We start from the raw sequence: 142,346 nt of genomic DNA on the forward strand, positions 1-142,346 counted from the left end.
CCAATGCTCATTCCCATCTTTCGTATGTGCTATTGCTTCTGACTGAATGTCACCCCTGACCTTCCTACTCTGCTTCTGAATTCTTGCTCTCAACCATCATGCCCTCACCCTTCCTTAACCCACCATTTTAGGTGGGTCTCTCTTAGGTCACCATGCATCTATCACAAGTGTAACAAGATAATAATTTTATAGTGAGATGTTGAATATGTGTCTCCCTCATTAGAGCGTCCGCTCTGCCATGGCAGGGAGCGTGTCTTGTTCACTACTGTACCTTCAGGGCCAGACAGAGCCTGCATGGGTAGATGCTTAATAAGTTTCTCTTGGGCAAGAGATTTCATTTAGTTGTTTCAACAGCCCTGAATGGGACTATGATTGTTTTCATTATACAGAAAGTCTCAGAAAGGTGAGGTAAATTGCCTCTGTTGCTCTGCCAAAGCCAAGATTTAAGTCCTGGTCATCCCTACCCATTCTCTCCCTCCCTTAGTCACCAGGTCTGAAGCCCCAGCCCCCATGTTTACAGATGGCTGGGCCAGCTGTTGAGTCTGCTGTGGCCTGCCTCTCGTCCCAGGGATATTTTCCTAAGGTCTTCTGAGAAGATAAAACAGAGATGGGATGGGATATTCAGCTTGTCATATCCATTATTCCATTGACTTCTAACAACATCCCTGTATTTTTACCCCATTTTACAGTGGAAAAAGTGAGGCACAGGTAAAGAGAAAGATCTGTCGTGTGCCCCACAGCCGGTGCTGCCGTTCTCCCTCACCCATGAGGAGTGGTATGGAGGGATGGAGGGATGCCTCTGGCAGGGGTTCTCAGAGTTTGTTGAGCATCACATCACCAGAGGGCTGGTTACAATCCAGATTTATGGCTCCCACCCCCAGAGATTCGAATTCAGTGGGCTGGATGGGGTCTGAGAATTTGCATTTCTAGCAAGTTCCCTGGTGAACCTGTGGACCGCAATTTGAGAACTACTACCTTATGGTATGCTTACTTCTTCAGGTCAGTGGGGCCTCTCACTGCCCCAGAGTCCTACTCATAATGCCAGCCAACATCTTATTGAGCATTTACTATGTGCTTGATATTGTTCTAATGACATCACATGCAACGCCTCACTGAAACCCACAATATCCCCATTTTCCAGGTGGGGAAACTGAAGCACTGAGATGTTAAATAATTTGCCCAAGGTTGTAGCTCCCATAAGAGTTGGAGCTGGACTTTGAACCCAGGCAGTCTGGCTTTAACACCCACACCTACAAATACCACACAATATTGCCCACTGCTCACAATAGCGCCTGCCCTTCCATCAACACTGACAAGGCCAGTCCTGCCTGAATACTTTTCAGGGCAGGTCTAGAGGTCAGGTTCCCCGTGTTGTTTACAATTAGTCTCCCCTCTCCCCAGTTTAGGTCTTGGGCCACATTGAAATGGAATGCAAACCTTCCCCAGTGTCACCAGCAAGTGGCAGTTGACACCTCTGCTGGCATTTCGGGAGCCAACCTCTGGCGTCATGCTATTTTTGACAACTCCTCAGCTACACGCAATCAGTGATTAAACACTGTCAGGGGTTTATAAATAGCCTCCCCCTTGGAGCTGTGGCCCTGGAAGGCAAAGGTGTCTTGAAGAGGATTCTGCAGAGACAAGCTGATGGTGACACCCGAGGGCTGGGAGAACAAAAGCTTTGTATTGAACAGTGGCCAAAAATACCTCTTTTATATTGGGAGGAAGAGCCATCGAAAATTTATAGTAGTGAAAAAAAATGTAGATGTCAACTTTCCTGAGGCTAAGTGGCTAAAAGTGGTACATTTAGCTGCACAGTCCCAGAGAACATCAGAGGAAAGCTGTAATGTCAGAGCTGGAGAGGTTTTTAAGGAACTGTGAGCCCAGTCTCTTCTTATTTTGCCTAAGAAAGCCGAGGCTCAGCAAGGGTCAGGTCCTGCTTAAGAGCACACAGCAAAATCAAGCGTCTTGACCTCGCATTCAGTGAATGGGTTCCAGAGCCTGGGAGGTGGGATGCAGGCTATTGGGGCAAAGGCAGGCTTGCAGAGGCCAGTCGAAGGGGGGGCTTACAAAAGACACCAGACTTGTCTTCCTCTGTCCAACTTCCAGAGTCATCAGAGAGGATATTCCTAATAGCACACACTTTATCAGGTTATTCCTGATTCAAAGATATCGATGGCTTCCCACCGGACAGAATGAATCCAAACCCTTGTGGAAGGAATAAAGTTCAAGCTGACATAGGGAGGTACAGCTTGCTGGTTAAAAGCATAAAGCACGGAGTCAGAGTGGCCTGGGCTGAAGTCTTGGCTTTGCTACTTACTAGCTCTGTGACATTCGGCAAGGTACAGAATCTTGGAGGATCTGTGTCCTCAGCTGCAAAATGGGTTCATAGTAGCGACTATTCTCAGATTGTCGGGAGAATGAGATGAGATAATACAAGGGACTTGGCATCATTCTCTACTCACAGTATTCTTAGTAATTGTTCTATATGTGGCACTCAAGGGCCTCCATGATTTGCTCCTAGCCTACCTGTCCAGCCTTGTCTTTATTTCTGCCCCATTCTTACATGTCTTGGTGCCAGCCTGTCTATTCTTTCTGCCTTGAGAGCCCTTTCTTCTGTTGGCGCTTAAGACTTGGCTCAGGTGTCTCCTTCCCTGGGAAATATTTCCTGATTCCTGATTTGTGTTATGAACTTCTGCTGGGAAGAAGAAGGTCAATCACTGCTATTTGGCACAGACATTAAGAGCAGTTTAGAGTTTTGAGCAGTCTGAGTCTGAGCCCTCAATCTGCCAACTACTTGCGGAGCAAGTTGGAGACCTGCCTCCTTAAGCTCCAGTTCCCTTGTGGGTATAATAATGATGACCTTGGGATTTTTCTGAGGATTGTAGGAGATGATCTCTCTAAAGAGCTTGGAACAGGCTCTGGCACATAAGTACTGAATTATAGTATTTATTGTATAGTATTAAGTAGCTGTTATTTTAACAAGGGATAACTGGGCTCTTAAGTTCTTGACTATATGTGGCTGCTTTTTATTCCCACTCTACTTGGACTACTGTCCATCCAATTTTGTGACTTTGACCATCTACCCTCCATCCATACATCTCCCCACCACCATCCATTCATCTCTCAACTATCCATCTACCTGCAGTTCATCCACCCATCTACCCATTCATCTACTATCCACCTAATCACCCACTCACCTACTCATTCTTCCATCCTCTCCACCAATATGGAGTGGACACCTATTATACTTCAGAATTTGTAGAGATTTAGAGACACATCAATGAAGGCAGCGGGATGTCATTGAAAGATCAGGAGCAGACATCAAGCAGTTTCTAGATCAGGCCAACTCTGTGACCCTCTAACATTACTTGGCTGTGAGAATGTGGCAAGACATTTCTCAAACCACGTGTGTCTTTTAACACGTCTTCTCATTCTGAACACCTAGGCATTTATGTAGCCATTCACCTGAGCATCTCCTTGGGCTTGATTCTATGCTGATTCCCAGCCACAGAGATGAAACGGTCGCTGTCCTTGCCTTGCAGGTCTCACCCAATTGCCTCTACTATGTGTCTAACTATTGGAGTCACCTTGAACATCCCTTACAGGGGACTCTTTTCTAATTGCTTTCATTATTGTTTTGTTTACCCCTACATTCTGTCTCTTTCCTCAACCTAGTTGCGAGAGCCTTGAGAGCAGGGACAACTTTCTTGGCCCTTTGGATCTGCCTCAGTGTCTAGCGCTATGCCTCTACCTAGCAGTTCTTTGTAATTGTTTGTCTACCTTTGTTGCCCCTGGATTGTCTATAATAATGGTAAAGCTGATACTTATTGAGCACTTACTATGTGCCAGGTCTTGCATTGTATTCATTATTTTATCTTAGTCTTACCACTACGCTATGCGGTAGGTACACTTACCCCTATTTTACAGATGAGGGAACTGAGGCCTAAAGATGCAGAGTCACTGGTTATAAACTGCTAATTGACGGAGCCAAGAGGGAATGCAGGCAGTCTGATGCCAGAGACTGCTCTCCTCTGTGAACTGAACCACCTTCTGCTATTAGAGAGATGGATATGACTATATTCGTCCTATTTGCGTCAAAGGATGGCCTAAACACAATAAAATAAAATGAATGGAGAGTGCTTAAAAAAAGAAGAGAAGAAGTTAAGAGTTAAAAGGAACACCATTTTCATTAGACCTTGGGGATTTCTAGAAGTTATTTAATAGTGCTGGGCCCCTGACATTATCATCTGGTACTATCTCCCCTCTATTAATGGCCCCCAGGGAGGATGGTGTTGACGAGAAACCAGTGGTAATTGGAAGGAAATCACTCCTCCAGTGTTTCACAGTGAACCTTAAATCTCTGCTCTTGCAGATAAAGCAAGTTTCTTAGAAGTTCAATTTTGGTGCCTCATTTGAAGGTGACAGAGAGGTGAAAAAGCGCTGATATTCTTGGAGTACTTTTGGGATTTGGGGTCCTGGGAAGCTGGATCGGCATGCTGTCTGTCTCCCCTTCCTAGACCCAAGGGTTTCCTGGGACCAGGGCTGGCTTCACCCATGTGTGTATTTCTGGCTTATCGAGGTATTCCAGATTGTGCTGGCAAATATCTCCCGGAGATGACTCTGTCTGAGATGATGCTTGTCCTTAAAGTAACCACGATGCCAGGCAAAAAGAGAACTTTGTCCAGGTCTGGGTGAGTGGCTACCACTGTGGTGGTGGAGAACCACATTGAATGTGTTCCATACACAGAGAAGGGGGTTTTGTTTTCCTAGGGAGGTAGGGAAAGGGCTCCAAATCGCAGGTGTCGATAGTCCAGCATCCAAAGTCGACAGTCAGAGCAAGACCTTGTTCTGCTCCAATCAGTAGCAGACAGCACAAATCGTGACCACCTTGTCTTGCACTGACAAGAAAACCACAGAGCTCATTAGCTGGGTGATGACTTTGCTGCCAAATGAAGAGAAACTGAAGACAATGGAATTATGCATCCATTAAAGACAGTGAGCAGATGATAATGACAGTTAACAGTTATTGGGAACTATGATACACACTTTGCAGGCATTATCTCATTTAATTCAACAGCCTCATGAGGTAGGTTCTATTATTATCTCCCTTTGACAGAGGAGGAAATGACACTTGGAGAAGTTGAGTCACCTGCCCAAATGGTTCGGGTGGAGCACACTCCAGAGGCCGACTCTCTTCTTTCCTAGCTTTTTATTAAAAAAAAATTTTAAACCTACCGAAAAGTTCAAAACAAGTTCAGTGAATACCCAGATATCCTTCACCTAGATTCACCAGTCCTTCCACATCTGTCACATTTGCACCATAGTCAGGAAATTCGAGGTTAATACCACACATTAGGTACCTTCTATATTTGAATCCACATTCTGTATTCAAATTCTCCCAATTGTCTCCCAAATATTTCCTTTTCAGCTAGTTTCCTTCCTATCTAGGATTCAACCCAGGACCATGCCCTGTAATGAGATGTCCTATCTCTGTAGTTGCCTTCAACCTAGAACAGTTCCCTGGCCTTTTCCCAGTACCCGCTTCCCCCCATAACACTAACATATTTGAAGAATCTAGGAAAATGTCTCATGCTTTGGATTCATCTGATTGCTTCTTGCTGGTTAGATTCAGGATGTACATTTTTGGTGGCAATGCCTCCGAAGTGATGTCATGTCCTTGTTAGTGACTCACTCGAGAAGGCATGTGGCATTAGTTTGTCCCTCGTCCGTCATTGGTGATGCTAAATTCAATCCCTTGGCTAAGCAGTGGTCATCAGATCCGGACCCTCCCACCTCTGTAAATAAACAACCCTTAGGGTGATACTTGGAGACGGTGTGAAAATTCTATTCTTCATACATATAATTCCACTGCATCTAATGACTGATGTGGATAGATGTCTATGTGCCCATAGCACATAATTAAATTTAAAAAGCAAGTGGTAGAACCGTGTGTGCAATTACAACCTTCCTTCCTTTCGAGCTACTGTACATATTAACAAATATGTGGGAGAGACATGTTGGTTGGGAAAAACCTGATCTATTATAGCTGAGCTGTTTGCTCAGAGTAAGCCCCAGCTGTGAGTATCCCTGGGTCTTCTCTCCTGGGCTGCTGATTTTCCCCAGGGTGAAATCTTCCTGACAGGTGGAGTGGAAGCCTGAGTCTGTCACAGTGGAGAGGAGAATGAGGCCTCAGCCTTTAAGTGATACCTTTCACTTAACTCAGCCCTTTCCCTATTTTGGGATGGAACACCTCAAGGCCAGAGCTTCTTGCTTCAACTGTACATTTTTTTAAGAGGCACATCACACTGCCAATTCTGAGACTTGGGGGGAGCCATAGCATCAGTTAGATGGATTTTCTGGCTCTATACTGTCTGCATAGGCTTCAGCTTTCTTAGGTCTGCCAAGTCTGTTGCCATTGGTCCATTTGCTGCGTAGCATCACCAAGGTGTCATGGCTGTTGTCTTCCCTCCCGTTCTCCTTATCCTGTGGATCATCTCTTTGATCTCTTAAATTACTGTGAGAATGTGGAAGGGCACAGCAGTAACTGTGTGTTTCACTGGTTATGCTTAACTGTAAATCTATAGCATATACAGTTTTATATGGTTTCAGTTTTTAAAATTAGCCCATGTTTTGTAAAACAAATTGAAATGCAATAAAAACATTTTTGTTTTGTTTTCAAACATGCCACATCTAAGAGGCATAGTAGTCAGAAGCCTTGTGATTGTATATGAGAGAAATTCTCCTCAAACTGGTTTAAGGAAAGGAGGAAACTTATTGGTTCACGTAATTGAGGCATCCACAGTGACGCCTGGGGAATGGCACGGACACCAATAACGTCCTTAGGAATCTCTCTTTCCAACCTTGACTCTCTCTTCTGCATCTTTGGTTTTTTTGTACAGGCTTTCTCCATTGCTCTCCATCTGCACATTTTTCCACCTGCAAAATGGGGCTGTCAGGAAAAATGAGTGATGGAAAGAGCTGAGAATTAATGCACTTGGCAAACAGAGAAGGTTTCTGAAATCTTAACCAGTAATAAGCATAATTGCTTTTCAGAAACCTACCCAAAGCCCCCGCCTGCAAAAGCAGGCACACAATGAGGCAGAGGAGAATTTTCAGCTTTGCATTAGGAGCTGCCTGAGCTGAGAAAATGGAAATGTGTCTGGGTGAATGAGTCAGTCGTCAGCCTTGGTACGGGCTGATCTCTACCCATGGCCCAGGTAACTGTGTCCCACTCCAGAGCTGCCCCAGGTCTCCTTGTTCTCAGGGCTGAGTGCTGGGGGTGCTGGAGGGTAAGATCTTAAGGTCATAACTGCCTTACATTCCATGATGACAATGATTGTGTGTGTGTGTGTGTGTGTGTGTGAGAGAGGGAGAGAGAGAGAGAGAGAGAGAGAGAGAGAGAGAGAGAGAGAGAGACTGATCTCTCTGGCTCTTACGTGCTGAGCTCTGTTTCCAGATTGAAGGAGGAGGATATGGTCTTTTTGTGCAGCAGACATTGAGATCATGGGATACTGTGGTGCAGTCAGTGAGAAGCAGGGGAACAGCAGCAGAGAAGGCAGGCAGGCAAGAAGACAAACTGGAAGTTTAGGGCAAGTAGTTAGTTCTTGTTGCCAGGGCAGCATCCCTTAGAAGTTCTTAGGACCTTGGATAAATTGTCTTATTTCTGCCAGCCTCAGTTTTCTCATCTACAAAATGGGACAGCATTAGCACTCTACCTTATTTATAGATGTTAAAAGCCAGAGGGAACATTTTGTTTTCCTTTTTTTTTCTGTTATATGTTTGGAAAAAATACTTTGATATGCTTGTGGAGGGTGAGTGATATACACCCACCCCTTGCAGGAAATATAGCCACCAAAGATGATTCCCATGCTGCTGTGCGGATGGCGAGGGGAGTGTATTTGCTCCTGAGAGGGAAGGAGGCAACAAGGAAGAATGAAGTTGGTCAGACAGTGTATGTAAGCCTCTTGCCTACTTACTGCAGCTCCCAAGAGTTTAATCAAGTTGATAAAACACAAAATGCTCAGTGTGAGCGGAGTTCTTGGACAGATGAGGGAAGAGGCCGAGTAGACAGGGATGTTACAGAGACATTCCTGCCCAGGGCGTAGTAAAGAAAATCCCTTTGCAGAAATCATGGGGAAGACTTCACAGCCATAAAACTAAGGTCTGAGCAATGCTCTCCATCTGCAAGAGGTAACCTTAATGGATGGCATCTGAGGAAGTTAAACATGATGACAAGTGGATGGCACTGGACACAACGCTTGATATATAGTTGCTCTACAAGTGGCAGCTACTATTGTTTAAACAATCATTATCATGAGAACACTTGTTCTCCTTGCTGTCTTCCAGCGACTGGGCCTGTGAACCTTGAGCCCGTTCACTCTAACCGGTGTTTTGCTTCTCTATTAGGAAATATAATTTGTATGGAAGGAATTGAAATTCATTGAGCCTGACTAGCAATAAAAAAAAAAAAAAAAAAAGCAAATGGAAACCACACAATATTATTTAATCTGGCAAATATTTTGTTTTTCTGGTGTTAATACCTAGTATAGGTACGATCAAGGGGAGATCAGCAATCTTAAATCATGTAGGTGGGAGTATAAATTGTTACAATTTTTTTGAAGACAATTTGACAAACAGCAGTATGGGCATTAAAAATATGCATATCCTTTGACTTTACAATTCCATGTCTAGAAATAATATGTAGTGGATGTTTGCAAAGGTTTAGTTGAAAGTCGTACTATGCTGATTGCAGTGAAAAATTGCAAATAGCTAACTGTTCAACAACAGTTATTTAATTAAATGAATAATGGTACATCCACACACAGGACTAAAAAGCAATTATTCTAAATGATATTGTTGGAAGCATATCTACTGGCCTAAATATAAAGTTAATTGAAAAAGCAAGGGACAGACGTCTGTGTGTGGATATGAGCTTTTTCATCTCTCTTCAAGATATTCTTGGGCAAGCCGTGTTATTAGTGTACCCCCTGGGCTTATGACTCAAGCTGGGTCAATGAAGGATCCCAGGATGATGGTAAACCTCTCAGGAGGGAAACAGCTCTCTTTCTGCAGGCGTAAGGACTGAAAAGCATGCATGCTAAGAGCTGTCATATCCCTCTTCGCCACCATGTGGGAGAACCTGCTTCAGATAAAACAGACCAAGGGAAAGCATAGCCAAGAGGCAGAGTGGGACAGATCCATGATAATATTGTTGAGCTCCTGGATCCACCTGCTTCTGAAGACAGCCCCTTGAGATTTTCAATTCTATGAGCCAATGTATTTTCTTTTTTGCTTACATTAGTTTGAATTGGGTTTCTCACACTTTCAAGTAAGTCTTCACTAAAACTATTTCAGTTTTATAAAAATCAGCGACAAAGCAGTATCCAGAAAAGTATATATGAGGATGTCGATTGTGATGATCTCTGGGTGGGCAGGGTTGCATTGTTGCTTATTGTCCGCTTTTTGCTGGAATCTTGGGGTATTTAAAAATATGCCTGCAAGTTGATCTTTGATGCCCCTTCCAGCAAAAGATGGGATCTCCGTCCTCTCCCACTGCACCTAGAGTAATCTTGGTGACTAAATGTCCACTGGAGTGCAGTGAAAGTGATGGCATGTGACTTCAAATGCTAGGAGCTAGTTATTTTGATGTACTAGCCTTGGAGCCTTGAGTTTCCTTGTAAGGAGTCCGAGGTAGCCATGCTATGAGAAAGCTCAGGCCACATGGACTGGTCATATGTGGGTATTCCAGCCAACAGCCCAGGCTGAAGTCCTGCCTGACTGCCAGCCTTAATAGCCAGACATGAGAGTGAGGACATCTCCAGATGATCCTGCCCCTGGTGATGAAGTCAGCCCCAGCCTTTGGTTGTGTTAGTTGAGGTTCTCTGGTGGAGCAAATAAATACCGTTGCCCACCCCCCTCATTCCCTTTCCAAATTCTTGACTCACAGAACGTGGGAGCATAATAAAATTGTTATTTTAAGCTGCCAAATTTTGGAATGGTTTGTTACACAAAAATAGATAGTTGAAACATAATTTTTTAAAGTTTTTCTGTAATGAACAAGAGTTGTTTCGTATTTTTAAAACTGGCAAAAATTACTCTTAAAGTTTTCAGACATAAAAAAAAATTCACAGCACCATCTGGGAAGATTTACCTGGTCCTTTAGGTAGTGGGGGTGAGGGTGACAGACATCACTCGACTTCCCGTTCCATAGCTCACTGAAGGTCCAAACTGAATGAGTCAACATCCTGGAGTCTGTGACCCCTGGTATGCTGAATTACTGAATTCTCAGAAGCAACTGTCTCATCTAATAGGTTCAAAACAATTTCAGCCTAATTGCAAATGTTGACAACTCTTTTGAAAAGCAATTTGGCAGGATGTTGTACATGAGCTAGGATGCTTATATTTGAAAGTAAAAGCAAAAATCCCACTTAAAGTGGCTTATCCAAGAAAGGGAATGTATTGACTCACATAACTAAAAAGCTGAGAGATAGGTCCACCTTCATGTGAGGATGAATCCAGCAGCAATGTGACCATGATGTCTTCCTTTAAGTATTTCTCTCCTCTGCTCCCTTGGTGGGGAGGGAACTAAACCTCAGTGAGCAGCGGGATCTCCATCTGTGGCCACAAAATGGTGATCACTGGCAGCAGGGTTCTATGTCTTCTGGCTCCAGTCAGAAGAATATGTTTTCCAGGTAGTAAAAAACAAAGCAAAACAAAAATTAAAACCACTACTGGGTGTATATCCAAACAAGATGAAATTACTATGCCAAAGGGATACCTACCTGTACTCCCACATCCATTATTCACAATAGCCAAGATATGGAATCAACCTGTGTCCAGCAAAGAATGAATGGATAAGGAAAATATAGTATGTATACACAATAGAATACTATACAGCTTTGAAAAAGAAAGAAATCCTGTCATTTTTGACAACATGGATGAGCTTGGAAGATATTGTGCTGAGCAAAATAAGCCAGGCACAGAAAGTCTAATACTATGTTGACCTCACCTACATGTGGAATCTAAAAAAGTTGAATTCACAGAGAGAAGGATGGTGGTTAGCAGGGACTGACAGTAGGAGATGGAAGATGCTGGTCAAAGGATATAAAGTTTCAATTAGATAGGAGAAGTAGGTTCAAGAGATCTGTTGTACAACATGGTGTCCTTAGTTAATAATAACGTATTATATTCTTGTAAACTGCCAAGAGAGCAGATATTTTGTTCTCACAAACACAGCATAAAAAATGATGAGTACTGTATATGAGGCAATATGTATGTTGCATATCTGCAAGGTACAGTCATCCCTCACTATCCTCAGGGTATTTGTCCCAGGATCCTTGAGAACATCATCATTTAGGGATGCTCAGATCCTTTGTATTAAATGACAGTTATAAGCAGCCCTCCATGTCTGCAGGTTCTGTGGATCCACAGATTAAACCAACCACAGATCAAAAAATACTCAAAAAAAGAACAGTCAATAACAATACAACAATAAAAATGATGCAAATAAAAAATACAGTGTAACAACTATTTTTGTAGCATTTACATTTGTATCAGGTATTATAGGTCATCCAGAGATGATTTAAAGTATATGGAAGAGTGTTCATAAGTGATAGGCAAATACTACACCATTTTATATAAGGGACTTGAGCAACCTCGGATTTTGGTATCTGAGGTGGGTCCTGGAACAAATACCCAGAGAATACTGAGGGACAACTATATTTGCATGTTGCCTATGATGGCAGTGACAGCCCATCTGGGGTGGCCACTGCCATGACACCAGCTGTAGTCAGGGAGGTGTGTCTGGGGCTGCACACTCCACAGAGCCAGGAACGTGCGGGAACCCTGCTCCCATCCAAGTTAAAGGGATCAGAGCTCTGCCCTCCTAGGCACAGCTGCAGCTGCCCAGCCATGGCTGTGGCCCCAGGAATCTCTGCACTCTCTGGGGCCTGGGAACCCCTTCTACCCACACAGGCTCAGAAGCTTCCATTGCTCGGCCTCTTCCTGCTCCTGTTGCCGACTCCAATTTTGGAGCAAAGTTGTGGCCTACCCTGGGCACTATCACGACCTGGCCAGGTGTGTGTGTGTGCTTGGGGGCAGCACTGACATGCCAGCCCCCTGCTGCCTCAGCACCTTCTGGACTTTATGTGCTGACAAGTATGGGAGGGAGGTGGGGGAAGCAGTTAGGGCAGCTTGGCACAGGCCTGCAGGCACCCCTTGGCATGAACAGCCTGGTCACGGTGGGCACCATGGATGGCAGGTTAATGGTGGCAGGAGGTAGACAGGCTGCTGAGTGGAAAGAGGTAGGGCCCTGGTGAAACCCCACTTTCAGCCCAGGGATGGCCTGAGGCCTGGGGTCTGTGCTGCCAGTTTTGCAGACCAGAGTAATAACTTATGGTCCTTTTTCTGCGCCACTCATGGCTGGCAATGGACCAATCAGCATGCACTTCCTCTCCTCTGAAGCCCATAAAAACCCCTGACTCAGCCAGATTCGAACAGACGCTGGGGTGACCTGCCTGCAGACAGGAGCTATCCACTGCAGGTCTCCTGTCTGGTGAGAGCTGAGCAGATGTCGGCATGACCTGCCTGTGGAGAGGAGCTACCCACTGTGGGCTCCTCTGAGCTGTTCTGTCACTCAGTAAAGCACCTCCTCATCTTGCTCACTCTCCACTTGTCCACGGACCTCATTCTTCCTGGACACAGGACAAGAATTTGGAACTTATTGAATGGCAGGCTGATAGAGCTGTATCACAAACAGGGATGAAGCATGCCCCTTGCTCGCCACATTGCAGGCAATGAGAAGGGAGAAAACCTGCAGCCTTTCAGAGAGCTTAGCTCTAGTAGCTCCCTGAACCAGGGCTGTGACACCCTCTTTGGGGTGCTGCAGTTCCTGGTGTCTCCAAGCTTCTATGTGCCACCATGTTCTCTGGTGCCAGCTGTGGAGGCTGCTTACAGTACACCTGGTTCAGCTGCAGCCTTGCAGTGAGCCAGCACCCATGCCAGTACCTGGAGCTGCCTGCCCCACTGCAGCTGGTGTGCCTGGCTATGCACAGTAGCTGGACCCCATGCTCACTCATACACCCCTCACTACTCCATGACTGGCTCGCCCTTGGCAGGTGTGGGATCCAGGTTGGTATCATGGGCCGAGCGCAGCCTGCTAGGCTCAGTGGGTAGAATGAGTCCAGCAGGCCTGAGCGAAACTTGGACAAAGGTGCCACCAGCCACAGAGGTTTCTGGCTGGAAAAGTGACACCCCAAGGATCCTGTGACACCTACACATATCTCTAGTATATTTTAAATTATCGTTAGGCGACATAGTACCAAATACAATGTAAATGCTGTGTAAATATACTATTTTTTTATTGTTGTATTGTCATTTTTTATTGCTTTTTTTCTATTACTTTTGATTCATGGTTGGGTGCATCCACTGATGTGGAACCCATGGATACGGAGCATCAATTGTATACATATTTCAAAATATCACGTACACAGTAAATATATACAATTCTTATTTGTCAATTAAAAAGAAGTGTTGGACCTGAATCTGGTTGATTCTGATTGGCCTAGCTTTGTTCATGTGATCACCCCTAAGTCCATCACTCTGTGTGTATATGTGGAGTGTGGCTGGTGTGGATGGTGTGAGTGTGGGGAGTGAAAGGACATCCTAGTTGGATTTAAATCAGGGACTCACTCAAGGGTGTAAGTCTTGCCCAAACACTATGGGTGACATAGTCAGGAAGGAGACTGGAAAACGTGTGAGTGAGACGTCTACATTTTAGTGAGAGACACACAAGTCTTTGTCCTTGTCCCAGGAGCCCTACTTCTGGGGAAATATTCTAAAACACAGGAAAAGGCATATTTATGGAGAGACTCACTGTTAATTAGAAGAGTGAAAAGCTAGATGCATCCTCAAGCTTGAATTCACCCATGTATGCCAGTTATTAAGCTCTTTTACAATATGGTAGGCATCATTCTAGACTCTAGATAAACTCACAGGTAATAAGACTAGTCTGGAGTTTAAAAACTCGAGATTCAGTGTAGAAGAGAAAGTAAGTGCTATGGGAGCTTAGAGGAGTGACATCCAACTGGAGTGGAGGAATGACAGCAGAGAAGACGTTCTGGAAGAAGAGACTGAGAGGCCAGTGACGCTTAACCACAAAAGGGGAGTGAAAATGGTTAGGAGTGAGGAGTGAGGTGGGAGCAGGTAGATAAGAATTACCAATGCCTGGGTCCCACTGCACAGATTTGGTTTCTATTGGATTAGGGTGGGGGTGGGCATGATCTGTTTTCAGAGAGCGTAATTAAAATAATAAGTTGATGTAAGTTGATAAGCTTCTAGGGGGGATGTAGTAGGAGACTCTCAAGACCATTGCTTCACTGTTAAGAGGTGATTGCAATAATGTGGAAACTGAGACAAAGAGAGGAGTGTATTCTGGTTCCAAAATGACTTAGGATAGTGACGGGGTGGGTGCTGCCAGTGTGCTTGTGTATTCTCTATCCCCACTTTGCTCCTTCCCATGGAGAGCCTTCCATGGTCAGACCCTGTCTGTCCCAGATGCTGGGGCTACATTGGTCACTGGCTGCTATCCCATCCCTTAAGGACACCTCCCCATGAACTCACCCCTAGATCTTGTTTAAAACTTTCTGTGATTGGATTGCCCATGGAGCCCACCGAGGGGCTGCACATAGGGTCTGGGAGGATATGGAGATGTCAGAGACAATGATATGGTCAGCACATATGGTCAGCAGTGTGGACCAGGCAAAGCCCCATGGAAGTCATAGGAATTTGGGGGCAGCTATGTAGTGGGAGATCCCAGGCTCTTTGAGGGAAAGAGCAGATTCTGCTCTTTTGGTTCTGCTAGGAAAGAGAGTCTGGCACTTTTAGAAGCTGCCTGTTACTCAGTTTGGCTCAGGTAGTGTGTGAGGGGGAGTGGTGCGTGACAGGGTGGGAGAGGTTGCTGGCCAGATCTTTTAGGGCCTGGTAAACTGGATTAAAGCCCTTGGACTTAATCCTAAAGGCAAGGAGAAGCCAATGAATCTGACTGGGAAAGTGGACCGATCAGAAAAATCCTGCTGGCTGCTGTGTGAACACCTTGCCCATGGCAGACCTGGTCTTGGTCTTAGGGCACTGCCACTTACAAGTCAGAGCATTTGGGTGAGTGGCTTTCCTCCCTGAGCATCAGCGTCCTTGTGTGTACCATGGGGATGATACTATTTACGCACTGTGTGTTGATGGGAGGATGCAATGTTATAGGGTCCGTGGGATAGGACAGGGTCATGACTAGGACAGGGGCTAGACTGCCTGGTTTGAATCCTGGCTCTGCCCTTGACCAGCTGTCTGACCTTAGGCAAGTTGTCTGACCTCTTTGTGTATCAGTTTTGCCTTCCACAGAATGGTGATATAAGAAGTTCCCACCTGGTAGGATTACTATGAAACTTAATATTAGCAGCATGCTTGGAAGAATGGCCAGAAAAGTGTTTATGAAATAAACAAAGCGCTGAGAGTAACTGAAAGGGCATTGGAGGGTACTTGACTTCCCAAAGTCAGATAGCAGGTAGATGACGTCAGAAGCTGATCTGAGCTAAAGCCTTTCCCCTGTACGATGCCTTTTAAGTTAAATTGTTCGTCTTATTACTACTGTTTCTATTTTTTTCTTTAACGTGGGATAGAGCATAGATTCAAACCATAAACACTACACAACACTGCTTCTCCTGTATACAAAATGCCTGGCAGGTAACAATAATTAATGATCAAAGAAGCAATTTCCCCTCTGTACTCAAGGCGCTGGCCAGAGGATCATCACAGTTCTGAAAAGGATGCCAAAAGGGTGCTAAAGAAACCCAGGGGTGAGCTTGTAACCATCTAGACCTGGGTTGTATTCTGAGTTCAAAGGCTGGTTCGACCAGTTAGGAAGGGTGTGAGCTTGGACAAATCATTTAATGTCTTCGTGTCATACTTTTTCATCTGAAAAAATGGGGTGGGGTGGGGAATAGTATCACTGTCTGAGGGTTGTTGTGAGGATTAAGTGGGTTAATACCTATAAGTGCTTTGGGTACCTGGCACGTCCTAAACACTGAAAAAGGTCAGCTATGAAGCAATGATGATGATAATTCTTGAGTGTTTACTCTGCACCAGGCTTCACATTTGTTGTCTTACTCCAGGCTCACAAAATCTCGAGGAGGTAGATGCTATCTATATATCTGCACGATATCTGTATCTATTACCCATAGAGGTGAGAGCTTGGGCTCGGGGACCTTAAATAACTTGCCAAGGTCACACAGCAAGTACGTGGTGAAGCTGGGAGTTGAATCCCCATCTATTTGATTTCAAAGTCTAAATCCTTAACCACCCACTATCCTTCCGTGTGTCACTCAGCAGCCCCACCAGACTTTGAATAACATGGGGGTGAAAAGCATGTTATTAATTTTCGCACCCTTCACCACCCCACTAACACTTCTAAGTGCTTGTCCCAGAGTAGGCATCAGGAAATGTTTGCTGAATGAATTGTTGATCTTTCCTCCCACTCCTGGCACCCCCTGGTCCTTCAAGGGCTTCCCTCTCCATAGCCTTGAACCAGCTTTTACAGAGCACAAAAGGAGGAGTTATAAAAAGAAGTCTTTCTCTCCAAGGATACAATTAATCAGAAAGCTTGAGTTGCGCACATACCTCTGTCTGTATAAATACATGTATTTGTATCTATATAAATAGTAGCACTCACAGAGGTTGCTAGCTCGGTGATGTGGTTGAATGGGAAACTGACAGCATGATTCATGCTCAGGTCAAATTTAACTCTAACCTGTTTGTGCAAGACAGATTTACTTCAAGAGCCCTTTCTGTTGCATAATTGCTATGGGCCCACCTTCTCCCCAGGAGAGGATATTTCCACATCAGCCCACAATCTCCTGCTGCTGCATACCCAAGTCGGATCTGGAGTCTCTTGGCCACTTTCCCAGCAGTGTGGGCCCAGGTAAGATCCAACCAGCTGTCTTTGTTAGTGCAGGAAGGAATAATAAAAACTGCAGCAGGGGGCCCCGCCAGCGAGGAAACCTAGGAATATGAGATGGAGAACCCTCTGGGATAGGTGATCTAGAGAAAGCCATTAACCCATCCATTTATCTATCTACCTTCTACCCATACATAGCATCTATCTATTCATTCATCCATCCATGTGTTTAGCTGCCTGGCCATCCATCCATTATGCCCACCCATCCATCACATTCATTTCTCTATTCATCAGGCATGCATAAAATATGTGCTGAGCAGCCACTATCTGCCCGCACTGTGCTGAACACTGGGGTTATAGTGAACAAGTCAAACAGAGCCCTTTTCTTTATGGGGCTTACGTTCTAGCATGGGTTCAGTCAGTAAACACATAATCATGCCAATAACTTATTAATCAGAGGCTTCAAGAAGTGCTGTAGAAAACAGTTACATGGTATTAAGAGACCCTGTACCTAGGGAACTTGGCCTAGTCTTGGGGCCAGGGAAACCTTCTGAGAGTTATGGATAAGAAGGAACCATTCATTCAACCAGGAGCAGGGTGGCGTTTTCAGGGCAGAGAGGAGATCCTGAGGGCAACTTGGAGGCTGAGAAGACCTCAGTGTGAGCGAGAAGCAAAGTGGCTTTAGTGCGCTAAGGAGGAGAGTGAGAGGAGACGGGATTGGGGAGGCACTAGGAGGCAAGACCACCGAGGACTTTGGAAACTGTGGAAGGATTTGGTGTCTGGAAGGATTCTAACTTCCTTGTGGTTCCATTTTCTCTGATGGAGTGGGAGGTTCATGACTTCAACAGGAAGGTGGTACATCATGGTGGAGAAGTGCAGAGCTGAGCTGAACTCTAAGCTCCTCTATTCTACAGATGTCCAGGCTTAGTGAGGCACTTGCCTCACATTTAACTTCTCTGTCAGATTTTTTCACTTATGAAATAATGATAATCATTCCTTCCTTTTGTCCTTCATTTAACTAATATTCATAGAGCACCTACTATATGTCAGGTGCTGTTCTGGGTGCTGGTGAAATTCCAGTGACCAAAATAGATTAAATGAACTGCGTTGTTATAAAGATTAAGCGAGATAGTACATATAAAGCATTTGCTAACATGCCTAGTTCATCATAAGGGCTTATTAGATGGTAGCAGTTTTGATTATCATTTTAAAAATTAATTAAGGAAAACTTTTCTAATATTGCTCAATATATTGGGATTCCCCAGAGAAATAGCAGACGGCATTTTCTCCCTCCCATCCTAGCATCCCTATTCAAGTATTCTACTAACACAGAAACCTGATACAGGCTTCATTCATCGCTCTTCCTTACATCTGACAGCCAATCATTTACCAAGTTCTGCCTGTCCTCCCTCCTAGACATCTCAAATGTATGCACTCATCTGTAGCTCCCATTCACTGACATAGTTTGGAGATGTTAATCTGATGCCTGTCTAGCACAAATTGTTAATTGCTTAGTCAAAATATATGCATTCCCTTCTTCCTTTCTAAAAGAATCATGATTCTATTTGTATCTGCCATGTTCATTATTTCAGGTTAACCACTCACATTTCCAGCCTCTTTTGCACTTAGGAGTGATAGTTCTGGCCAAAGACTTAGAAGCAAAGTTTCCTGAAGGAGACTTTACCCAAGAGTTGCTATTTCCTAATAGCACTCTAAAAATTTTTCTACCTGTAATCCCAGCACTTTGGGAGGCCGAGGCGGGTGGATCACGAGGTCAAGAGATCGAGACCATCCTGGTCAACATGGTGAAACCCCGTCTCTACTAAAAAACTACAAAAAATTAGCTGGGCGTGGTGGTGCGTGCCTGTAATCCCAGCTACTCAGGAGGCTGAGGCAGGAGAATTGCCTGAACCCAGGAGACGGAGGTTGCGGTGAGCCGAGATCGCGCCATTGCACTCCAGCCTGGGTAACGAGAGCGAAACTCCGTCTCAAAAAAAAAAAAATTTTTTTTTTCTGAGGAGATAGGACAATGAAATGCCATGTAGGGTCCTGGATTGGATTCTAGGCCAGAAAAAAAGACATCAGTGGGAGATTTGACAATATTTTAATAAGATCTGTAGTTTAGTTAGTGATATTGTGCTAATGTTGATTTCCTGGTTCTGATAATTTTACTATGGTCATGTAAATTGTTAACATTAGGGAAGTGATGAAGGGCATATTGAATTCTTTGTACTACATTTTCAGCTTTTCTGTAATTCTTCATCTATTCTATTTCAAAATAAAACTTTTTCAAAAGATCCTTTTAAGCTTAAGAAAAAAATTATAAAATAAAAGAGATTTGTATAGTTTTTAATTATATTTTTATTCTAGAGAGTACGGAGATAATGAGATATGATGTTAGCACCCGTATAATTATTTTCTCTTCCCCCAACTTGTCAATTTCTGTTAATTATTATTATTGAGACAGTAGATAAAGATACTTTTGCTCTGTCACCCAGGCTGGAGTGTAGTGGTGTGATCATGGCTCACTGCAGCCTTGACCTCTTGGGCTCAAGTAATTCTCTTACCTCAGACTTCCAAGTAGGTGGCTGGGATCACAGGTGCATGTCACCACACCCAGCTTTTTCTCTTCATCTTTTTTTTTTTTTTTTGTAGAGACAAGGTCTCATTATGTTGTCCAAGCTGGTAATTATTTTTATATTGTCAAGATTTAGAACATTTATATACTTTTTTGGCAATCATAATTATTACTGGAGTTTTTAATCTTAATTACATATTTAAATACATTCAGTGCACACCACCAGACCTTTCATTTCCTGAATTCTTTATTTTGACGTATCTCTTTATTGGCTAGATATCCTAAATAGGAACTTTTCTCAAGAATGGCTCATTGCTGCTGTGTTCCCTGAGTTCATACATGCTTGAATATGTCTCTGATTTGCTATTCTATACAAATGAAAACTTGGCTAGGTATACAATTCTGGGATTTACATTCAGAACTCTGTAAACATTCCTCTTCCATTTTCTGTCATTGGGTTTTTAAAAAATTTACATATTGTAACATTGACTTGTTGGTATACTGTTTTATAAATTTTAATATATCCAATAGTCACATAACCATAACAAGAATCAGAATACAAAATAGTACCATGATTCTCTGAACATTTTATATGCTACCCCTTTACAGACAAACTTTCTCTAACCTGTAGTCCTTGGCAACCAGTAATCTCTTCTCTGTCCCTAAAATTTTGCCATATCAATGTCATATAAATGAATTTATACAGTATGTAACCTTCTAATACTGATCTATTTTGTTCAGCATAATGACTCTGAAACATATCCATACTGTTGTGTGTATCAACAGTGTGTTCTTTTTTATTGTGTTGTGTTGATAATCCATAATTTGCTTATCAATGATTAAAGGACAGTGTGATCATACCATTTTCCTTCCCACCAGCAATAAATGAGAGTTCCAGTTACTCTCCGTCTTTATCAATACATGATATTAGATTTTCCCTTCTTAATTTTGGCCATTCTAGTAGGCATGTGATGGTTTCATCTTGGCTTTAATTTGCGTTTCCATAAAGGCTAATGATGTTGAACATTTCTTCATGTGCTTATTTGTTAATTCATGTATCTTCTTTGGTAAAGTGGCTATTTACATTTTTTGCCTTCTTGTTGATTTTTGAGAGTTCTTTAAATATTCTGAAGATAAGTCTTTTGTAAAATATGTGGATTACAAATATTTTGTCCCCACAGGTAGCTTGTATTTTCACTCTCTTAGCAGAGCGAACATTTTAAATTTTGATAAAGCTTATAAAAAAATTTAATGGATTATGCTTTTGGTGCCATATTTATAAACTTGCCTAACCAAAGCACATGATAGTTTCTCCCGTTTTTAGAGATTTTTGTCTCAAATGTTCCATCTGTGACTATTTTGAGTTAATTTTATGGAAGGCATGATGTATAAGTTGAGATTCAGCTTTTTTTGCACATAGATGTTCAATTGCTCCAACACTATTCTTTGAAGAGTCTTTTTTCCATTGAATTGCTTTTGCAACTTTGTCAAAAACTGATGGACCATGTTTATGTGTCCCTTTCTGAACTTTATCTTCTGTCCTACTGTTATGTGTCTTTCTTTTTGTTAGTACCTCATTGACTTTATTACTGTAGCTTTACGACAAATATTAAAATTGAGTAGTGTGAGCCCTCTAACATTATTTTATTCATCAAAATTGTCTAGCCTCTTCTAATTCCCTTGCCGATACATATAAATTTTAGAATCAGCTTGTCTGTATCTATGAAAAATTCCTGCTGTGATTATGATTAGAATTGTATTAGTTTGGGAGAACTGACATCTTAACTATGTTGAGTCTTTGAATCACTGAGTATGGTATGTCTCTGTTTATTTAGGTCTTTTGTCAGTGTTTTGTAGTTTTCAACATACAGATTGCATACATGTTTTATTAGTTTTATACCAAAATATTTTATAATTTGGGGGTTTATTATAAATGGTACTTTTTAAAATGTTCTGTTTCTAATTGTTTATTGATGGTATGCAAATATACGATTAATCTTTATGCATTGACCTTGTATTCTGTGACCTTGCCAAACTTACCTATTAGTTCTTTTTTGTTTTTGAATTCCTTGGAATTTCCTATTGTCTGGAACAATCAGATTGTCTGGGAATAGGGAGAGTTTCATTTCTTACTTTCTAAAGTGTATGCCTGCTATTTCTTTTCTTGACTTATTGCAGTGGCTAAGACCTGCAGCACAATGTGGAATAGGAGTGGTGAGAGTGGACCTCCTTGCCTGGGTCCAAATCTCAGAGGAAAAACTTTCTCTTGCAGCATTCAATATTATGTTCATTGAGGCTTTTTGTAGATGCCCTTTATTAGGTTAAGGAAGCTGCCTTTTAATCCTAGTTTGCTGAGAGACATTTTAAAAAATCATAGATGAAAATTAAGTGTGGTTAAGCATATTTTCTGCATCAATTAATATGATTATTTGGTTTCCTTCCTTACTGTGTTAATATGTTAGATTTACGTTGACTTTCGACGTGATGTGTTGAACTGTCATTGCACACCCAAGATAGACCTCTCTTGGTCAACACATAAATTGCGTGTGTGTGTGTGTGTGTGTATGTATATGTGTGCATATGTATGTGTGCGTGCAATTTGCATATACATAAATACACAGTCATGTATCACTTAACAATGAAGATATGTTCTGAGAAATGCGTTAGGTGATTTCATCATTGTGTGAACATCATAGAGTGTACTTACATATATCTTGGTGGTTATAGCTATGCACTACTATGGTACAGTTTATTGCTCTGAGGTTACAAACCTGTATAGTACGTTATTGTACTGAATGCTGCAGGCAGTTTTAACACAATGGTGTTTGTGTATCTAAACATTTCTAAACATAAAAAGGTGCTGTAAAAATATAGTATAAGAGATTAAAAAAAAATTAGTGCCCTGGTCTAGGGCCCTTCCCATGAATGAAGCTTGAAGGACTATAAGTTGCTCTGGGTGAGCCAATGAGTGAGCGTTGAGTGAATGTGAATGTGAGTGACATTACTGCACATTACTGTGAACTTTATAAACACTATACACTTAGGCTACTAAATTTATAAAAATAATTTTTCTTTCATAATAAATTAACCTTTAGTTTACTATAACTTTATAGACTTTAATTTAAAAAACTTTTTGAGTCTTTTGTAATAACACTTAGCCTTAAGCACATTGCACATCTGTGCAATGTTTTTTCTTTATATTTTTATTCTATTCACTTTTTAAAAAAAAATTATTTCTTAAAACTTTTTTGTTAAAAATTAAAACATAGCACCCATGTTAGCCTAGGCCTACACATGGTCGTGATCACCAATATCACTGTCTTCCACTTGCACATCTTGTTGCAGGGGGAGGTGTTCCAGGGCAATAACACACGTGGAGCTGCCATGTCCTGCGATAACAGTGACTCTTCTGTAATACTTCCTGAAAGACTTGCCTAAGGCTGTTTTAAAGGTAACTGGTTTTTTTTTTTAATATAAGTAGTAGACATGCACTCTAAAATAAGGATTAAAAATATAGCATAATAAACACATAAACCAATAACATAGTCTTTTATTATCATTACCAAGTATTATATGCTATACATAATTGTATTGCTGTACTTTAATATGATTGACAGTGCTGTAGGCCTATTTATGTCAGCATCCACACAAACATGTCAGTAAGGTGTTTCACTATAGCGTTAGGATGGCTAGAACATCACTAGGTAATAGGAATTTTTTATCTCTATAATCTTATGAGACCACCCTTGGTCCATTATTGACCAAAAGTTGTTATGTGGTACATGACAGTACATGATTTACTGATACTTTGTTGAAACCATATGTATAAGTTTGGACTTATAAGGTTAAATGTTTTTAACTATTAATATTAATTTGATTTTTAATAGACATGGGAATATTTAGGTCATCTATTTCTCCTTGAGTGAGTCTTGATAGTTTGTGGCTTTCAGGAAATTGGTCGGTTTCAGCTAAGTTGTCAAATTTAAGTGGATAGAGTTGCTCATAGTATTTTTTATTATCCATTTATGTCTGTGCTGTCTGTAGTAATATTCCAATACTTTTACTCTAGAGACTGGTAATTTGTGCCTTCTCTTTATTTTTCTTAGTTAGTCTGGCTAGAGGTTTATCAATTTTATTGATCTTTTCACAGAAACTGCTTTTGGTGTGATTGATTTTCTCTATTATTTTTGTTTTCAATTTCATTGATTTCTGGCCTTATCTTTATTATTTCCTTTCTTCTGATTGCTTTGGGTTTATTTTGCTTCTTTTTCTAGTTCCTTAAAGTGGAGTCTTAGATTGTTGATTTGACACTTTCCTTCTTTTCAAATATAATCATTTAATGATATACATTTTTCTTCTGAACACTGCTTTAGCAGCATCCTACAAACTTTGAGATGTATTTTCATTTTCTTTCAGTTAAAAATTTTGTAATTTCCCTCGAGACTTCCACACTGATTTATGGATTATTTAGAACGGTCTTTTTAAAAATTTTTCTAAGTATTAGGGGAATTTTCCAGATAGCTTTCTTATGTTAATTTTTAATTTAAGTCCATTATGCTCAGAGGCATTCTTAGGATGATTTAAATTCTTTAAAAATTTTAAGGTTTGTTTTATGCCGCAGAATATGATCTATTTCAGTGACTGTTCCATCAACCTTTGAAAAGAATGGGAATTCTGCTGTTCTTGAATGGAGTCGTCTGCAAATGTCAATCAGATGAGTTCACTGCTGGTGGTGCTCAGTTCTTCTCTCTGCTCTTGCTGATTCTCTGTGTACTGTCCTATCAGCTCCTGAGTAAGTGGTGTTCACATCCCCAACTCTGATTTGGGGCTTGTTCATTTCTCTTTTCAATTCTAGCAGTTTTTGCTTCACATATTTTGAAACTCTGTTGTTAGATACATACATCTTTAAGAGTGTTATGGTTTCTTCGTGATTGATGGTTTTTCATTATTTAATATCGTCTTGTTCTCCAGTAATTCTCTTTTCTCTGAAGTCTACTTTGTCTAATATTAACAAAGCTACTCCAGTGGCTTTTCTTTTTATTAGTATTTCCATGGTATATTATTTTTCATCATTTTACTTTTAATTACCTATGTCTTTATATTAAAAATGGAATTCCTGTAGACATGTGTAGTTGAATCTTGTTTTTTTCTTTTCTTTTTTTTGGTCCAAATCCAGCAATCTCTGTTCTTTAACTGGTGTGTTTAGACTATTTTTCTTCACTGTAATTATTAATGTTTGAGTTTAGATCTACTATTTTATGTTTTTTTTTTGTTTGTTTTTTTTTTAGTTTTTGACTGTTTTTCTTTGCTGTATTTTCCCTTTCCTGAATTCTTTTGGAGTATTTGAGTATTTTTTAGTATTTCATTAAAATTTTTCTATTTTTATTTTATTACATCTTTTTGTATATAGTTTTTAATGGTTGCCTATACGGGCCCCTGGGCCCTCCCTATTGTATTTCTCATACATGCTACATCTGTGTGTAACCCAACCACACAATGTTATAACATTTTGCTTTCAACTGTCTTTTTTTTTTTTTGAGACAGATTGCACTATTGCCTAAGCTGGAGTGCAGTGGTGTGATCTTGGCTCACTGCAACCTCTGCCTCCTATGTTCATGCGATTCTCATACCTCAGCCTTCCGAGTAGCTGGGATTACAGGCATGTGCCACCATACTTGGCTAATTTTTGTATTTTATTTTTGGCTGAGATGGGGTTTCTCCCTGTTGGCCAGGCTGATGTCAAACTCCTGACCTTAAGCGATTTTGCCCAACTCGGCCTCCCAAAGTGCTGGGATTGCAGGTGTGAGCCACTGCGCCCAGCCTATTTTAAAGTTAAGAGAAGAAAGACGATCTATTTATCCAGATATTTACCATTCTTATTGCTCCTTCTTCAGTGCTCATGTTCTAAGTTTCCTTCTGGTATTATCTCCCTTCCTTCTGAAGAACTTCTAATAGTTCTTTTAGAGTGGTATTCTGGTGACAAAATCTTAGTCTACCTTCATCCAAAAATGCATTTATTTTGTTGTCATTCCTGAGGGATATTTTTGCTGGATATAGCATTCTGGGTCAACAATTCTTTTATCTCTTTAAAATGTTGTTATACTGCCTCTTGGCCTCCATGATTCCTAATGAGAAATCTGCAGTCATTTGGATAATTGTTTCTCTGTATGTCATGCATTATTTTTCTCTGGCTGCTTTTGAGATGATTTTTTTTTTAAGACTCAGAGACTTGCTCTATTGCCCTGGCTAGAGTGCAGTGGCATGATCATAGCTCACTGTAGTCTTGACCTCCTGGGCTCAAATGATCTTCCCATCTCAGCCTCCCAAGTAGCTAGGGCTACAGGCATGCATCACCACACTCAGCTAATTGTTAACTTTTTTGTAGAAGCAGAGTCTCACTAGTTACCCAGTCTGGGCTCAAACTCCTGGCCTCAAGTGATTCTCTTGTCTCAGCCTCCCAAAATGCTGGGATCATAGCCATAAGCCACTGTGTCCAACCAAGATTTTTTATTTGTCTTAGACATTCAGCAATTTTTATTGTAATATGCTTGAGCATGATTTCTTAATTTATTCTGTTTTAATTTGCATATTTTCTTGAATCAAGTTTGTGTGTTACACAAACTATGGGAATTTTATAGCCATTCTATTTTTAATACTTCTTTTTTCTGTACCACATGCTTTTCTCCCTCCTGGGACATCAATAACATGAAAGGAGAGCTTTCTGTATTGCCCCATAAGTTCCTGAGGCTCTGTTCATTTTTTTTTAGATTAGATAATTTCCATTGATCTGTTTTCAAGTTCACTGACTTCCCTCTGTTATTTCCATTGTGCTATCAAGTTTCTCAAGTAGCCACATTTTAAATTTTTGGTTATTGTGTTTCTTTCTTTCTTTTTTTTTTGAGGTGGAGTCTTGCTCTGTCACCAGGCTGGAGTGCAGTGGCACAATCTCGGCTCACTGCAACCTCCGCCTCCTGGGTTCAAGTGATTCTTCCGCCTCAGCCTCCCGAGTAGCTGGGACCACAGGTGCGTGCCACCACGCCCAGCTAATTTTTGTATTTTTAGTAGAGACAGGGTTTCACCATGTTGTCCAGGATGGTCTCAATCTCTTGACCTCGTGATCTGCACTCCTCGGCCTCCCAAAGTGTTGGGATTACAGGCGTCAGCCACTGCACCCAGCTGGTTATTGTGTTTCTACATTCTAAAATTTAATTTGGTTCTTTTTCATAGCTTCTATTTTTCTACTGAGACTTCTCAGCTTTTCATTCATTTCAATAGTGCTTGCCTTCTTGGATTATAATACTTACATTAAAGTCTTTGTCTAATCATTTCAATATCTAGACCCTCTTGCCATTGGCATCTGTTGTGTTTTTTTACCTGAAATTGTTAAACTTTTTATTGATTCTTTATATGTGGAGAACTTTTGTATTGTATCCTGGCCATTGGAATATCATGGTATGAGACTCTGGGTGTCATATTTATTTAAATCCTATATGGAATGCTGATTATTGTTATTATTACTTTAGCCAGGAAATTCACCCACTTAGTTTTGGGCTACAAGTTTTGATCCACTTTCTGTGGGCTGTAGTTCTATTATAGTTTAGTTTTTAAAGGATTTCTGGTGCTAGTCAGATGTATTCGGCATAGTTACTGTCCACTGGCCAGTATGGGATCTTGGTGGTGGTCTATCTGTCCTCTAGTTCGATTCTCAAAGTCTTTGGTATATGTTTAGGATTAGATGCATATATGGTTATTTCAGCAATAAGCCCAGGAATACATAGACTACTTTATTAGACCCCTTTCTTCGGCTGCCTCCTCTGAGAGTAAGTAGCAGAGAGAAAGAAAGAAAGTGAGAGAGAGAGAGAGAGAGACAGAGAGAGAGAGAGAGAGAGAAACATCAGCAGGTGAGCACCTAGAGCCTACAGCTGAGGATGCTGAGAATCCCTAGCTGGTCTAGGAGATATTGTTTGAGCGCATGGTCAATCTGTGCTTGGTCTCCAGACTTCTCAATCAGTTGAGCCAATAACTTTTTAATTTCCTAGACTAGGTGAGATCAGGTCTAGTGAAAAAGTTCTGAGTAATGTGTAAGCCTCCCGTGAGCATGGCAGCCATGGCGGTGAATGAGATTGTAGAATAAGGATGTGTCTAGAGAGGGAAGAAAAGAGAAGCCCATTTTAAAAGACAGGTAAGGAAGAGGAGCCTGTGGAAGAGAATGAGAGAAGTGCTTCAAGACACAGGTGAATTCTTCCTCGCGAAAGCCCTAGAAAGAGAGTGAGTCAAGAAATGGAGAGTAATTAACAGTGTAAAGTACTTGTGGGGGATCAGTCAAGATAAGAACTGAGAAGGGCCCTTGGGATCTGTCAACATGAGGCTGTTGACAAAACAGTTGTAGTTGCCACACTAGGAGAGTCTTTTGAAATCATACTCTACACCTTCTGCAGATGAGGAAAGTGAGGCAATGAGCTACTTAGTTTTTGGTTTTGTTTTTTTAAGTGGCAGATGCAGAATTACAGTAAGTAGAGGTCAAGGCTCTAAGGATATTTAAAGGTCACCTGCTTTGATTCCTTATCTAGTACTTGAGTCTCCAGTACAACAGCTCTCCGAAGCCCAAGCTTAAGTGCATCTACTGGGAGAGAACTCAGCTCCCAACTCAAATGAGAGTCTGATTCTTTACACCTAGCTCTCTTATACCACAGGGCAGACACGTGCCAGGAGATTGTCTGCGTCCTGAGCTGATCCCATAGGGAGCTGACTGGATTTGGAAACTCAGAAGATTAGGTCAGGCTTTGAGTTTTAAGAAGGCTCTTGGCCAAAATGAAACCCTTTCCTCATAAACTCTGGCCACTCCCTAAATAAAGCCAAATCCTTGGGGGAATTCCAGGAAATTCCAGGACCAGCTTAACAATTCCACATGGGTACTCACAGGCACCTCCAGCCCAGTACCTCAAAACATGAACTCATCACCTTCCCCTGCCAAAACCTGTTTTTATTCTTGAGACTCTGACTCCTCTTCCATCCAGGTGCTCAGACAGAACTCTGGAGGTCTCCTTGACTCTTCTCTCTCCTCCACTCCCCATTTTAAAACGAATCATTATTATTCTTCCCAGGCATCCCTGGAACTTGTCAGTTTCTTCTTACCCCACCATGCCTCTCAAGTACAGGCCACCATTACCTCCCGTGTGGACAATGATCAGCCTTCCAACTGGTTTCCTGCTTCCAGTGTCTTCCCATATAACCTTTCTCCACATCGAAGCCTATCATCCGCAAGCTCCAAACCCTTCAGTGCCTTCCCATTGTTCTCAGGATAAAATACAAGCTACCTAACGTGGCCAAGAGTTTGTCCTTGACTCTGGGGCTTCTGCCTGCTCTGTAGCCTCATTTCATGCCTCTCTCATTCCCTTTCTGCATTTTCTTGACAAAGCCATGCTATTCTTCTCCTTCAGTGCTTTTCACTATTCCCATTCTTGGAGCTCCTTTTTGTCACCTTCACTAATACTGCCTATACATTCTTAAGATCTTTGTTTGGGTATCACCTTCTCAATAAGGCTTTCCTTAACTACGCCCCATCACAGGTAGAATTGTTGCCATCTCTGTCCTCTCACAGGTCTTTGGGATGCTTCTATTATGTAACTTTTACTATTCTCTAGTTATCTGCTTGACTTTTTCTCTCCATTTGACTCTAAGGCCCAGGAGAACAGGGAATATGTCTGCCCTCATTCTCAAAGTATTTTTACTGCCTGGCACAGTCCCTAGCACACAGAGTGCGTTGAGTGTGTACAGTTCTATGGTTTAATTATTTATTCAATGCTTATGGTGTTGTTGGCACCACTTGCATGAAAAAGAAGTGGGGCTCAGATGAATTAGTACACCAAAATTCTTACTATACCTTACAGAATTCAGATAGACATTCTGTAAATTCCCTGCCGTCCCAGGAAGTATTGAGTCTAACAGCTAAGATGGGAGTTGTTGTGGCCTCTCCAGAAGACCAACCCTCAAAAGTGTGCCCCAGGAAGTCTCATTTCAATACCAGCAACTTCTCCCTGGAATAGCAGTAAGCCCTATGATGACATCAAAGCCAACCAGTTCTCTGATTAATGTGAGCTAATTACTATTAGTAGATGTAATTCTAGCCCAAATATAAAGCCTTGTGGCCTAATCGTCCATTCACTCTTTATTCAGCAAATATTTAATGAGCACCTACTCTGTGACATTCTCTGCACCAGGTGCTGAGAACACAAGACAGACAGGGGTCCCTGTCTGTAAGTTAACATGATGGTGGTCAGGTTGAGCATGGGGCAAGGGACGGCTGTTAATTAAATAATGACACAGCAATTGTGATTAGTGCTATGATGTAAAAGTATTGGGTTCTCTAACAGCATATAAAGGGGGCCTGACATAGGTCTGTAGAATTGGAAAGGATTTCCCTGAACAGTGGCCTAGGTATACATGATTTTGCCAGGCAATGAAATGAGCAAGGAGTGTTCCAGGCAGAGGGAGCAGCAGAGGAAAGGGACTTGGCAGATGGGAAGGAGCATGATGCCTTTTAGTTGCTGAAGGAAGGCAAATGGTGAAGCATTTGAGAGATGAGATGGGCAGAAAGAGGCTAGGGAAGCAAGCAGGCCCAGACCATGCCAGGCCTTTTAGGCCATGATAAGAATTTACAGATTTTATCTAAAAATGATGAAAAGCTCTCACCAAGAACTGTTTGATCCTCTAAGGAAACAGGAGCAGCTGTTGTCAAGTACTTGGCATGTATTTCATTATTATAATATGCATGCATGGGAGGTGGGGTAGTTTTCAAACTTGGCTGTAAATTGATACTCCTCCCACTTAGAGATAGGGTCTATGCCAGGTGCAGTAGCTCACATCTGTAATCCCAGCACTTTGGGAGGCCGAGGTGGGCGGATCACCTGAGGTCGGGAGTTCAAGACCAGCCTGACCAACATGGAGAAACCTCGTCTCTACTAAAAAAATAAAAATAAAAATTAGCTGGGCGTGGTGGCGCACACCTGTAATCCCAGCTTCTCAGAAGGCTGAGGCAGGAGAATCACTTGAACTTAGGAGGTGGAGAGTGCAGTGAGCCGAGGTGGCGCCATTGCGCTCCAGCCTGGGCAACAAGAGTGAAACTCTGTCTCAAAAAAAAAAAAGAAAGAAAGAAATGATAGGATCTATGTCCCTTCCTCTTAATCTGAGTGGGCTTGTGATGGTTTTGACCAACAGAGTGCAAAGGAAGTGACACTATGTGACTTGCAAAGCTAGGTCATGAAAGGTCATGCAACTTGGCGCCTGCTCACTGGAACACTAGCTTTTAGAATCCTGCTGGAGAGCCACAGGTAAGTCACTGTTCCAGCGGAAGCCAGGCTTTGAGGCAACCCTGCCTGGGACTATGTGAAAAAACCTCAGGTTATTCCTACCCTCAGCCATTTGAGTTTTCCTATCTGAGACTCCAGACATCATGTAGCAGAAACAAGCCATACCTGTTACGTCCTGTCTGAATTTCTGGTTGAAGACTCTGTGAGCATAATTGAATGATTGCTTTGTTATTCCGCAAAGGGTTAATGTGGTTTATTATGCAAGAATAGAGAGCTGAAAGAGTAGATATATTATTAGTATTCTCCCATCTTCCAAATGAGGAAGCTGATTTTCAGAAAGATTAAGCAACCTGATCCAGGTCTTGCAGGCAGTCAATGAAGAGCCATGATTGAATCAAGTTCTGGTTAATTGCAGAGCCTGCTCCCTTCTGATGATCCCAGGTGACTCCTACACTGAGTAAAGCTCCCTGACAAAATCTCCCAAGCTCCGCTCCCCCATTACCGCTCTTCAATCTGGAGACCCACTTTGGTTAATCTAGATTTCAATGACTAGGATTTGGTTACAGAAACAGCCTTCATGACACATTTGATTTGCATTCTTTTCAAATAATTGAAAGACATTCACCCTGCAGTCACTTCGTTTCTGACTTTATTTTCCCCTCCACACCCACAGGCAGGAGCCAGATATTTCTGCCAACCCTGACAAATCTGCTTCTCTCTCCACATTGCCCCCAGTGCACCAATGCCCACTGGTCTCCTATTAAATCCCAATCAGGGTTGTGAGAGGGCTGATTCAGCTCCCTCTCCCCACCCCCCGGGAAAAGTTAGGGCTGAGCAAATCACTTATTGGAGTAATTCTGGGAGCTGAGGCAGAGCCATGGCTGGAAGCCACCCACTAACTAGAAACCCAGGACATCAATCAGCCAAACTGATTTTTCCGCTGCTGCGCCATTTAAACAGTTATCTTTGCTCGAGGCTTTGTCCAAAGTTACTCAATCAGTGGGTTCCTGGGCGATAAGTCACCGCAGCCTCACTGCACTGTCTCTGTGTCCTGGGGCTGCCTCTTTACTCACTTCTCGAGAGGGGTTGAAGTTCATTTGTTGCACTCTAAAAAGAAGAGCGCTTACACTGCTTGCGCACATATTCTGGTTATAGCGGGAAGATGAAAAAGAATATTGAGGTCTGCTGGGATATCAATATACTTCTCATTTGACGCCCTGCGGAGGCAAGGAAGGATGGTTTAAATTCATTTATAGCGCCCCTGCTGGTCTCTTTGTCCCGCTGCAACAGACTCACGATCCAAGCTTTCCGGGGAGCCCCTTACAAGCTAATTGTGGGGGGCGAGGGGAGCCCTTAGCCACACAATCTCTTTTTCACATTTACATATGGAGAAGTTGAGGCCAGAAAGAAAAAAACATGATTTACTCAAGGTTGAATAGTGAGTCAGTGCTATTGTTACAATCAGCCTCTCCCGGGCTAGCACTTTTTCTAGGCTCCGAGACTGCCCTGCGCGTAGTAAGTGGCTCTGCTTGGCAGCACAGCATGAAATTGGGAGGTCCTGGATTCAAACCGAAGCTCTGCCACTTAACAGCTGTCATGAGAAGGGACTTCTCAGAGCCTCAGTTTTCTCATCTGTGAAACAGGGGTAAAACAAAAATGGATAAAATAGGATTTTGTGAGAATTCCTTCATCCACACATTTATTAAAAACCTATTGAGTGTTTGCTATGGGCCAGGCACCGTGCTGCGGACTTGTGGTATAATGGTGAATAGAACATTGCAGTACCTGTTTTTTGCTTTTTGTTTGTTTTTAGGGTGGCAGTCTAATGAGAGTATTAGTTAACATATGCAAATACACAACATAAATTCAACAACTGGTGAGAAGGGAAGCATTTTCCCTTTGATTTTCCGCACTTTCCAAATATCAGGCTTGGGGCCTTGCCCCAGCTGTATTAGTTTAGGAATATTGATGACTCGAAGAGATTAAGTTATTTAAAGGTCAAGACCACATAAATCTCTGTATTCTTCAGTATGCCTGGCCCCAGGATGTGCTCAGTAAATATTTGTTTGGTTGCATGAATGCCCCACGTTCTGGCTTCCTCGCCTCCCCGGCTGCCAGCCAATCGCTGTCCGTGGTGCTGAAAAGCAAATTCCTGCTGCTGGGCATCAGGCGGCGCAGGTGCTGAGGCAGAAAATGGAGCCCAGGGGAAGTGAATAGAGAGAGGAAGAATGAGCCAGCTTTTCCACTGACTATTAGTGACATCTTCATTTTGCCATCTCTTGGAATCCAAAGCTGATATTTCTTTTTCCAGATGTCCTCATTTTGCATTTCTTGCTAGCTGGAAGCACTGGGCAGATAGGTGTTAATAACCATGCAGGATGGTACTCTTGATAATGGGGGAGGTACTGGGAGTCCTTAGCCCCATAAAACTCTGTGTTAAAGTGTTCTGAAAAAGTGGTGGCCCCTTTCTTCAGACTCTTCCTGAGCAAGGAAAAGGCAGCAGTCATCAATGCCTTCAGCAGCTGATTTCATCCATGCCTGTCACCAAAGAACGTAGGCAGCTCTGAGTCAGAACTGGCTGCGGAAGTTCTGACTCAGATGTATATGGTAGAGTCATATATATAGTATATAGTAGCTCAAGAGAGGTCGGTCTGGGATTAACAAGTGGAAGCTGGGTGAGTGTTTCATTTTGACCCATATTTAATGTGATAATATTTTTACTTATTCATGCATTCTATAATTATTTATCGAGTGCCTTCCAAGGCCTGGAACTATTATAGGAGCTACAGATATACAGTCAAGTACAAGAAAGACAAGGTTTCTGGCTTCCTGAAACCTATATTCCAGTGGATAAGACAAAGAATAAACAAGTACTCAAAGGTGTAGCATAATTCCAAGCAAGAGGATAGATGATGATAGAGAGTGCTCTTTTAGATAAGGTGATCATGGGAGGCCTCTTTGAGGAGGGATCATCTGAGCATAGATGTGAATGAATTGAGAGAATGAGACATGCAAATATCAGGGGAGGGCAGCATTCCAGGTAGAAGCAACAACAAGAGCAAACACCCTGAAATGGGAACAAGATGGCATATTCAAGGACCAGCAAGGGCGCCTGTGTGAGTGGAGCAGATTAGACATTAGGGGACACGAAGATGAGATCCTATAGGTCTCGAGGAGGACAAAGCAGGATGCCTGGAATATGAGAAATACAAAATGACAGTTACTGCTGCACCCGCTATCATTTATTGATCATTGCATATGTAGTAGGCACTGTTCTAAACACTTACATATATTAATTTCATACTTGCAACAACCTTATGAGGAAAGTGAAGTTATTACTCCATTTCACTGATAGGAAAATTGAAGCCCAGAGAGATTAAGCAACTCGCCAAAGATCACAGAGCTAGTCCAGGATCGAGCCGAGTAGTCTGGCCCTGGAGCCCTTCATTGTTCCTAATTTGTCAATTCTACTGATGAAAACATCATTACTCAGAGAGGCAAGTGACTTGCCTACTTATACACAGCCCAGAAATAGTGGATCAGACTTGAATCCTAGGATTAAGCCCTAGGATATTTCCACTGCACCACACTGCCTCTTTCTATGGTAAAGCAGAATAGAGGAGAGAGGCTGTTCTGTGACACCCCCACAGAGGCACAGAGCAATTTTAATGCTGCCGGCGAGCCCCATGGGGATTTTATTTAAATGATGATCTGCACTGTGCAGATCTGATATTCTCTCCCACTTACCTTTCTCAAATGTGAAAACCATGCCACTCCATGCACCCTCTACCAGCACGTAAATGCTTTACCAAGGAAGCTGAACCTTTCTGTAGGGATTTGGGGTGTTGAGAAAGCTCCCTCCTTAAATGCCATTATTTCAGGGACTTGTAAAGATGACTCAGAGCAAGAGAGGGAAGCTATAATAGAAAATTAGCGATCTTATCCAAGATGGGACCCAGGCTGAAGGCCCAGCTTTAGACTGATAAAGGCCCTTCAGCAAGGGCTCCAAGGAGTCCTGAGTTGACACTGACCAGTTTAAAGAGAACTCAGGAGCAAGGCTCCCAGCTACTTCCATTCCCCGCAACTTTTAATATTCCTGAATGTGTCACAAAACTGGGAGAGCGTGGAGTGTGCGTGTTCAAGGGTGTGTTTGCATGTGCGCTGCTGTTGTTTCTGTGTGCATGTATGTGTCTGTGTGTATTTGGGTGAGGTTGTGCTTCTATAAATTTGTGTGTGAATCTGAGTACTAGTGAGGGTCTGTGTATTTGACCATGCTTGTGTGTATCTGTTCATAACCAGATGTGTATATGAATGTCTGTTTGGTGTGAATCTATGTATTTTGGTCTGTGGGTACTTGTGGGTCTCTGGGTGAGAATCTCTATGCGGGGAGGAATCCTAGATCTTTAGTTAGAAATTGTCAAATGCAGGTAGGCTATGGATAATGGAAGCAGCTACAGTGCAGGTCTTTTGATGGTGCTAACGAGGTAGGAGAAGAAAAAGCAGTGAGGCTAAACCACATATAAAACCTTTAAAAAGTTTTCCTAAGTATCAGCTGCTATTAATGGTAATAGCCATTTATGATTAATAATAGTATTGTGGAACCAGTCATAGCAGCTCCCATTTTGAGACTACCTACTGTATGCTTCATTATATTTAGTATCTGCCATTCTCATGACAACTCTGTGCTTCTCACTATGTGCATTTCACTGAGGAGGCAACTGGAGCTCAGAGAGGCTGAGTAACTTGCCCAGGGTCACACTGTTAGCAGGAGTGGAGCCTGGAGGAGAACTCAGGCATCAGTGATGCTATAGGCCGTTTTCTTCCCTCTCCAGACTGCAATTCTTCACCTACACCAGCCAGCACCCCCAGCTCCAGCCAGGCCCCAGCCCTGGAACGTGAAGAAGATGGCAGAGCAGACACAACACGAGGGTAGAACGAGGGTCTAGGCCCTGCTGGTCCATGGAGTTGTGTGGCCTTAGGACAATAGTCTTCCCTCTGAACCTCCACTTCCTCATCACTAAAGTAGGAATCTGGATTCACTGGTCTCCACTCTGACTGGGCCACAGGGAAGGGGTCTTTGTGGGTGGTCCCTATACCACCTTGGGAGTGTTGACCTGGAAAGGGGCCTCTGTGTGGAGACAGAAGAGGAAATTCAAGATATGTGTCCACCTGGCCTAAGGCACACACTCCTTTCCTTCCCAGTTGCGGGGGGATACAACAGCTTGGGCCTCAGCCCCCATTCCCATCCACTCCCTCTCTTCTCCTTAGTGCCTTTCCTGTACTGCAGAGATGGAAGTTGAAAACTATTTTCTGCAGCCTCCCTTGCAGCTAAAGCTCTCGATGTCAATTACGTTCTGCCAATTATCTAGACTGTGTGAGATTTTGACTCGAGTTAAAACAGAGGCCGTCTCTCTGCTGCTGTGGCTCTTTCTTCCAGCAGGAGCCATCGTGGCGGCATGGGGGTTTTTGCAGCAGCATCTCAGAGTCTGGTGGCCACCACCATGGGTGTTGAGAGGCAATTGTGATAACGTCATGGTGGCTCCCCAGTCCCAGCTTCCAGATCCCTGGACCCAAGTGGGACAGTAAGTTCTTGAACTCACTATTTGCAGGGGTGGCCTCCTGTTTGCCTGACTTTCTGATTGCATGGCTGGTTGGTCAGGTAGTGCTCTGTGAGTCATTTCCAGAGGCCCTGTCTACTCCTCCAGAACCTTCCCTCCCCTAGCACCTTGTAAAGTTCCTTATCCCCTATATTAAATCAAGTTTTGCCTTAAAAAGCCTTGATGATTTATTTCGGCTGCACAGAACCCTTTCTGATCACCATGGATCACTCCTACTCAGCCTTCAAAACCTAGCCGTGGTCTCCAGCTCCAAGATGACTTCCCATATTGACCAGACTGGCTTGGATACTTCTATATATCCACATCTCTAGCTCAGCCCTGTCCAGGTGGTGCTGAAATTACTGGAAGTACAGTTTACTTGCTGTCATCCCTGCCAGCCTGTGATCCCCAGAGGGCAGGAGCTGGGTCATCTCAGCCATGCAGCTGAGTGTTTAGCAGAGAACCTGGCGTATAGTACATACTCCAGGTGTTTTGTGGAATGAATACAGAAAAGGCCACAATTTGTCAGTTCAATAGGATTTAGGAGAATCTGTAAGATTTATGACTGAGAAGCCATTTAATCTCCCCCTCTGGCAAAAAGAAACTCACCTGGCATAAAGAGCTATTATTAGGAGTGATATATCTTATGGGGCTCATAGGATGATGAGGAGCAGCTCTTAGATGAAAGGTCTCATTTCAGATCAAATACCCAGGATCTCTGGGCAGGTCTATCCTCTTGCTGATGCCCAGGCTGCTGCTGAGGAATTAGGAACTGGTGGCTTTTGAGAGGTAGCTTGATGAGTGAAAAGAGCCCTGGCTTTTGAGGCAGACAGACCAGGGCTAATATCCCAGCTCTAGCACATCCTGACTGTGCAACCTCAGACAGGTGACTGAGCCCTCAGCTTAGCTTCCTCATCTGCAAAGTGAAGCTAATGATATTTACTGCCTGGACTTGTTGTGAGGGTTAAATGAGATAGTTTAGGAGATGTGCCTGGCACCTAGCAAGGACTTGATGCATGGAGGCTGTGATTAGATTTTAGTGATTTGAGATGTAAAGTTTTTCCCTTTTTTTGGCAGAGGGCTAAAAACATTTCACATCATTACCCAAAGAAGTTGAAACCAGGCATCCAATCCTGCCACTGACCTCTTGTTCGACTGGCAGCAGAGGTCAAGTACATGTTCCAGACACGTAGACATAAATGTGACCCAGAACATAGTAGGTGCTCAGTAAACAGGTGTCCCTCCTTGCCATGTGTTGTTTGGATTCTTGTTTAGGTCTTGGTCCCAGAAGGCTGGAAAAGACAGGGGAGCATCATGGGTGGATGTGACAAAGCAGAAAGGGGCTATACAGATCTTGATGTGAGTCCTGATTCTGTCCCTGTTCTGCTATGCTACTTGGGAAGTCATTTCACCTCTTAGTGTCTCAGTTTCTTCATCTGCAAAGTAGAACTACAGTGCCTGCCTAACTGGGCTACTGAGGGGTTACTAAAGATTATATACCCCGGTTCTCAGCATTTTGCCTGGCACAGGGTCACTCTCAGCGGATAATAGCATGTATGTATTTGCTGCTTTTGGGTTTCAGCTTGCCTCTGTGAGGCAGTCATGCAAAGCATGGGCTTTGCAGTCAGAGGAACTTGGGGTCTATTCCATTTATGAGCTGTGTGACCTCAGGCAAGTGACTGCGTCTGAGTTCAGTTTCTTCCTCTGGCAGATGAGGGCAAAAATAGCACCCACCTTGTTAGTTTGCTGTGAAGATTAAATGAGATAATACATAAAGATGAATTAACAGAGTGATGGGCACCAAGTAGACAGACAGTAACTATCAGCCCAGAGTGTAGAAGTTGTGCTGCCAGCTGAGGCAAAATAGGAGAGAAGGCAAAGTTCTGCCCATTGGGAACGGAAGTTCAGTGGATTCATAATGCTGTTGCAGCCATTACCACTGTCTACTACTGGAGCATTCTCATCACCCAAACAGAAACTCTGTGCCATTTAAGCAGTAACTCCCCACATCCCCCTCCACCCAACTCCCGGCAAACTTTACTCTGCTTTTTCTCTCTATGAATTTTCCTGTTCTAGGTGTCTCATAGAAGTGGAATCGTACAGTATTTGTCCTTCTGCGTCTGGTTTATTTCACTTAGCGTCATGTTGTCAAGGTTTGCCCAGGCTGCGGCGGACATCTGAACTTTCTTCCTTTTGATAACTAAATACGAATATGTTGTCTGTGCATCTGCCGCATGTTGTTTATCTATTTTTCTGTTGATGGACACTCAGATTGTTTTTAACTTTTGCTGATTGTGAATAATGCTGGTATGGGCTGGGCATGGTGATCACACTTGTAATCCTAGCCCAGGCAATAGAGCCAGAAGCAATGAAGACATGCTGAGGCGGTGTCAGCACAAGAGAAAGAGGGGTCAAGAGTGACCCCCACCATCCCACTCAACTCTTCTTGCTTCTGAGACATTGCCTAAGTTGTTCCCTCTGCCCGAAATGCCCTTTCCTGCCCTCTCTCACCTGTGTCTGAGTCCTCAGCTTCACTCTCACTTTCTCCAGGAAGCCCTCTCCCACCTCCTCAGCAGGCTGGTTTGGGAGCCCCTTTCTGTTCCCACAGTATTCCAGGTATCCTAGTCTGTACTTGACACACTGTGGCGAGTGGCTGTTCCTTATCTCTGCCCTTCAACCTGGATTGTGAGGACAAAGAGGGCAAAGTTGTGTATTGCATATTAAGCCTAAGGGCTTAGCACAGAGAATGGCACATTGGGATGTTTCAATATAAAAGAATAAGAGGCCAGGAGTGGTGGCTCACACCTGTATTCCCAGCACTTTGGGAGGCTGAGGCAGGCGGATCACAAGGTCAGGAGTTCGAGACCAATCTGGCCAGCATAATGAAACTCCATCTCTACTAAAAATACAAAGAATTAGCGGGTGTGGTGGAAGGTGCCTGTAATCCCAGCTACTTGGGAGGCTGAGGCAGGCAGGAGAATCCTGTGAACCCAGGAGGCAGAGGTTGCAGTGAGCTAAGATTGTGTCACTGCACTCCAGCCCGGGTGACAGAGTGAGACTCCATCTCAAAAAAAAAAAAAAGAATAAGAGACAGAGAGAGAGTGCAGCAGCGGGGCACAGACGCGATGGCTCGGGTGGTGGGGGTCTCTCACACATTCGCCTACCCAGCCCCAGTGTGGCCATTCACGGTGGACACATTGCAGCATGAAAAGTGATTCAGGAGACTTGAAACTGACCAGAGGACCAGAACGTAGTCCCACTGAAGTCCGCCTGAGTGATCCATGCCACCTGCCACCGCTTTTCAAGGCTGACAGGTGAATAGAGAACGCACACAGAGCTCCGTGCATGACGCACAGCCGGGAGGGAAGCCCAGGAGTGCACAGCTCATGGCTGGGATGCAAGCCTGGAGTCGGACAGCCCTGGGATCAGGCTGTGCTCTGCCACCTTCTAGCTGCACGGCTTTGTGCAAGTGACATAACTTCTCCCAGCCTCTGTTTCCTTCTCTGTAAGGTGGGGGCAGGAATTGCATCTAATGGCAGAATGGTGGAGAGAATCAGGTGTCGGTTGGTGTCCAGGGTTTACAGTGGGGCCTGGTAGCAGACAGCCCTTCAGAAATGCTGGCTTTGTTTCTTAACTTTTTCATCTTTGACCCTGTGCTTCCTGAATCCTACCTGACGGAATGATTTGAGGGCTGGTTGTTTTAAATATTTCCTTCTCTTTATTATTTGCCTTTTGCCCACCTCGAGATCTGCAGTAGAGACTCGTCATGTGGAGGACGTGCAGGGAAGGGAGCATGCTAAAGCTTTGGAATGAGCGTTGACATCTGTATAAAAGCTAGCAGCATCCTCCTCTCTTCAGAAGATGACTCAGGCACTCAGGCAAAGTATCCATAGTAGTCACGCAGTGAGGAAGTGGTGGCATCGGGATCTAAGCCCAAGTGAGCCTGGCTGAGCCATGGTACCCACCCTCTGGGCTGCTGCCCACAGGGTTGCACTATGACTGGTACATCACCGAGCCCAGAAGAGGGTGGCTTTAGGGCAAGGTTCTCCAGTACTGATGGGGAAGGCTGCTCCTGGCCTCCTCCTATGTGTGCGTGTGTAAAGGACACTGCAGAAGGAGAGGAAAAGCAAAGGCAGGAACTGTTTGCTCTTGAGGTGACAGTAGACTCAGGGGGTGAAGGATATTAAACATCAGTGGCTTAATGGGGATTATCCATGAGTGTCTCTACTCTTACCACCCTGACTTCTCTCTGGTGAGTAACAGGAGAGGCCCCTGCTCCTCTGCTCTTCTAGTGCCTGCTGACTTCCAGCTACAGGAGCCATTGTACTGTCTATTCAAAGGTTATTACCAAGAGCTTATAGAGGCGGATGTTGGGAGGAGGAGGAGGAAATGAAAAATGGGGATGGAGAGCGGCTGGAGTGAGGCTTTGGGCTTGGGGATGAAGACGACGCTCACTCTTGGGATCCCAGATTCCCAGAGTGGCAATGAGTAGACTCCACCCAAGTCGTCTGGCTGCCAGGTGGAAAGCTAGCCTGAAATGTGGCCAAGCACCCGCTGACCCTGCACTGTGGCTGTCACACGCTGTGTAGGGGTTTCCGCATAACCCAGAGTCGTTTGCACCTTCCGGTTAGACTCCCTGTGCTGCCTCGGGAAGAGAAGACAGAAAGGAGAAGGAAACGAGACTGTGGATCCAGAGGGGAGTGTGTTGGGGGGTCTGTGACTTCAGGGCCTGAGGGATGGGTCTCAGTTCCTTCTCCCTCCCTGGGTGGCTGGGGCCTCTCTGAACTTCCATGACCTTCTCCATCTGAGGACGCATTGTGAGATCCACGCCACGGGTTTTCTTGTGAGGATGCGATGGAATGTGGAAATGTCTGAGAGGTAGTAGGTGCTTGGCAAACAGCCCTTCTGCCTCTCCTCATGTGAGCATGTAGTGAGCCAGGCGCAGGGAGAGGAGGCTGCCCGGGAGAACCTGCTGCATCAGAGCTTGGAGCCATGTGGCTTATCAGGAATGATGGGAGCAGAGCACCTGCTCATGCCAGCTGCATTAAGTGCTATCGACACCTCCTCCTTTCGCCCTCACAAGAGCCCAAGAGCCCCATGATACTGTTGTCCCCATTGTACAGATGAGCAGTTGGAGGCTGAAGTTGGTGGCTTGTCCAAGGTCTCTCCGACAGTGAGTGGCAGACCTGAAACTCAAACTCACATCTTAAATGTTGTTAAGCACAGCCTGTGTATGAAGAGGCTGAGTCCCAGAGAAGGAAACTGGCCCCCACCCCTCAGTGTAGGCAGGTTCAAGCCTGGGGAGAGGTGAGGGAGGGGGCAGAAACTTGGAGGACAGATCAACCTGACTGTGGATTCTAGCTGGATGACTTACTTGCTATGTCTTTAGGCCAGTTTCTCAGCACTCAAACCTCTGTTTTCTCATCTGCAAGATGGGGAAAATATTAACATCCTGGCCAGGTCATGAGGATTAGATCTGACAGCTCCAGCTAAGTGCCTGGTGCAGCCAGGGGCCCACAAAACAGGCGGCCCTGCCAGACTTCCGAAATAGTTGTGCCTCCCACCACAAACTGTCTGCTGTTGACTGAGAAGAGAAGCACATTCTCTTCCGAACTCAGAGACCCCATGTTCTGGGAGGTATTTGAAGTAATGAAGAGCGCAAACTTCTAGCTGCCACTGGCCCAGGCCACGGGTACATCGAGGTGGGGGTGTCCCTCACCCAGAGCGTGTGCTGAGGCACACCGCAGCCCATATTTTGGGGGGTTTCTCATGCTATTCATTTTGTGTTGCCGCCAGAGAAAACTAAACTGCAGTTCCTGGCTGTCGGGGAAGAGCTGTGCTTCTGCCAGGGCTCGTGTGCCTGGCACCAGCTCAGGCATGTACCAGAGCCGAATGCTGTTTGCAGGCAAATGTACACACAAAAAAGATTCCAGCACACGTGTGCACCAGCCAACACAGAGTTGCCACGGCACACAACACTGGGCCGCGCACGTGCCTGCCGATTGCACTGCCATCTCCCTCTGCTCTCCCATGATCAGAAGACTCTCTCAGTCTCTGTCTGTCTCCGCGTCTGTCCCTCTGCGGATCAGGCATTTTGAGTCTGACCGTCTTCCTGGTTAGTTTCCTTCTCTCTTGCTCTGCGCCTCTCTCCCTGTGTTTCTACCTGTCTCCCTGTCTCTGCCACTCTCTCTGTCTCTTTGTTTTTCTTTCTCTTTCTCCCCTCCTTTGTATCGCTCCCTAGGTCTGACATTGCCTTTCTCCATTTCTGATTCTATCTGTTTTTCTCTCTGACTCTCTCTCATTCTTTCTCTGTCTTTCTTTCTCTAACTCTTCCGTCTCTCCTTCCCTGTCTCCTTTTTCCTGTGACACTCTTCTGGAAACGCATCAGAAAATGAAGTGGCCGGATTTCAAGTGACAAACAGCACTACACCCAGAATCCGCCCCCCTCCCCAACAAGGCTGCCTTCCTCCTCCACATCCCTGTCACAAAGAGAAGCCTATTGTGTCGGGCCCAGGGAGTTCGAGTTGAAGGGCCTGGGGGTCTGAGCTCTGACTGCACTCAGCCACTTCCCCATTGGCTCCCAGCAGCCTGTGCTCAGCAAGGGCTGAGCGACAGGGGAGGCTCTCGTCCATAAAAGGGGGGAAGAGGCACCAGAACTGCCATTCGAAGGGGCTTTCGTGGTGCTCACAGCCACCTCTTTAGCACCTCCTCCCGAGCCGGAGTCAGGGAGGCCCCTGAGCCTTGGACCCGCCACCTGCCACCTCCGACCTGCTCAGCCAGAAGCTGCCCAGGGACAAAGCAGAGCACAGGTAATATCCAGAAGGGGCCCTGGAATTCTCTGTCTTGGTTTTATTTGCTTGTTCCTGGTCCTCTGGACCTAGAGGTGGTGGGAGCTCGGGCTGGGGATTTTAGGTTTGGGTCTGATGATATAGCAAAGGTAGTTACAGTTAGGAGGCTAGTTCACAAAAGCCAGAGCAGTGAGAGACTGACCGCTCTTTGGAATCTCCCTTTCTGCACAGTCCTGGCTTAAACAGGTGGTAAGCTCTCTCCCAAGAGGACCACTCTTTGGCTTTGGCTCCAGGGTCTCCTCCCCTGTGCAGCCTCCCGCACAGCATTTCCCATGCCATTCCCAGGTCCGGGGAGAATGGGACACCCTGGGCGGGAGAAGTGAGAGGTTTCTAATCAGGGTGGTTTTAAAGGTCAATGAGTCTCACTGGACTTAGAGAACAAGGGCTTGGGGACACTAATGAGAGCCAAGGCTCTGGCATTTATCATATAACATGTACATCAATGTACAGCCAGGTTCAGCCTTTTCATTCTTTTCGGATTGTGTTTAATTGCTGACAGGGCGCTGATTTGAGTGGCTTCTTTCAGTGGAACTTGACACAGGATGAAGTTTGGTGTTGTTTTGTTGGGAGGGAATGGGAAAAGGGAGTGACAACAACCCTGGAGACCCAGGCTTAGCAGGCGTTATTGTGTCGATTTTTCTTGGAAAGGACTTGTTGCTCTCCTCTTAATTACAGCCAGAGGACTCTAAGGCCAGGAGGAAGCTCAAAGGGAAAGCCATTTGCTCACTGGTCCCGAGACCCACATTCAGAAAAGTACCAAATCTCAAAGTTTGATTCTAGCTAAAAGCTGATGAGTTTCAGGGGGGAAAAAAAAGCCTGCTGACTACTCCAAGGTTGAAGAGTAAATTCTGCAACGCTTACTTTTTCGTGGGTATCTTTTATCAAGAATCCCTCCAAGCTCTACAAACATTACTTAATTAAGTCTCCAGGCTTCCCGGGGGAAACAAACTCTTTCGATTATTGGATCTGATTTCAACTCCCCTCCCACAGACCGAAAGTCTTCATTATCATCTTTCTTCCAAGGGTTGCTGAGATATGCAAGGCTTGCCTTTTGAATTTGACAGGCATCCCGGTCGAGATCCGTTGCAAAGCACTGCAGAATGTGGATCCTCTTCCGTTCTTTCTCTCCCTGGGCCTCACTCCCACCCCACTGTGGCACCTTCCTTCTCTTTTTCCCTCATCTTCTCCCCCCAGTCCCACCACACCTTGCCTTTGTTCTATTTTTGCAGGTCATTTATCTCCAGGCGTTGAGATCTGCGTGGGGGTGCTGTTGCAGCAGCCCAACCCGGTGAGTTATGCTGCCTGGGGGTGGTTTGCGTTCACTGACGGGATCTCAAGCCCACTGCTTTGCCCCAGCTGCGTTAGAGGTGTGATGGGTGGCAGGCAAACCCTGTGTCTCCGTTGGCAGCTGGGAGTGGGATGCCGCACTGGTTCTTGAGGCTATGTGGCAGAAGGCAGCACACTTTAAGGGAGCAGGCAAAGGGATCGGCTCTGGGGCTGAGAAATTTGCGATCTTAAAACACGTGGAAGGAGTTAGAGTTTCTTGAAGTAACTCCGAGGGCCAGGAATTTTCCATCTGTCATCTACACATGTGTCTCACAACACCTGAGACAGTGCTGGACTGAAATCCCAGATCCCACCACTCACTTACTGTGTGACTTTGGAACAGTAGCTGTCCTTCTCTGAGTCTTACTTTTCTTACCTGTATGATGCAAATAGTGGTAATATTCACCTCCTAAGGTTATTGCAAGCCTCCAATGGTATACAGCAATATGCCTGGCATTCAGTAGGTGCTCAATAAATGCTGGTATGACTGCTCAGATTTTCACCATTCCAGAGTGGTGAGGGTAGACATTTCCCTCCATCTATTATAATAACGCTGATCATCCCACTCCATCGTGTTGTGTCCTGTGTCCAGGAAATATGATCTAATGTCTAATATTTTCATTTGTGGGGCTGGCGTTCCTTTCCCCTCCCCATCCCAACAGAAGACTCTTTATTTCTTCATCTGCTACGTCGGGATCATGAAGTCTGTCTTTGATCGATACTCCCTAATTCCCTTTCCCACTGCCCACCTCCTTGGGTCATTCTTGTATAGTTGTATTTATTAGATCTCTTCCATCATTGTAAGAGAGATCAATAGTTACTGGTTCAATTTCAACGCATGCCTGCGAAAGTGTGGTTACACAGCTGATTTCTCTCACCATATTCACTCATCTCAGCTCATCTTGGTGGCTCTGATGAAGTGATAAACCTGTTTCTCTGAGACAGAGCTAGCCACTCTGGCTAACATCGGCTGGAGACACCCACGTGAGCCCAGGATCAGACCCTCGATATGGAGAGAGGTCTGTTAGTGCTTTGAAGCGCAGCCTCATCAATCTCTCCAGCCTGGATCCAGACTGATGTTCCTGGCAGGAGCACAGTGGCTCAGGGGGCACCTCCCAGAGTCCATCCAGGTCATCCCGCTGGCCAGAGCGGCTGGCCACAAGCTGCAGACATATGCACTGAGGCAATTTGTTGATGCATTGGCTTGAACTGCCATTTGGTCCCTGTCCTATTCCTCCTGGACAATTTGATTTAACTTGACAACGGTTTACTGAGCAGTTATTATGTGTCAGGGTCTCTCACCCGCTGGTACCTAGGAACAAAGGGCAGACTCAGAGCAGCAGAGGAGAGAACTGGTGTCCGTGATTCACACAGCAGGTCAGTGTCCTGAATCAAAATCTACTTTCCCTCCCTGCTTCTCTCTCTTGTTATGTTCACTTCCCTTCTCTTCTTTCCCTCTTCTTCCCCTCCTCTTCCTCCTCCTCACCCCCTCCGCTTCTATTCCATTTGTCCTCTCCCCATCTCTATGTCTCACCTTGTTTTTCTTTTCCCACATGGGCCTCTACCTGTCTGGTCTCTTTTTCTGTGTGTGCAGGTTCACCTCTGCCATTCTTCTGGGCCTGTCTCTTTCTCTCTGTGTCCATGTCTCTAACGCTCTCTTTTTATGTCTCTCTCTGTTTCTCTTCATCTCCATATCTCTCTGGTTCACCCTCTTTTTGCCTTTCTCCCCATCCCTTAATTGCACCAGATAACAAAAAGGGTGGTGGTTCCAGCCAAACCTTGCTCTTGAAAAACGTTCTTTTAAATATGCAGTGAATGATCCCACCATGACCATCGCCTGCAAGGCCGTCTTTCCCTCTGGTCTCTGCACCGCAAATGCAGCCGACCACCAAACGGGACCCTCATCCAATCCGGTACTTTGATCTTCGCCAGGCTCAAGGGTGGGTTTACTTTCTGTTCAGAACCCGAGCCTCCTCCCCATCCATTGATCATTGGTCTTTTGTTATGACGCGAGCAGCTAACAAGGGGCACCGCTTTTCCGGGTTCGGGGGCTCCCTTTGCCAACCTCCCGGAGGCCTACAGGAATGAACTTTAGATTTTTGAGTGTGGGGTAAAAGTTCCCGAAATGGTTTCAATGTCAGGAATGTGAGAGTTTGGGAGGTTATCTGAAAGACACTTGACACATATTTAGGCCTCAGGATGGTTTGTGGAGTGGAGTCAGCAGACTGACTTTGCAGTCTTGTTCTGTTGTTTACTTGCTTCTTGGTCTTGATGCAGTCTTTTAGACTCTCTGAGCCTACGTTTTCCTTATCTGGAAAATGGGACTGATAGTTCCTGGCCCACTGGATTCTCCTCAAGGCAAAAATGAAATAATTGAGATAAAGTGGAGAGCAAAGAGCTTGTTCCTTCTCAGAGATACACCCTAAATGGGGAATGAGACGGACTCAGGGTTCCAACTCTGCCATGCGCCGTGACCACAGGGGGCGCTTCATCACTTGATCCTCACCTTCCCATCTGGATCCCAAGCCTGTCATAATTGCCCCTGTCCCGTGGGGTCCAGGGGAAGCATCTGGAGGGCACAGGGCTTGGTGCAGAGCAGCAGCTCAGTCCTTGCTGGCTGTTAGGATGGCTGTCATTGCAGGGTCATTGAAACAATGCCATCTCTTTAGTGGGAGTCGTGGTTCGGGTGTGGGCGGCTGGAGTTCTGTCTCCATTTCCCTCCTGACTCATGATGTGACCTTAAACAAGTGACTTCATTTCTACCTTTTCCCATTTCCTCTTCCATCAAATAGGGATAATCATATGCGCTAAAGTGCTCAGAGAGATAATTGCGATGTTAAATCAAGCCATTATTATTCCGTGCTGGCTTTTTAAATAAAAACGCTTGTGGCTCCTCTGAGTCCTCAGATGTCTATAATATAGAAATATCATCGAGGTGCTAAGAGAGTAAAAAGATCATTCCCTTTCAAGGAACTCTGGGCCCTGGGTGACAAGAGGGTCTACTTTGTGCTGACCCTTTAAGCGATGCTTTGTCAGTGCAGGGAGATGATACACCCCATTCACAGATGACAAGACTGAGGCTGGAGGAGGAGGTGGCACCATCTGACTGCACAACCGTGTCTCTCCCTCTCAAGGAAAAGGAAAATCCCAAGGCAAGGCTCCCCAGGGCCTCTCAGCATTTGCTGGGAGAGCAGCCCAGGCAACTAGAAAGGGCTCAGGGCTGAAGAATGAGGCCAGTTGCTTCCTGCCTCTTCCCCTGGGAAACCCACCTGACCTGGTAAGAGATCCATCCACTAGCAAGGCATAAAAAATGCTTTATTATCTGATAATATGTTCATGTGCCTGAGGACTCAAGAAAATTAGCTTAAAAACTATTAGAATCATAAAATGTTTATAAAACCAGTGAAAGTAGGGTCAGCAAACCTTGTCCGTAAAGGACCAGAGAGGAAATACTTTGAGCTTTTTGGGCCCTACAGACCCTGTTTCAACAATTAACTCGGCTTTTGCAGCATGAAAACAACCACAGATACAGGCGCAAACAAAGGGGCATGGATGTCGCATTAGCCAGGTTCTCCAGGGAAGCGGAACCGATGAGGTGTGCCTATCCACAGAAAGAGATTTACGTAAGGAACTGGCTCATGCAATTAGGGAGGCTGGTGAGTCTGAAACAACCCCCGCCGTTCGGGGAGAATCACCCCACTGCCCCATCAGCCCCTCTTTCCCCTACTTGGCTGTTACAAAGCACCTGAGGTAGAGGCCGAGAAAAAGCTTCCCAAACTGCCAAGTACAAAGGACTTTTCTTGGTGTGGTTTCTTGGTCCTCAGCCAAGTCTGTGAAAGAGGACCATGCCGTCTTCCATCAGGGTCAGATGCCCACATCACGCCTCCCGCTTACCAGTGGGGGCTTGCTTCCCACCCCTCACCCCGATGATCGGCAAAGTTCCTTTCCTCCTCAGCCCATCCCTAATCAGACATGATAGGCAGGCAGGGCTCTCTCTTATGTATGACTTCCCAGCTCCATGCCTTGGCAAATCCCCATCAGAAAGGTCGAAATGCTTCCCCCTGGGGCCCATCTGACATTGTTCAGTAATGTATTTATCCTATAAAAGGAAGGAAATAGGATCTCCCAGGAAAATGTGAGGGCCAGTGTGTTTCTATTAGGGTCCCCTTTTATCCCAGAGGGAACTGGACAGGTGCCCAACTCCCCTGTTCATGAGTCCAGGTGAACTTGGAGAAGCAAATTCCCCTTTCCCAGCCTTGGTCTGGCCCTCTGTCAAATGGGTATAAAAAAAACCATGCACCTCTGGGGTTGCTGTGAGGATTGGAACTAATATGTACAAAGCAGTAATGCACAGCCTGGCACCCAGTAGGCTCCTGAGAATTGGTGGCTGTTGGTGGGTTGACAAGACCAGGGGTGAAGGGCACTCAGCTCAGGCCAACACCCAGCAGGCCCTCCGTACATGCAGTGAATTCATGCAGCAAGATTTTTCATTTCTGCAGTGTGCCAAGCTCTTTATGATCTCACCTTTCTGTCCTCTTCTTGTCCTATCTACTACAGTTCAAGTAAAACCAGACTGGAGCCTTCATACTCCACCCTGTAAAGCACCTACTGTGTGCCAGGTGCTTCAAGCACATGCCAGGTGCTTCAAATATGATCATTTATTTAATCCTTTGCCCACCCTCTGAAGCATTATTATTGGCCCCATTTTATAGAGAAAACTGAGGCACAGCAAAGCTAAGTCACTTTCCTAAAGTGGTGGTAAGTGGTGGGCTGGGACCTGAGCCCACATTGCTGACCACTTGGTGATCCTGCTTCTGGGTCAGGAAGGAATTTGAGGTCCCACCTCTCCTTTCTCAGTAAGTGTGCCCCTCCCACCCCACGCTGCTTCTCCAAGTTAGGGTGGGGGATTCAGGGGCTGCAGACTCACGTGTCTGTCAGGCAGTCTGCAGTGAGGGAAGCCTGGGTGGTGACAGTGGTGATGGGCAGCCTGGTTCCTCCTCTGTGACTGCTGCCATATTGGAATGGAGGCTCCATGTCCCCAGGCCTTTTGTTTTTTCAAGACACATTGAAAATTGAGATGTTTTTAAAATGTAAAAATTTCCTAATTTTAAAATTTTGCCTGTTCATTTTCATAACCAATTGATGTGTAGCTCCTGTTCTCATTCTAGCCCTGTATGAGGTATTGGGACACCATTCATTCATTCATTCATTCATTCATCAATTACTCAAACTTCCTTAGTCTTCTGGTCACATTTAGATCAAATGCAAACTCTCCCGTGGCCTATGAGAACCGACATTACCCATCCTCTGTCCACCTCTTTGCTTTTCCACCCCCATCTCTTCCCTTATGTCCCTGCATCCACCCTGGCTTCTTTGTCATCCTCAAGCACAACACACAAGCCTTATGGAGTTGTCATGAGGACCACCTTACAATAAGGCACACACAGTTCTTTTTTTTTTTTTTTGCATTTTAGGTTTTGGGGTACATATGAAGAACATGCAAGATTGTTGCATAGGTACACACATGGCAGTGTAATTTGCTGTCTTCCTCCCCATCACCTATATCTGGCATTTCTCCCCATGCTATCTCTCCCCAACTCCTCACTCCCCGCTGTCCCTCCCCTATTTCCCCCCCGACAGACCCCAGTGTGTGATGCTCCCCTCCCTGTGTCCATGTGTTCTCATTGTTCAACACCCACCTATGAGTGAGAACATGCGGTGTTTGATCTTCTATTCTTGAGGCACACACAGTTCTGTGCACAGGGCCAGGCACACAGGGAGCACTCGTGTCAGCTGTTGACATTAGGAGAGCCCTGGGGTGCTAGGTGACGGGGACAAGCTTCCTCTGGAAGCCAGTGGACACAGGGCAGAGGTCCAGTCAGATCTGCATTTCAGAAGGGTCCTCCAGCTGCTGCATGGAGGATATCTAGGAGGGAAAGATTGGAGGCCACTCCAGAACCAGATGGAGGTTGACATGGACCCTGGAGATGAGGGGACTGAAGGGGCCTGGGCGGTCCACAGTGGTTACGAAGGTAGCTCTGGAGCCAGACAGCCTGGCACGAATCCCGGGGTTGCCACTTGCTCACTGTAGAATTTTGGCAGGCTCTGGAATCTTAACTCAGTTTTCTCATCTGTAATGTGGGCATGCTAATAACACTGATGCGGTAGAGTTTCTGTGATTATGTATGAGTTAATCCATAAGAATTGCTCAGAATGTCACGAGTACTTAATTACCATCAGATCAACCAGAATTATCATTAAATATAAAGTTAAGGGATAAAAGACAAGGATGTCAACACTATTTTTTGCCTGAGACAATGAGATCTTAAAGTGAGTCCCCTGCCTTAGCTGCTAAGCTGTGCCGGAAGCCTTCAGCCAGGAGTTGGACGGTGTGGTAGACGCCTCCTCCCCAGTGGGTTAATTCACTGCTAATCTTCTAACAGGCCAGCCCAGCCATTGCCGATATCAGAGAAAACCTGAGCTGCCTGCTTTGTAAGGCTTGCTGGCCGGGAACCGTAATCCACCCCACAGCTGATAAGACTGTGAAAGAAACTCAAGGGGAGGAGAAAGACAGGGTAGACACAAGTCCGCTTCCCTGACTTTCCCACTGAGCCTTCCCGGTTCAGGGGAGCAGACCTTTTGAGTCTCAAGAAAGGCACATGGGCCAGAGCTTGTGCCTTGAATTGCTGTGTGACCTCAAGAGATTTACCAAGCCTCTCTGAGCACCAGTTTTCTCGTCTATAAAGTGGGGCTAGTGATGCCTATCTCTTACAGTTTGTGGGTGGGCTGAGTATAATACACAAGCTAAGGGCTTTGTATCTAAAGCCCCTTGGATCTCACAGAGGGTGCAGCTGTTAATGAATTGAAGTTGCTTTAGAAATTGTGGTCTTTAAGGGTAGGGGGACACACAGAACAGGCCTTGCACCCCAGCTTCACTATTTGAGGTAGGACATGGGCAATTCACCAGACCGGAAGTGCCCACTTCCCTGCAGGAATAAATGAAGAACTTAGAGCAGTAGGGGCTTGATAACTGGTGACTGGGGTAGGATTGCCTACTTCGTGCTTTAACCAGAGACCTTGCTCTGGGCTACAGCATGGGGTTCTGGGGCCCGTGGAGCGGAAGCTTCAAAACACTCTGAACACCTGAGCAAACAAGGCAGTCTGCAAGAATGGGAATCTCGGAGGAAAAGAGGACAGCCGTTTCTGAGAGCAGATTGGTGGTGTCAGATTACAAAGACCCTGCTGGGCCAAGAGTGAAGCCCCTGGTCTGGTTGAGGTGGGTGGGGTGTCTCAGGGGAATTAGGAACTACCAGTTGGGAGAACTGCACTGCGCCCTCATAAATCAAATAGCAAGGCTCTGAGTCTTGCTATTTGATTTACAAAGGGCTGACTACGAAACAGACCACTTTCTTTTCTTTTTTTTTTTTTTTTTTTTGAGATGGTGTCTCTCTGTGTCGCCCAGCTGGAGGGCAGTGGGGCAGTCTTGGCTCACTGCAACCTCTATCTCCTGGGTTCAAGTGATTCTCCTGCCTCAGCCTCCTGAGTAGATGGGGCTACAGGTGCATGCCACTCTTCCCAGCTGATTTTTGTATTTGTAGTGGAGATGGGGTTTCACTATGTCAGTCAGGCTGGTCTCGAACTCCTGACATCAGGTGATCCGGCCGCCTCAGCCTCCCAAAGTGCTGGGATTACAGGTGTGAGCCACCATGCTCAGCAAAATAGACAACTTTTAACAGAATATTTGTGAAGCATTACTTCATCTGCCAGCAATTTATTGAGGACGTGTGATGTGCTGGCTAGGTTTTTAGGAGTCACTATACAGCAGAGAGTAAGACAGGGGCCGTGCCCTCAAGGAGCTAACATTCTATTGCGGGGGTGATAACCACAGCATACACATCACCACCAACAACCAATCGTCAAATAGATAGGAGACTATGAGGTGGGAGTGTTTAACCGGAGACCTTGCTCTGGGCTGATGCTCTTGCTTTTGGCTGTTGCCAAAAAAAAAAAAAAAAAAAGGTGATGTAAGAGACAGACCAAGGCAGCTTCATTAGACAGAGTGATCAGTAAATGCCTCTCTACCAATGTGGCAATTAATTTAATGACAAAGAAGGAGCTAGTGATGTAGACGTCTGAGGTCAAAATACTGCAGGCAGAAGAACAGAAAGTGCAAAGACCCTGAGGTAGGGGCAAGCTTGGCATGTTTGAGGAACAAAGTGACTACTTCAGAGAAAAAGACAAGATGTGGAACCGGAGCCTGAAGACTTGCATAGCTAATTACCAAATAGTAGACGATTTTTATGGAATGGGCACACATTGCGGGGAGAATAGGAAGGAGGAACAGCTCATCCAGCCTAGGCAATCAGGGAAAGCTGCCTGGAGAAAGTAATATTTAATCCAGGACCTAAGTGACAGGCAACAGAAGAGGCGATGAAGGTTTCTCTAGGCAGAGGGAATAGCATGTGCAAAGGCCCAGGGGTGGGGCAGAGCCTGATGCATTTATTAAGGGAATTGCAAGAAGCTGATGTGGTTGGATCCCAGAGCTGAAGTGTGGGATTAGAGGAAAGGGACTGAGGGTGCCCTGACATTTAGGCAGAAGGGCCAGGCCTGACCACACCCAGTGGGTCTGATCACAGAATTGAAATCGCCAAGAAGGCCATTTCAGAGTGGGAAGGAACTGGAGGCTGGGAGGCCAGCAGGGAGAGGGAGTGAAGGTGGAGCTGACAGTACCAGAGTGGGAGAGAAAAATTCCAGAGCCTTCACAAAGCAGAAAGGACTGACCTGGGTCAGCCTGGAACACAACGACAAAGACCTCGAAGAACTCAGAAAAGCATATAGCCATGTATCTTCTGACTTGGCGGTGGTCAAAGTGGGTTTTGAAGTCTGAAAGACCCAGAGCAAGCCTGGCTTGTCCACTTCCTAGCTGTGTGCAACCACTTCCCCAATCTAAGCCTCAACTTCTCCATCTGTGGAATGAAACTAGCACAGCCCACCTTGAAGAACTATTGTGCAGATTGGAAGTGAGTGTTCAGGAAAGCTCTGGGCATACAGTAGGTGCTCATTCCCTTCCTTGACCCTTGGCCTCAAGGCCCCCACTTTACCTCCCTGGGCCTCTGTTTTCTTGGCTGTAGACTGGGAATCAGAATGCTTTGCAGTGCTGCGGGCGGGAGTTAAAGAGACGACTTTGTGGGCTTGGAACACACCCTACAGAGTGGTGATCATGGATTTCTTCTCTTTCTTCCTCCCCAGCAGGAAGAGCTGAGACAGGATGGCCTGGCAGGGGCTGGTGCTGGCTGGCTGCCTCCTCCTGCTCCACTCCGCCACAGCGGACTGCCTGTCGCGGTGCTCCTTGTGTGCTCTAAAGACTCAGGATGGGCCCAAACCCATCAACCCCCTGGTAGGTTTCAGGCAAGGTTCTTCAATGCCCAGGTCCTGGGGCCTGTGCGAGGGAGCTCAGAGAGGGGAGGGGCAGGCCTGGGCAGCTGTGTGCTGTCCTGTAGATCCATCCCACCTGTGCAGGGTGGCAGGCATCCTGCCCTCTAGATGGCCTGGAAACAAGGCATTGCTGTTTTCCTTCTCCCATCCCCACCCCAGACCTCATCAGCATGGGTTCACTCAGGCCAGGGCAGAGACTCAGGTTTCCAGGGAGAGTGATGCCTGGCAACAGGGAGTGTCATCCCTGAGGTGGTGCTGACTTCGGCCATCAGCAGCTCTAGATTGACTTTTTAGGGCTTCTTATTCCTGGGCTGTTGGGCACCTCCAAATCTAGACAGTTCCATGAGAGGAGCTGTCTCCACCACCCCTAAATGCAAAGATTGACAGGATCTGGTTGGCAGGATCAAAGCCTTGACCCCTCTCCTGGGTCTTAGCATCTCCTTGGTTTCTTCTGCAAAATGGAGGTGATTCCATGGGATAGTGAAAGAAGTGGTTTATTTACTTACTTTTTCCGAGACAGGGTCTCACTCAGTAGCCCAGACTGGAGTGCAGTGGCGCGATGTAAGCTCACTGCAACCTCCGCCTCCAGGGTTCAAGCAATTATCCTGGCTCTGCCTCCTAAGTAGCTGGGAATGGATGCACACCACCATGCATGCTAATTTTTGTATTTTCACCATGTTGACCAGGATGGTCTTAGACTCTTGACCTCAAGTGATCTGACCACCTCAGCCTCCCAAAGTGCTGGGATTACAGGCATGAGCCATCATGCCTAGCCAGAAGTTATTGATTTGTTTATTTTTGTTTGTTTGAGACAGAGTCTTGCTCCATTGTCCGGGCTGGGGTGCAGTGGTGCTATCACAGCTCACTGCAACCTCTGCCTCCTGGGTTCAAGTGATTCTCATACATCAGTCTCCTGAGTAGCTGAGACTACAGGTGCACACCACCACACCCAAATAATTTTTGTATTTTTGTAGAGACAGGGTTTTGCCATGTCGGCCAGGCTGGTCTCAAACTCTTGGTCTCAAGTGATCTGCCCACCTTGGTCTCCTGAAGTGCTGGGATTACAGGCATGAGCCATTGCACCTGGCAAAATAAGTTATTTAATATATAATGATAGCCACTGAGAGATACACAATGGGTCAGCTCGTGCTCAATCTCAAAGAGCAGCGTGTTTAAGCACAAAGACTCATCACATTGGACGGCCTGGGTCCAAGTTCCAGTATTATCTGCTGTTGTCATCGTCATTATGATTGAATGCTCCCAATGGCCCTATGAAGTGATGCCATTGCCCCCCACCCCAGGCCTGATGAACGCTCCTGTGTCCTCTCGTGTGCGTTCTCTGTCCCGCTTTACCAAGAGTTAGCAGCGTGCTTCACACCTGCGGAAGCCTGGGAGAGAATTGGTATTTTTAATGGAGATGGGATTTCCTGTCTGGGAGTCAGACGTGGAAGGGGAAGGGTGAGCAGGCAGCACACTACGGGAAGATCTTACTTCCAATTCTGGCAATTGCCACCTGCAGCCACGTGTCCTAGGTCTAAAGCCATTTCACCTCTCCAAGTCTGTCTTCTCTTTCTCACAGGCACAAAGTCCCTCCCTTTATGTACCACCAGAAGTATGAACATGGGTAGCCCAGGGCTTAGCAGCAGTGCTCATTTTGGTTTTCTCAGACACTGGCCTCTGAGGCAGAGCAGTGCATGTGTTTTGATCATTTGATAGGTGTGACATTGCCACTGTGGTCTTTTTGGGTCTTTTGCAGATTTGCTCCCTGGAATGCCAGGCTGCCCTGCTGCCATCTGAGGAATGGGAGAGATGCCAGAGCTTTTTGTCTTTTCTCACCCCCTCCACCCTTGGGCTCAATGACAAGGAGGACTTGGGGAGCAAGGCGGTTGGAGAGGGGCCCTACAGTGAGCTGGCCAAGCTCTCTAGGTCCTTCCTGAAGGAGCTGGAGAAAAGCAAGCTCCTCCCCAGTATCTCAGCAAAGGAGAATGCTCTGAGCAAGAGCCTGGAGGAGAAGCTCAGGGGTCTCTCTGGTGGTTTCGGGGAGGGAGCGGAGTCTGAGCTGGTGAGGGATGCCCAGCTGAATGACGGCGCCATGGAGACTGGCATGCTTGATTTCACTGAGGAAGACCCCAAGGAGCAGGTCAAACGCTACGGGGGCTTTTTGCGCAAATACCCTAAGAGGAGCTCAGAGGTGGCTGGGGAGGGGGATGGAGATAGCATGGGCCACGAGGACCTGTACAAACGCTATGGGGGCTTCTTGCGGCGCATTCGTCCCAAGCTCAAGTGGGACAACCAGAAGCGCTATGGCGGTTTTCTCCGGCGCCAGTTCAAGGTGGTGACTCGGTCTCAGGAAGATCCCAATGCTTACTCTGGAGAGCTTTTTGATGTATAAGCACCTCTCATCATGGAGTAGAGTCAGGAGCATCCATCCCCTGACATGTTTTCAGGTTGGAGTTCATTCATTCATCCTCTTGTATATGCCCCTTCCCCATGCTCAGCTCAGCATTGTGTACAAAATATCCAAGCTCAGCCCACCTGTCTTCTGCCTGGGAGGATGGTATTTCTCTGAGGTCTGTGATGGGGAAGGGTGGATGTCCCCTCCCCACAATAGGCTTAGTGCTTGGCTCAGATGCCTAGACTTTAAAATTACCACCAGCAGCGGCAGCTTGTGATCTCTGTCCTTTCAACCTGTTCACATGGCTTTCCAATTCCCGGGAACCAGAGCGACGTGTTCTTTGTATCTGTAGGTCTATGATCTCTAAACTTAACGGATCACATGCCCCTCTCAGAAGAAACTGAGCATGCTCCCTCATGCAGATAGTATATGCTTCATAAACATGCAAACAGTAGAGCTTTAAAATAAGGTAAATAATCATACACAGAAATTCTAACATCGTATTCCCAAATCTCAAAAGATCTCCTGTACCCCCCACTTTGGAGACCATGCTTTAGGTACAAAGCTTAAACATTGCCGTATATTGGATCAGGAACCCTTACAGCAGAGGGTCCAGTCGTCTAGTGGGTTTAATGTTTAGTCAGTGTACTCTGAGTCCTCATTGTTCGGAAAAGCACCTCTTGAAGAACTGACTTCCTGAGCTCCCAGTCATGTTGGTAACCTGGACAGTGCCCAACTCCTTACAGAAAGGAGTGAAAACCCCTTTCAGAAATGATTGAGTGCAGTCTCTTGAATGCCTAAATGATCAAGGAGGGAGCAAGGCAAACCAATTTGTTCTGTGCAACAAACTCAAAATGTGGACCAGTTCCCTCAGCCCTCATTAAACTAATTAAACTGATCGGTATCATGCTTCTACTCCATGGTGAACTGAAGCAGAGTCAAGTTGATGAAGTTAAGCACAACCATGTTCTTGAGCAGCTGAACTGGCTGCCAAGAGTCCAAGCCATCTGGCCCAACATATGCACTGGGCATTGGGTAAGGGACTCCAGAAGCAGCAGCTAGAAAGAGAAAAAGGCCCTCTTCAACCCCCATGATGCTTCTTTCCTCTTAATGTCTCAAAATAAAATCAGAAAGAGGAATAAAATGATTAAGTGCTTAAGTCCAAATGAGTTCCCTTGATTCAAATAACCCTGAACCAGAGGCAGAGACCTCCTGATGTCTTGGTTTCAGTCAAAGCCCTCTCTCTCTCTCATTTGCGCTGTCATTCCCAGGCATTTTATTTTGGTTTGTGGCTCCAGGAGATGGGGCTGGATAGGAGAGGAAACAGGCTTGAATTTGGATAATTTGTATAAGATGCTGCTGAGCACATCTCTTCATGTGCAGTCCCCAGGTATCTGATGATGTTCTGAAATGGATAGATTGTTTCAGAGTTATCCTGTGTGCTTTTAAAAAAAAAATCCCATTTATGCAATTTACTTGGAATTTGCTTACTCTTTAATGGGCCTGTGTAATTTCCTGCTCCTCCAGTACAATAAATAAAAGATGCTGATGACTTGGTGGGTGTGTGTGTACATGCACGTGCACGTGTGTGAGCCTCATTCCTCAAAGAGAGAGAAAAAAACATTTCCAGAAAAGAGTGCTAGGGAATAAAGAGTTACTTACACACACACACACACACACACACACACACACACACACACACACACACATTCAGGTTGGAAAACCAAGTGTGGGATAACACAAAGAGCAAAAACGGTAGAGTGTCACAGCCTTAAATTTGAACATTGGATCTCTGCAACCTTGATTAAGCCATTTGGTTTCTCTCAGCCTTAGTTCCTTCGTCCGTCAAATAAAGACTAATAGTGCCAATTTTGTAGACTTGCTGTGAGGGTTAGATGAGATCATAGATGCAAAGGTCCTGGTGCACAGTAAGTGCTCAGTAAATGAGTTTTCTTTCCTACATTGTCTTAAGGGATGGTGACAAAGCTGGACCATTGAGTAACACAGTGAGGAGAGTGGGGAGAGGTGCCGCAGAGGGAGTCTGCGTCCCACATAATTCCCATGGGTCGTTTCCTATGCCAGGTGACCAGGACAGGAGATACAGCCATGTTCCTAGACAAGGATGAGTGAGTTAGGGATGAAGGATGCTCTGGCCATCGAATGGCATAATGTCCTTTACTAAAATGATATTTTGCATTAAATGGTGTCAATAAGATGTCTTTAAACAGGATGAGTGTGAGATTTAATGGCTACAGACCTCATGGGTTCCATTTGGACACTGGCTTTCTGAGTGACTTTATAGAAGACTCAGGGTGAGGAAAGTCCCATTCATTCTCTCTTTCATTCAACAAACTCTTAATTAAAGGTCTACTGTGTTTATCAGGCCTTTTGTAGGTGGTAGAAGTATAGAAAAATGAAATGGACAAGGTCTCTGCTGTTAATGAAACTAACAGTCCAGTAGGGGAGAAAGAAACACCTAAACAAAAATATAAATCAAAAATTAAAAATAATGGTAATTGTTGGGAAATAGTTGGGATATGGAGATAAAGGATTACAAGGGTAGAGGAGAAACCTCCCCAGGGTATTTAGGAAATCTTTATCTGAGGACTGTGTCATTCTTGATAGTCATAGGATCATCAGGATGAAAGGAACCTAAGGCTTGAGTTCATCTTATCCATCCACCTACCCTGTGTCTTGGAAAGTTCCATCTTTATGTCAGACTGAAGTTCAGGTTTCTGTTATTTTTAGCCATTTAGTCCTGATCCTGTTGTCACTAGCCTGGCAGATTCTCTAGGGAAGAACTGTCTGCCACTTGAAAACAAATGGACTCCTATCTCCAATGGGTTAAACAAATAACAACAACAAACAAGTAATTTGTTGGTTCACGTAAATGAAAAATCTAGGGATATTTAGCTTCAGGTAGAGTTTGATCAAGGGACTCAATAAGGATATCACAATCTCTGCATCACTAGGCTCTCTTCTCCCCTGTATTGGGTTCATTCTAAGGCTCTACGTGCTTTTAAGATGACTGGCAGAAGCTCTGGGTTATACCCGCATGCTATTCTCACTGCAATTTCAATCAAAGTTTCCTGACATCTCATTGGCTTTGATTGGGTCATGTGTCCCATCCCGAGCTCATGCCAATCTCTGTGGACAGATGGATGTGATGCTCTGTTTGGTCAGAACCGAATCACATGGACGCCACTGGAGCCAGGGATGGATTTCACCCCACTCGAAGTAGTGGAGAAGAAAGCAGGTAGTTCTCAAGAGGAAAATGGAGCATGGATCACAGGAGAGCAAATGAATGCTAGACTTCTGAGGGTATAGAGTAGGAATATGTTGTGAAATCCAAGTCAGTGAAAGTATTCAAGCAGATTAAAGTTTATTATCAGTGTGTCAATTTTGACACAGGGTAGGTATATGCCAGTGAGTAAAGAGAGCTGGTGGGGGGTGGGGCCAACTGGAGAGTATATTCTGTGGGAAACGTGGCCCTAGAGTGGCAAAACCTTCTCTGATTTCCAAGAGACTGCAGAGATCTTGATGTGCATGCGACATCTGTTTTTCAAACTCTAGGCAGATAAATTTTTTAAAGTATTGAGTAAGACAAACAATAACATGTTTAGGATAAGACACAGTACCCTCTCACCACTATTTTGTGAGTTCTTTCTAAATCTTTTCTTTTTTATGAAAAAGACTCCCTTTTTCACTTTAATGCTTTCCCCTTATGCAAGGAGGTGCAGAACACAGTTGTTCCGGACTTTCTTTTCTGGACTGATTTCCTTTGGTCAAGGAAGTACATCTGCATAGGATGGAAAAGGTTTGATAGAAGCCACAGAGGATGGGGCTCAGATTCTGCTTCCGTAGGTGACTCTGAACAAGCCACTGAATGCCACTGTGCCTCAGTTTCCAGTCTGTCAAATGGAAAGAAAAATAGTGACTTCACTGGATTCAACAATATGTTCAGTAATATGAAGTGCAAGTGATACATAAGAGGTTTATGACTCCTAACTGTCTCAAATGGGTCAAATAAATAAACAACAACAAAAGTAATTCATTGGTTCACATAAATGAAAAATCCAGGGATATTTAGCTTCAGGTAGAGTTTGATCAAGGGACTCAATAGGGATATCATGATCTCTGCATCACTAGGCTCTCTTCCCTGTATTGGGTTCATTCTAAGGCTCTATGTGCTTTTAAGATGACTGGCAGAAGTTTTGGTTATACCTGCATGCTATTTTCATGTTGTTGCTCCCTCTTAAAAGGGTGTGCCTCTGATTATGGTATTTCTGAAGTCACCTGAGGCACACACCTTTTGAAGGGACAAAATTATGCTGGTGGTAAGAAAAGGTTGAAATTAAGTTTTTTTTTTTTTTTTTTTTTTTTAATAGAGCTGAAATGTACATGCTATAAAAGCATGCTTCTCTTAAGTGTGGCGCTCAACAGAGCCTTGCATTTACATACATCTCTGTGGTCACCACTCAGCTCACACTAGAGAACATTTCCAGCATCCAGAGGGCTCAAGGAGATCATTTAATAGGCTGTTTGTGGGGGATGTGGAGCAAGCCAGAGTTAGAATTGGAATAAAAATATCGACGGCCTTGCGGAGTACCGGTTCTTTCTCCATGCCACAAAGGCCACTGTGCAGTGATCACAGAGCGGGCATTGGTTAAGGGATGCCAACATCCTGGTAACCTTAAAAGAGCACGTTACTAATAAGCACACGGTTTCCACGACAACGCCGTACACCGTCACTAGCGAGGAAAGTCTTGTCATAATGATCACGGCAATCATTACGATCCCTCGGATTTGGATCACCCCACCCCCACTCCCGGCTCCAAGCTCTTCACACAAATAAGCCCAGCCATGGGGCTTGTCTGTTAATTAAAGGCCCCAAAGTGAAAACAACAAAAATCCCTACGACAGTGTCAGGAACAATGGTTCCCTAATAGAAGTCATCTCGGCATTCTTGATTCATGCGCTGGCTCCATGTCGCCTCCCATTAGCTATGCAGATTTATAACAGAGATTTATAATCACCCCTCTAATATGTAAATCTGCATCTCTGTTGCGTTCCCCCATGATTTGTCTCATCTCTGTCTAACTTACACCAAGCCCCATTATTCTTTGTTTTCAGGGCTCTCCTCATTCTTCATCACCTTTGACATGAAGTGTACCTTCTGAAAATGTGCGCCTGTCTCACTCTTAACCCCAGTTACACCTGCTGAGCTCCTACAGGCCTGTCCTTAGGTTTGGGAAATCGGAAAGGGCTTTCCGGTTATTGGTAAGATCCATGCTCTGTCTGGACTTGAAGAAGGAGCACTGGGCTGAGAGTTTGACCTGGAGGCATGAGGATGGTCCCAGCTCTGCTAACCAGTCATTGGAGGTGGGCTTCAGCCTCTCCCAAACACTTTTCTCTTTGGTAGAGAAAATGATGGTGAAATATGGCAAAGTCTTTTGTCCTTTCAGAAGCTGACACATAACACCTACTCTGTACCTGTCAGTCAACTAAGCAACAAGGCCCCAGTTGCCTCATCCCAAAATGGGGGTGATGGTTTCTGCCCTGATGAATAGAGGGAGATCCTGCAAGAAGATACAGGGACAGTGTCCAGCCCAAAGTTGTTGCATAGTCAGTGTTAATGCCTTCCCCTCCCAGATTCCTCCAATCTTTGATGAACATTTACTAAGCCTCTGTTGTGTGCCCTGCACTGGACTAGCGGCGGGAGATTCAACAGCAATTAAGCAAAGTCCGTACTTCCTAGGGCTCACTTTCTAGCAGGGGAGACCAGTTGCCTACAAATGAACAAGAGTCTCCAGGCTGCAGGCACTTGCTAGTGCTGTGAAGGAAAATACAGGGTGAGGGATGCAAGTGACAGGGGACAGGGAGGCTGTCACTCAGAGAGGGCACAAAGGCTCTGTGGCAGGTGACGCTTGACCAGAGGTGTGCAGCAGGTAAGCCTGTAGGTATCTGGGCAAGGGAGTGAGGGAAATAGCCTCCCAGGAAGAGGGAATGGCAGATGCAAAGGTCTTGAGAAGGGTTTGTGGCTGTTTGTGTAGAGAATAGTAAGGAGCTAAGGGATAAGTAAGAGCAGAGGGTGGGGAACGGGGTGCAGAAGTGGAAGAGATCAGATGGTGGAGAGTGTCCCGCACCTTGCACTGCCCTGGTTTATACTGTCACCCGGTGAGACTGTGGAGCTGCTTTTACTCTCAAAGGATCCTGGTTTGGATAATTTATAGTACTGAAGCCCCACTTATGGGCTGTGGATGTTGACTTTTGACCCATGGCGAGATGGGAGCCACTGGAGGGTTTTCAGCACAGGAGGGACATGATCTGACCCAGATTTAAAGGGACTGTGCCGGCCGTTGTACAAAGAGCAGGCTGCAGGGAGCACGAGGGAACATTCTGCGTCCCTGTCAGCGAATGGCACTCTCCAAAGTGAACACAAGAGACGGAGGTACCAGGAGTGACATGGGAGCTTTTCTTTGTTGAGATCAAAGCCCCAGTCACAGTGTTCTGTCCTTAATACGCAGCCACAGGCATCAGGACTCTCAGATACTGCCAGTGGAAGTGGTAGATGGCATTTAAGAAACTAGTCTGCAGAAGCCAGCCTGGAGTCCTCCTCTCCCCACTCCCGTCTCAGCCTTGAAAAATGTCGCCTCATAGTTTGAGCTTTTCGGGAGAAAAATCTCTGAGTTGGGACTTGCTTTACACAAAAGATAGATCACTGGAAAGTGTATAAATCAAATTTTTGCAAATCCAATTGTATTTTAATCCACGGGGGAATGTTGCTATTCAGTGTCCTCATTGATTTTACAGATTGCAACAGTATCTCTTGTCCATTAAGGAGCATTGGTGAAACCCAGAAACGCTTCAAGAAGGTTCCCACGAAATTAACCAACAACAGTCTGAGGTTCAGATAAGATCATTTACGGAGCCCCTGCCCCAGGCCAAGGCACAGTGAGGATTAACGCACTAATGGGGATAAATTGGAGATTAGCACATGACTTCTGTGCTCAAGGAGTTTGCAGTTCAGCAGGAAAGACCTCACAGGGCAAATAAAAAGAGTTACTTAGGGAAGTGTGAACAGCAAAGGTTGCTGCAGGTGTTGAGAGCAGAGACCTGGCCTGGCGAAGGCTGAGGATCCCTGAGGATGTCACTGAGAATGGTGGAGGGCAGGACAGAGCTGTTGTGAGTCAGGGTGAGTGTAGGGAGGCCTTTGGTGGCTGGGCAGAGACACAGCCGGGAGCTTGACCACACAAGACCTGTAGGCTGTGGTTGTGATGTGTGGACTTTGACTCAGGAACAAAAGAAGCAAGTGGAGAAGTTCAAGAGAACAAATGGCATGGTCAGGTGTGTCGAATTAGAGTGTTCTAGAACAAGCTGAGGTATACATATTTATACATAAGTCTCCAACAAAGAAAACAAATATCACCCTTGATCTCACCTCTCAGAGTTAGCTATGATTAACATTTTAACATATATTCTCCCCAGGTATCTCTGAACACCAGATGATATGCCTTTCTTGTTTAACATTATAATATCTTAAGCATTTTTATGCATTCATTATAACTGTCAATTATACATCTGCATAATCATAATAGTTTGCAAACTGGATATACCATAGTTGACTTCAGCATTTCCTAATGAACACGATGGTTTGCCTAGAATGTTCCAAGGCTGTGCCTTTCCTCTGGTGTCAATATCAATAGCTCCTCTTTCGCTTTTGGAAGAGTCGTAGATGAAAAATTATGTGATCACCCTTCCTATGGAATAAACATTTGAGTTGCTTTCATTATTATCATTGCTGTCATAAATAACCCTGTGATAAATAAATATATTTCAGCTTAAAAATCAAATAATCACGTCATTGCTCCAAAGACTTAGAATTCAGGTCGTGTTTCTTAAACTTCAGACATTCACATGCAATCTGCCACAGTCGACACTATCTTTTAACATTTTTCTTTAATTCGACTTACTTTTTAAAAACCGTGAATGAGCTGATTTAAGAAGGAAGCTTAATGTTATCACCATGAATGGAAAACCAGTATCATAGTCCCTTAATAGAAGTGGCAGAACAAGGAATTCAAGCAACAATTCAAGCAACAATACCACGAGGAAGCAGCTCTAAGCCAAAGTCTGGTAGGGACAGGACAAAAGGAAGCTTTGCAAGCATTAGAAGGGTGTTACAAGACTTACTGGTCTCAGACAGAGCCTTTATCTTTAGTAGAAGTGGAAGGCTTTAAAGAGCACTGAAAACTTCCTCCCTCTGGGATCCCAGGTGGCAGATCTGGACCCAACATCACCTGAGGGAGTTGTATGCATGAACAGCTAAGGTAGCCTTGGGTCAGGACAGCCTTTACGTGCCACAGTAACGAGCTTGGAATTTACTCCTGCATTTTAAGCACGAGAGTGGCACAGTTATATCCCCTTACCACGTAACAAATGCTGCCCAGGCACCAAGCCCTGGGCTATCAACCGATGCATCGAGTCCCTCAGCCATTCATTACAGGGACGCACTGACCAGCTTCCTCCTCTTAGATTTAGTTCATTCTCAAGGCGGGGAGACAGGAATAAGCAAAGAAAACCCCACTGTAAGTGTATATACATCAAGGGCTGTACGAGCTTTAATTTTTAAAAAATTAATAGATTTTATATACATACATTTTTTTTTCTGAGAAGGAGTCTTGCTCCATCACCCAGGCTGGAGTGCAGTGGCGCAATCTCTGCTCACTGCACCCTCTGCCTCCTGGGTTCAAGCGATTCTTCTGCCTCAGTCACCCGAGTAGTTGGGATTATAGACGTGAGCCACCATGCCTGGCTAATCTTTGTATTTTTAATAGGGACGGGGTTTCACCATGTTGGCCAGGCTGGTCTCGAACTTCTGACCTCAGGTGATCTGCCCGCCACGACCTGGGATACAGGCATGAGCCACTGCACCCAACCCGTTTTTTAGTTTTGTGTTTACGGAAAACTCAAATGAAAGTTCAGTGAATCCCCATACATCTCTTCACCTCCCCCCAGCACCTGCAATTTGCCTTGTTATAGCACCTTGCGTTCGTGTGGAACATGTGTTACAAGTGATGAACCGTACTGATGCACTGTTGCTGAGGTTCACTCTTTGTATCTATAGGTTTTGACAAAAACCCATAAAGACATGTACCTACCATTACAGTAACATACAGAATAATATTAAAATACTCGTCCCACTAATATGTAATGTATAAATATATTATGTATAAATATGTTATACAAAATATACTTTTATGTACAATATGTAATATATAAATAAATGTCTCACTGCCCTAAAAATCCTCTGTGTTCTGCCTGTTCATCCCTCCTTCTCAAACCCTTGAAAGCCACTGATCATTGTACTGTCTTCATAGGTTTGCCTTTTCCACTATGTCTTATACTTGGAGTCACACAGCATGTAGCATTTTCAAATTGGCTTCTTTCACTTAGCAATATGCATCCTCGATGTTTTGTTGTGGCTCGATAGCTCATCCGTTTTTAGCGCTGAGTAATATTCTGCTGGATGGATGTGGCACAGTTCATCCATTCACCTAATGAAGGACATCTTGGTTGCTTCCAAGTTTTGGCAATTATGAAGAAAGCCGCTCTAAACATTTGTGTGAGAGACATAGTTTTCAGCTAAAAACTATGTATTAAAGTTATAATTTCATTATGTTGTTTTTATTACTTTTGATGGGATGGGCTGGCTCTTCTGGTGATGTAGTCAGGGAAAACTTCTCTGGGGAGATGAGGTTTAAAATAAGACCTGAAGGATGGGGAAGGAACAGCCAAGAAAGAGCTGGGGGGGGGCACCCCAGGCAGAGAGAAAAGCAAGAGCAAGGGCCCAGAGGTGGGAGCGCTGCTGGCCTGAGGACCCTGGGAAGGTCAGACGCTGGTGAGGACTGTGGGAGCTGAGAGCCAAGCAGTCCCTGAGGATATAGGGAGCATCTGTGATTTTGTTGCCAATGTTCCAGGAAGCCCATGTGGGGCCTTGGCAGGGAGTGAAGGGGCTGAGAACGGCAAGGTGTTTGTAGACACAGTCTCAGAGACCTCCCAGCCTACCTGTGAGGTTGGTAAACTGTCTCCACCTTGCAGATAAGAAAACAGAGGCTTGGAGCAGGAGAAGGCTCTCATTCTCTATCTAACTTGACTTGGGGGGATGTTACAGCTCAGAGTCCAGAAAGGGAGAGATGCAGAATCCAAAAGGAAGCCTCTAAATGTCTGAGTCGTGGCCTGAGCAGACAGCAAGGGCAAGAAACAGCTTCAGAATTCAATTAGGCAATAAGGAGATTAGCAAAGGAAGCCAGCTTTGACCTCCTGGGCAGGAGGAGGGCAAGGCGGGGAGTGTCGGGGGTAGTGGTGGGGGGAACTCTGGTCTCAGATCAGAAAGAAGAATTAGGTAATGGTATGGCCAGAATCTAATTGCACACAAGATTCCAATGTCTTTAAAGGAAATGGAGTCCCTTGTTGTCATAGCGACTGATTAAAAAAAAAGGGCTCAGCACATCCATCAGCAGCGGAAGAGAATCACCCTGGCCACTGAGGTATCACATCAAAGCAAAATCTCTGGTCCAGAGGTGCATGTGCGCATCAGGATTCAGTTCACCCAAGACCCAAAGCCATCATGCCTTAAACAAGATCAAAGTTTCTTTCTCATGAAAAAGTCAGAGGTGGGCAGCCCAGAGCTGCATTTATTTAGCCTTCACTTCATCAACAAACCACCCTAAAACTTAGTGGCTGAAAACAACAATTTACACTTCATATTTCGCACATTGGTGAACTTCCCCTGTGGGTTTCTCCTGGGCTCCCTCCTGAAACTGCAGGCAGCTGGAGGGTGGCCTGGGCAGGAGGGTCCTACATAGGCTCACTCCATTGCCGGCAGCTGGTACCCCAGCTGGAGACCCTCACCTTCTGGAAGGCTAGGCTGGCTTTCTCACATGGGATTGTCAGGTCTCAAAAGTCACCCGATGCCAATTTTGCTACATGGAGGTGGAAGCACAGTGCTGGGTTAATTCAGGGACACATCCAGATTCCAGGGAGGGAAACAGACTTCATCTCTTGATGGGAAGAGGGCAAAGTCACATTGCCAAGAAGCATTGGGATGGGAGGGATCTTCCCAAACACTCTCTCACAGGCTGAAGTGGACGCTCTATTCCATGAAGTTGTCAGAATCTCAGAATTCTTCTAGCCCATCCCGCCACCAGCCCTAGAGGGGGGCTATGGACCTCCAGATCCAAGCCAGTGACTGGCATCCAACCATCCCACCTGTGTTAGGCTGTTCTTGCATTACTACAAAGAAATACTTGATAAAGAAAGAGGTATAATTGGCTTATGGTTCTGTGGGCCATACAGGAAGCATAGTGCTGGCATCTGCTCGGCTTCTAGGGAGGCCTCAGGAAGCTTATAATCAGGGTGGAAGGTGGAGGAGGAGCAGGCACATCACATGGCAAAAGCAGGAGCAAGAGAGAGCGAGAGATGGAGGTTGGGGGAGGTGCCACACACACTTTTAAACGACCAGATCTTGTGTGAACTCAGAGCCGGAGCTCACTCACCACCAAGGGGATGGCCCAAGCCATTCACAAGGGATCCGCCCTTATGATCCAAACACCTCCCACCAGGCCCCATCTCCAACACTGGGGATTACAATTGAACATGAAATGTGGACAGGGACAAATACCCAAACTATATCAACCTCTATGGTCCAGGTGGCAAGATGGAGGAACGAATAAGAGAGAGAACGGACATATGTGCCAGCTGTGTTTTCGGAAAGGTTTCTGGAAGTTGCTACATAACATTTCTGTTTATCTTACTGGCCAGATCTGAGTCACATGGCCACACTTAGATGCAAGGAGGCTGGGAAATGTCATCTTTATTCTAGGTGGCCAATTGGCCCAGTGAGAGTCTGGGGTTCTACGTCTGACGCAGGGGAGCATGGATATTGGGGATCCAGCAGTTTCTGCCACAATATGGAGTCTTTGGCCCCGAGGTGGTACAATGTACTGAAAGACGTCACCCCAATTACCTTAAAATGGAGAACTTTTCCATCACTGGGCAGATGTCTTTTAACTCCGCAAAGGTTTAGAAGTCAAACTCTTATTATTGTGTAGTTGATATTTAAAGTATTCATAACATTGAAGATTTTTTTTTTGCATATCAGAGTATGAACAAATTAGCCTTGTGACTCCAATTTAAAATGTGCAATTGAGTTTAGACTTGTGATTCTTCCGTCGAGAAGCACACGAATCTTTTTATACTAAATTTATAAATGACTCCAGAATGTATAAGAGATCTTGAGATTCACTGTTGTATAAGTTTTTAAATTAGATTTTACTTTGGAAAGTTTTGCTTGTTAGGTCAGGCAACGAAAGGGTTTAAAAAAAGGAAATTGAATATGTTAAATTAGTAAGTCCTGTGTAGTGTTGAAGATAATTTAATTAACCAAGTTTGCAAATGGGACAGATCGTTTAACTGAGTGTGAGTTGCCTGACCATTCATCAAAAGCCCCTTGAAACTGATTGCATAGAAATCGAATAATAAGTTTTGAAAATTGAACTCAAAGGCTTAAGAATGACTAGGGCTTTTTTTTTTTTTTTTTATTAAAACTACTGTATTACATTGAATATTAAGGAACAAGTACTTGCAAGAAACCTTTTCTGCATCCAAAAAATCCCTTCCACATTGACATTCCTGAGTTCACTCAGGAGCTAAATTGGGGTTTGGGGGTAACCCCCAAAGTCCTTGCTTGTCTGCTAACTACGTGGTGACTGCCAGTCTGGGTAGGAAACATTAAGGGTATGGAATTGACAAAATAAGGCATATGACTGGATTGGGAGAGAGAAAGAGGAAAAGTGTCAGATGAACTTGGTGCAGTTTGGGCACAGGTGTGTATGCAGAGAGAACTAGCAGGGCTCGGGGCCCTACACAACCTTTACCATAGCCTCTCATCATCTTATCTCAGCTTCCCAAGGATACACATTGATCTCCACTGGAGATTTTCTTTTGGAGAAGGAGGTTCTAGCAGACTCTCATGAAAGAGTTGGGGCTGACGCTGAGAGCCCTGGGGAGCCCTGGAAGAGAGGGTGTCTCTGAGAACTATCTTCACGCTCTCTGCTTAAGGGACGGATCTTCAACATAACCACAACCCAAAAACAATCATTGCTGACATTTGGCGTAGATGCTACGGGAGCCACACCCAGGCCCTGATTTTGGCTGTCATACCCCCCACTCCAAATCTGGGGGTGCAAAAGATCAGTCACTCACCTCGTGGTACTACAGTTCCTACTCCAGAGCTCCCCTGGGGGCAGGCTGAAGCTAGTCCACAGCTGAGACCACTTGCTGGCTGGGCAACAGGTTGTGGAGCGCTCTGCTGGCTGCCAGGGAAACTGGTGTGAGGGCCAGGCTCCCTCCTTCACCCTCAGCTTCCTCCCCTTCCTGAACAGTCGCCTCTGCAGGCCCTCAGTGTTTGTGGAGTGAATAAAACCTGGCACACAGTAGGCCCTCAGTGCAGTCCCATTGACTTCCCAGAAGTCCAGAGTTTTCGCAGAGATCCTGGGAAGTCTCAAGGAACATCTTTTTCCTCGGTAGTGACCTTGCTCTAGCCTTCAGGGCTGCACCTGGACTTCATAGTCTTAATGGGGCAGGAGACCTCCCCCGCCCTCGGCCCTGCCCTATGGGCAGGTGCACAAAGTTGATGCCTGCACAGGAGGTGGCGGCCCGAGGCAGGTGGGCGGCAGCCGCCTGTCTCTGATCTGGGAGCGCCCCCTCGTGGCGAGATGAGCAATGCACGTTGAGGGAGGATGTCCCCACCGTCCAGGTGGTCTTAAAGGTTCAAACTCAAGGAGACAAAAAGAAAACGGGCATTTAAGGAGGGCGCTCAGGGGTCCATTTAATATAAATGGGCGGTCGTTAGCATTAAGGTGAGAAGTCTTGTAGCTTCCTATTAAAACATGTTGTTCTGCAGTGCGGTCTTTTCTCCTAGCCTGCAAATGATTAGGCAATTTCCTCACTGCAAAGAAAGGGAAATACGGTTTGCTTCAGCTCTCCTGGCAACCAGTGGGGAATGAGCTTGGATCGTGGCGTTCAGAAATGTAAACCTCACTCGAGTAGAAAGCACTTTTGCTTTCTCCACCCATCCCATGTTTTCTCCATTTAAAATTAAAAACGAAGATGAAAACAGGCCCGAAGTATTTTGTCTACGTAGTTCTGCCTGAAGCTCTGGGAGAAATTTTCAATAATGACGATGATGATAAAAGCAAAAATGGTAACCTATAAATGCTGAGGGCTCTCAGCTAAGGTTGGAACGTCGGAGAGGAAGGTCTTCTCATGAATCCAGACCTCTTTAAAAAAAAAAACGTTATGGCCGGACGCGGTGGCTCATGCCTGTAATCCCAGCACTTTGGGAGGCCGAGGCGGGTAGATCACAAGGTCAGAGTTCAAGACCAGCCTGGACAACATGGTGAAACACCGTCTCTACTAAAAATACAAAAATTAGCCTGAGTGGTGGCAGGTGCCTGTAATCCCAGATACTCGGGAGGCTGAGGCAAGAGAATTACTTGAACCTGGGAGATGGAGGTTGCAGTGAGCCGAGATCGCGCCATTGCGCTCCAGCCTCGGCCACAGAGCAAGGCTCTGTCTCGCAGGGGAAAAACAAACAAACAACGTTATTTGTGGCACTCGCTGAAGGTGGTGAGGTCAACTGTATTCAAGGGGCCCTGGCGGTAGGTATGGGGATCGCTGCAATCGGGTCTCACAATGGGGAGAGAGGTGGGACTCAGTTCTGACCCCAACAGGGACAAGTGAGAATTTATAACCAAGGAGCAGGGCGGGGGCTCATGGATGGAAAATTACTTAGAGGAAACCTCAGGGATTTTCTAGCTAAACTAATGTGATAGGATTATTGCTGAAGGCAGGCCAAGCTGATCAGATATCCACAGTAGTCGGATACCAAGAGTGGGGATTTTTGCTAAACTGATTTAGTCGGATTCTTGCTCCAGCTGGAGTTGACAAGGACAGAGATGCTGCCTAGTCAAGTGGAGGGCTCAGAGGAGACAGACTAGCTTGTGTCGGAGGGAATCTTTGTCTCATTTGACCAAACCCAGGAGGTGCCATGGGTGAAATTCTGCTGCTCAGATGTACAAATGAGAAAGTGTGCTTCCGTGAGAGAAGATACATAGTGTGGGCTTTATAATTAAAAAAAAATCCAGAAGGGATTTCGGGTAGTACAGAAGAGTGGGGAGGACTGGAGTGAATATTGTTGAGCCCTTATTGTTGCCATGTGGCTCTTATTATTGCATCAGAGGCATTGGAACAGAAGTGACTCCATCTTGAATAGGGGCTGGGTAAAATAAGGTTGTGACCTACTGGGCTGCACTCCCAGGAGGTCAGACAATCTTAGTCACAGGATGAGATAGGAGGTTGATGGGATTAGTGTCATAAGATACAGGTCACAAAGACCCTGCTGATAAAACAGGATGCAGTAAAAGAGCTGGCCAAAATCCACCAAAACCAAGGTGGTGATGAAAGTGACCTCTGGTCGTCCTCACTGCTCATTGTACGCTAATTATAATACATCAACACGGTAAAAGACACTGCCGCCAGTGCAGTGACAATTTACAAATGTCATGGCAACATCAGGAAGTTGCCCTATATGGTCTAAAGCAGGGAGGAACCCTGAGTTCTGGAAATTGCCCACCCCTTTCCTGGAACACTCATGAATAATCCACCGCTTGTTTAGCATGTCATCAAGAAATAACTACGCACAGCCCACGCCACTGCTCTTCTTATGCTTTACGTTCCTAATAAACCTGCCTCCGCTTTATGAACTTCCTCTGAATTCTTTCTTGCATAAGGTCCAAGAATCCCCTCTTGAGGTCTGAATCAGGACCGCTTTCTGGTCACAATTACATCTTTACCATAGCCTTGAAAGAAAAAAGGCAATTATTCCATTTTACAGATAGAGAAACAGAAGCTCAGAGAAGAAAGAGGCTGAGCTCCAATTGACATCATTGAAAAGCAAAGGGCTAGGATTAGAAACCAGTCTCCTAATATCAACCTCAGTGTTTGCCACAGCACTGGGTCAACTGGTCTACCAACATTCATTCATACATTTATTTATTCATCAAATGTTGATTGAATATCTACCATGCACCAGATAGAGTTATAAGCACTGGGGATACAGCCGTGTCCACAACAGGCTGAAGAAATTAGGGCTACAAATATTGCTGGGCAGGGAAGCTCAGGTTACCAATGATATTTCTTTACTAACTACTTTTGTTTATCAGCGCATTCACCAATCTATTTTTTCTTTTATTTTATGCAAAGAGTTTACTGACTTATTTATCCATCCATTCTCTCAGTTGCTTATTTTCTTATTTACTTATTCATCCATCCACTCAAACATCAATTCACTTGCTCATTCATTTTTTGATCATTTATTTATTCACCTGCTCATTATTTGCTCACTCTCCCACTCCACCAATCATTTACTCATTCCTTCACTAATGCATGCTGTCATGTGTCTGTAAATCTCTCCATCCATCCATTCATCCATCCATGCATCTTCCTTCCTTCCTCCTATCCATCCATCAATCCCTCATAAATCCATCCATTCCTTTGTCCACCCATATCTCCCTGTCTTCTTTCTTTCCTTCCTTCTATTTCTCCCTCCCTTCCTTCTTTCTCTCTTTCCATCTATTGGTTCCTCCAATCACTCCTCCCCTCTTCCCTCCATCCATCCCTCCATCTGCCTCTCCATTCTTTCGGGCCTCATGTTGACCCTGAAAATTAAGAAATAATACAACCCAATTCCAACCTCCAAGGCACTCACCATCTAGTAGTGGTGAGTGAGAGAAGAAAGGCCACCACATCACTGTGATTAGAAATGTGACCAAGGGCTAGGGGAGGGTAGCACAGAGGAATTCTAAGTCACATGAGGGCTGGGAAATACAGGATGAGTCTTAAAGGAAAAGTGAGCCAAATTGAGCAGGATGGAGGCAGTAGGAGTTTCAGGCAGAGGAAATCACATATATACATGCTTGAAGGCAGAGCGAGCACAGTGTGATTGGGACGGGCAAGTGCAGCTGGAGCTCAGGAAGGGCAGGGAGGCAGTGGAGAGATCACACCTATTGCTCTCCAAGGCGTTGCTTCCTGAGACTCTTGGCTTTGTGTATTGTGAGGATGGCCACATTTGCTGCTCTGTCTACCCCAGTCCCCGTCTGGCCTCCATCAGCTCTGAGAGGACAGCCCCATAGGATTGCAAGAAATCCAGGCTACTCATAGTGTGATTGGTAACAGGGCCCACCTCTCCACATCACTGTCAGAGCCAATAGTAAAGAGAAGAGAACACCGCCCCTTGCCCCACCCCTCGCCCTGCCCCGTTCTCCCCTTCATCTGTGGTGATACAAGAGAACACCACCACCCCCTCTTCTCCCCTTCGTCTGTGGTAATACCCGGGCCTGTGGTGCCCCCGCAGAAGTATCTTCTAGATCAGCTCCAGCACAGCCCTCCCCAAATTCCATGCCTCCTCCATGTCTGATAGGTCTCCAGGCCCTGCCCCTTTCACCTCTTCACCTCCTCCTTGTCACCCAGACAGACGTTTGCCTAACTCTGGCCCCCATTATGCCAGTCCTCCCTAGCAGCCCCGTCTCTCACCTCTCTGCCTCTAGCGGCTTCCTCCAGCTCCCACATGCCCATTCCTCTGCCTCCAGAGTAACCTTTCTGAAGCTCCAATAACCTCATGCCATCCACCTGCATAGAATCCCTCAAAGACACCTTGTTCCAGGCCAGGGGGTCAAGTCCAAACTCCCTCCCTGGCCAGGCATTCAGGTTTTTAATCAACTGGCACATGCTATTTCTCCAGGCTTGCCTGGCCCTTACCTCCTCATGTGCACCATCCATGCAGACCAGGGCCCAAGGCATTCTCAACACATCCCACTTCTACTCACCTTTGCCACCTTGTAACTGCTGGACCTTTGCCTGCGGTGGCCTTCCTTGGCTTGTCCCCCCAGAAGACTCCTGCTCAACCTTCAAAACCTGGCTGGGTGCATCCATCAGACCTTGAAAGGATTGCTATTTTACCAGTCATCATACTTTATTGCATGTTTGCCTGTCTTCCTTTGCTAGACCCTGAGCCCCTGGGAGGTACAAGCCTTTTCACAGTCTTCACTGCTTTCTCAGTGTCTAAAATAGTGCCTGACACACAGAAGATATTCACTCAATAAACACTCTCTGGACAAATGAATGAATGAACACAATATCTCTATGATATCTGGGTTTAGATTCGACCAATAACCCTTCCTGGGTCCTCTGAGATTGTGTGTCCAGCCTGGCCACTTATCCTGCCATGGGAGAAGCTCTGCAGACATTGGACAAAGGCTCACATGACATCAAGTGGGGAAAACAGTCTGGTTGCTTGGCATTTAGGGCTGGTTTCCAAGGGTTTGTCTTCACAGGGAGATCCTCTCTCTAATGCTGGCTGGCAGAACACTGTCCTGAGGGTGGGATGGGTTACCCAGCTGCTAGGATTATGGTAGTCGGTGAACTGTGGAATCAGAGCCAATGATCTGGGGTAGAAGGTGGTGGTGGACGAAGACTCATTCAGAGGTGCTAGCAGCTGCTTTCTGAGGTTAACTCAGTGCTGCTCTGCATTGACATTACCATAGCACACGCTGGGAAGTCTGTACTCTCTGCTCCTGGCACAAAGCGTCCTGCCTTCCATTTGGGCCCACAGAGAAGGGACTACATGTCCAAGAGGCAGCAAAATGAGATGCTGGAGCACAGCTGCAGGGGCTGCCCACCCCCACCTCTGTCTAGGCGGTGGCCTCGCAAGTTCCAATCTGATAATTTCTGCCTCTTTAATTGGAGTGTTTAGACCCTTTACATTTAATGTGATAACTGATATGGTTGGGTGTAAATCCATCCACCATGTTGCTATTTATTTTCTCTTTGTTCCATTTGTTATTTGTTCCTTTTCTGTTCTGCTTCTTTTTTAAATTAATATTTTTTATGATTCCATTTTATCTCTTTTGTTGGCTTATTAGCTATAAGTTCTTGTTTAATTATTTTAGCAGTCGTTTTGGAGTTTATAATACACATCTTTAACTTACCACAGTCTGCTTTCAGGTGATACTATACCACTTCGCTTATAGAACCAGAACCTTACGACATTATACTCCCATTGTGTAATTGTTGTTACACGTAGTATTGCTTTATATATTACACACTCTTCAGTACACTATTGTTATTTTTGCTTTAAATAGTCAAATTTATTTTTAAAGTGATTTTTAAAGTAATAGAAATGGGGGATTTTATTTACCCGTAGTTGTCATTTCCAGCGCTCTTCATTCCTTTGTGTAGATTCAGACTCCCATCTGGTAGCTTTCTTTTTTTTTCCTAAAGGAGTAATCAACACTTTTTTGTATACAAATATGCTGGTGATGAATTCTGTCTGCCTTTGGATATCTGAAAACATCTTTAGTTTGATTTTTTTTTTTAATGTTGAGACAGAGTCTTATTCTGCCAGTCAGGCTGGAGTGCAGTGGCACAATCTTGGCTCACTGGAGCCTTGACCTCCCCAGGCTCAGGTGATTCTCCCATCTCAGGCTCCCGAGTAGCTGGGACCACAGTCATGTGTCACCACACCTGGCCAATTTTTGTATTTTTTTTGTAGAAACGGGGTTTTGCCATGTTGCCCAGGCTTTCATTTTTAAAAAGACATGTTTTCTGGATGTAGAATTCTAGGTCAACTTTCTTTTTCTCTAAGCACTTTAAAGATGCTACTCTACTGTCTTCGTACTTGCATTGCTGCTTTTGAGAAATCTGATGCTGGCCTCATATGTGTTCATTTGTATATACAACCTATATATAACCTGGGCTGTTGCTTGTTTTCTGACTGTTTTTAAGATATTTTGTTTATGTCTAGTTTTGAGTAATTTTATTATAATGGCCCTTGGTGTCATTTGTCTAATGTTGTGAGATTCTCAAGTATAATCTTGTAAGGTAAAGTAGTGTAATATCACTAGGAAGTAGAAGGTAGACTGTGATAAATTAATGTGCTTGGGGTTCATTGGGTTTCTTGGGTCTGTGAGTTTTGTTTACATCAAATTTGGCAAATTTTCAACCATTATTTCAACAATTAAGGTCTCTCTCTCTCATACACACACACACACACACACACACTTATGCACACATATGTATATATTTATCTGCTTATAAATATGTCTATCTGGTTATATACATATCTATGTATGAATGTGTGTGTGTGTGTGTGTGTGTATTGTACTGGAGGTTGTCCCAAAGTTCACTGATGCTCTGTTCATTTTTTTTCAGTCTTTTTTTTTCCTGTATAGTTCATTTTGGATAGTTTCTCTTGCTGTATGTTTAAGTTCACGAATCTTTTTTATTTGAGTCTTTTTGCTGTCTTCCATGTCACAATTTAGTATACTCAGTTCTTTCTCTAGTTTCCTGAACATAAGAAATACAGCCATAATCACAATTTTAATGTCTTTATTTATCAGTTCTATCATTTGTGTCATTTCTGGGTCAGTTTTGAATGATTGAATTTTCTCTTCATTAATGGGTTGAATTTCCTTGTTTCTTTGCATGCCTGGCAATTTTTTAATGATACCAGACACTGAATTTACATCATCATGTGCTAGGGTTTTTTGTGTGTGTTTCTATAAATATGTTTGATTTTTTTTTTCTGGGACACAGTTAAGTTCCTTAGAATTAGTTTAATCTTTGCTTTTAAACATTTTTAGATGGGACCATATCAATATTTAGTTTAGAGCAAATTTTGTCTAACTACTAAGAGAAAAACCAAATGAATCCTCTGCCTAAAGCCCTGTGAGGTTTTTCACTCTGGCTCCTAAGAGCAGAGACTATTCCCAGCCCTGTGTGGGTACCTGGGATTGTTCCCTCTAATCCTTTCAGGTGGTTCTTTGCTGGCCTCAGGTAGGTTTCATACATGCACGTGTTCATTAGTACTCAGGAGATTGGAGGGGTTCTCTGTTGATCTCCAGAGCTCACCTGTGCTCTCGTACCTGGTCCTTCCCACAAGCTCTCTTCTCCGTGATACTCTGCCCTGTGAACTCCAGACACCTTAGCCTCTGGATTAATGCATTTATGTTGCTACAACAAAAATACCTGAGCCTGAGTAATTTATAAATAACAGAAATTGATTTCTGATGGTTCTAGAGGCTGGGAAGTTCAAGATCAAGATGTCAGCATTGGTGTCTAGTGAGAGCTGTTCTCTGCTTCCAAGATGACACCGTGAATGCTGTGTCCTCCAGAGGGGAGAAATGCTGTGTCCTCACAGGGCAGAAGGCAGAAGGGCAAAAGGATAGACTCCCTTCATGAAGCCCTTTTATAACAACATTAATCCATTAATGAGGGCAGAGTCCTCATGACCTAAACACCTACCAAAAGGCCCCATCTCCCAACAGTATTGCATTAAGGGTTAAGTTTTAACATAAATTGATTGATTGATTGATTGATTGATTGATTGGAGCTAGGGTCTTGCTCTGTTAACCAAGCTGGAGTGCAGTGGTGTGATCATGACTCATTGCAGCTTTAACCTCCTGGACTCAAGTGATTCTCCCACCTCAGCCTCCTGAGTAGCTGGGACTATAGGTGTGCATCACCATGCCTGGCTAATTTAAAAAAATTATCTTATAGAGGTGGGATCTCACTGTGTTGTGCAGGCTTATCTTGAACTCCTGACCTCAAGCAGTCCTCCTGTATTGGCCTCCCAAAATGTTGGGATTACAGGCATGAGCCATTGAATCCAGCGTCAACATGAATTTTTACAGTGGACAAAAGCATTCTAACCATAGCAGCTGCCCAGCTCCATCTCTTCAACTCAGGAAGGCCACTGGGCCCTACCTGGACTCCCTGTCCAGCGCCATGACCTGCAAACTCTCTCCAGATAGTAAGCGGAGGCAATTGCTAGGCTCTCTTCTCTCTCTCTCTCTCTCTCTCAGGTATCACTGTTCTGTGTCTCCTGATGTCCAATGTCTTGAAAACTGCTGACTCATATATTTTCCCTAGATGTTTTTGTTTCAGGTAAGAGGATAAACCCATTCTCTGTTATTCCATCTTGGCCAAAAGGAGAAGTCAGTGAATGAGGCCAGATCTCTTCTCAAGGAACCGATACATTTCCAGGTATTTCAGTTGGGCAACTAGGCTGGAGAACTATTGATCTAAGCCATCCTAATTCCTCTAGGAAATTTTTTCAAGTACACTGGATGCACCAAACAAGACCTTTTATATGCCATATTTGGCCCTTGGGCTGAATTGTGAGATTCCTGGAAACAGGAAGCCTTACCTGTTTCCAGAATTTTTTTTATCTGTTATTTTAGTTTAAGCCTGAAATAAATAGTCTTTGCATTTTACTGCCCAAAGCTAGGAGTTGAAAGAAACAAGATTTGAACCCAGGTCCTCTCTGACTTCAAAGATACCATCATTTCTTTCATGAGATTCTTACTCCATTGCTCTCATTTGCACTGTTATATTTCAGATGATTTTGTGTGTATTCCCTGTCCCACCACCCTGGACTTTGAGACTTCCTTGTCTTTGCATCCCTTAAGTTTAACAGAAGGCCTCATCTGTGGGAGATGGTGAGGGAGTTTTTGTGGAACAAATAACTTCTCTCCTTCTGTTTGCTCCCTTAATGTTTCATGCCTCCTCTAGTCCACACTCGTCTATTAAATGGGAGGTATGTTACCAGCAGCACAGGTGGGATTTAAATCAGGCAGCTGTTACCTGTGAGATGATGCCTCTGCTCCTACAAGAGAGATGTCAAGACAGAGAGCTGGTTCGTTAGAGGAGAAAAGGGCTGGTTAACATTCTGTAAACACAAGCTTTGAGGGATTTCTAAAGTCCTGAAATATTGGAGTGGGGACATCCAACTTCAGTAGTCATCAAAGGAATTCAAATTAACAAACAAAATACTGGCATAATTTTTTTAAAAAACCAATAACATGGGATATTAATAAGAATGTAAGGAAAGATGACCTCATATGCTGCTGGTAGCATTTTAAATCAGTATAATTTTTCTGGAACGCCATTTAGCAAAACTTATCAAAAGTCTTAAATATGCTCATGTAATTTTCCTCAGCAATTTCACATTTAGTGCATTATATCCTAAGGAAATAAGCAGACAGGTGCACTGTGATTTATCCGTGAGAATGCTCATTGTAGCACTGTTTAGTGGAAGACTGTGGACTAGATAAATGCATCACTATGAAGGATAAGGCCACAGCCTTTGAAAGCAAATACACAGAAGAATAGTGACATGAAAATGTTTTTGAACAATTGTTAAGAAATCTTGATTAAACAATTATATGCATATTCATCATCATTAATACTTCCTTTGTGTTTTACTAATTTAATTAGCTCATATAATCCTTATAATAATAAGAACCTTATGAGGCAGGTACTGTCCTTGTGGACTCAGAAGCTGCATCATAGAGAGGCAGCCTGACTTCCCTATGGGCAGGTAGTGTATGGTGGAGCTGGATTCCAACCACTGATGCTTAGGAAATCTTAGAACACTGAACCCAGTGCCTCCCAAGCTGTGGTCCCTGGACCAGCAGCTCCACCTCACCTGGAACTCATTAGAAGTGCCAGATCCCAGGCCTGGTCCCAGACCTTCTGATCAAAAGCTCTAGGGTGAAGGCCCAGCAGTCTATGTTTGAACAATCCTTCCAGGTGAATGCACCTCAGTTTTGAGAGCCAAAGGGCCAATTATAAGAGCCAAAGGAAATCTTCCCTTCTGTCCTCTGAAGGTTTGCTGAAAATGGCCTAGAATAGACAGATTAATAGAAGAAAATAGCATATGAAATTGTATTTAATGAGGCTGGGCATGGTGGCTCATGCTTGTAATTCCAGCACTTTGGGAGGCCAAGGTGGGAGGATCATTGAAGCCAAAAGTTTGAGACCACCCTGCATAGCAAAATAAGATCTTGTCTCTACATTTTTTTTTTTTTTTTAATTAGCCAGGTGTGGTGATGTGTGTCTGTGGTCTCAGCTACTTGGTAATCAGAGGTTGGAGGATTATTTGAACCCAGGAGTCGGAGGCTGCAGTGAGCTATGATTGTGCCGCTGCACTCCAGCCCAGGCAACAGAGGAAAACTTTGTCTCCAAAAAAATAATAATAAAATTATTTAATGTGAAAAACACAGGGAAATTGCAGGAGAATGATTACCCAGTAACCCAGTGAGCTCAGGCTACTTACTTGCCCTTCCTCATTGGGGAAGGAGAAATGGGAGGTTGAGGAGTAAGTAATTTTTAGGGGAAATGGATGAGCCTGAAGAACAACGGCCTGAGACAAAATACTTCTGAGCTCTCGGGGAGGCGGTGGGAAGGTGAGGGCAGAACTTCACTGTGAACAAAGGTTGTCTTACTAGGCAGAAAAGCTTCCTAGGTAATCTCTCGGAGCTGCTCTCAGAAAAATAGATGAAAGTCTGCCTGAGCGTGGTGACTACCTGTAGTATCTTTCCCAGTGGATAATTTCTCCAGGTTATTTTATGAGATTCCTAGGCAAGGGGGAGTTTTAAGAAATTGCGTTTCTCTTGGAAAGAAGCTTTCTTAGGCAGATAAGGAAATTCCAGAGAGTCCCTCCTGGTGCTTTGGGAAAGTAAGAGGATCAGAGAGACAGGGAAGTAGGAAAGGTCAGAGAAAGACCTTGAACCCGCTTCTTCAGTTCAGCATGCCAAAGCACCAGATTCTGGGGTATTGTTTTCTGAGCCTGAACACAACATTCTTGCATCTTTTCTTGAAATTTTGAAAAGAAAAATGTATAGATATATATTTAAAAAGTCTGATGGATTGGTTATTAAAATATTAACAGTGTCACTTCTGGATAATGGGGTTCTGGGTGATTTTTATATTTTTCTTTTTTGTTTTATAATTCCAAAAGGTACATAATGAACTTCTGTGACCAAGGTAAAAGAAAAAATACATGTTCTTTAAGAAAAATAAGAAGGGGCCAGGCGTGGAGGCCCATGCCTGTTATCCCAGCACTCTTTGAGAGGCTGAGGTGAGTGAATCACTTGAGGTCAGGAGTTCAAGACCAGCCTGGCCAACACAGTGAAACCCCATCTCTGCTAAAAATACAAAATTTAACCAGGTGTGGTGCACAGGCTTGTAATCCCAGCTACTGGGGAGACTGAGGCGGGAGGATTGCTTGAACCCAGGAGGCGGAGACTGCAGTGAGCTGAGATTGTGCCACTGCACTACAGCCTGGGGGACACAAAGAGACTCCATTTCAACAAAGGAGGAGGACGAGGAGGAGGAACTCTGCCTGAAAACTCCGTGAGAGGGCATATATTTTGGGTAGAAGGGAAGTAGAGAAGAAAATGACTCCCCTAAATCATATACAACTCCAGCAGTGCTTCTCCAGCGTGAATGAATCGCCAGGGGTCTTGTGAAAATGCAGACTCAGTGGGGCTTGCAGCTAAGATGCTGCATTCCTGGAGGATGCTGACGATGCTGGTCTGGGGTCCACACTTGAAGAAACAAGAGACCAGAGAGATGTAGGCTATTGACTTCCAGAATGCCAGCTTCACGAGGGACCTGGTCCAACGACAGATTTCCAGTACCGAGAACAGAGCAAAGAATAGTTATCGAATAAATAAATGGAGATGCTGCAAGCCTCCTCATTCCAGAGGACCTAGAAATGGGGGCTCTGGTCATGGTTCTGGATCTGAGGCCAGCAAAACCTTTGGCAAGCTGTGGCCTCCCTGCGATGGCAACTATCACTGGGCAGGGTGACAGCTCTGGGCCCTTCTTTCATATGACCCAATATGGAAGACCGGTTCAGCCCCAGCCACCCGGGCTACCCGACATTTCAGCCTTGCACCAAACAAAAAGTACCAGGAACTTGGTAACACAGGTGTTCTGAGAAGCCCAAAGAAAGGAGCTAGAGATGAAGAAATATCTAAGTTGAGGTTTCTGTAGAAACATTAACTCATCTGCATAGGCTGCGTGCTGCATTTGGATTACAGGTTAGGCTCATAAGCCTGAAATAAATTATATACTCTTCGTATTATTCAGCACTGTACTGTATAATAATAAATTATACAGTTATAGGCCTCAGCCCAAGTTATAACAAATTATACCACAGTGTATAATTACCCTGCACTGCACCATATAATAATAAATTAGACAGCTACAAACCTAAGTTGTGATTCCAGAAAGAGATAGGAGAATGAGTAGTGGCTATTGATCCATTCCTCTGATCAGTCAGACGAGCCTGGAGCCAGAGGATGAAGAGTTTAATTCCGTATCCCTCCCTCCTTCCCTCCCTCCCTCCCTCCTTCTTTCCTTCCTCCCTCCCTCTCTTCCTTCCTTCTTCCCTCCCTCTCTTCCTTTCTTCCTTTCTTCCCTCCCTTCCTTTCCTTTCTCTTTTTCCCTTCTCCCTCCCTTCTCTCCTTCCTTCCTTTCTCCCTCTCTTCCTTCCTCCTTCCTTTTTTCCTTTCCTTCTTCCTCTCTTCCTCCTTCCTCCCTTGTCTCTCCTTCTCTCTCTCACTCCCTTCCTCCTTCCTTTTTCTTTTCCTTCCTTCCTCCCTCCCTCCGCCCCCCCTCCCTATGTCTGAATACCTCCTGGTTTTCCGTGTAGACTTGACCATGGAAGCCTGAGCTGACTTGGAACTAATCCTCGTCCTTGAGGGTTCCCAGGCTGTGGGGTGAAGAGCATGTGAACTGAAAATGAAACACAGTGTAACAGCAGCTGTGGAAAGAGTAAATTAATCACAGAAGTCTTGGTATCGGGTGCCTACCAGGTAGCAGGCATCAGCAAAGGTGTTAACTCCTCATGCCCTGGGGGTGGGTATCATGCCTCCACTGACAGGTGAAGTGAGCACAGCTCATGCAAAGTGCGACTGACTCGAGGTCACACAACTATTATAGAAATGGTGGACGGGAATTTTCACCTCAGACTATCTATCTGATGGTTAGATTTCTCTGAGGGTGCTACTCAGTCAAGTTAGCTTGGAAAGCAAAAATAAAGTGTAATAGAAAGTACCCCCGGCAAACCCTCAGAGACACGAGGCTGGGGACTGATACTCAGTCTTCTAGCGAGTCCAGCACAGCTTGGCTTCCCTGTGGCCCAGAGCAGGTTCCTCTTCCTTCCACAGAGGACACTGGCTGGGGCAGCATTCGATCATAATATCACCTAATGCCAGTGTTTATCAGGAGTTGCTGCGAGCCCTTCACAGGTGTTAAGCTCATTTTATCTCTCAACAAACGTATGAGGATCTTACGCCCACTTTGGAGGTAAAGAGCCAGGCACAGAGGAGTCCGTAACTGGTCCAGGGTTACACAGCTAGGAAGCGTGCAGCGGAGTCTGAATTTAGGCTGGTCCGGTCTGCCAAATCCCTCATCCTTTCCCACTATACTGCAAGTTTTTTTTCCAGCTTCTCTTTAAAGATGTGTCCTTAGGTAGCTGTGAGATGAGGGGCCTACGGGGACTGAGCCTCAGAGAGCAGATTCTGCCTCCATCTCATAACACAGCGTGTGTGCCAATTGGGCCACGTGGCCCTTATTTATTTTCTTTCTCTCTTTTTGTCTTTCTTTCTGTATTTTTTTCTTTTGTCTGAAGAGCACGTTAAACTTGCATAAGCTGTAACTTTAGTGTGATCAAACTGTCAAAGAGGCCCAAAGAGACAGGGAAGTGAAAGCAAGTACCTCTCTTCCTGCAGTGGTCAGGGAAGGCTTCTGGGAGCAGGTGGCATTAAAGGCATAAAGGGCCAGGCAAGGTGGTGCACACCTGTAATCCCACCACTTTGGGAGGCTGAGGCAGGCGGATCACAAGGCCAGGAGTTCGAGACCAGCCTGGCCAATATGGTGAAACCCCATCTCTACTAAAAATACAAAAATTCGCTGGGCATGGTGGCGGGTGCCTGTAGTCCCAGCTGCTTGGGAGGCTGAGGCAGGAGAATTGCTTAAACCTAGGAGGCGGAGGCTGCAGTAAGCTGAGATCACACCACTGCACTCCAGCCTGGGCGACAGAGCAAGGCTCCATTTAAAAAAAAAAGCCATGAAGGGTGAATAAGAGTTTAAACAGCATGCAAGGGAGGGAGAGGTTCTCCAGGCAAGGAGAAGAGTGAAGGTATAGGTGAGAAGAGATTGTTTTGGGGGGACTCTAAGTCCTTCCAGGTGGCTGTGTGAGCTGGGCAGGAGGTGAGGTGGGGTGGCAGACAGGGCCTTTGAATACCTCACTAAGGAAGCTGGACTTCATATTAAAAGCAGTGCCATCAATGTGTGGACAGTGGGCTCCTTGGGGATTTCTGAGCGTCACATTGTAGCCCAAGACAGGGAAACTGAGGCCTTGCAAGGCTCAATGTCAGCCTGTCCCACTCAATGCCCCAAGGCTCTTCCATGCTGACCGAGCACTTACCTAAATGCTCTTATTCTCAGGTCTGGCTGATGGAAGGGCTCAGTCTGGCAGGTCCCTCTGGAAGGGAATCTACTGGGGGACGGAGACAGGGTTGACAGAAAATACGGGATACCTATGCCCAGTTACATTTGCACTTCAGACAAACAGCAAGTAATATTTATATCCCAAATATTGCACGATGTATACTAAACGTAGTGATTATTTTTATGAAATTGAAATGTAATTGGGGGTCCTGTATTTTTATTTGTGAAATCTGTCCCATCTAGGTGGAGGGGAACAGGTCACTTCCCAAATACAATTGAAACGCCTGAGCATTAGTCAACGCCCCATTAGGGAATCAGAGATACAGAGCCTTTATGAGTCATCTAGAACAAGGGATTCTGCTTCTAGTGTGGATCTGGAAGGCCCATGGGTCGGCTGGACCAGCAGGAGGAAGGAAGAGCTGCCACGGACAAGAGTAAGGACAAACGGAAACGTGTGTCTGTCTGCCACCCCCACCCATGTCACTGCCACAGGGACCTGCAGGAGAACCTGCAGCCTTCCCTCAGAGAGGCTTCGTAACCATGGTTACAAAGGAAGGGCCCTGGGGGGTATGGAACCTGTACCCCAGTTCTGCCCTGGTCTGGAACTTTGGGTAAGTTACTAGTAATAGCCAACTTCTCCATGCCTTGATTTCCTCTCACATAAAATGTATACAAAAACTCCTACCTCCCTGAGAGAGGTGCGGAGAAGATCCAGTGGGAATGAGCCCAGCTGACACTTTCCAAGCAGCCGATTAATGATAGTTACTAGCGACGTCAAAGAGTTGCTATCCATTCATTTTCTATTAAAAAAAAAAAAAAAAAAGGTCACTTGTTTTAGAAGAGAAGATAGGCCGGGCACAGTGGCTCACACTTGTAATCCCAGCACTTTGGGGGACCAAGGGGGTTGGGTGGATCACCTGAGGTCAGGAGTTCAAGACCAGCCTGGCCAACATGGTGAAACCCCATCTCTACTAAAAATACAAAAATTGGCCATATGTGCTGGTGTGCGCCTATAATCCCAGCAACTTGGGAGGCTGAGGTGGGAGAATTGCTTGAATCGGGGAGGCAGAGGTTGCTGTGAGTCAAGATCATGCCACTGCACTCTAGCCTGGGTGACAGAGCGAGACTCTGTCTAAACAAAACAAAACAGGCCAGGCTCGGTGGCTCATGCCTGTAATCCTAGCACTTTGGGAGACTGAGGCGGGTGGATCACCTGAGGTTGGGAGTTCAAGACCAGCCTGACCAACATGGAGAAAACACATCTCTGCTAAAAATACAAAATTAGCCAGGAGTCACATGCCTGTAATCCCAGCTACTCAGGAGCCTGAGGCAGGAGACTCACTTGAACCTGGGAGGCAGAGGTTGCCGTGAGCCAAGATTGCACCACTGCATTCCAGCCTGGGCAACAAGAGTGAAACTCTGTTTTTTAAAAAAATTCTTATTATTCTTTTCATCTTATAAGAAATTTGGCAAAGAGCACTGATTGGAAATTGACTTGGAGTTTAACTATAACATAGTTTCCCTTGTTTCAAAAAGTTTGTCCACAGGAGCAAAACTCTGTCTCAAAGAAAACAAAACAAAACAAAAAAGATAAGATATTAAGAAGCAGTATGTTTCCAAATCCTCTGGTGATTAAGTAACTCACCAGGTAAGTCTTAGAAAGATAACATAAACCTTCTTCAAAAGCATCTCCAAATGCCAAAGTGAAAATCAGATACCGTGCACAAGCCAGTTATGAATCTCTGAAATCTTAGCCACCCTTCCCCCAAATAAATGGAATAAATAAGCTCTAAGTGATGGGAAATAACAAAATTCTGCTTTAGCACTGTTGCAGACACAGTGACTGCTGATTAAAAGAAAATACTTCCTTTAAAAAGGCCACTTATGAAAAGGAAACCCCCATAGCAAAAGCTGGCATGAATAGGGGTCAGGCAGCAGGTGGTGGCCACAAGCAGGGGGCATTGATCAGATGTGAGATGGGGAGGGCCAGTGGGCTCCAGAGGGGCTGAAGGGCAGAGGTCCCAGAGGACAGCGGCTCCCATCCTTCCCGCTGCTCAGAGTGGTGGGGAGAAGGGTTTCCTGTAACATCATGGCCTGTTTTCACCGCTTGTTTTCATGGCCATCTCAATGCCCTGGCTTGTTTTCAGGCTGAACAGGAAAAAAAAAAAAAAAAAAAAAAGAAAAAAAAAAAAGCCCAATTCCTTGTATTTGGAAGAATAGGGGTAAATTGGCCCTCTTCAGGGTGTTGGAAGCCTCTCTCTGCCTCCTGCTGGAAAAAGAGGACCCCGGGCAGTCTTTTTAGCCACTTAGCCTGGTTCTGACGTTTTCTTCTTAACAACTTGTAATTCCAGATAGCAGCAAGAAACACAAGTGCACTGGAGACCAGGCCCATGCCAGAGGCGGAGGGGTTGGGCAGAGTGTTCCCAGGAGCACAGCAGGAGGAGAAAGTTCCAGGGTAGAAACTGGAACTCCTCATGTTGGACACGAGTGGAATGGAGGCAATGTGGCCATCTGGATATGATAAAAAAACGTTGACCCCTTTGGTCCAAGCATCTCACATCTGGGGATATCTATGCAATAATGTTTAAGACAAAACTGTTTGCAAGTTGGGAAAAAATAGAAACGGTCCAGCTCTCCATCAATTGGGAATTCGTTAATTAAATTATTATGGTGACATCTGTCCCTGGCAACTTGTTTCTTCTTTTCCTTCAACTCCGTCTTCCCCGTCAGCTGGTCCTGTGGGCTCTGCCAGCGAGGAATGTTCCAGGCTGGAGGCTGCATCCCTGGTCCCTGCCACCACTACCTCTTGCCTGTGCCTCTGGATTCTGTAGCTTGACAAACTTCCTTATTCCTCCACTCATGCCTCTCCGATCCATTCCTACAGAGCTGCAGAACCCCGGGTTCAGGGACTTCACATGTCTCTCAGGATAAAATCCACACGTGCTGCCTCATCGGGCCCTGGCCTGACTCTTCTACCTGATTTCAAAAATGCTCATTCTCGACTTCCAGTTGAATCGCCACGCTTGAGCTTAGTCAGCCTCTCAGCCTTTGCCCTGGTTGCTCCCTCTGCCTGGACTGCTCCATGCTCCTCCCTCCTCTTCCTGCCGGTGTCGGTATAAATGCCATATCCCCAGGGGCTTCACACACTGTCTGTAAATTGTCTTCCCTCTCCCAGCCCCTGTCTCTTCATCACTTTGTCCATCTTTTCTTTTTCCTTTTTTATTTTTTTGAGACAGAGCCTTACTCTGTCACCCAGGCTGGAGAGCTGTGGTGAGATCTCGGCTCACTGTAACCTCTGCCTCCCAGGTTTAAACAATCCTCGTGCCTCGGCCTCCCAAGTAGCTGGTATTACAGGTGTGCGTCATCACACCTGGCTAGCTTTTTTTTTTTTTTTTTTTGTATTTTTGGTAGAGATGTAGTTTCTCTACTAAAAACTCATGCTGGTCTTGAACGCCTGGCCTCAAATGATCTGCCCACCTCAGCCTCCCAAATTTCGAGGATTGCCGGCATGAGCCACGGTGCCTGGCCCCATCTTATTTTCTTCGTAGGACTCAGCATAAGGTGAAATGCTCTCGGCTATTTATTCACGAATTTGTCAATTATCCCTCCCACCAGAACTCAGAGCCAGGACTGAGTGTGTTGTGAGCCCTTGCCTGGTGTACGGGAGCTGCTTGCTCTACACATTTGGTGAATGAATGAATGAATATAAGAACATTATGGAGCTGCTTGTAACAATGAGGTAGACCTGTATGTCTCACTTGGAAAGGTGTCTTAAATGTATAAAGTAGATATAAATCCACTTATGAAAACCCAGAAATTAATCAAGTCTATGGAATTAGAGTAGTGACTAGTTTTTGAGGGCTCACTATCATCTGGGCACAGTTTTAACCACTTTTACATTTACTGTCTTGGCTCATTTAATCTTCACAGCAACTTTCTGGATAGGTACAGTTTTTGGCACCATCTACAGAGGAAGGTGCTGACACAGAGAGGTTAAGAAACTTGCTTAAGTTCACACAGCCAGGAAATGGAGGAGCCAGGAAATAAATTTATAGGGTCTGACTTCTGAAAGAATATTCACTAAATGGTGTATTTATTTCAGGGGTGCAGAGGGCCTGAGGTAAGATTCTGGAGGCCGTGGGATATTAGGGGAGATGTCCGGACGTCAATTCTATTTCTTCAGTACTGTGTGATCTTGGGTAAGTCATCTGCCTCTCTGCGCTCACCTGGGAACCAGAGGCGATGATGCAGGGCTACCGAGAGACATAAATTGGATAATGTACCCCCGGAGCCCAGCTTGGGAGGCCCCCCATCAACGATGGGAATGTTTGGTGGAGCAGGTCTGCCCTTCAAGGCCTAAAAGCCCGGTCCCGGTTCCTCGCGCCAGGGTAACGCGGCGGTGTGGTGGGGGAACAGGGTCTGGTGGCTTGGTTTGACGCAGTGTCCTCCCTCAAGACCCCGGTGCTCCCAGCTGTCGCCCACGCTGCTGCTCCGCCCTGCTCTGGACCGCGACTGCCTGGGATGGGCGTCAGGGCCAGGGGAATGCGCAGGGGTCATTATTGGAAGAGCTCAGCTCCAGGCGCCAGGTGCCAAGAGCAGGGCGGATGACTTCAAAGGTCCTTTGCGGCATGTCCTGAAAGATGAGCCCTTGCAGCTCGCCCTGCCCCCGCAGAACACACAGCTTGAAAGGGAAATGGAGCTGGGAGCAGGTGGCTCAGGAATTTGGTGCACGCTGGGGAGGCGGCTCATTTGGGCACAAATACGCGAGGAGGGCGTGGCCTCCGCACACTCTAGGTTAGTATTGCGCGTTTCGGTCCGGGGCAAGCTCTCCTTCTGAGCATTCATCTCTGACCGCATTTCGCATTTGTTTTTCTGATTATTTCATGATCCCTTTCCTTCCCGACAAGGGCCTGGGATTTGTCTGTTGCTCTTGGTGTCTACCGTTCGGCCTGCAGTAGAGGCGTGAATATTTCCCTAATGAATGCGTTTTCCTCTTCCACCAGTTTCACCACATTGGAAAGGCCCCGGGATTTATTTAATCCTGCCTCTAGCACTAGCCAGTTGAGTCATCTTGGACTTCGCTGTTCAGGCTATAGGCTCAGATCCTGTCTGGATTGGAACACAGGCTCTGCCTCTTACTAGTTGCGTCACTTTGGAAAGTTGTTTCACTTCTCTGTGCCTCAATTTCCTCCTCATCTGGGAAATGGGGCACTCGGTGCCAATGTCACAGATTGATTGTGAGGGGTAAAGGGCTTAACACGTAGGAAGCACAATTAGGATGGCACATAGTAAAGTCTAGATAAATATTAACTCGTATTTATTATTTATTTTAAAATCAACTTTATTAAAGTATTAACTTCCAAACAACAAAACGCACTCATTTTAAGTACAGAGTTTGATGAGTTTTGACCAATATATACACCCACGTAAGCACCACCTCAATCAAGATAAGCATTTCCAGGCCCCCGGAAGTTCCCTTTGTCCCTTTTAGTCAATTCCTTCTCTTTCCCCCAGCACCTGAGAGATGAGTTTTGCTGGTTCTCGAGCTTTCCATGAGGCTGGGAGTATTGGTTCATGCCTGTAATCCCAGCACCTTGGGAAACTGAGGCAGGAGGATCATTTGCGCCCAGGAATTCAAGACCAGCCTGGACAACACAGGAAGACCCAGTCTCTACACAATTTTTTTTTAAAAAATTAGCTGGCTTGTTGGCATGCACCTGTTGTCCCAGCTACTTGGAGGCTGATGCAGGAAGATCACTTGAGCTCAGTTTGAGACCAACCTGGGCAACATAGGGAGACCCTGTCTCTTCAAAAAAAAAAATTTTTTTTTTTAATTAGCCAGGCGTAATGCACTGCACTAACAAATCACACTCAAGAAATGCTCTCTCCTACCTCCTCTCCTTCTTCCCCTTAAAGAGGCCCTTCCACAGGTATTGGGAGGCAGTAGTCTAAAGGTCAAGGGCATGGTGGAGTCGATGGGGGAGAAACCACTGTGTTTATAAAGCAGGTTGTTATTTTTTCATTCTTTGCCTTGTGTCCTTTCCCCTACTTCCCTCTTTCGAGGGTAATTAAAATGCAAACTGGCACTCCCTTGGAGGAGACAGCTGAAGATTTAATTGCCCCAAGAAAAATATTCCAGCAAAAGGTCCTGTAGTAATGGCAACTCTCAGCCTGGCTGCCCAAGTGCCTTTGCATCTGGCACAAAACATTAGCGATAATGCGTTAATATGCATGTGCACAGGGTCCATTTACTGGCATAGGGGGAGCCATGGCAGAATCCAGCCGACAGCCTTCGTCAGGCTGCAGCCTTCTCATCATTAAACTCTCACCCGGCCTCGTTCTGGAGACAGGTCTGTGGCCCAGATCCATGCGACCGGCTGCCGCACCAGCTGATCTTGCCCAGAGAGGGCCCGCGCGGGCAGAAGGCCCGTGTTGCTGGGAACGGCACCTTTTACCACGAGGGCGTGGCCTGTTGTCCTTGAAGCAGAGCCAGGAGGACATGTCTGTTGAGAGGCTGAGTCCCGCCAGCTCCCAAAGTTGAGCCATTGACCAGCCGCCCTACGGTTGTGCAATTTCAGGGTAGAGACAGATTTTTGCAATCTTTTATCCTGTTTTCTAAGTATAGCCCCAGTTTCTCCAGAAGAGGAACCAAAGGCTTAGACAAGGGTCATTGGCTCCTTTCCTGTTGGGGATCATGCGTCATTTTTTTAAAAAGGTGATTGCCCTGAACCCAGGATCATGATGAAAGACAGAGAAACTTCAGTGGGAAAAGTCAGATGTACAGAGGTTTGCATCTAGCTCCAAACCTGCCAGCCGGAGACTCTCGGTTCTCCTGAAGTGTCGACCAGACTCCGACTTTTCAGCTCTTTTCCTTCCCCTCTGCTCTCTGCCCTCCCCCCTTCCCTCTCCCCCTTTCTTCTTTCCCACCCATCCACCCATCCATGCTCCCCTGCATCAATCCGCCATCCATTCGTCCTCCCTCCTTCCCTTCCATCCATCCTCTCATCCTCCTTCTCATCACTCCGTCTATCCTCCCATCCTTCTAATGTTTCTGGGGTGCCTCCTATGGGCTTAGCATAGGCGTTCCACTGATGAGTGAATCAACACCCTACTTGCCCTGAGGCGGCACCTAGGGCAGTAGAGGAGAGGGATGTTACCCAAGTAATCACAAGGCCAACGTATAATGACAAATTGTGAGGAGGGCTCCAAAGAAGTGCTGGACACGGTTACTCTGGAAGTGTTGACAAGGGAGCTTAGCCCAGTCTCTGGATTAGAGAATAAGCAGGAAAGATCCAGGGAGTCTTCCAGGCAGAAGGAGTAGCCCAGGCAAGGGTCCTGTGGTTCAGTTTAGAAGCTGTCAGGAGGCCGGTGTTGCCCCTGCAGGGAGTGATGGAGAGAGCTGTGTGAGTCTGCCTGCAGAGCTCAGCAGGGGCCAGGGCACACAGGGAAGGCTGGCCTCTGCCAGGCGCTGGCTCCTTTGAACTCCTTTGCACTGGCTCCTTTGGACTTATCTGGCTTCTTCTTATTTTTTAGATCTCAGTTCAGGGATTTCCTCTTCAAGAAGCATTTTCTGCCCTGTGCAGGCTGAATGAAGCCAGCATACTTTCCTTTAATGATACAAAATATCCAAAATTTGGAAATAAGGCAAAAGAAGGTGATGCCTTATTTCGTTGCCATACTGGGGCATGGTTTAAAAGCCCTGCTGAAGGATTAGTTAGTTCTGTAGAAGACTATGCCTGAGTTTTTCGTATTTGATTAAGGCCCAGATGAGGGCTAATTTGTAGATTTTTGTCTGGTAGAGGTACAAATGGCTTCTGTATGGCAGAAAAAATAACTCCAAATATGTGGCTTTATTGCCTTGTAGAATGTTAACCAGATTGATCTCCAACCTGAAGATATTATTCTCACCCTCCTTTTTCAAAGCCTTGAAATGCCCATTTACTCTTGGAGCCAGCTTCCCCCCTTCCCACCCCCGCTGGCTCACTCATTAGCGCGTTAATTCTGCACATGCCTGTCATGTTTGCCACGCCCTTCTCAGCAGCACTCATCCCGGCACTGGGATTGCCAGTGGCTCTGGCTCCCTCGTATATGAGCTCATCTGGGTGTGGTCCATTTTTTGTCAACATTGTGTCCTCAGAATTTTGCACAGGGCCATGTTCTGGTAGGAGATTGAGAAATAATTACTGGTTGAATGATGTTGAACTTAATTCTTCCCCCCTCTGAGCTTCAATTTTCTTCTCTGTGAAATTGACATTATGACACCCATCTGTAAAGAATGTGAAGGTTCCATGAAATAAAGAATTCAGGTGTCCAGGGTCCAGTCTGGTACATGGTGGGCTTTAGTCTCCATTATCCTATGGGTTGGATCCCAAAGGTAGAACGTGAAGTTCTCGTTTGGGAGCTCACGTCTGGTCGGGAGGACACCAAGTCATGGGGGTGGGGTGGGGGGGGAGTGGGGCCAGGGAATGACTCACTGTGGGGTAAGGGAAGTCAAAGGAGGTGCTCTCTAGTATTTCATGGGAGGGGAAGATCAGCCTGGCCAGAGAGTCCCGTAGGGGCTGGGGAGGAGCAGGAAATGTTCTTAAACAGGTCAGGTAGTGGCTTAAGGCAGAGGACTCTGAAAACCAAGCTGGGGGGTTGGACACTGTCCCCCAAAGATTGGTAAGAGGGACCTATCTCAGGCTAATGAGGAAGAGAGGGACTTGATAAAGTTATTTGTCAGAAGAGAAGACCTACCATTGCAGAGCTGCTCTGCTGACCTGGCCTGACGTGTGAGTGTGTGGGTATCAACGTGTGTGAGTGTGAATGTGTGTGTGTTTTTGTGCATATGTCGTCTGCTGTCTGCACCACACTGCTGCAAAGAGTCTTAAATCTACTTTCTCATCGAACCCTCACCAGAACCCCTGCCAATATCCCTGTTTCACAGGTGACAAAGCAGAGGTTCAGCAGTGAAACTGTTTGCCCAAGGTCAGAGGGCAAGGACGCCGGGGTGAAGTTGTATCTGATGGCTGTGGTGGAGGAGGAGGAAGAGTGACGGAGGGAATCTGAGGGGATGATAACCTTGTGCTGTTTGGCGTCTTTGCTTTCACTGTTCTGTGTGCTATTTTAGTCACAGGCCTGTTCGTCTTTCAAATGAACTCAGTGACGCTCCTTGGGCCCCTCACTGGGGCCAGCCCCTGGGTTGGGTTCAGGGACCAAAGATAAGGTGTTGACACTATCTTTAAAAAACAAATTGGGGCAGGCACCAAAGGTTGTGGGGGACAAGGCGGGGCATCCATCTTTTAAAAAAGTGGAGGTATAACTTATGTACAGGGAGATGCACACATCTTTATTATGCAGCTGGAAGAGTTTTTACAAATGCGACTCCCCACATAACTACAACTCGGGAAGACCATAGGAAATGTGCCACCCCGGGCTTCTCCTGTTCCTCCCTCCAATGGTGGCCGCTCTTCTGATCTCTGTTGCCAAGGTTTTGGCTGTTTTTGAACATTGGGAGCACGTCTTCTTAAAAAGCATCTTCAATGTCATAATCTTGTATTCAGAAAAGAAACCAGGAGCCTGGTCAGGCACAGTGAAGAGGGTGGTGAAGGGGGGTGGTGTCGAGGATCCCAGCAGTGGCAGGCTCAAGGGTGCCTTGGCTGGCTGGTGAGCAGGCGGGCAGCCATACCATGCTGACGTTCTGAAGCTTTGGTGGTGAGGCGATGTGGTGTTTCCTGGCTACTGACAGTGCCCAGTGTATCCTGAACATTATCTGTGCCCCCCACTTTCTCTCCAGTGGCCCCCAACCCCTATCATGCCCATTCAGTGCTGGACTGGACCACACCCACAGTGGTGGCACTTCCCGGATGGCGACCTTGGAGCAAAATGCTTAATCTCTCTGTGTTTCCATTTTTTTGTTAAATGGGGAATAATCATAGTACCTAACTCAGGTTTATTAAGAGAATAAAGTGAATTGATTGTAATAAATACTTGTCCGGAGTTTAGAAGAGTGTTTAATATGTAGTATGTGCTTATGCCAAAATTAAATAAACCTTCATCAAAACTTGGCTGTTGGAAATGTGCTAGAAGGCACATGGGCTTTTACAGTAGGGCATTCGACTCTTGGGGTTGGAGGCTGGTGGAGATTTTCCTGATTATCATGTAAAATGGGCAGAGGCTTCAGGTGGAAGGCAGGGGCCTCCGGCCTGGTTCTCATGGAGGAAGGGAGTCTTAGCATTCTCCTTTGCACCAGGAGGAACCCCAAGGAGGTGCCCAATAAATGCCAAATGCTTGACTGATTTCCTGGCGGGCTGGAAAAGGTCCACTTAGCTCCCATCAACTTTAATTTCGCCTGCCAACCTCCAGCCCTGGAGATTTGGGCCGTGGAGAAGCGAGGCCCAGGTGCTGCATAAAATACATCCCTCAAGTCTCCTTGCCTGGACATGCAGTCCATCACCCCCCACCTTCCCGGAGAATGGAAGGCATTTCCCCACCCACTCGGTCTGGATTCATGCCTTGAACACCCCATTCCTGCAAGCGATGCACATATTTCACGGGTTGCTCCCGGAGGGAGGCGAACAGCTGAACTGAGGCCACAGGCCAGGAACTTGCTGAGCTGTCTGTTACAGCCAAGGTCTTGGCCTGAGGGGAAGGTGACCTCTCTGAGTCCCGCAGGGGGCTCCCTGACAGAGATGGTCCCTGATCACATGGACCAGGCCTAGGGTGTAGGGATGATCCCCAGGGGGCTTGTGGATGTGAGTTCGAGTCTCAGCTTGACTAAAGACTCATTGTGTGAGACTGGCCATGCCACATGCACTTCCAGAAACTTATCTTTCCTTCTTTGCAAAATGGGCACAACCACAGCGATCTGATCCCCACGAGAATTAAATGAGGCAGTAAGCACAGTGAGGGGAGGAAGAGTAGGAATCCCTGGCTTCACACTGCTCTGCCATGGGACATTGGAGAAATGACTTCTCCATGTCTCAGTTTCCTCATCTGTAAAACACAAAGAACAAGAGTTCCTCCCTCACATGGTGGTTGAGAGAATGAAAGAGTTATAACTGTGAATCACCACACTTGTCATAGCTGTTATTAGCTGTCACGGTGGTTAGTTTTGCAGTCAGTGCTCAATACGTGATGTATTGATTATTAACCTAGTGGCTAAGCATCAGGCACTGCAGTCATACAGTTGGAGTCTGAGGCTCAGTAACATTGCTTATTCGCTGTGTGACCTTGTATAAGTGGCACCCACTCTGTGCCATCTATAAAATGGAGTCAATAACATGATTGCCCTTGAGTCACAAGGTTTAAAAGAGGTCATCAAAGGGTTGACACATAGTAACCACTATTAACATATTAATGCCTTAACTTTATTACATAATTACCACTAATATCATTAATGATCTAATGGAGGGAAAGGAAACTAACATTTATTGAGCACCCATTATAAACCAGCACTTGACATAAGTCACCTGGCAAGGATATTACAGGACAAGCATTCGATTTCTGCATTTGGTGGGGGAGGAAAATGAGGCCCCAGGAGGGAGAGCCAGGTGTCCGAGATCCCATCAGTGGGGAGAGGCCACAAGCCTCAGCTATGCAGGGTCAGGGCAGGAAGGAAAGACGCAAGCCTCAGTGAGGACCTGCCCGGTGCCAAGCATGCGCTCGGTGCTCCCAACCTCCTTGAATCCCACAGTCACCCTGGCAGGGGTTACTCCTGCCCCACTGTGCAGAAGCGGGGTCCAAGTCTCAAAGAGGTGCTGTTTGAATTCCCACAGCTACAAAGCAGCAAAGCCAGGATCCAAACTCAGTTGTCTGTCTGGAATTTTGTCTCAACCTTACGCCGACTCCTTCTGAGCCAGGGGAAACAGATCATATGTCCTTAAGACATAAGTGGAGGCTCAAATGCTGTAGGCTGTTTCCAAGCCCTGGGGTCCATTCAATCCTCTTCCAGGCTTTGGTGGGAAGGCGGGCAGCCCTGAGGAGGCCCAGGGACACACTCACAAAGACAAGAATACTGAACACCGGAAGGACTCATTATTACCCAGAAATTTTTATTACAAAAATATTTTGCAAGCCAAAAAGTTTAAGTTGCAACTATATACAAAATGGGGCCTGTTTCCTTCCCAGCAGTCTTAAAATAAACTCCTGAAACCATGCTCCTTCCGCAGGCTTGGTTCGACCTCTTCCTTTTCCTGGGGTTCGATATACAAGGTATATGGAGTCTCTCCAGGTTGCCAGGCTAAAGCTAAAGCTATACATCTTCCTTGACCTTGTTCCTTCATTTCCCCCTCCAAGAATTAAAATACAAGAAAATGAAAATGGCACCAAGAAAACATTCTTTTAATATACTGAATGTGTGTGTGTGCACACGTATATGTGCCGTCTCTGGGTAGAAGAGAGGGAGGCGAAGGTTTATAAGCCAATCTTTTGGAATTTGGAAATAGCCCGAGCCAGGTGGCTGGGCCACTGTGGCTCCCAGATGCCACATAGGAGCTCCGGCCAAAGCTGCCCACATGGTTTGTTGGCTCAGCTGATTTCTGGATGCCATCATTGAAATCACCATGTGACCATCCCCCAGAGAGCTGGGTGTGCTGAGGTCCTGCAGTTCCACCTGTAGGACCTCCAGGAATGGGCAGGAGGGCTCAGCTTCTCGCTTTTACAGCCTGAGCCAGAAATCCCTTGGGCATCCCAAGGCCAGGAGTCGTGAACATTAGAGTTACAGTGAAGGCTAAATAAATAGGGCTTGCGACCTCTGCTCGCCCTGGGCCTGGCCAGGCCCTCACACCCAATCGGAAGATTGGGGGTTAAAGGGTAACTGGGTCACACCCTCTGGCCAACCTTCTGGGACAGAAGGGGAATCGGCCCAAGCGTCATAGCTGTACCACCACCCTGGGTGTCTTCAATTTATTCCAGTTTGATTCCAGTAGGGTTTGAGAGCAGAAATGGAAGATTTCTCCTTCAAGGATCAGCTCAGAAAGCCAGGAAGGAGGCAGTCACCAAAGGGGTAGGATAGACGGCCAGGGCCACTATCCCTACCCTCTACGTGTCCCTAAAGTGCTTGTGAGAGGTGGTGGGGAGGGGTGTCATCTTCACTATCCCCACTTTACAAATGAGTAGACTGAGGCATTAGGTTTCAAAAAGACTGCACTGTCAAGAGGCAGCCCTCAGCAGCCCTGGGCAGGCTGGACTTACCGCAGTGGGGTTACAGAAGGCTGCAGTACCAGCTGTGTGGCTCGGCTAAGAACGTGGCCAAGTCAGTCCCAGCCAGAAGGCTGTGTCTCCAGGGAGCGGCCGACCTGATCCTTCTTGCCCTTTCTCGGGGCTCTGCGACTTGGAGGAACTCAGTCTTCGCTGTAAGAAAAATCCCTCCAGGACAACAAACTGTTAAACCTCAGACTTCACAAGACCCAACCATGGACTTCAACACATGACAGAGAGCCAAGATCACGTTGCTGTTGTTTTAAGAAAAAAAAAAACAAAACAAAACACCACAGATCAAGTTTTCTAACACCTCAGTTTCAAGATTGCACGTTTCACATTTCTCAGTAATTTACAGGCGTCCACAGCGAGATGTTGCTTAGTGCTAGCTTGGAGGGGCAAGCTCAGGTCTAGAAGGGAGAGGTGGGTCCGGGTGGAGCGACGCAGCTGGGCCCCAGGGAGTCTTGGAGGGACCCGAGGAAGCGAAGGGTTTTGTCTTTAGTCCTTTGGGTGGGGGGTCCCCTCCTCCTCCAGGACTCATGGCTCTTTAGCCTAGGGATGGGGGAGGCCAGGACTGTTGGCAGTAACCTCACCAAGTCTGGATATGGGTTCCAGAGTTTTTTCCAAGCCTCTCCATGGAAGGGGCAGTTTGATCTAAAGGGGAAATCTTCCCCCACAAGCCCCAGTTGGGTGGTGGTGGTGGTGGTGGAGGTCGGGGGAGGTGGGATTTTCTCCTCCCCATCCTGGAAGATCAGGCTTCGGAGCATTGGGGAGGCAGTCAAGGGTCTTCAAGACCCACGTGGTGATGGATGGAGGCACAAGAGTTCTTGGACCCCAGGCAGCTCTGGCCACTTCCCAGGTCGGTTCCCTGGCTGGTTTGGCAACGTCAGCCTGGAGGTGTGTGGCAATGTGTGTGGAGAGGGCCGTGGCTGCCCTGGAAGTGCTGGACAGCCAAGGGGGGTGGGGAGAGAAGAGACACCCTGGCCCCCGGGTCCCAGAGCCTGCACCATCCCAGCCCTCCGGGAACTGGGTTGGCTGTCCTCATCACGGCGGCTCCCTGTAGGACAAGAAAGCGCGTGGAGATGGGTGCTAGAGCCGACCATGGTCCCATTCACTTCCTTGGGACCTGGACGCTGGCGTACTCCGAGAAGGATGGCTCGGGCTTGGGGGCCGGCTGCTTGGGGGTCCGGTTGAGGTGGACCATGTCCAGGTCGGCGTAGGTGAGGGTGTCCTCCGACGCGGGCTGCGGGCTGGTCTGAATGCTGGCATACTCCGTGTGGTTGTTGGGCTCCGCGGCCAGGGGAGCAGGCTTCTTCCCCTTGGGCAGGTTCAGGTCCGCATATGTGATATCATTTGTGTCCTGGATCTAAAAGACCCAAAGAGAAAGTCATGAGAACGTCATTCTAGAGCCCCCAGCCTGCTCACCCAAACTGAATACCAAGTCTGAATGCTTCTGGGTCCGCTTGGCCCATACTGGCTCAGCGGGAAGTTATGTTCCCCTCGTCTCTTGCCATCGTTACTTGCCTCCAGCCTCGCGCCTTCCCATCCACCCTCCTCCTCAACCCATCTGAAGAGTCCTTCTGACCCACAGTGTGGTCCCCTCACAGCCCTGCCTCAGTGTCCCCTCCTCCCGCTCCCGCCTCCTCCCAGCCTGGATCACCTGCAGTCTTTGCCCATTTCCCATGTTCATCCCTCAGCCTAGGGTGTCTGTCCTGCTTCTCCTTGTAGCAAATCCCAGTCCACCCTGTAAATTTCAGATGAAGCATGGCTCATCCCAAGACACTTCCTGGCCCTCTCTTCTTCTGGCAGGGTCCAGGTTCCTTCTTTGTGCTTCCTCAGCCCGTGTTTGTTTTCCATCACAGCACCTACCGCCCAGGACCATGTCTGTTTGGGGACCTGAGTAGGTGCTGATGGTGGTGTGGGTGGTGAGATTCATTCATTTATTCCACAAATATTCACTGGGCATTTGTTATGATTCAGAAACCAAGGCTGGCACAGAAGTCTGATCCATACTGAATAAATGAATAAATGAGTGGATGGCAATAATTTTACCTTCACCCAAGGCAAAGCTGGGGACAGGGAGACAGAGAACAGGGACAGTGTAAGAAGGAGATCACCAGTTAGTGAAGCAGAAAGGTTCTGAGTCAGAAAGCCTGGGTTCGGTTCCTGGTTCTAGCTCAGGGACCTTGGGCAATTCACTTAACCTCTCGGAGCCTCAGTTTCCCCATGCATAAAGAAGGGATGACAACAGTGTCTACTGCCAGGGTTGCTGTGAGGATGGAATGAGAGTATCCAGGTAAAGCATTTAGAACAGAGCCTGGTACCTATTGAGCATCTGTCTTCAATACATGTTTGTAATCATTAACCACTTAGCAAACTTGGATACCTCCCATGTGCTAATCCTATCCACCTGCCACTGCCGCCTCAAAATCACCCATCATGAATGATAAACTTTGCTTCCTCTGTGATTGGCACCTATGTGACAGAACAGACTAGAGCTACCACCAACCAGCACAACTCCTAGTTGGTGCACGGTACTAACTAATGGCCGATTTCAGTTCTCAGGGCTTACCAGCACCACACGACCACACAGATCACCCCATCCACGCTCATTACAACCCTGCTTGGGAAGGATTATCTGTTCCACTTTAGTGAATAGTGTCTCGGCTGAAGACACTGAGACGGAGGGAGGTTAAATAAAGTAGACAAAGTTGTCCGGCTGGCAAAGAACCAAAGTGCATTGGACTCTACTGTGCTCTTAGCACACAGCTCCTCTGTCCCGAGCCCTGCCTGCTCTCACTTGCTTCTGTCTGGGAAACCCACGTTGACAGCGTGCAACTCCCGCCCTGGCCAGAGCTGGCACCTGGCACTGGAATCGCAGGCCCTCTGCCAACTGGGCCGTGGCTGTCTGGCTCACTGTCTAGGGCGTGGCACACAGTGGGTACCCAGTAAGTCTCTGCTGATGTGAATTTCCTGCATGTCTCCATGACCTCTTCTCACCATCATCTTTTCCCCCAGAAGATTCCAGGAGGAAGTCCAGAAATAAAATCACTGGGAGAAGGTCTCTCTTTCTCATGACTGGAAATTGTTTTGTTTTTCCTAATGACAACCCAAGTTCATGTCCAGGGCTGTGGGGGACCCCAGGGGTCACAAGGGCAGGGCCAAGGCATTTTGGTCTACAAATGCTACGCCTTTCACCAGCCCGACTCCTTCCACAGATTACATCTAAAACGATGACAACTGCCTTGAAAATGTCAAGGACAGCTGGTGCACTCTCGTTCCGGGTTCAGAGCAGGGCCTGTCTTGTTACAAGACGCTGAGGAGCCCTCTGCCTTCAAGGTCTGACAGCATCAGCCGGTGATAAGCGGGGCTAGGTTTCTCAGAAACCATGTTGCCTGCAAAATCGTCTCAGCAATGTTGACCAGAAGCTTGCAGCTTGAGCAAGTGTGCCCTTGCGTGAGGTAATTAATGACATGAGGTCTTTCCATCAGCAAAGGAGGAAGAGGCCCTGGCAGGCTGGGCTGTGCAGTTATAGCATAGAAAGCCCAGCTGCGAGGAGGAGCGGGCAGTGAGCTGGGGGTGGCGCTCCTGGTAGAGGGACTGGCCTGGGCAAAGGCACAGAGGTGGGGAGGGCACGATCCACACTAAGGGAGCTGCAGCCTGACTCCAGTGCACCATTTTCACAGGACGAATTGTGGATGGTACCCCCGGGGAGCTGTGCAATGGGCAGCACTGAGTCAGGAGGCTGCAACAGCCGCTCTTGGCTGCAGTAGAGAGAAGGAATATGCACAGGACATGGGGAAACTAGGAATGTAAGATGCTCCACCCTCCGCCCTACAAGGAATCTTAATTTAGAACCAGATCTGCAATGCTGGTAGATGTGAAGCAACCACACCATGGAGTTTCCCAGGAAGGGCATCTCACCAAGGATCGTACCTGGGTTATTTCTCTGGCATTCTTCTCGGGCTCATGCAACCTAAAAAGGAAAGAGACACACAGATAAAAATACCTTCACTATCTCAAGTGCTCACGCAAATTGAGAAGAATAACATTTAGGCTCCACTTCCTATATGGGTTGAGGACATGGATGAAGGACTCATAACAGAAATACAACTGCATATCAAATGTTTGGGCAAAGGGGTCAATCTCACTACAAAGGAATTCTAAACAAAGCACTATCTTTTTTTTTTTTTTAACATACTCTATTGGCAAGGATCTTTAAAAATTATAGTACTTGGTGCTGGGGAAGCTATGGTGAAATTAACTGGAGCTTTCATTCATTGCTGGTGGGAGAGGCGAACCAGTACAATCCTTTCGGGAAGCAGCTGGCAAAATCAAGAGCTTGGAAGATGTCCTCATCCTTTGACTCATAATTGCACTCTTTTTGGGGGAATTCAAAATATAGAAAAAGCTTTCAACACAAAGGCATTTGTCAAGGGCTGGAGGCGGGAGGAGGTTTGTATCTTAGGGCTTTGCCAGTTGGGACTGGTTAGGGAAATTAGGATAAATCCACAGATAAAGATTTAAAAGGTTTATGAGGAAGTTTTTTTTTTTCTCTTAAAATTACAAATGCTTACATTAAAATGATAAGTGAAAAAGGAAAATTCTCGGCGGGATTATCTCAATTATGAAAAATGTGTGGATAACACTGAAAGGAAACATAGCAAAATGCAAACTGCAGTGGTCTTTGCATGATATTTTTTTTTCTCCTTTTCAGTTTCCCATATTCTCCAAATGTTCTGAATTATAAACATCTATGTATCATCATTAAAGGAAGAAAAGAAAAAGACTGAGATGTCCAAGTTAATCAAAGAAGTTGTTCGTGCGCTTGCTTCTGTAATTGGAGGCCGAGGCTTGACTCACTGGAGGGTCACGGTCAAGGTGACGAGCCAACCACGGCCAGTGGCTCAGCAGAAGTTGTGTCAATTCTCAAGCCGGCAACTCCGGGGATGTTAGCGTGGATAATGTCAGAAATGAGCAGTGGGGCTTGGCAGCAGGTTTATTAATGGATTTGGCATGACTGCTTGGCTGCAAAAGCAGTTCTGGTCCCACGTGACCACAGAAACAACCCTCCAGGAGCAGGGGCACGTCTGCTGGGGAAGACCATGCAGGTCTCTCCCTACCCTACTGGCCTCCAGCCCTCCTGGAGCTCCCCACTGGCTGGCTGGTTCAAGTCCAACTCTTCGCCCTGCTCAGAGTCCCGTGTGGTCTGGCATGCTGCCTCCAGGCTAATTTCACTGCCCTGCACTCATGTGCCCACTCATGTACCCACTTATCTATCCATCACATATTTCGGCGGAGGGGGGCAGTATTTGATGTTATGTATTTCATGCTTCAATAGCAGCCTTAAAAGACTCCCTTGATCATTTTTCCTCTTGGTTGACCTTTGTGTCTCCGTCAAGACTCAACGATGGTGACACCTTGTGATGGCCTTGCTGACAGTGCTGGGCTGGCTGCTCGTCCCAGACCCCACCTCCTTGCTCTGCTCTATCCCATACCTGGCTTCATTTTATTTAGTCGGCAGCTGCACCACATCCCTGATTAACTTTCCAGCTTGTCTGGTAACCTGTCGCCTCCTGGACCATGAGCTTCACATTAGGAGGGACTAGGCCAGTCTCATTCACTGCTGAAGCTCCAGCACCAAGGACTGGGCTGGCACGTTGTCAACAGTCCACATGTACTTGTGGAATGAATGAATGAACTTTCTCACTGGCTTTTAAGTGCCATGAGACCAGGGTTGGGCCGTTTCTGCTCCCCTTTGCAACCCCCAGCTCAAGGCTTGGCACTGAGCTGGGCTCAGTCCAGATGAATAAATGAAAGACTCAGGGAAGCCCTAAATATTCCAAGAATAAACGCAGTGAATGTCTGATGAGTGAACAAATGGCTGATCGAATGAACCCCAGTGCCCAATTAAGGGAGCAGAGACACATTTTTCTCTCGTCTGAGCTGAGGAAGATTACAGACAGTGTTCCGTCTGTACATTCCTAACCCAGGGAGTTAGAGAGAGCCAATCCCTCCACCAGCCCTGCAACCTGAAGAACGCTTTGAGCTGAAAGTGGTGGCCTCCCGGCTTGCAGCCTCCCTGAGGTACTCAGCTGTTACTCACACCAACCTCCTCTGCAAAGTGTCTGATCCCAGCAAGCCAGAGCCGAAGCCGGCTGCTGCATGGGAAACCACCATTAGCACTCACTAGCTATTGCTTTGGTTTAGAGAGATGAAAGGGAGCAAGTGATCTCATGGCTCCCTTGATAGGCTCATGCTGGAAAAATAAAAAACAGGCAGAAAACGGTTGGTTTCTCTGGGGAAGAAGAAATAGACAGCAAGAAGCATGGGAACAGTGATGAAGGCACCAGCTTTAGTGCAAGAGATGTCGAGGCTGAAGTCATCATTCCGGCACTTCCTAGCTGCAGGACCTTGGGAATGTCACATGACTTCTCTCAGCCTCGGTTTCCTCGACCATAGGATAGGGAACAGTAAGAACCTTCTAGAACAGAGGTTCTCAAAGTGTGGCTTGGGAACAACAGCATCACCACCACCTGAGAACTTGTGGAAATAGAAATTCTCAATCAGGGACTTTGGGGGTGGGGCCCGGTAATGTGTGTTTTAACAAGTCGTTTGGGGATTCTGTAACATACTCAAGTTTGAAAATCATTGTTTTATAAAATAAGGATAGTGATAAATCATGGGGCTTCTGCAAGAGTTAAAGTCACAAGTGGGCTAATATACGTAAAGGCATAAACAGTGCCAGGAGCACAGTAAGCGCTCAATAAACGGTAGCTGCTACTGCTGTTGTTATGATTATTGACAATGCCCTTTTCTTTCAAATTGTCTAACTAGGGAGGCAAGACACATAAAAAATAATGACGACGACGACAACAACAACAAGAAAGAGAGATCCTTCTTGATGGGGCTGTGTAGCCACTGGGAAGCAGCATTTTAGGGATTCAGAGGAAGAGGAGTGGGAAGTGCTACAGTGGTTCAGGATGGCATTCATTCATTCATTCAATAAACCTTTACTAAGCACCTATCCCATTCCAGGCATGGTGCCAAGTTTAGCAGCTGTTTGCAGTGAATCTGAGGGACAAGCGCCCTGCTCTCAAGAGGGGTGAGTTATGAAATGCGACAGGTGCAGAGATACCTTGAACACACCGGGATGTTCATGCTGGGGCACCAGGAAAGCTCACAGGGAGCCCCCCAACCCTGGAGGATGTTATGCCCTTGCTAGGAGCTCAGAAGGAGCAAGAGGTGACCAGGTGACAGGAGGGGTCCCACTCTAGCTAACATACTGCACAACTCCAGGAGTGCCATTCAGAGCCCACTGTGCCTGCCGCCCCTGGAGCTGGGGGACCCTGGGTAGTGTGTGAGCAGGGCCAGGGAGCATACCCCAGCAGAGAGGCAAGTGGGCAAGGGTGAGGAGGAGAGCGAGGGCCCAGCCTGTGGGAGGAGGGGAGGGGAGCACAGCCTGGGTGAGCCATGAAATGTGAAGACAGCGGGTGGCTGGAAGTAAAACTGTTCAAGGTGACTGGACCACAGAGGCCCAGAAGCCTCGGGGAGACATGTGGACTTTATCTTGAGGGACAGGAAGAGCCACTGAAGGCTTTTTGGCAAAGGATAGAAATAAGTCTTGCCCTTGGAAAAGAGTGTCCTAGGTGTGGGAATGTGACAGGCACAAGCATGACAATAGGAAAACCCATGTCCCTGGAAGGCAGTGAAGAGCCTAGTTTTGCTGGAGAGGCGGCTCTGCTTGTTGGGGGAGGAGAAAGCCAGGAGGTTGGGCAGGGCTCAGACCAGGAGGCCCCTGTGGAGATCACAGCAAGAAGCAAGGCTTTTTCCCAAGAGTCCCTTGGACTCACATTGCTGGGCAGGAGCAGGGCACCCAATGCTTCCCAGAGCCTTCTCTGGCAGAGGGCTGCTCTTGCTATATGCAACTGCTTTGCCTGATATCTGCCCCATTGCTCCAGCCATCACCTGCACCCCCCAACTCAGCATACAGTCCTCCATTGCCCCCAACCTTGAGGTGCTTTTTAATCCTACAGCAAGTCCATCAGCAAGTCCTCTTGGTTCTGCCTTCAAAATATGCCCAGAATCTGAGCATTTCTCAGCCCATCCCACCACTTTGGTCCAGGTCAGCATCTTTTCTTGCTTGGACTGGGACCACTACAGTCACCTACACAGCCCACCTCCTGTAGCCTGGGCTCCAGATGCAGCCAGGTGACACTTTTAAAACAAAAGTCAGATCATGTCCATCTTGTGATTCCTCATCTCATTGGGAATAAAATCCCAAGTCCTTCTAACCACCACAGGCCCCACTCCAGATCATCATTTCCTATTCTGTAATTCCAAAACTCGCAAAGCTCTAAACAGTCGAAAGATTGGCGTAATGCAGTTGGTAGCAAAACCTGATCTGAACCAACACGAAGCTATTTATAGTTTCATTTATCACCCTTAGCATGGATGCCCACATGGTTCTATGCAGATACGTTCACATGGCAGATCACGGTGTGCTGCCTCTGCTCTGCTGGGGATGAAGATCAGAGGCCTTCCTAAAAGCCGAAAAAGGCTTTTCACAAAATGGTTCATAACACCTCTGGCTGCAGGGGCACTTGCGAAGGATACCGAGATGCCGAGGACCTGTGTCTGCCTGACCTTGTCCGTCTCCTCTCCTTGCCTCTGGCTCAGGCCCCCGCTCTGGCCCGGTGCGCTCCTCTCCATCATACTCACTAGTTTCAGGCACCTGCTCACATCCGCTTTTCAGAGGCAGTCCCTTCCTCTGCCTAAGACAGGCTCCCACCATTCACCTCTCTCCTCTTGCAGGGTAGGTAGGAGTTGTGGCCACCTGGTATGACACTATGTATCACTTTATTTCTGCATTTATGCTGTTTCTCTCACTGGTGTATGAGCCCCAAGAAAACCTGGGCTGATTCTTGTTGACTGCTGTATCAGCAGCTGACCCTTAGCAGGGCTGGGACATAGTAGGGACTCAAGTCACTGAAAATGTGAATCAACAAGCTGAAGTGCCATCGGTGATGCAACGTCACCGCCTGAGCCTCCGACCAGGCTGTGAGCTTGCAGAGGGCACAGATTCCATCCTATTAGTTCTGGCGTTCCAGGGCCACAGCACGCCAAGGTACTCAGTAAATATTTACTAACGAAGGAAGGAGCAAAGTATACAAACTTGGATCTGGGGAGGATGCATCCGGTGGCATATGCAGGATGTACGTGAGGACAGAAAGCCCTGGAAGTCTCTGCCCCGGTCCACGTGGGATTAGATAAGGGTCTCACTGTCTGGGGACAGCAGGCAAGAAATCAGCCCCTCTGTGCATCAAAAAACCCTCATTTGGGACAATAGTTAAAAACAGCATGACCCAGTGTGAGGAGGTGACAGAGGAAAGAGAGAGACACGCTGACCGGCACTTCGGTGAGGTCAGTGGCCATGGATTATACCTTGTCGTCTGGGGGATGTCAAACCACCAAATAATAACTGCAAGAGGGTCTGGACCAATGACACACTTACCTTGTAGAAGAAGTGGAGCCCTGGGCTGCAAGACAAAAGAAACCAAAGCCAGTTATTTAACTAGATGCACACTTCTCTTATGTAACTATTTTTGGGGCAAAGGTTTGCCTCCAAGGACACGGAAAGGAAATACTGTAATCACATCCTCAGAACCACAGGAGAGCCCCATACGCACCCAGTGGGCATCCTCTTCCATCAAGGAAGCCTGTGAGGGAGTAAGCTAGATGCTTTTCTACTTCTGGAAATTTCCAGGGGTCCAAAAGCAGCCTTCAGCCTGGGAGGGGCCAACCGTACTATCTGTCTGGGCCTCACCTCTGTTCAACCACAAACCTCAGCAGAGATCCTCTAACAAGTCTGAGTCAAATCAGTGCCCTGTGCAGCTGGAAAACAGATTCTAGCAGGGGTGCAAACTGGGGATCAGGTGTGAACCCCGGGTCTGCTATCCATTCACTGTGACCCTGGGTGGGTCACTTCCTCTCTCTGAGCTTCTGTAACTTGCAGGGTTGGGCTGGGCACCCATTTATTTACATGCCACCACTTTCCAAAAAAAGGATCTTGGAAGGAACGAGAGAGTCCATCTGGTTCCGAGGTTTTAAACCTGTGATATGGGGTAACCCGCAGAGAAGCCTCCAGGGTTCAGCAGCCATTTGACTCCCATTTTGCTGTAAAATTGTAATTAAAAAGCAACATGCACACCCAGATACACTCTGCACAGCACTTTAATAGGCTGGAGGTGCCACCGTGCAAGACTTCTTGCTGTCGGGTGAATGCTTGTGCTGGGCAGGCCCTGGGTCTTCAGGTGGGCAGTACCGCTTGGAAGCTGTGCTCAGCACTGAACGTGGGAATGGAGGCTGGCAGGTTGCAAAGTGCTGGACACAAGTCATCTCTGGAATCCAGTGACAGGACACCAGAGAGACCAGGGGACGGTGACCAGGATACCAGTGACACCAGAGAGACCCTTTTACACCAGAGAGGCCAGGTGACTCCTTGGGGTCACACAGCTGGGCAGTGGTTGATCTGAAATCAGGACATTTCACTGTGAGCACTGAGAGGCTGGGCAGACCCCTCCAGGGCCTAATGAGGGAGAAGGGTGTCTAGTTATGATGGAGGGAGGTAGTGTGCAGGGTGGTCCCAGACATGCTCCTTGGGCTTAAATTCTCGCCCCACCACCTCTTGGCTGTGAGGCCTTGAACAAGTTTTATAACTTTCTCATGCCTCAGTCTCCTCATTTGTCAAGTGGGGTTAGTAATGTCACCCATGAGGTCTGCGGTGGGGACTGACTGTGTTACTACAGGTAAAGTCCTGCGAGCAGTGCTTGGCACTTTGGAATTGCTGGGGGATGCTAGCTGGCCCTGTCACTGGAGCCTGTGAGAGCTGGGCTCTGCACACAGACCCACTTGAGCTGGGTGGCCTTTACTGGAGCCGCAGCTCTGCAAACTCCATTCCTCCTCTGCAACACCTAAGCCCACAGTAACGAGCTCACACGTGCTGGGAGCCTGGCAGGGTGCCCGGGGCTGAGACTTAGAAAGGATGGCCAGGATTTCACTAACGGCCACCATGAATGCTTCATCCCATGGGATGAGTGTCACCCTTGGTCTCTTAGTCCTTCCTGTTTGGGGCTCTCCAGAAACTGTAGGGCACCCACTGGGTAGATGTCCTGGTGGGCCATCTTGCAGATTCTGGAGAAGCAGGGCCTGACTCCAGCCCTCCCAGACGGGAGCATGAGGCTCAGCGAGCAACTCAGAGCCAGCCCAGGAGGGAGGGAAGCTTTTGGGGCAGAGGTGAAGGGGCTACCGAAGGGGTGTGTGACTAGTATACAATGTGCCCCTCCAGGCTCAGCTGTGCCAGGCCACAGAAAGGCAGCTCAGGACAGCACTTGTCCCTTTGGAGGCCATGGCTCATGGTGGGTCACAACCAGCATTTTAAACAGAAAAAAGAATATGACAAAAAAGAAAATATCAGTTTTAATTTTATATATAAAGAGTGTGTGTATGTGTTGAGTTGAGATGTGAAATGTATTTCTATCTCTTGTAATAAAAAAAGGTTGCAGAAATACCAGTTTAAAATTGTCTTCTCCAAGAGTGGGAAAGACAGCGTGTATTTATGGCGATCCTAGAATGTGTCAGACCCATTATTTCACATGGGCTTATTTGGATTTCATAACTTCTCCAGGGCAGGCATTGCTAAACCCATTTTACAGATGGGGAATCTGAGGCTTGTAGAGGACAAACTGATTGTTTACAGTATACAACCAGGGTCTGGAATCCTGGTTTCTCTGACTTCAAAGTCGGAGGCCCTACCACAGCAACAACCAACCCTCCCAACCACACACACACACACACACACACACACACACACACACACACACAGACACACACCACATACGCACGTGAGAAGGGGAAGCCGTGTCCTGGATCTGACCCTGTGCCCTCCTGCTGTGCAGTCAAAGGCTATACCCCTTGCCCTGTGAGGAGGCTTTTTGGGAGGTAGTTCGTATTTCTGGGCTCACATACAATACGGGTGATACCCAGCGCTGACATTTACTGAGCACTTATATACCAGGTTACTTCCCTAACAACCCACGCAATCACTCGTTCAGTCTTCCCAATCAAATGGGCGGCAATATTATCTGCATTCCCTCTGGCCTCCTGTCCAGAGGCTTGTCATGTAACCTAGACTTGTACCAGGAAAGCAGGAGTCTGCCAGGAGGCTCCTAGGAAAGACAGTGTCCTCCCTGAGGCAGGTAAGAAGTCCCTGCCTCCCCTCTTCCCGGGCTGGCGGCTCCGTTGCTCAGTGGTGGCCCCTGAGGACACGGGGCCTGGGGCAGTGATGAGCATCTTGCAAACACGAGGGAGAAGCCACGGAGTGACCCACCTAGACTCCAACGTGGTAAGGCCACTGCCCCAGCCCCAGCACCGCTACCTCTGGACTTCTTGCTACTGGCAAAAGCTGATGCCCTTAACCCAAAGCACCTAATGGCGTCTCCCTCTGAGGACAGTCCAGGGACAAACCCTTAGGGAGGAAGAGGGGACTGCACCTACCTTTCTTCTGTCTGACTCGGACGAGGTAGAGGACTGCCAACAGTAGGGCCGCCAGCAAGGTGCACACCACGCCCACCACAATATAGATGTTCCGTTCGTTAGTTCCGGTCTTCTCTAGGGACCACAGGGAATAGAGGCTTCACGTATGCAGATTAAAAACAGAGAAAACCCACCCCACCACCGCTTTTCCCCACTAAGCAGGCATCATTAACTGGGAACATCTGGCTGGGCCTTCTCAGATGTCTCGAGCCACATGGGCACACTCACGGGTCTGCACATGCTTGCCCAAGAGGCTCATCCATGAACAGCACAAAAACCATGCTAAAGTGCCGGGGGGAATATATTTGCCACTGAGAGCTATGAAGGAACTCTGGCTGCAGGATGCAGGCAGAGACCTCACTCAGAAACGTTCCTTCGCATCTGGAGTGAACCACAGAGCGGTCACAAGGGCAGCCCAAATCCACTGGAAACTCTGAATCGGCAGCTGGAAGAAGGGGCAATGTGGCTACCAGGCTCTGCACCGCTCAGGGGCTGACCTCCGATCTGTGCCTGGCACTTGGGCTGTGAACACTGGGCTCAGGTGTTAGCATAGGAGCTCTGAACCTGCACTCTGGAAATGACAATGGAGGCCTGGCTGCCCGGGGCATAGATAAGAGGGTCATAGACCGGAGCACAGTGGTTCAGCAGGAGCAGGGCTCTAAACCACAAAAATGTACTTTCAAATCAATGCCAATAAGTAGCTGTGTGACCCTGGGCAAGTCAATTAAACCTTCCTCCAAACCCTGGCTTCCTCTTCTGTTACTGGGGCCAACAGTCATCTCTACCTCATTGGCTAACTAAGGATTATGTAACCAACCAATAAACCAACCAACCAACCAACCAACTAACCAACTAACTCTTTCATCCTCTTTCACTGGAAAGGCATTTATTGAGTCCCTACTGTGGCTAGACCCTGAAGATACAATGCCAAACAAGACAGTCATGGCACCTACCAGCTGAGACTCAGAGCTGAGGGATCGTGAAGCTCATCTCCTTCACCACAGCCATGAGCAAGTGGAGGCCCAGAGAGAGGCACTGACTCATCCAAGTCACACAGCAAGTCTGCGACAGAGCTGGCATGGAAAGCCACACACCCTGTCGCCCTACACATCCTATGAAAACCCGGCACTGGTGAAATCAAAGGGTCACTTTGCCACAGCCCCAAGGCTGTCTTTTAGAGCTCCCCTGAAGGGTGCAGGAAGGACAGAAATGGCTTCAACTCTAATCCATGCAAGGTTGTACTATGGACAAGGCATCAGCCACGTTGACAACAGGTGATGAAATAGTCCATGGCAGCATTGAAATGCCAACCAGCCACCGCCATTTGAAAACAGAGGCGACGTCCACCAACACCACATTGCAGGGGCTGAGAAGATGCTACCCTGACACCCTCACGCTCTCAGCAGAGTGACAGCACTGTCTCCTCCTTACATGAGTTTGCCCTTTGGCCTGAAATGTTCCTTGGGCAATCACACAGAAATAGTCACATGTGGGACAGAACATGTACAAGAATCTTCACTGAAGCCCTGACTACGTGACAAGGTGCAGCCATCCTGCATGACTCCACCCGGCTTCAGTGGGGCAGGCTTCCGATGGCAGCCAAGGAGACGACGCCACGGCTAGAAAGAGTAGGGAGGAGGGGTGGGCCAGGAGGAATGGGGAGTGTGGTAACTGTCAGGTGGAGAAGGCGAGATGCAGGACGCCGTGAACGGATGGGGCCCTCTGTCCCTCTTTCCTCCTGTGATATAAATCTAGGTCAAAAGATCGACCAAGATGTGCATCAAACTCTTACCACTGGTGACTCTTGGAGTGTGGGATCTGGGGAAATGGAGCTGACATTAAAATTCTACTTTATATTTATACACTTCTAGATTCTTCTACAATAGCATGAATTACTACTTTTAACATTTAAAAAAATCACAAAACTAAGATAAAAATTTCAAAGAGCTGGGGCAGTTGAAACAGAGGCCTCACCAGCAGCGGTATCTGAGCCCTGCTCCTTCTTGTGGGCTGAGACCTCCAGGCGAAGGCTTTTGCTGACCGCCGGCTGCCCATCATGCTCCACCTGGCAGGTGAGCACTACACCATCCCTGTGGGCAGATGAGTTCACCAGGAGCCAGCTTGCCCAGTTGTAGGTTCCATCCTTGTTCTCTGTGAGGGTTGAAGCTGTTTCTGTCCGGGACACGTTTCCGTTCTCCAACCAGGTCAGCTGCAGGCTCTGGGGATAGAACTTCTTCACCTGGCAGGTGACGTTCACCTGGTTCTCTGCCCTCATGGGCTGATGAGTAACCTCCAAGGTGGGTGGAACTGAAACAGCACAGGGCAGAAACTCTGACCTTGTGGCACAGACAGGTCACAGGGAGGGCTCCATAACTTAGCTCCCACCACCATGGTGAGGGCGTCCCCAGGACAGTGCTAGGGAGTCAGCAGGTGCTCAGACATTGAGAGCACTCTTTGGATATGAGTGAAATTACTAAGCACAACACCCAGCACCTAGTAGGTGCTCAAAGACTGGTAGCTCCTACTAGGCTAAGAATGAGTGAAATCTACAAGCACAACCCCAGGCCTGCAGTTGGAATGTTATTACTGCAGCAAAATAAAGAAAATCACCAAGCACATAGGGCCTTAGCTCATAGTAGATGCTCATTAATTGTAGTTGCTAATGGGAAAATAAATGAAACAGCTAGCATAGTCCTTGCTGCCTGGCAGGTGGTCACCCAGCCACTGCCATTAAAATATGAGTAAGTGACTGGCACATCTAGGAGCCTGGGAGGCGGGCAGCACAGTTAGGAATTTAGGTTCCAGGCTTTTCAGGCCCTGGAGCAGAAGGGGAGCTGGACGGGCAGGTGGGAGTGGGCAGTGGGCTTGGCAGCCAGGTGTGGGCTTGCGCTGGGAGTGAGGGTCCTCTACCTCGGATGGTCTCAGACAAGTTGGCAGTCCCACGAAGAGGGTCCCCCTGCAAGGTGACGTGGGCCACCTCGCAGATGACCTGAGAGCGAACGTCCCCACGGGTCAGTCCCACCCTGGCTGTGCTGCGGATGCTGTAGGACACGCTCTCTCCTGCGGGGTCCACGGTGGTCTGGAGGGCTGAGAGCTCATTCCCATTTTTGAACCATTTCAGGGTGATGTCTCTGGGGGAGAAGCCGTGGGACTCGCAGGTGAAGCTCACTGTGTCCTCAGGTGTGACCCTCGTCGCAGGGCCTGACACCACGGGGGCAGAGGGTTTGGCTACAAAAGGAGCATCGATAAACAGCAGACATGACTGAGATGACCATCACTAACGATGAGTGCGTGACACGCTAAGAACCTTCATGGACATTATTTTTTTATCCTTCCAATAATGCGGAAGGATTAATGAGGGCACTGTCCCTATCCTCATTTTACAGAGCAGGATGCAAAGGCTGGGAGAGGTGAGAACCTGCCTGAGGTCAGACACTGTAGGGCAGGGCCCAGAAGGAAGCCCAGGCCTGAGTTCAAACTCCTCTCTACACAGGGGACTTCCGCCAGTGTGGGCACAGGATCAAAATTCACCACTGGTCTCATCCTTGGTATTTACTGTTCCTACCCTGCCTCCCCGGGAAACAGTGGCAGCCTCAGAGAGAGCGTTTATAGGGGTCAATGCAGGGACTAAGTAGCAAAGTGGCACCATCACGAGAGCTGGAACCAGGCTGCTCAGCCCACGAGAGGGGCGGCCTGGCACACCCTGCTCCCTGTCTGTAAAATGGGGCGGCAGCATTTCTCCTCCCTGGGATGCAGTGAGGATTAAATGAGGCAATGGAAGCAGTTTTGCTTTGGGTAAACACAGAAGATGCTTCACAAAAATAAGCAAAAACAGATCTAACTTTAACCCAGAATTTATTCCCATCCAAAGCTCTCTCTTCAGGTATTTATGAATTTCCTTCATATTTTTCATTTTCTCCACAAATATTCCAGCAGGGTCTAATCTGTGCCAAGTGCTAAATTTGAAAGGAAGGGACACTCTTCTGAATCTGGGGCCTTCTTTGGGGTCAGTTTTGATAGATATTAAAGATCGCCAAGTATGGAGAAAGCCAAACTGGATAATTTCCTAACCATCAAGTAATTACACAGACACAGGGCGCCCGCCCAATCAGGCAGAAGCAATTCCAGGGTCCTGAAGGCACACAAATGGCTGAATCAGAACGTGGGCTGTTTCTCCCTGTAGACAGGCCCTAAACGTGTCTCCAAATTGCTAATCATTACCCTGCACCTACTATCGCAGTCACCAGGAAGCACATATCACACATACCTGCATTTGTAAATATTAACTTGCTGCCTAACACCCATCAAACATTTTGAGGGCACAGTAAGGAGGGTGTCACTTAAAGAAGTCAAGTCATCGGTACCAGCAGCCTGGATGTCCCCGCAGGGCTGAGGGGGTGCAGTCAGTTCCCATGTATCCAGGGCTTCTCTGGAGCTGGACACTGGCTGCCCCTCCATGTCCCTCAGCTCTTTAATCCTCACTCCATCTCTCCTGTGAGTCCCTTTTAGGAAAAAGCTCAGAGAGGCCCAGGGCCAAGAGTGGACACAAACCCCACCCTGGTAAGATGAGGGAGGCTGGATGTAAGCACAGAGCCTGGCATGTAGTAGGTGCTTAATAAATGGCCCCTGTGACTGTTATCAGGCAGTTTGGTCATTACTGCTTCTGAATCTACACATTTATCCTTTAGGCAGCAGAACAAAGCAGAGTGGAAACACCAAGAAAAGGCTCAACCCTGCTCCCTGCAGCTCATGACAAACCCAAATGATAAAAGGAGCAGAAACCACCAAGTGAGGATTCTCTCCCCCTTTTCTGAACAATCCCCTCAGGAAACAAGTTTGGCGAATTGGCTTTCAAAACACAAACAAGATCACAAGCACCTCCCTCCAGAGGAGCTATTTACAGAAGCTGGAAGCATTTTAAAGAGGGAGGGAGCAGATTCCTCTGTGACATCTTGGTGTGTCAAGGCAGGGAGGGTTCTGGGGCCGAATTGCAAGGATTTGCTGGGATTCTGGTATTTAGACAGACGTTTTCAAGATAGAAGGTTCCCCCCCACTGGGGCTGGATCTGAGCAGGGCTTTGTCTGGGGCCCCACCTTGGCCCCTGAGGCCTGTATCATGAGAGGGGTCTGGCCAGGCCACTGGGGCCTCCGAAGAGCTGTCCCGGGCTCATGTTGTTCAGAAGGATCCACACCCTGAAAATCTGTTCTCCCATCTGGCACCACAGAGGACCATCTTTTCCAACTTGTCCTCTGTGACCTCCGCGTATCTATCGCAGGGGTTCTCGGTCCTGGCTATGTATTAGAATCTTCTGGATTAACTAAAAACTTCAGATGCCTACACCCATGTCACACCAATTAAAGAGGCATTTCTACGGTGGAGTCTGGAATTTATTTCAAAGTTTCCCAGATGATTCTAAAGAGCAGTGAAGATTGAAAGCGACCTGAGCACACCCTAAGCACCATTTATACTTGAGACCTGGAGGAGCACTGACCCATCTGAGGTTGCAGGTCTTCAGCGTCACACAGCTCACATCTGCTCAACACTGACTGCAGACCAGGTGCTGCCCTGAGTTTCACAGGATTTTTAACTCATTCAGTCTCTACTCCTGGTCTGTGAGGCTGGTGTTATCACTGACAAGTGGGGACACTGAGGCCCATGGTGGTGCAGTGCCTTGTCCCACGTCACAGATCCAGGAGGTGGCAGGGCTGGGATGTGGCCCCAGGAAGCTGGGCTCTGGCCACGCTCTCCTAACCACAATTCTGCAGCTCAGGGATAACCAGAATACCGCCACCATTCGAGGCTCTGTGTACATCCTCTCCAACCCTCACAGAACCCCTAAGGGTTGAAATTATCATCATCATTTCACAGACAGGGAAACTGAGGACTCAAGGGAAGCCAGGATTTGCCCAGGATCACATGATCTTGGGAAAACCCCATTGCTTACTAAGGTCTGTTGTCTCCCCAGGCTCACTGCATCCTCATAACATCCTGGAAAGGTTGGGACAATTCTCGACATACTACACATGGGGAAACTGAGGCTCAACAAGGGGAATTGGGTTGCCCAAGGTTACACATCTTAAAATAACACCTTGATAGCCAGGTGTGGAGGGTCACACCTGTAATCCCAGCACTTTGTGAGGCTGAGGTGGGTGGATCACCTGAGATCAACAAGATGAAACTCTGTCTCTACTAAAAGCACACACACAAAAAAAAATTAGCTGGGCATGGTGGCAGATGCCTACAATCCCAGCTACTCGGGAGGCTGAAGCAGGAGAATCACTTGAACCCAGGAGGTGAGGTTGCAGTGAGCTGAGATCATGCCATTGCACTCCAGCCTAGGCAACAAGAGTAAAACTCCATCTCGAAAATAAATAAATAAATAAAATAACACCTTGATTTGGGGTTGTCTACTCTGCACTGGGTAATTTATACACAGGAACTCAAATCCTTTCCACTCTGCCAAAGGCATCCCTGATAATCCCCATTTTACAGAGGAGGAAACTGAGGCTGAGAGAAGCGAAGACACTGTTTCCTCATCCCCCATGTGTCCAATGGGCATTTCCAGTGTTCCCCAAGATTTTATGTCTATCAATTGAGCAAGTACCTAAACTTCATGAACCCTGACACTGACCATCTTCCCTTTTTCCCTTTGAGATTCTTGACTTCATGCAATTCTAGGGAGAGGCCTCCTTCCAGGGTGCCCAGACCTGGTTACCCTATTGCGATAAACTGAAGTTGGTGGGCTCCTGAGAGCCCGAGGGGAGAATATAAACTCTTGCTCCTATGGGCCCAAAGCACCCACCAGGAAACGCTTCATCTCCGCATCCTTAGTCCTCAGCACGATGAATAGGTGGGCACGTGGTCTGCTGGGCTCCAGGAGGCCCGACTCTGCTCCATGGATGCTGCTCAGTGATGTGCTGAGACCTGTCCTTTAGGAACAGGTTCCTACATCATGAGACACCTGCAGGACCTTTCTGATGGGGGCCGGCCCCTCCTACTTCCATGGGACTTTTTGCTTTGTTTTCCTTTTTTATTTTGAAACTGAGTCTTGCTTTGTAACCCAGGCTGGAGTGCAGTGGCATGATCTCGGCTCACTGCAATCTCTGCCTTCTGGGTTCAAGCGATTCTCCTGCCTCAGCCTATGTTTATTGCTATAGAACTGCAAGAGTGGAATGAGAAGGGTGGAGCACAGCTGGGTGTTATAGACACAGGGGCTGTGGTTCAAGGCTCCCCAACCTGCTCACCACTTAGGTCTCCTCTCTGGGCCTCAGGGTCCTCATCTATAAAAGGGGCAAACACATGGCTCTTCCTTCTAGTACTTGTTATAAAAGGAAAAAGTGCCAGGCTCAGGATCTGGCCCAGCTGCTGCTCCCTGGCCCCCTCCTGCCTCCCTCCTTTCTCATCCAGGACATCATTTAGGCTGACAGCATGGCAAAGAGGAGTGAGCACTCTACTAGGAGTCAGCAGAACCGAGTCACACCTGAGCCACTTACTTGCTGCGATTGTCTAGGCATGGGATGTCTCATCTGGGAAATTCAATGTCTTTTCCTGTAATATCTGCACAATCAGAATAAAGCCACCCTCCCTGCCTCTGTCCAGCGGTTGTGGGGGTACTTGTTATTATGTCTAGGAGGGAAATGGGGCCATATTCACACAAACTAAAACATACACACCCTCTGATCTAGCAATGGCGCCTCCAGCGGGCATCTCCCACCTGAGGAGGGTGACGCACATATAAAGGTCACCCACTGCAGGACAGTTTTAATGGTTCAGGGTTGGGGACAACTTACATAGCCATCAATGGAAGACTGTAAAATAAATCTGATATTTCCAAAAGCTGGAGTATTCTGTAACCATTACACAACAGAGCAGGTCTCTATCTCCTGATATGAAATCTCAATATGGAATAATATGGTTTACATTTGGGAGAGGTTTTCCAGTCACCAATGGCATCTGAATGTGAGTATTCTGAACCTTTGGGAAACTGATGAGAAGTGCTGGCTCCCTGCTTAGTGGTTCTGTTCAAGGAGCTTTAATTGAGTACCTTTGATGCTCCAGGCTCTTCTATGGAAACAATGTCTAACACTGGGGCAGGAAGGAGCCTCCCTGGAATCAGATGTGGGCTCTGGTCCAGATCCCGTCACTAGCTGGCCCTGTGACTATGGGCAAGGCCCCTGTCATCTCCTGACTTCAAGTTGCCACCTGTAACTGGGGGTTGGGCTGGATGGTCTGAGGGTCCTTCCTGCACTAATGTCCCAGGATCAGGAGTTACAACAAGGATCCTGGGGCCCTGGCAACAAACACAAATGAGCATCTTTGCTGCCTTAACTGAGGAACCCGAAGTCACCCAGAAGGAAGACCTCTTTCCTGGAATGGGAGACATTCTATGATGACCCAGCTTTGTTCAGAGCCTTTAATGACTGCATAAATCAGTCCCTAAATCGCACGAGGGTTTTCCTAAAAGACCCATAGAAGATGCCGGAACCTCTGGCTTCCCCTCTCACCAGGGCCATCAGACTAAACAGTAAATCTGTGCCTTTTAGGAATCTTCTCAGTTGATGTTTGGTGATGAAATAAAGAAAAGCACACCCTCCCTGCTCGCTGCCCTGGGTGGATTTCTTATTGGAAAGGATGAGAACACAAGCTTGGCCGGAGCCTGGCACACAGTAGGTTCTCAGTGAGTGCCTGTCACTTAGAGAAGACTTGACCACCCTGAGAGGGAAGCGCTCTCTGGAGGCGGCAGGTGAGGTCTGGCCCTGTGCCTGGACAAGCCACTCTGTCAGTTCCCTCATCTGTGGAACCAAAGGGCTGGGGCAGATTAGAAGTGGCAAGGGCTACAGAGCCAGGCAGACGGAGGGAGGATGCTGACTTTCCCACTCTTTACCAGCCGTGGAGCCTTGAGCAAATAGCATGACGTCTCCAGGTCTCCACTTCCCTTATCTGTAAAAGGGGGAGGCATCAATTCATGAAAAGGAGCACCCACCACCACACCTGATCATGGCTCAAAGAATGGAGGGTGTTATTATCGACTTATTGTCACAAACCAGGGGACGAAGGAGGCCCACACTGTACTCACCCCGCACAGACAGCTCCGTGCCTGGTCCAGACTTCAACTCCGTATCAGGGCTCCCTTTCCGGAATTTCACACAGTAGTAGGTGCCGGCATCTGCTGGGGTGATGTTACTGATGCGGATGGAATGGTCCATGTTGTTTCTCTTTGTCTGGTCTGCAACAGTTGTTACCCGGGGGAAGTAGCCTTCTTTTTGAGTGTAGATTAATTCCCGGCCTGGTCCAGCTCCTCTGAACCATTGGATGGGCCCCACAGGGACCAGGGAGGTCACAGTGCAGAGCAGAGTGGCCGTCTCTCCAGCTGCGACCGACACGGACTTCTCAGGCTGCATCACCTGCAGCTCCTCCTCACCTGCCACTCCTGAAAGAAACACAAAGCAGTGATTTTTTCATCCTTACATGATTCTCTGTGTTTCCTCAAGTGTTTATCAATGACTTTCATTAACTGGGTGTACACCAGGAGCAGGCCTTGAACTCAGCACACTGTGTATATTATCTCATTTAACCCTCATAAGAAACCTGCAACATGAGCCCGTATTCTAAGTGGGGACACTGAGGCACAGAAAGCTAAGTGACATGGCAGAGAGTGGCTTCGAATGCCTGGACCCTCTCTGGAAGAGTCACGTCTCAGCTGGACTCTATAATTCCAATCTGAATTAATCAGAAGGAGGCCTGGTGTTCAGACAGAGGGAACAGCCTGGGCAAGGACTCAGAAGTAGGAGTCTGGCGTGTGCGGGGCTCTACAAGGCATTAGGTTCTGTTTCTGGCCCGGCCCAGGATGCAGGCCCCGAAAAGGGAGGCTGTCCTCAGCGGTCTGGGCAGGAGGAGAACGTGGTTGGAGTTCTGGATCACTGGTCTACAGCTGTGTCCCTGGGCCACCACTCAGGTGACCAATAAGATCCAGTGTAGACTCATGCCAGTGTGTGTGAGTCCCGGCCTGGAGCCCGGGGCTGAGCCCGGCTTGCAAAGTGCCACACAAATGCAAGAGTTGCCCTTAGTTTGCCCTTACTGCTCTCAGCCTTGGTTTCTTCATCTGTAAAATAGTTACTATAACCCCACCTCAATGGATCTCTGCGAGGACAAAACAAGCCAAGGCTGGGGACAGTGTCAAAATTCAGCATGTGGTCTTTACAGTCATTGGTCCTGGTTTGGAACCTGGTTCACCCCTTGTTCGTATGCGACCCTAGTTTATCCATCGGTTTTGAGTCTCAGTTTTCTCACCTACAAGATGGGTAGAACACCCCCCAGGCCTCTGCTTTGTTTGAAAAGAAAATGAGATCACACATAGAAGTCATTTAGCCCTGAGCTGGGCACTGGGGAAGCTGCTGTTACTACACACTGAATAAACAAGGAGGCAGTGGCTGTTCAGACTTTACTCTCACCAACACTTGCTGATGCCCTGTGATCCAGGCCTCAATGTGACAGGGACACACTAGAGTTGGGCCCAGTCCAGGCCTCAAGGGCTCCCAAATTGGTAGCTGGAAGGAATTGTCGAGGTCAGCTACAGGGGCCTGAGCTCCACTCAGAGACACTGCGGCACACAAGACAGGGACCCTGGGTGGCGAGACTGGGGTGCAGAGTGGAGAGCCCAGACAGGAAGAGGAGGGCAGGATGAGGCTGTCGAGAGATGTGCTGAAGATGCTCAGGGGCCGAGTGAGAACAGTTCAGAGCAAGGCACAGCCAGGGCCTCGACTCTGAACAAGGTGAGATACAAGAAACAAAGACAGATCATGATCATAAAGACCTCAGAGAAACACATGCATGAGACAGGCAGAGGGAGAGTGAGAGGGCGGGCTAGAACGGGGGAGAGGGAGAGAATGAGGTAAATAGAGGAGTGGCAGTTGCCTGGTATGCAGGTGACAGGTGACCTAGGGCCCCAGTTGGAGGGTCCACTGACCCTTCACATGACCTTGTCCTGCCCTGACCTGGGCCTCCTTTGCCTTGTACATCAGACAAGCTTGCAGAAGTTGTCCTGAGCAGCCCCTCTGGCTCTGGCTGGGCAGGAAAGAGACCTTGTGAATTTACCCACCAACCCAAGGCCTGGCACCACCCCTCTGGCAGGGGCAGGGCAGTCAGGGAAAGAGGCTCACAGACCCCTATCTGCCCTCACCGCAGCAAGCCCAGGGCTCTGTGTCCATTGTCCTGCCTTTCTCCCACTCCCAGCCTCGACTCTGGCAAGGGATCACCCTTGGGGCCCGGTTCTCATGGCAGGTGAGGGGAGGCTCAGAGTGCCAAGTTGAGCATGGCAAGCCCCTCATGGCACAGGAGGAAAAAAAAAACAGAACCCACAGTGGACAGAGGCTCAGCCAGCATCAGACAGCCTGAGAGGAGTGGGGCTGGTGGCCAGATGTGTGGGAGGCCCAGGAGGCCCATACGGGCGGGGACGTCAGAGGCAGCACCAGCAGCTGCCAGCACTGAGCTAGGAACTTTCCCAACAGGTCTGCATTTCAGTCTCAAGACTGGACCAACTGGAAAGGCTGCCTCGAGGAAGCACAGTTGCTGGGGCCAGCAGGCCTGGGCGATGGCATGGCTCCCCTCCTAGCCACCTCTGCACCCACCTTCCCTGGACCCCCATTCCACCATCCACAAAGCGGGGTCCGGCATCCACCCAGCACAGTCGTGAGGACCCTGACGCAGTGGTATGTCTGCTGCATAGGTGCTGGTAAGTTTTCATTCCTATTCCTGTTGTTATCACATAGCTATATCATCCATCTACTTGATTTTCTCTGGATTGTCATATTCCCAATAGTAGGATGTAGGATCCACAAGGGACTGTTTCCAACCTCCAGCCTAAAACAGTATCATCGATAAAAATATGCAGAATGAATGTGGTAACGAGTGAATGAAGGAAGGATTTCGTTGGCTCCATGACCCTGGGCAAATCTCCTCTTCATCTGCTAAATAGCATTGATACTGGCATATCCAGGAGGGAGTGCAGGCCTGGAGCCCGGGACTGAGCCTGGCTTGCAGTTATTATTATCCTTATCAATAACACCACACGGGGCTGTGAGTCAGCAGTTGGTGAGGGAGCAGGAGGCGCAGGAGAGGCTGTGGAGTCAGGCGTGCAGCGTGTTGGAGCAGGGCTATTCTTGTGGTGCAGCCGGAGGCCTGTAATCACACCCCAGGCAGGCGACAATAAAATCTGGAGTTGTGTAGGGCTGGCTCCCCCATTTTTTTTTTTTAGCTCCTCTCAAGCTCTCTCCACCAACTGCAGCCAGATTTAGGCGGCTTAATTAATTAGCTAGTGTTTATAAAGCGTTTGAAGAATTTTAAAAGTGCGACGTAAGTGCCAAATATTATTTTAATCTGTGTATGTGTGTGTTTTTTCCAGTAGAGAGTTTTTTTTTTTTTCTTTTGCCCCTTGCTTTCTTTTTCTCTGCAGGTTCTGTTCTAGGAAGCCAGGCTTGTTAAAAATCACTCTTGGTTCTGGGTCTGGCGTCACTCACTGGCCAAATTGTTTCCTGCTCTCTCTTGCCCTCCTGGCAGAGGATGTGGCCGTCCAGGGGCCTGAACCGTCTCAGGGAGAGGAGAGCGGCTGGGCAGGCATTCTCACGCGCTGCTGGTGGGAGTGGAAACTGGAACATCCTCTTGGGAAAGCAGTTTGGCAGGATGAACCAAAGGTGTGAAATCTGTTCAGCAGCCTTTGCCGGGCTGCTCCATGAGGACGTAACCCCAGATATGGAGTAGCTTTCCTGTGTAACGATCTTAAAGGTGTTGGCAAAAACCCAGACACCCAATGATAGGGGATGGTTAAGTGAATTACGGCCTATCCCCTATGTGAAATTATAGGCAGCCGTAACAAGCCATTACCATGAAAACAGCGGCCATATAGAAATTTTCATGGCATAATTTTAAATAATATTATGTTTATGCAAATAAAACCTGTTCATTGCAAAGCATTTAGAGAAAATAAAGAAGTATAAAAACAAAGTAATGATCTCACAGAATACCATCAAAGATAACTGCAATCAACATTTTGATGTAGTGAAAATATGAGTGAAGAAAAACAATCTAACATCATACCTTTAGGCAACTAAGAATACGTGTAGACATTTTGCTTCATTCACTTAAGTGTTTGTGTGAAAATAAAAAATTGAAAGTATCCTAATATTCAAGGAAAGGAGATTGGCTAATCCCATTACAGTGAATCCACTTTCGCAGCTATCGGCTAAATCTATAGCCATGAAAATGATGGTACAGAATTACAATGGAGGCCAGGCGCAGTGGCTCACCCCTGTAATGCCAGCACTTTGGGAGGTCAAGGCGAGCAGATCACAAAGTCAAGAGATTGAGACCATCCTGGCCAACATGGTGAAACCCTATCTCTACTAAAAATACAAAAATTAGCTGGGTGTGGTAGCACATGCCTGTAGTCCCAGCTACTCAGGAGGTTGAGGCAGAAGAATCGCTTGAACCCAGGAGCGGAGGTTGCAGTGAGCTGAGATCACACCACTGCACTCCAGCCTGGTGGCAGAGCGAGACTCTGTCTCAAAAAAAAAAAAAAAAAAAAGAATTGCAATGGAAATGTGTTACAAGACCAGAGTCTTTTACCAAGTGGTGGATTCAGTGTGATCCCAAACTCAGTTTTGGGAAAAAAAAATGATATTAAGGATTAGCCATAATTGATTTTGAGTGGTAGATTTACATGAGATTTTGCTCATTTATGTTTTGTTTGCGTTACTTTTGTAAGAAGAAAAAGATGAAGAAAAAACTCTATTCTCAGTATGATCGTAACTTTGTAAAATAAAACTATATATAAACAACTGGAGGGTACCATACAAAGCTATAAAATGTAACTCTCTTTGGATCATGAATCTAGACCTCATGAGGTTTTTCTCTTTTCTTCCCCTTCTACTTTGGGCAATTTTCAGATTCTCTAAATTGGATGAACATGGAAGAATATTTATAGTATCTTATTTTGTTTTTTAAAAAAAACCTCTACATGTAATTATGCATGTTACTTATGTGTATTGTTTGAATGAACCTCCCCTCCGGGGATTTAGTCTGTTTGGTTCACCGCTGTTTTCCCAGCTCCTGCTACTGTGGTTGGCAAGTGTAGATGCTCAGTAAATATTTACTGATTGGTCAATCGCATGTCTAGAGAAAAAGGCTTGCAAGGGCGGTAAGTTAAACACGGCACTGTTGTGGTGTGCTACATCTGGGAAATGGGACTAGGTGGGAGGCGGTGGGCATGTTTGCTTATTACTTTATAATAAATAATATATTGTATTTTTTGCAGCGAACATTTATTGCTTTTAGAAAAAAAGTAACGGAAGAAAACACATGAAGAGGTTTCCTAGGGAAGAAGTCAGCACAGTGGGTGGTAACCATGTGTTTGCTGTAAGAGGAACTCGGCACAAGGTGGTGAGTGCTGCATTCTGGATCCTTCCCTGTGCCAGGCCCTGAGCTAAGGGCTGTGAAATGGCTGTGTCCTTGGCCTCATGGAGCTTCCACCCAGAGACAAAGATAGATTTCAAAGAAATCACTCCAATGATTATCTGGAGCGTACCTAACCCCCTTGGGCAAGAGGCTCCTGCTGGCATCTTAGAATCCATCACCTGGCCCCTTCCTGTGACCTGCTTCTCCAGCCACATCACCTTTCTCTTCTTTGAATTGGCCAAGGAGGCTGCGACACCTGCCTCAAATACCACCGAGAGATGCAGTAAGATGGGGGCTGAGAACCGACCACTGGGGCTTAGAAGATATATTTGATTGCATAAAAAACAATGTTTGTGTGTGGCTTGAGATTAAAAGGTGAAAATAATTTTCATAAAGAATGAAAAAAAATAAGCATGGATGCTTTCTATTCTCTTTTCTCTTTTTTTTTGAGACGAAGTTTCACTCTTGTTGCCCAGGCTGGAGTGCAATGGCACGATCTTGGCTCGCTCCAACTTTTGCTTCCCAGGTTCAAGTGATTCTCCTGCCTCAGTCTCCCAAGTAGATGGATTATAGGTGCCTGCCACCATGCCTGGCTAATTTTTGTATTTTTAGTAGAGACGGGGTTTCACCATGTCGGTCAGGCTGGTCTCAAACTCCCAACCCCAGGCGATCCACCTGCCTCAGGCGGCCAAAGTGCTGGCTTACAGGAGTGAACCACCGTGCCCAGCCTGCACGGATGCTTTTCCTAACGGAAAAAAATCAACTTAGAACAAAAATCAACTTAGAACCAAAGCTTGAGGTGGGGGTGGGGAGGGCTGCCTTGCCCCTGGGTGTGAGTCCTCCAGAAGCCTGCCTCATGGGGCGGGGAGAATGCAGCTAACAAGCACATTTCCCAAGAGCCAGCCTTGCCCAGGCGGGTACTCACTGTCATTGCATGGAAACCTGCCCATCCCCTGGAAGCAGTGGGCCACCACAGCAGAAGCCACAGGGACAGGTTGGAAGCCTCCTGTTTGGATTCCTTGTAGATTCTTTGTTTCTACTCAAGGAGCCCCAGGGCTGGGAGGCTGTGGCCAGAGCTCCGGCAGTGTACAGCGCTCAGCATTCTAAAGTGGCTGCAGTGATCACCAGCTCCCTTCTTCCCTCACCGTTATTGTTATTCACCATCCTCCGAAGGCGGCGATTTCCACCCTACGCATATAGCAGCTCCTTATCAGGGCCTGCCTCTATCTTCTTGGTGTGATTTAATGCTGTGTGCAAGAGTATGCAGTGCAGGTATGTGCAAGAGGACGCATGAACATGAGTGTGCATTAAAGAGGGTGCTCACAGGGTGCAGTACCGGACCTTGCAATAAACATGTGAACATGAATGTTCATTAAAGCCGATGAATACAGGATGTAGTACAGGGCTGTGCAATAGAACACATGAACATGAGTGTTCTGGGTGTGCCTAAGAGTATGCACATGAGTGTACAGAGCATGAGCACCTGCACACACATGTATACACGGGGGGGCATGAGGAGTGTGAAAGAGACGTGCCTTTGTGTCGGAATATGTGCCTGCAGCACAGGAGTGTGTCTGAATGGGGGGCTAGGGATCATGGGCGTGGGCATGTGAGTTGTGTGCAGGAAAGTGTGAATCATGGTGGCCGGGGCATGTGTGGGAGGGTGTGAGTGTGTGGGAAGGTGGCTGCAGGAGTGGCATGCACGTGCGTGTGGGGGGGCGTGTGTGTGTGGAAGGTGTGTGCGGGGTGGCACGTGTGTGACAGAGTGGCGTATGCGTAAATGTGACTGTGAGGGTGTGTGCACTGACAAGCAGGGAGGCGTGCACGCACCACTATCTGTGTGCACCCCATGTGTCTGTGAGCCCGTGTTTGGGAGTGTGTCCAGCTGGGAATGCGCCTGGCATAGATGAGCTTACTGTGTAAGTTTCCACAAGCACAAGGGTGATGGCGGATGTGGAGAGACACACTTTCCTCAAGTCTACCATAGGTTCCTGGTGATCAACACCCTAAGTGGCATCTGTCTAGGGTCCTGCCCTTGATAGGAGGTGCTGATCTTTCTACAGCACCTACTTACTAAGTGCCGGCCACAGGGCCCAGCAGTGGACAGGCTAGCCCAGAACCATCTGCTGGAGCCATGATCCCATGCAGGGAGGCAAAAGGCAGCTGGGGCTGCATTCATGGCTGGGGCTGCGCCAGTGGGTAGCTGCATGGAGGCCACAGTTCCCAAGAAGAGAACTTGGGGCTCCAACAGCCATGACTACACAGCGATTTCCTCTGGAGTCAGAATGATTCATTCATACCCTCTCAGACCTCGCTCTGCTGCCAGGCCCTGGCCTAGATACCACAGAAAACAGCTGAGTAAGACAGGCCCCTACCCTTGAGAATATCTTAGCACGTGGGGCCATCCTGGACACGGACAGCGTTGGCCGTGCACGTGGCGGTCGATGTTGCAAAAGGAGGCTTGGGGATGGGGTCCTGCAAGAGGGTGAGACCCAGGAAGACTTCCTGGAGCTGGTGGCCCCTAAGCTAGGTCTTAAAGGCTGACAGAGGCTAGGGTGAAGGAAGGTTCAGAGGTGACAGGGTAGAGTCCTTGGAACATGCTCACTGGCTGTAAGGAAGCTGAGATGGGGCCTGGGGCTGTGCTAACACAGTGCCCTGAAGGATGGTTTTGGCTGTGCATCTGAAGAGCAGGCCAGCACTGGGAGCATTCTGCTGGCACCACTGGATATACCCATTGGGCAAGGACAAACCAGGTGCTGCGGTAGAAACTACTACCTGCACTGAAGCCACCAAAAGTGGGGATGCATGTGGCCTGGTAAATAAGCTGAGGGCTGGCCCAGGGACTCAGGGTTCCCACTCTTTTACCCTCACTCTGGGTAGCTCTGAGAACTCAGTGCTGTGCCACATCTTTGCAGAAAACGGGCAGACCCTGGTGGCCCTTTCCATGCAGGAGGTAAACATCTAGAGTGCCAAGACAGTCTGAAGCTTGGGCTCTGGGGCCAGATGACCTGTATGTCTTGTCTCTAGCAGGGTGACTCGGCAAAGTCATTTTTCTCTAAGCTTGTTTCCTCACTTGTAAGCAGGAAATGCAGCCCTCTCCCTCCCCAGCTCAGAGGCTCTGTGGTTAGAAGGGCTGGACTGAGAATGAGACATTTCCTTGACTCCTTTTCATCCGTGTCCCACAACCCATCTGTTAGTAGATCCTGCTGGCTCCACTTCCAAGACGTGGCCAGACCCAGACCTCTTCTTACCACCCTGACTGGGCCACCATGCTGACCTCCCTGCCTCCGCCTCACCTACCAGTCACTTTCCCCCAGCCGCCAGAGGAGCCTCTAAAACCTAACTCAGGTGATATCCTTCCTTTATGCAAAACCCTCCTGCAGCCCCACTGCACTCAGAGTGAAACCCAGAACTTCTAGTGGCCCCGGGGCCCTACAGCCTTTCTCTTCCCCAGTGGTGCCAGATTCTCCACTCAGCGCGCGGCCTTTGCACTCGCCATTGTCTCTGCCAGGCACTCTCATCCCTAGACATCCATGCGTCTGGCTCCCTCACCTCCTTCAGACCTATCTGAGAGGCCTTCCTTGGCCCTTCTGTCTAAAACACTATCCACCTCAATGTCCCTGGCGTAATTTTTCTATATATCATCCCCACTCAAAAACTATGCATTTCCTTGTTAATATTTTAAAAGCGTCCATCTCCCTATCCTAGACTCACTTGAGAGCAGGGACTGAGTTCTGTTCCCCAGGGTTGGGGCAGAGCCTGGCACTGGTTGAAGGTATGTTTTGGTTTGGATTCCAACTCTGCTACCCATGAGACTCTAGGAAATGTCTCAACCCCTCTAGACCTCCGGCTCTTTATCGGTAGAATGGGTCTGATGATGATGGTGGTGGTGGTGATCATGATGATGATGATGATACTATGATTGTTCTGAGGATGACAGGGGCTTGCATGCCTGGCCCAGTGTAAGTACTCAATGCAGAGCAGCTGTCACCATACAGATGGGTGTCTAAAGATGAAGGGGACGACAGATGACCACGTCCTTAAGCCTGAGAGGCTCAGGATCCTCTCTGAAGCTGAACCAGCTCCGCCTTGATGCGTGCATGAGGCCCGTCTGGCGTGGACCTGTGAGCAGGCTGAGCACACTGCTGGCAAGGAGGCAGGGAGGACAGACAGCACTGGGAGCCCTAAGAAATGATTGCTGGGTTCAGATGGAGCCGGGAGGTGAGGAAGTGATGCTTGTAGTGTGACCCTGTTTGCAAAGTGGCAGGAAAAGAACTGCAAATCTGTGTGCAGTATAAATACCTTTTAGACTTAACAAGCTTTGGGAGACCAGCAGAGGCTGGGAGAGCAGGCAGAGATATGACATCTACTAGGCTTGGTGCCTTGACAACCTAAGGACCTTCTTTCCTTCTCCCCATTTTGCAGAGGAAGAAACTGAGACCTGGAGTGAGGGCTGGAGAGGCTGAGAGGTCGGGAGGTCCTCCCAACCTCCAGGCCCCAACCATTGCCCTGAGACAGGCCCTAGTGCCACACAGCCACACTTTCACAGGGGCAATGTATGGGTTAGGTCAGATAACCAGAAGCCCTCAATAAGCCCTCATGACATCCCAGCCCAGAGTGGCAGGTGCTATTGTCACTGTCTCCTCCTACAGGTGAGGAAGCAGAGCCTGGAGAGGCAGGTAAGTGGCAGAGGTGGGATTCCAACACTGGAGACTGGAGCCACCCCATGTGATCACTTCTCCCTGTGACGGGTCCTCTCCAATTCAGGCTTCTGGATTCTCAGGTTGCCAAGGATGCGCACACATTTTCCCAGCCGAGATAAAGGCCCCCTTAAAAGCGACACGCATTTATTAAACGACATTTGCCAAGGTTTCAGCACACTCGGCTGCTGGCAGCAGACAGTCTCCGGACTGACGGGATTTTTCCCCAAGCTGACACTATTCACTGATTCCTTTTATAGAGCATTTTGCAGCTTGCAAAAGCACTTTCCACGGCTCTTAATTCCTGAACCCTCAACAGTCACCCATGTGGGAGGAAACAGTGTTAGCAGTTCCATTTTGCAGATGGGAAAACAGAGGCTCAGCGCTGGGAAGACACCTGCCCCAGAGCACACAGCCAGTAAGCGGCACACGCTGGACTCCAACTCAAGAATGTGCCCCAAAGCAGACGCCCCCTCCATGGCCTCTCCCGCTAGAGGAGTCTGTGGAGTCATCAGGACAAAGGGCCAGGCAGACATGCAGGCTGGAGCATCAGGGCTGGAAGGGACCTGCAAGAGAGGAACCGAGCTTCCCTTTCACAGAAGGGGAAACTGAGGCTGAGGGGGCGGAGAAGTGGGTTTCAGGTCTCCTTGCTGGCAAAAGATAGAATGGGGACCCCACCTGCTTTTAAATTCCCAAACCATAAAATGATGACAATTACATAACAGCAGTAACGACAGCTAATAGGCACTGATGCCACCTGAGCGAGACAGGGCTCAGGGAACCTCTGCAGGAACCCAGTAAGATAGGGCTGTCACCACCCCCATTTCACAGAGGGCCGGATGTGAAGCTTGGGAGGCACCACCATTTGGCCAGGGTCACAGGGCTGCCGAGCGGTCTGGCTCCACCTCCCTCTGTCCTAACCCCCACCACGCACTGGACTGTCTCATGCAGTGACCCTCTGGGGGAGGCTAACCTCAAGGTGGGCCCTCCAAACCAATCCCCAGCCAAGAGTGCAGAACTAACTGCGTCACGTTTCATGGTCTGCAGCACCTGATCATTCATCACGGTGTCTAAAGTGGGGCAAGCAGTTTGTGTGCCAGAATTCTAAGTACAAATTCTGGGGTTTCTTGGCCGCCTCCTCCTACCCCACCTGGCATTGATATCTTTGTGCTTCCTGATAGTTTAGGGCTCTTTATGACAGCTTGATGGGCAGGGAATTGTGGTATGATCCCGGCCCCGGCCACAGACGTAGGACTGTGTGGTAGTTAGGGAATAAGCTTTGCTTGTAGAACCTCAAAACTCCACGCCTCCTCTTTAAAAAGGGGAGTTTAGCACCCACCTTGCTCTTTCATTCAATTACTATATATTAACCCACCTACTGTATGCCAGGCCCTGTGCTGAGGTCCTAGGAGGCCCAATGGTGAGTAAGAGCCATAGCCCATCTCTCATGCAGCTTATATCGTAGTGGGGGAGACAGGGCTGAAATAATGAAATGAATTAATCTAGAAATAGATAGGAGCACTAGGAAACAGGCAGATTTGGCCCAGTGACAGAGACTCACAAGCGAGAACCTCTTTCGGAATGGGGTGGTTGGGAAAGCATCCGAGGAAGGTTGGGAAAGCAACCTTCCTGCTATCCCCATGGCCTCCCACAGTGCCCAGAAGAGACAGCCAGTGCAAAGGCCCTGGGGTGGGAAAGAAGCTGGTGAAGATGAGGGCCAGAAAGGAGGCTGCCGAGGCTAAAGCCCAAGGGAGGAAGGAGAGTGGTAAGAGGTGAGGACGAAGAGACAGACATGGTCCAAAAATGCCATGAGGTAAGGACCTTTGATTTTATTCTAAGGGCAGTGGGAGCCCCCAAAAAGGTTTCCAGCAGGGCCAAAGATGACTTGATTCACTGCAGCAGCTGTGGGTGAAGAACCTGAAGGGGGCAAGGGTGGCCATGGACAGGAGCAATGAGGATGCCGCAGCATTTAGGGGGCCTAAATCCTGGCTCTGCACGTAACAGCTGTGTGACCTTGGGCAAGTCACTTTACTTCTCTGAGTCTTAGTGTCTTCATCTGTTCAGTGGGTTAATGGCATTTCCCATCTCACAGAACCATGGTGAGAATGAAATGAGAGAATGGATAATAATCCTGTCGCAGGCCAGACGTGCTCTGCGTCACGTGCTCAGTGAGCCAGATCCTGCTGCCTGGCCCTGACCTCTGCTCACTCCCCCACCTCTTCTCCTTTCACTCCAGCCCCACTGGCCTCTTTGCAATTCTTAGAACATACAAGCTCATTCCTGCCTCAGGCCTTTGCACCTGCCATTCCTCCCACACGGAGGGGTTTTTTCCTGCTATCTCCATGGCTACTCCTCCATTTTCTTTTTTCTTTTTTTTGAGATGGCATCTTGCTCTGTCACCTAGGCTGGAGTGCAGTGGCATAGTCTCGGCTCACTGCAACCTCTGCCTCCTGGGTTCAAGCGATTCTCCTGCCTCAGCCTCCAGAGTAGCTGGGATTACAAGCACATGCCACCATACCCAGCTAGTTTTCATATTTTTAGTGGAGACAGAGTTTTGCCATTTTGGCCAGGATGGTCTCGAACTCCCGACCTCGTGATCCGCCTGCCTCAGCCTCCCAAAGTGCTGGGATTATAGGGTGAACCACCGCACCCGGCCTTACTTCTTCATTTTCTTCAGGCGTCTGCCCCTCAGAGAAGCCCTCCCTGTCCTTACTGACCTTCTCCCTTCGCTCCTGCTTTTCTCCCCAGCTACCTGGCATCATTTGTTTACTTGGATGTGTTTTTTCTTCCTCACTAGAATGTCTGCTGCACGAGAGCAGGTGTTTTTGTCTGTCTTGTTCACATTTGTATCCTCCAAGCACCTAGAGCCATCCCTGGCACATAGCAGATGCTCAAAAATATTTGTTGCATGAATATTTACAACTAAAATGACCCTAGTAATGACTGCAAAGTGGTTAAGGGTTAAGTGAGGAGTAGAGCCTGGCTTTACCTCTCACTGGCTGTGCAGCCTGAGGATGGGCCCCACTTGGCATTGGGGAGCCTCAGTGTCCTTATCTGTAAAGTAGGGATGAAGGACCATGCTATTTGGCTCATGGTGAGGATCAGACAACAGCACACATGAAGGGATGTGGAGAGAGTATTGGTGGGTGAAACGATACCCCATGTCTAGCTTTGCGATATCCCCCAATTCTCCTCTCCCCAGCAGAAGTGAGGGGCAGGGGACAGGCATGGTAGACAGTTGATCAGTGTCAAAGCTGGGGCTCATTACGTCATTCCTTCTCATTCTGCATATGTTTGAAATTTTCCAAAATAAAAAGATAAGGAAGAGCTAACACATGTTCAAGGCTCAGCTTGTGCCGAGCACATCATGTACCGAGTATTTCCTTCCACCACGGGCTTCCATTTCTGGAGAACACCGACGGTCGGCTTGAAGAATGGAGCTGTAGAAACGGCGCTGGTCCCACCACCCACCTGCTCCAGCCGTCCCTCCTGGCTGGGGGGCCCATCGCTCACTCCCAGCTTCCAATCTCCCTCCTGATCCGAGCACCTGAGCTCCTTGGGCTCTTGGCGCTAATCTGCAGCCATCTAACACCCTGCGCCCCCGAACGAATGTGCCAGGAAATCTTACAGACAGAAAGAACCAATTCTGCAGCGTTTCCAACTTCCACCTCAGCTGTTTTGCATCTCTCTGGACTGAGGGCCTGGCAAGACACCTGGCAGGGAAAATCCATCTTGTGGAGGGCTTCATCAGAACACCGGCCCCAGGAACACCAGAAGTTAACAGGAAAGCAGTTTCAGCTGTGAAAATAGATGCTTCCTTCTCCAGTATGGGGATGGAGACGCACCTTGGGGACACGCTGCCCTGACCTCATAGGAAGGTGCACTGACAGAAATACGAGACGAGGCTAGGTACAGTGCTTCACGCAGGTAACCCCAGCATTTTGACAGGCTGAGGCACGTGGATTACCTGAAGTCAGGAGTTCAAGACCAGCCTGACCCATACGGTGAAACCCCCGCCTCTACTAAAAATACAAAAATTAGCTGGGCGTGGTGGTATGCTCCTGTAGTCCTAGCTACTGGGGAGGCTGAGACAGGAGAATTGCTTAGACTCAGGAGGCGAAGGTTGCGGTGAGCCGAGATCATGCCACTGCACTTCAGCCTGGGTGACAGAGTGAGACTCCGTCCCCACTCCGCCCGCCCCCCAAGAAAAAAAAAACTGCCTCGCTTGAGCCCGGGAGGCAGAGGTTGCAGTGAGCCGAGATTGCACCACTGCGCTCAAGCCTAGGTGACAGAGCAAGATTCCATCTCAAAAAAAACAAACAAACAAGAGAAGCACTAAGGGAGCAGGATGCCAGCACCACACCTGGGCCTCAGTTTCCCTACCTGTCAAGCAAGCCTCAGTGACGGCTAAGGAATGGCACAACAGTTAACCACACAGGCTCTGCAATTAGGCTGAAAGTGGTTATCCAAATCTGAGGCTTACTGTGTGGCCCTGGGCAAGCTGCTTCACCTTTTAGAGCCTCAGTTTCCTCACGGATCGAATGGGTCTGAAGATGATAATGATGCGTATCACCAGGGTGGCTGTGAGTACCACCGGGGTCACACACACCAAGCACTGAGCCCAGGAAGCAGTGAACCAGATGGTTCCTATCAGTATACTTCAGTGTTTTCCCACGGAATTCGGGATCCTGTGAGGTTTCTGGCTTAAACAGTGGAAAGTTCCAGCATAGCCCAGTTTTAAAAAGCTTTGGCCTGGACCACAGAAGGCCTGGCGTTCCAGCCGTGCCGTGCCATGGATCTCCTGCGTGGGCCCGGCCAGTTTTTTTCTCTCTGTTCTTTTGGCTGCACAATAAGGCACTGGATAAAAGCACAGAGGGCTCTCTCAGGCCCCCTACGGCTTCCTAGGTCCGGGAATCCACAATTGCAGACCTGTGGATCCAGGCAGAGACACCTAGAGGCAGGCTGTGCCCACGGCGCTCACTCCCTAGTAACAGGCAATTAAATCACTCTAGCCTGGGTTTCTGCTCAACTTGTCCATCCCCCAACAGCATAAAAGCTACAGGGACGGCGGGCGGGGTGGTTCACGCCTGTAATCCCTGCACCTTGGGAGGGTGAGGCAGGCGGATCACCTGAGGTTGGGAGTTCGAGACGAGCCTGACCAACAAGGAGAAATCCCATCTCTACTAAAAATACAAAATTAGCCTGGCGTGGTGGCGCATGCCTGTAATCTCAGCTACTTGGGGGGCTGAGGCAGGAGAATTGCTTGAACCTGGGAAGCAGAGGTTGAGGGCTCAATGGCATGAGCCAAGATCATGCCATTGCACTCCAGCCTGGGCAAGAGCGAAACTCTGTCTTAAAAAAAAAAAAAAGCTACAAGGAAAATATCAAACTGAAGGACTTCGTTCACTGAATAGCCTTTGCTGTTTTTTAAGTACCCACTGTGTGTGAGAAACTATGCTAGATGCTTTATGAAAATCTCTTCCAATGTTATAGATGAAGAATCAAAACAGAATCAAGCCATGCTAATTACAACACTAGTTAATATATATTGAGTGCTTACTACATACAAGGCATGGCTTCCAGCATTATACATGCATCAACTTAATCCTTACAATAGAGTGATTAATACCATTCCTCTTTTACTGATGAGCAAAATAAGACAGAGATTTCTTCAAATTGTCCAAGTCAGTAGCAGGGCTGGGATCAACACCCAGGGGTCCTGGCACTGTCTTAGCACTAGGCTAGGTTGTCTCTCTGCGTGGAGAGGCTCCTCTGACCTCCGCCCAGGAGGCACATTAAGTTGAACCAGGAAGGGTGAGTAGGATTCGGACATAGGAAGACAAGGAGGTACAGGAAGGGCCTTTCTGATGGCAGGAACGGCACGGGCCGAGGCACAGAGCTCAGAGTTCAGCTGAGGGCATGGATCCATACAAAAGCGTTTACTCAACTGAGTGAGGCCGCATGCTAATGGGTGTTCTACAAATCAAACGCCTCTTGTTCAGGGAACACTGGAGTAAACGTGACCCAGCTCCGGATTCTACAATGCAGGACTCCTCAGGGTCTTTGAGGTGCTCGCGTGGCTGAGTGGCCAGTAAAGCTCTGGTGTGCAGGAAGGAAGCTTGGTTATCCCGCAGCATCTCAACAGGTCAGCTCGTTGGAAAACATGTGGCTGGAAATCAGGCCTGGCAGGGAGGAAGCCCAGGCCTCGCGGCAGCTTTGTGATTTTTTTAAAGAAAACTTGGACCCACTCAACAGTTTTGAGCTGGGGAGTGACATGATCTGAGTTGTGTTGACAGGCCAGAAATCTGAGCACATTTCAAAAGAGCTGGGGGGGGGGAGCCTTCCGTCAGTCCAAGACTACAAATAAGAAAATAACCTGTCGCACGGAGCCATTGGAAGCAGCAAGCGAGCGCGTGTGGGATCCGTACAACACTTTTAGACTCCCTTCCTCTCCCACACCCCCTCTCCATCTGTCGCAAAGGGCACCAGGAAGATGCAGGGAGGAATATTCCAGCTCTGGGGGCTCCAGAGCTCAGCAGCCCAGATGGGGGGCTCCTTACAGGAGCCACATCACCCCTCAAGCATTATCATTTGTGAGGACCAAGGGGCTGTCCGTGCTTCCACCCTCAGCAGGCTTTCCAAGAAATGCTTGTGACTTGGTCAAAACCTTCTGCCCAGAGAAAGAACTCTTCCACAATCCTCCACCCAAGCCCAGAGAGGGGCCTCTCTCACTCCCTTCCCAGCTTGGACTAAATCATCCTGATTAAGATGCTGATCTTCTTCCCTCAGAAGCCACCCAGTGGGAAGGCCAGCATCCAAAATCCTGGCTCCACTCTATCACTTATAAGTTACTTCCCCAGTTTGGGACTCGATTTTCCACATCTGCAAAATGGGGTAAGTGCCAACTCGTGCCTTGCGGATGAGATGATGCAGGTGCAGCACCCAGCCTGGAATGCCATTAACTATTTAATGAACGTTGGTTCTCCTCCCTTCTCTCAACACACGGTTCACACTGCACTTCACAGGTGCTGCGTGACTGCAAGCACAGATGTGAATCACCGTGAGTCTCCGAGGGGTTGGTAAAGGAATAATTAATGGCCAGAAAGTACTCCGAAAACACCGTGCCTTTAAAGGACCTTCCAACAGCCTGAGCTTGTCGTGCCAAAGCAGCCCTGCTCCGTTTTCTCTTCTTATGAAAGAGGAAGTGAGATTAACTTTACCGCTTAGGAAAGTACAGAGGAGCCCCAGAGTGATACCCTCTACCAAAGGATCAGAGAGTCACTAGGGACACCCCTGCTCCCCAGAGCCTGAACTGCAATTTGGCTTGGTCTCCTCCATGCCAGAGAGAAGAAATGAATGGGAGTTCATGTGAGGTCTTCCTGAGGGGGTGACTCAGAGGTCTCAGGGCCTGGCTGGGGCCAAGCAGGCATCCTGCAGGTTCAGTATCAGGCCCTGCTGACACAAAATCAGGTGCCAGATGTCCCCAAGCCGCAGTCCCTTGCCCTTCTCCCAGCCTCAGAATCTCCCTCAGTGCAGTTGTTTTAGGAAACAGGCCTCACATTGGGTCCAAAAACACAGGTTGGTGACTTCACTGGTATCTTTTTAGAATTTCCCTTTGGCAGCATTTGTGCTGAAAGCAATCTTTAGAAACTTCTTCCCTTGCCTCCCCCACCCAATATAATTCACATGATTGGCCCCCTCCCCCCACACAGTGATCATGTGAAGACACAGCAATCATGTGACACCTCCCAGGCCGACAGTTCTGCCTGAGACACTAGTAGTCATTCAATCCAAAGCTGCCTTCCTAAACCTGACATTTGAGTTTCTCACTCGAACAAATCCATTTTCTTAGAAAATTGGACAACTGCCTCCTTGTACCTTCCTACCCTCATATCCTGTCTCTCTGCTGCTTTGTTGTAAATTCCATGTCTGGAGCAATCGAGGGAGGGGCCTGAGGCCCCATCCTTCAGCCAAACCAGGTGACTTCCCTGCCCAGGCCCATGGTGTGAGCAGGACCCTGAAGAACACAGAGTGAAGGATGCTGGGAGGCTTGAGTTATGGTGGTCACACCCCGTCCCTTCCCCACCACGCTCCACCGAGATATTCATTCTTACCTCCCAAGATTTATTTATTTCAAAGCTAATCTTGGCCCCTCTGCTGCTCCCACTTTTTCAGGCTATTGATGCTGAATGGATTGGAACGGAAGTTTTATGGCCCAATCTTTACCATTTTATAGATTGTTTTTATAGGCAAAAGGGGGAGATGTGCTCACAAGAAAGGTGTTGGTGTTCCCAGCCAGTGCCCCGGGAAAGGCAGGCTGCCCAGCTGAACACTTGTTAATCAGCGTCACTGCTCATTTGCCAGGGACTGAACCACAGGCTCCTGGTCGGAGAAGGGTCTGGAATAGACATTTAGAAATCAACTCAGGCCCAATTCCCTGCTTCAGGAAAATTAAGCACTTGTAAGTGATGCTTGTGCATTTACAGGCCAGGAAGGATGGCAGGGCAGAAACTCGGACTTTTGCAGAGTACAAATGGCCGGCTCAGGCAGGAAGGAGCAGTCAGAGATGCCACTCACCGGAGAGACATGAACTGTATCAGTGCTTCCTTCCGCCCAGCAAGGACCCAACTGTAACCGAAAAGAATTGGGGGTGGGGGGTGCCTATGTGAATTCCTGGGTTTCAGGGGAAACTGCAGGGCAGAGAGAAGCAGCTGTCCACCCCCTCCCACTTCTCCTTCCACCCACTCTTTGCTAGTTCTCCCTTTTCTCCCTGCTATCAGATGGTTACCATCTCTAGGCAAACGCACAAGGGGGTGTTGGACACTGAGCTCATCCCTCCCTCCCTCCTCCAGGGTGGGAGGTACAGAGACCCCTCTGCCTACAACACAGCTTCAAGAGGACAAAAAACAAGATCCCCATTCTTCTATCCCTCCCAACTCCCTTAACGCCATTTCTCTGCTCTCCCCTGCCCCCGCCCCCACCCTCACCCAGTGCCCTCCCAGGAGACCCGTGGTTTTGCAAAACCCGTTTAAGAAGCAGGACACCTGAACGGTGACCTCACTCCTTGGTGAACACACACAGTAGCCTTCAGAGCCCGCCAGCCGGCGACAGCCAGGTGTTTGATGTAGGGCAAGAGAAAGACATGCTCAGAGCCACAGGTAACATCCCCGCGGAGCACCTGAACTGCAGGGAGCTGCCTGCAAGCTCGGGGAAGGCAGGAGGAAGTGGGAGCTGGGAGCGCCTCAAGGAGCAAGACCACCAGGGAGAGGCTTTGGCAACCACAGGGACAATCCACCGTGTTTTTACATAAGGATCTGTTGCTCGCAGCAGCTCGCTCTGGGGTTACCGCGGCCTCCCTGTTCCCCCTCTCCCGGGCACACACTAATACTGGTTTACTCTGCGCACCAGAGGGAGGACTCACTGTTTCCTAATTGCAACAGCTTGTCTCTGTTCCATTCCAGGCAGCGTTGGGAAGACCTCTGCCCTCACCTCCTCCCCTAACACCCTGAAGTCAAACATGTGGAAAGCAGACGTCCAGGAGGAGAGATTCTGGGGAAGCCGGACCGCCCTGCTCTGAAAGCCACTGTCAGTCAGCCTTCCCCATTGGACTGGGCAGGGGCTGAGTGAAGCAACTCAGCTCTTTTGTCTCAGTGCCCAGCACTGTGCACACAATCAGAGTCCACAGAGACAAACTCTCCTAGAAGAGACCTGGGTTCTACCCTTGGCTGTGTGACCTTGGGCATGTCGCTGGCCCTCTCTGGGCCTCAGTTTCTGCATCTGTAATCCTGGCTCCTGGCGTCTCTCCTCCTATTACTGCTCGGCATTAGCTGAATGGGTCCCAGTGCCAGTCTGAGAGGCCTGAGCCTGCAGTTTGGGGAGGGCAGCGGTGGGAAGCGGGGGTGCTTACCTGACCAGGCGCAGGACGCGGCGAGCAGCAGGCAGAGCAGCGGCCCGAGGCGGCCGGGGGCCGGGCCGGCGGGCTCCATGGGCCGCGGCTGCGGAGCGAGGAGGGAGAGCGGCCGTGAGTGCGCGTTCGGGCGGGAGCAGGCTGGAGCGGGGAAATGACTAAGGCTCCCCCTCTTCCCCCCTCCCAGCTAGGCCTCCCCCCGACTCCGGAACGGGCGCCTGGAGCGGCTTAGGAGCCGCCGTCACCGCCGCGATTTTTGGAGAGCACCACCCCCCCCCGGCCCCCAGGAGAAATCGAGAGACGGAGAAGGGAGGAGACCCCAAGCGCGCGAGAAATAAAGCCAGGGGTGGCCAGAAAGAGGCGGCAGGAGAGAGAAACAGACCCAAGGGAGCCAGGCAGAGAGCCAGAGACACAGAGGCGAGAGGGGGAGAAAGAGGGGGAGAGCGAGCGAGCGAGCGAGCGAGGAGTGAGCGAGGCGGCGCGCAGACCGAGACAGACAGCGCGGGAGAGAGGACCGCGCGGGCAGGGGCGAGGGGCAGCACGGCCGAGCTCGGCCGCGCAGAGCCGCCCCCGCCGCTGCCCACCTGCCCCGCCCGGGATCCTCGCAGCGCGGGCGGCTGGGCTAGCTCCCGGCCCGCAGTCGCGGCCGCTGCCCCCGCCCTCCTGGCAACCCGGCCCCCTCCCTTCTTCCCTCCCCCCTCCTCCCGTCTTCTCGCCGCCCGGGGAGGCTTCGGGGCTCCGGCCCCGCCGGCACCTTCTCGGCGAGCGAGCGCCCGCCTGCGCGTCCGCCAGCAGCGCGCCCCAGGGGAGGGAGCGAGGGCTGCGCGCTGCGCGCCCGGCCGGGGAGGGCAGCGTCGCCCCCCGCGCCGACGTCCGGGCCCCGGCACCCCCGCGCGGGCCCCCGACTAATGCCGGGGAGGCGGCCCCGCGAGCCGCCGCAGGCCGCTCGGGCTCGGGACGAGACTAGCCTCCGGCTCCGACAATGTGCCAGTTCAGGAGCCCGCGCGGCTCGTCCCCAGCCCCGACCCGTCCCGCTCTGCCCCTCCCTGTCCCTGCCAGGCTCGGACCTGCGCCGCCCGCGAGGGCTGGAAGGCACTGGGAGCGCCGCCGGGGCTGCCGAGAGGCCGGGTCCCCGCTCCACTTTGCGCAAACTTGTTTTTCTAAGGTCGGCGCCGCGAGCTGGCTACATCGTCTTCTTAAGGTGGACTGGGGAAGTTGCGGCCAACCTCCCCTCGCCTCCGGACTCCGGCCGCGCGCGGCTAGTACCCGCTGCCCGCTGGCGAGAGGCTGGAGGCGGCGAAGGAGTCGGGGAGTGGAGGCGCGGGGGTGGGGGGTGCCTGCCTTTGCCCCTCCCCAAGAGGCCGTGCCCCTGCGCCCAAAGCTGGACGCCCCTCTTGGGGGTGGGTGCGGGCCGAAGGGGCCCCGATCCTTTCAGAGCCGGGCCGAGGTGAAGGAAAAGGAGGAAGTAAGTGAACGCAGGGGGAAGGGGAGAGGAAGAAGAGAGCGATGGTCCAAAAATAGCGTGTGTGTAGGAAGGACTTCGGTGCCGCCTGGAAAAGAGGCGCGGGGAGGAGAGGGAGCGAGAAGGGGGCTGTGGCGGGGAACCGGAGTGGAAGGGCCGGGGGCCTTCCCGGGGAGGTGGGAGCGCCCTGGCCGGGTGTCCCGGTGATGGAGGGCAGATTGAGGGAGTGGGGAGGCCCAGGCCGGGGCGTGTGCGGGAGAGCGGGCCCCGAAGGTCTGGGTTCCAGGAGAAGGACAGGCCCTGAGGAAGAGGAGGGGAAGCGGAGCGGAGGCCGGTGGCCTGGAGTTGGAGAGGACAGAACCTTGGTTTTCCTGGAGGGAACACCGGGCCCGTAGCAGCCAGGTCAGTGACAGGGAGTGCCAGGGTCGTGGTCACCTGGCAGAAGAAGGCTCCGCACTGTGGGAGGAACACAAGTTCAAGACCCGCTGCGGATGGGAGGGAATTCTGCTGCCCACAGTGGCAGTTAAGAGGATAGGAATGATGCAAGGTGGGAGAAGTCTCAGCCCTGTAAATAGACAGAAAGTGGAGGCCCAGAGAGGGAGTAGGTTTGCTTAAGGCCACACTGCAAGGCCTGGGGTGGATCCAAGATTTGAATTTCTGATTCCCAGGCTAAAGACCTATGCAAAGTAACACCACCACCTCCCTTCCTGCCCCAAGTCTTTTGGTTAAATGCCTGGTCCTGATGTTGTGCTAAGACAGGGGGGCAGGGAGGGTGCCACGCTTGAGACCATGGACTGAACTCCCTGGGTTCAAATCCCATGGCTACTGTTATGAGCTGTGTGGACTTGGAAAATACCTTACCTCTTCTGTGCCTCAGCTTCATCTGAAACGAGGCCAGCGTGAGTATCAATTGTGAGGATTAGAGGAGTTAATATTCGTAAGACATATTAAAAAGAGCCTAGCACATACCAAGTGCAACATAAGTATTTGATAAATAAGTGAAGTGTTTGACAGCAGTCCTTGAGAACCCACAGGGATTGGGGCAGCATTTGAAGTGCAAGGGAATCTTCATTTCTTTGGGTGTGGGAGAGCACAACAGTGACCCACACAAGGTCCCTGTCCATGAGGAATTTATATTCTAGTAGAGGAGACAGATAAGTGGACAGCTAGAAATAATTAATGAACAGCAGAAGATTGAACT

General features: G+C 47.5%; 3 protein-coding genes and 1 long non-coding RNA gene across 12 annotated transcripts in view; 2 read left to right on the forward strand and 2 right to left on the reverse strand.

Moving 5' to 3' along the window:
• Positions 1 to 22,865: 22,865 nt before the first annotated feature.
• PDYN (prodynorphin) lies at positions 22,866 to 57,987 on the forward strand. Of its 4 annotated transcripts, none has more exons than XM_032295632.1 (4): positions 22,866 to 22,971; positions 44,504 to 44,562; positions 53,850 to 53,997; positions 55,792 to 57,987. In XM_032295632.1, the coding sequence occupies exons 3-4, from the start codon at positions 53,869 to 53,871 to the stop codon at positions 56,425 to 56,427; spliced, it is 765 nt and encodes a 254-aa protein (XP_032151523.1). In that variant the 5' UTR covers positions 22,866 to 22,971; positions 44,504 to 44,562; positions 53,850 to 53,868; the 3' UTR covers positions 56,428 to 57,987. The 4 variants fall into 4 exon arrangements, with proteins under 4 accessions (XP_032151523.1, XP_032151524.1, XP_032151525.1 ...); XM_032295633.1 differs by lacking the exon at positions 22,866 to 22,971 and adding an exon at positions 42,244 to 43,235 and having other exon boundaries at positions 53,853 to 53,997; XM_032295631.1 differs by lacking the exon at positions 22,866 to 22,971 and adding an exon at positions 42,246 to 43,235.
• On the reverse strand, positions 31,462 to 89,579 carry LOC116563016. Its single transcript, XR_004274166.1, has 4 exons — positions 89,139 to 89,579; positions 84,833 to 84,901; positions 69,697 to 70,441; positions 31,462 to 32,046 (listed from the first exon to the last, which is right to left on the reverse strand). It is a non-coding gene; the product is annotated as an uncharacterized LOC116563016 (long non-coding RNA).
• Positions 89,580 to 96,866: 7,287 nt separating this feature from the next.
• SIRPA (signal regulatory protein alpha) lies at positions 96,867 to 140,887 on the reverse strand. Of its 6 annotated transcripts, none has more exons than XM_032295635.1 (9): positions 140,751 to 140,887; positions 139,684 to 139,771; positions 119,705 to 120,058; positions 113,539 to 113,856; positions 112,603 to 112,935; positions 110,590 to 110,703; positions 107,549 to 107,573; positions 101,959 to 102,010; positions 96,867 to 99,400 (listed from the first exon to the last, which is right to left on the reverse strand). In XM_032295635.1, exons 2-9 carry the CDS (start codon positions 139,760 to 139,762, stop codon positions 99,146 to 99,148), a joined length of 1,530 nt encoding a protein of 509 aa, XP_032151526.1. In that variant the 5' UTR covers positions 139,763 to 139,771; positions 140,751 to 140,887; the 3' UTR covers positions 96,867 to 99,145. The 6 variants fall into 6 exon arrangements, with proteins under 6 accessions (XP_032151526.1, XP_032151529.1, XP_032151527.1 ...); XM_032295638.1 differs by lacking the exon at positions 140,751 to 140,887 and adding an exon at positions 140,268 to 140,320; XM_032295636.1 differs by lacking the exon at positions 140,751 to 140,887 and adding an exon at positions 140,066 to 140,256.
• LOC116562624 (translation initiation factor IF-2-like) overlaps positions 139,761 to 142,346 on the forward strand; it is a 4,177-nt gene continuing 1,591 nt past the window's right edge. Inside the window, exons 1-3 of the mRNA XM_032294887.1 lie at positions 139,761 to 139,797; positions 139,871 to 140,078; positions 140,324 to 141,148. Coding sequence (XP_032150778.1) covers positions 139,761 to 139,797; positions 139,871 to 140,078; positions 140,324 to 141,134 — 1,056 coding nt within the window. The 3' untranslated portion in view covers positions 141,135 to 141,148. The remainder of the gene's footprint in view (positions 139,798 to 139,870; positions 140,079 to 140,323; positions 141,149 to 142,346) is intronic.

This window comes from Sapajus apella, unplaced genomic scaffold (assembly GCF_009761245.1).
Source record: "Sapajus apella isolate SASKATOON/1434 unplaced genomic scaffold, GSC_monkey_1.0 scaffold33, whole genome shotgun sequence".
Classification (NCBI taxonomy): Eukaryota; Metazoa; Chordata; class Mammalia; order Primates; family Cebidae; genus Sapajus; species Sapajus apella.

Excerpts from the sequence above, each read along its gene's own strand:
- SIRPA (XM_032295635.1), bottom strand. The coding sequence starts at position 139,762 with ATGGAGCCCGCCGGCCCGGCCCCCGGCCGCCTCGGGCCGCTGCTCTGC. Across the intron at positions 107,574-110,589 it reads CCGAGTCAGACAGAAGAAAG|CCCAGGGCTCCACTTCTTCT; the intron begins GTAGGTGCAGTC and ends TTTGTCTTGCAG. Across the intron at positions 102,011-107,548 it reads GGCTCCACTTCTTCTACAAG|GTTGCATGAGCCCGAGAAGA; the intron begins GTAAGTGTGTCA and ends TTTCCTTTTTAG.
- PDYN (XM_032295632.1), top strand. The coding sequence starts at position 53,869 with ATGGCCTGGCAGGGGCTGGTGCTGGCTGGCTGCCTCCTCCTGCTCCAC. Across the intron at positions 53,998-55,791 it reads CCAAACCCATCAACCCCCTG|ATTTGCTCCCTGGAATGCCA; the intron begins GTAGGTTTCAGG and ends GGTCTTTTGCAG.